We start from the raw sequence: 139,831 nt of genomic DNA, 5'->3' as shown, positions 1-139,831 counted from the left end.
CTGTGGCCAATCAGTGCGTGCGTTTTCTCACTCCCATTTCTTACACACACTCATTCACTGCTCTTTCCCTCCTTTCCGTCAGCCTCTCTGCTGTGGTCTGCTGGTGGTTTGGCACCAGGGCGGCCTCAGGGTTCTGAGGGGAGATCTGGGCCTTGTAAATACTAGCATTATTAATCTTAATAGGAACGATTCAGGATGGCTCTGAAGGTGTCTCTGCCTCGAAGGCAGCAGACCTGCCATAAATCTCAGGCACTCTGTTCTCCACTACATCACTCAATAAATCTCTCACTACCTACATACATCTTCCCTCCCTCTTTCCCATAGTTGCTTCCCTCTTCTGCCCGCAGTCTGCATGGGGATTTTGTAGGCAGTGACAACAGATGTGTGGGCAATAATTAAAGCGATGGTATATGTATCATTTCACAGATGAAGAGAAGGCCATTCTCATGATGTGTGCTGTTTATGACAGATGGCAGTGCGTCTGTTGGTTTAAAAGTTGCCCTTTGTGTGATTTAGTCATACTAGACAGATTTTTCACTCAGGTCGTGGTTTCATCCATGTTTCATAATTTCTGGTTACATGTAAACAAGACTAAAATCTACAGCCGTGCTAGCAGTTCTGTGAGGCTTAGTTCATAGTGCTAGCATTCTAGCATTTGCTCATTAGCCCCAAACACATTCCCATCATAAGATTTGTAAGTATTTAGTTATAAACCAAAAAAGTGGAACAATTAAAGTTTTGACCTTTAACCTCATTCATCTATTCTTTAAACTCAATATCTGTTCACATAAAAGCTGTGCCATAGCACAATTAGATCACATATTCTACTAAGTTTACCTAATCAGTACAGTTAATTTCCAATGATCCATCGCTACCTCTCTGACACGTTGACAGTATTGACTGTTCCTCACTATTTTAGGTGCAAAGAGCCAAGACAGACAAATCAGTCACCTCTATGTCCCTGCAACACACATCTGTGCACACACACCTCAATATCGCCACACAACAGTCTTGCGAACAAACTTGTATCCATGCACTCTTAAATTTGACACGGGAACACATGCACTGATTCGCATCTTCATGCAAATAAGAGGAAATTAAAAGTGTTACATTTCAACATGGGCACAGTCCACTACTGATGAAACAAGAGCTCTCAACTGTATTAGCTAGATCCTACACACACACACACACACACACACACACAATAATCTCAGATGGTGGTCTGGCAACAATAGCCAACAATTGAAAACACTATCCTTTCCCTGGGAAATTGTGATTGGGATACTGATTAAGCTGTCTGAATTCCCTATTAAAGTCAGCACACACCAATTCGCTGGACTTAGATGTCTCTCTTAACTCTGGACATGTTTAACTGCAGAGTGGCACTATGCAATTTTTTGTAGTTCTAAATTGTAAGGCACAGTGTTACATATTATGGTCCAATAATTAATGTCAGATGAGATTGAGTGCAATTTTGTAATCTAATCAGGTCCACAAAGTATGGCTGCTTTTACAGCTGGTGCCAATCCAACTGTAACTCCCCCCGTCAAGGACTGATACTATTATCATGGCCTGTAACAATGGCTGGCTTTAACAGTGACTGTGTGCATGAGACAGAGAGGGCAAGCGAGCAACCAGTGAGCTGCTTACATTGCATACAAAAGCCAGCTTGTCTGGGGATCATGGAGAGGAGAACGTTATATTTTTACACTCGTATCGATGGCTGAAGGACCTGAATATAAAACCCTGAGAGGAAAGGTAAAGTATGAGATTTCATCAACAAGTCTTTCACTGCTCACTCTCACTCACGTGTACACTGTACAAAGTGTGTGGTAGTTTTGGAGAATCAACCTGTTTTATTTATCCTAAATCATTCATATCTATCCTAATTGTTAAGCCATTCTTCAGTATATTCCGTACATAATGTCAGTGCACAGGGTCAAGGGCAAGGGCGGGAGTATAAACCTAACATGCCTTTTTGCAGCAGAAATGTGATAAACATATACAAACTCCACACAGAAAGGACCAGGGTGGAGATTTGAAGCTAGAACTATCCTGTTGTGGGGAGCCAGTGCTGGCCACTGAGCCACCCTACCGCCCAGTTAAAGTATCTAAATAGACTGTTTCTGATTCTGAAATCCAAAACATGACCTTAAACTTATAATATTTATAATTATAATAATTTATTATATCAATTTTCATTTGCAGTATTCTTTTCTGCACGTCTGCGGTGGGTACAGCCAAGCTACAAATCACCTGCTCTGCTTCATCCTCCTCATCAGGCCCAAAGTGGCTCACCGACTGCGTCAGAAGGGCCAGGCTTTATTTAGAAATGTCCAATGTGTCAGACTGTTTGGCCATGTAACTGTTGCTAACGGCTACCTACTGTAATAATAACAGTCCGGTAACAATTTGTGGCTAGAGCCTCCCATCATTTTCTCATTCCTTACCCAGGCCAACACCAGCCCACCCATCAACCCACTCCCCTCCAACAACCCCTTCTGAAAAACAAAAACAACAGATGGGCTGTGCCAAGGAGACTGTGACTGCTCCCGGTCATTACCACAATCAGGAGCTGAAGGGGTGGTGGGAAGGTTGAGCTGCTTGGGTTGCAGATATGTAAAGTAACCGGGTGGCAAGGAGAGTTTGGGCTGTTCTCCCTTGCTTGTCTTGTTCTTGCTGCTCTCAGCACCTCATAATGCCTTTATAATTGCATTCCAACCCAGTTGAATCAGGATTAGCTGATCACAGATTTTCTTTTTCCTGGCGAACCAGATACTATAAACGTACGTACGTAACGTACAGCAAACATGCTGGAGAAAGTAATACTCAGATAATTTTGTCAAGTAAAAGTCCAGTTGTTTTACAACTGACTTGTAAAAACATTCCTCCAGAAATGAGTCTGCTATATTACATATTGTGTTTTTGTTTCAACCACTTGCATCAAGCAGCATGTGGATTCAAGAAAATAGTTAAAACGTGTTGTTGTCTGGCATTGGTTTGTTGCTATGAGCTGGTGTGTGATTTTGGTTTGCATTCAGTTGTGCTTCACATTGACAGAACACTTGGTAGGAGCTGGCATCACAACCTCATTTTTTTCCAGCAAACATTGGCTTTAGCTGAAAGCCAGGGGACTGGCATGAAATAACCCAAATAGTAATGGCTCTGTTGGGGATGATGCCATTTCCACTACATAGGAGGTCTATCTATTTATCTTTCCAGTCTTTTGGGGTTAATAGCAAGGCGTTCTTATCAGAAAAAGGTCTTAAGATACTGGAGGAGAACATGAAACAAAGCCTGTTCAAAACAGAGGGATCTTAGACTCAGCTGTCAAAGTAAATATGAAGGTAGCTGGTGACTTACACATCTCGCCTCCCTCCCATAGAGACCAAAGGTTGGGCTCCTTTGAATGAAACATCTCTTTTGTTTATATCAGAGAACTGAGCGGGCCTGAGCTGCTCTTGAGTTGCAGAAAGCTTGGTGGTGCCAAGTATGCAGCTTTAACTGCTACCAGATGTACATACTGTATATAACCACTAACAATCACCAAGGCCCTTTTGGTGGGCAAAGAAAAGGGATAAACTACTTGGCAAAGTAATGAACATTCTGCAGAAATATTGTTTCTAAGACGCAGATTGTGTGTTTTGAGCCACATAAACCACTACAGAAGTTTGTACATTTTATAAGCTAATTATAGCCCAAACACACACACTGAGTGAGAGAGGGTGTATTGATTTTCATCAAGCTCATTATTGAGGCCAATTAAATGAGCCAGATTCTTTCCTCTGCTTCAAAAGTGGGAGAAAATAAAATGTAAATAGATTACTAACCCGCTTGAAATGTCTCTTTTTGAGGATATAATGTTAATTTAACTTGACATATCGTTTCCTGAGTCGTGCCAGGTGGTATACAACCTCAAATATCTTGTCAAAAATGATGTCTTTTGAATGATTTCTTGAGGAGTTCATGGAAAAAGATGGGGGAAAGGACATAGACAGAATGAGAAGCATCTGTTTCACATGTTTGTGAAGTCCCCCTTTTCCTTTATATTCTTCATTTTTCGAATGTTTTCCATTAACCCAAAGAGCCTCTGATCATTTAGAGATGGAATGTTGGAGGTGCTGATATGTTGACAGTTAGCTAAACCCTGGCCCACCTTAGTTACTGTTGCTTTGCCTGTCAAGCTTTCAGATCTAGCACAGCACATTCAAAGTTAACAGTGGCAGATAAACCACTTGAAATTCTTGGTACATTATAACAATGGGTCTTTTATTTTAGATAGAGGTAGACAAAAGCAGCTTCTTATTTTTAGCAGATTTACAGAAGTTCTAACTGTCACTGGCAGATTTCTCAGCTGTAGCTAGCTATTTAATTAAGCTAATGTTAGCTGCGTAAGTTGGTCAGATATGTCATCTTTGGCTGACTTTTTGATGTTTAAAATGAGGATCTTGTATAAGGGTTTTTAAATATTCACTTGATGGCTACATAAATAACATTAGGCTAAAAGACTGAAGCTAAAGTTTCATGTGCCGGACACATAAGCATCCTCATAGTTTAACATCCAAGCAGAAGATGTGTAAAAAAAACCCCGCATTGTCCTTGTATTGCAGCGCAGACCTAATTAGTCCTTTAATTATGAGCATAAGGAAGAATGTCAGACTGTTTCTTTTTAACTTAACTCCATTTGGCTGCTAGCTTACATACTTGTTTGACATTACAAGAGAAAAGACTTTTAGGATAAGGAGTAACTGATGATTTTAGCAAATGTAATGCTACCTCGGGTAACGTTTGCTGGGGCTGCGAGTGTACGTTATCCCAAATCTGATACAGAGCAGGACAGAGCTGCTAACGTTAGCCAAAACTCTGATAGCATCCAGGACCTTCTAAGTGGATGTGGTCATCGAGATCCGGGCAAACCTATTTAGTCAGCTAGTTAATGATGTGCTCCTTGGTAGTAACACTCTGATACAACTTACTAGTTAGTAAGTTAGTTAGTCGGACATGCTAAGTGTTTGCAGCTTATATTAAAAAAGATAAACACACTGTTTCATCAATTCCTTACACTGCTCTTGTGGAAAGGCTAGAAAAAAAGACAACGTCCTCCAAACTCTTTAAATGCTTGGTATGTTGAGAAATCCAAAGCTGCACAGACCTACCATGCCTATTTACCGTCACTCTCCTGCCCTGAATGAGATAAAGCAAGGTAATAGTGCCTCTGTACATTTCCCTAGCACCTTATATGTTATTACAGACAACCTGTGAGGTCCACACTGTATCATCCACAGTTTTTTTCTTTTCTACCTGTGGCATCAATGGTTAAGGTGAGTCAGAGCAAAACAAAATACACACATACAGTAAGTTCTCCAAAGGGATTTATCTTCTGTAATACCAAAGAATCTTTCTCAGCACTCCATGCAACATTTTATGGAAGTGTTGTGGAGACTCTCCTCTTTATTTAGATTATTTGGCACTCCAGCTGGAGTTTTGAAAATTGACGTTGAAAGTTGACGATTCAGCATGTCTATATTTCTTATGGTAATTACAGCATTTTGCAGCATTTAGACTTTAGTCCAAAGTCTGAATGCATAACGATACACTTTCTGTAAAAGGAAAATAATGCTAAGCTATCACCACTGCAATGCTGCAATACATTTTCTATGGAATGAGCGTGCTGTCTGTTGGCCACACAGTAAAATACATGCAGGCAAGCAAGCACCCAGCTACAAAAAGTAAGGCTATGCAAGCAAATAAAAAGCTGACTCAGCGAGACTGTGGCTCACAGGTGTTGAGACAGTGTATATAAAAGGTGGACAGCATGTTATTACAGGTGTGTAACCACATGTTGATGTACCCTCCCTCATTTGCTGACAGGGTGTTATATGGTTCAGAATCCTCTGACCCTGAAGGCTGGGTGAGCACACTGCAACCAGTCACTGTAACCTAAGCACCGCAGAGTATGACATTATGATTTAGCCTCAGTTTTGTGGTTAGGAATGACTGAAAAGGGGCTCAGGGAATTGGTGCATGATCCTAAATCACTACACCAAGGGGTGCCATAAATATGAATGAAGGCTCAGTCACTTAAGGCCCCCGGACAGGAAAAAGACCATTCTAAAAGTTGAATATTTTACAACTTCTTATTGATTTTTTGTCTCAGAAGAAAAGAAAGAAAATGCAAAGCTCCCTCCCATCTTCTTTGTCTCGCACTGCTGATTTAAAGCGGTAATTGAGGTTAGGGGTTCCAGTCATCTGATGGATCATAAAGCCCAGCCAAAGTGATGAGCAAGTGATTTTCTTGAGATTGCTGATCATGAATGGAAAACGTACCAAATATATTGCCAAGAAAAGTACAAGTGGTATCTCGACTTTGTAGTTTACACAAGCAAATTGTAACAAAACTAACTAAAAGGAGCTCTTAAAATGTTCTCAGTATAAATTCTAATGAGTTGCTCTTAAATTGAAGACAGACTATATATAAAGAGACCAGGTGAGAACATTGTTCATTGTTAGGAGGTTGTGCAAGTATACTTTAAAACATATATATATATTGTATTACCCCTTAAATTATACAGGATAGGAGTTAACAGGGTTAATGAGAGGACCTGAGTTCACCCGTCTTTAATCTGGTCTGTGAAGGCATCTATGGCATTTTCTGTGCAGACTGTTATCTGCATGAGCCTACAAAACTCTCTTTTTCTCTGAGTCCAATCTGGATGGAAAGTAAGATATCAGTTATTATACAATTAGATTATTATTATGATATAATATTTTCTGTATATTTGTTTTAAGGACCCCCTTGAGAATAAGATGATTCATCTCAAAGGGGTTTATCCTTCTAATAAATATTGATTAATCCCACCAACTGACACTTCTGTCTCACCAAGCAGGTCTAAGAACAAGTATGTGCCACTGAATATTCAAACATGGAAATGTGGAGTGTTTCTTGTGCCATGTTGTAAAGCATAACAAGTGTGTACTTCCAAAACGATTTATATTATTTATTTTCATATCTCTTTGATAACCCCTTACTAAAATGAATACATTATGTATAATCTCAGTGATTCTCTGAGCTATAATCACTGAGATCTGAATCTTTACTCAGAGCCAACACAGACTGACACAAAAACAGCTTTTTTGTGGTATTTGTAACCAAACAGTTACAGTTATCAGGTTTGAATGATTTATTTATAGGTTTATACTGCTAACTGACCGTTTAATATAGGGTTAACTAACCCTAACCCTAACGATTTGATATACCCATCTCCTCAACAGTGATTGTCAAATCATTGCATAGCAACCCTAACTAGGCACAGCAGGACTGTCAAGCTCTGGTTTATCAGTTCTAAGCATGTCCAACTAACTAGCGTACTATCTACAGTTGTAACGGAGTGTTACTTTTCAAGGCCATGTGAGCACATTGTTAACTAACTACATTATTTCACGGTGATTACAGGTTACTTTAAAAAAAAAAAAAATAGCCATGCTCACGACTAGCACATCCACTATGTAGTATTTCCTCATTTTGTGAAAGCTGGTCCTGGTTGCTATCAGAGTTTAAGCAGCTCTGTCCTGCAAGTGCATAATAAATGTGTTGTTTTTTGTAGTTTTTAGTTGTTGTTTTTTTTTTACATTGGTTTAGGGCCAAAATATATTTCTGATCTGCTACTGCACTACGAACCACCCAGACCTCTCAGGTCGTCTGGGACAGGTCCGCTTGTTGTCCCCAGAGTCAGAACTAAACAGGGGGAAGCAGCGTTCAGTTTTTACGCTCCACATATCTGGAACAGCCTTCCAGAAAACTGCAGGTCCGCCGCAACTCTCAGTTCTTTTAAATCAAGGCTGAAGACCTTTCTTTTTGATGTTGCCTTTCTTTAATTTCTGTGAATTTTATTCTCGTATTTCATTTGTTTTAAAAAATGTTATTCGTTTTTTGCTTTGTAATGTTTAATGTTTTATGTAAAGCACTTTGAATTGTGTAGTATATACCACAATTGCCCTGTTTGCTGAAATGTGCTATATCAATAAAATTGCCTTGCCTTGCCTTGCCTTTAAAACGAGCCAGCTGGAATTATTAAAAAGTCAGCTGGAGACGTGAGCTGACGTTAGATCAGTTAGCTAGCTAGTTAGCGACAGCTGTCATTTCAGCCAGCAAAATTCTCGTTGGCTTAAATTGCTTAAGTTTGACAGTCTTAGCAACAGTTACTAAGGGGACAGATGGGACTTAATGATCTCCAACAAATATAAAAAATTGACCAGGCCCAGAAAACTCTGAATGTCTTGTCAAAGAGCCGTTCTTCATTTAGATAACCAAGTGCTTAGGTGAGACAAAGTGTGACAGAATCAAATTGAATAGAGCAGTTCAGCTAAATATTGTGGCAAATGTGAAGGCTGTCACAATAAAAATTATATCCTATGCACCATGAACCCTTCAACCAACCCCTGCTGTCAATATCCTGTCACAGTTTTGCAGTTTGAAATGATAAATGACAACAAAAAAACATTTCGATTATTTTTTATCTTGAAACTGCATCACTAAATTTATCTAAAAATATTGCTGCTTTATTTTGATACGGTGCCATATGTTTGCTCAAAGTGAGAAACGTGTTTATGCTGTAGCTGACAAAAAGACAGCAACCCGTGAATTCAAGTGCGTCGAAATTTTCATTTGTTTGCATTTGAATAGGAAAAGAAAATGCAAGAATGAAAAGCTGTTCTTTCATTCATTATTACTACACATCCATTGTTGATGTATATCTGATGAATATCTGTGAAATACATACATGTACTGTGTTCTGTTACAAGAGTAGCAGAGCAGTAAAGGCACATCAACACCTTTTCTGCTGAAAACCCCCTTCATCCACATTTCCTTCTCCCTAAAAAATAAAGCTTATCTGATTTCTCTCTGCTCACAGTACTGTAACTTTCCAGGAGAAATCCAATTTCCATTGATTTTGAAACATCCTGTGACATGCTGGGTGTAATGTGAATTTCAGGAAATCTATGTGGTGAGAAACAATGACGTGAGCAACTTTCTCATTTGGAATTCATAGTAAACGTTAACTCACATCATCAGCACCCTATTAATCCCTCAAGGGTTTTTTGGCATGTCAACATCGCCTATACATGTTGTTCAAAAAAGACGATGTGCACATCCATGTAGTTGTGGGTGCAGGACAAAAAGGTGAATGTTCAAAGAAGGTAAAGTCTGAACAACAGCTTAATGCTCCAGAAAAATACTTTAATAGTGCAAATAATGCAGACAATGTTTCGGCCCACAATTTGGCCTTCCTGAGGAATTTTCCTGAGGAAGGTATTTTTACGGAGCATTAAGCTGTTGTACAGACTTTACTTTCTTTGAATATATAAATGTTGGATTTAACTTTGGGTAGATTGCTGTGGAGAAATTACATAACATGCACTAATATTTGGTATGAGTGCTGACCAGTAGTGCAATGTAACCAAGTACATTTACTCTAGTACTGTACTTAAGGTCAAATTTGAAGTACTTGTATTCTACTTGAGTATTTTCTTATACTTCTACTCCACTACAATTAAGAGAAAACTATTCTTTATTAACTCCACTACAATTATTTGAAAGTTTTAGTTGCTAGTTACTTTACAAATTACGGTAGAATGACGTTTTGTTATAAATCAACAGAGCTGAAGCATTAGTTAATTAGTCAATTAATTCACAGGCAATAAATTGGCAACTAATTTGATGATCGTTTTCATTAATTTTTAATGTACTTTGTAAAAAAAAGATATTTTGTGGTTCCAGCTTCTCAAATGTGAAGATTTGCTGCTTTTCATTTGAATTGTTTTCATAATTTGAATTTATTTCTTAATATTTATAAGGTTTGGACAATTGTGAAGGTGTCACTTTGGGCTCTGGGCAATTGTGACAGGCAGTAGTTTACAAACCAAATTATTATTATTAAATGAGTAATAATAATCTAATGATATGTAATAAATAGTATTACACTCTAAAGGGCATTTTTCTGCATTTACTAGTACTTTAAATTTTAATACTTATAATGATACATATTACTTATACTTACATACAGTACTTTAAGTAACATTTGCAATGCAGGACTTGTAATAAGTATTTTTACAGTGTGGTTTACTTAAGTAAATGCTCTGAATACTTCCTCCACCACTGCTGATGACTGTGCCTTTGTGACCAATAAACTATGTTGACATTCAAGATTCAACCATATAAATAAAAAGACGTTTAATGAAGATAAAATAGACACAGAATTAATGTCTGTGTAGCATTTGGAATTCTGCACAGAGTCTGTCTTCATCAGTTTTATACATAGAAAGTCTCCTTCTGCTTTAAAGCCAAGAAAGGATGTTATTTCAGTGACACATTTCTTTAAAATCCCGCGGTCTTGCAGTGTTTTCTGCGGTACGTCATGTTAGCCTCTTTCAGCGTGTGTGGCTTTTCCTGTTAAGAAAGAGCACATTCACACGTTGCCCTACAGGTGCGCCGTCAAGAGTATAAACTTTGTCAGTTTACGAGAACATGTTTTATAGAACTGGAAAGGGGACAATAAAAACCATTGCAGGGCTCTACTGGAAAAAGACAGCGCCACATACCACTGTGATAAACACACTTACTGTACCTAAATCATAGAATATTTAGACTGGTCTGCTTTGTCTCTCACTGTCAGTTTTTCTCTCAGCTGTGTAGACAGTAAGTGGGATGTTTTTCTTCCAGGCTTAGGGTTACCTTGGCAACACAGAAGAAAGAAACCTGCTTGGAGGCTGTGAAAACCTAAGGCGTAGGCTAAGTCATGTCTTTTATTAAGTTACATGGGCCATCCCTGAGCCAGCCGGCCTGTCAGCCACATGGCAGGAGACATGGGCACCAGCCAATACTTTTTTCCAGTAAGGGCGTTCAAACAGAGACCTGCCGCTGCTCAGGTCCTCAGACAAACTGTCAGTGGGTGGGTGCAGCTAGAGACAAAGTTAACGTGAAGCATTGAATCTCAAGAGGACCCAGCTAACTGCATACACTATAACAAATCTTACGCCCTTGTGCCTCTCCAGTTTAACAACACTGATGTTATTTCATAGCCATAGAGAATAACTGCAAACAGATCAAGATGGCAATATCAGGTGTAACATTCCCATTCCCATCAGAGGCAGCTTTTAAAGAAAGTTTTGTCTACCATACAAGTTGGAATACACAAGCCTTTCTAGCATGACAGCTATGTTATTACTTTGCTGTGTCAAGAAGACACGACTATAGCAGTAGTTTTATTACTCTTTTTGCATTTAGAGCTTTTGAAACTTCTGAGGTGTTAAATTATAAGACTGGTATTATTCTCTATTTTTCCTTTTTGTCAACACATCACATGAAATTACCAAAACCAACAATTTGTTAGTTCTTCTCTACCTTGTTTGTGGCACTCAGCCCTAAGCCCATTCATGCTTATTCAATTCTTAAAAATAGGTTGCAAGTATGTCCGTAATTTGTTTTTGTGACAGTTTGAGCTCCTCATCATGACATTCAGTAACAGTGATAACTCTGATTGACGGTTCCCACAGTGCACTTTTGCAGTAAAGACAGTCTCTTACTGCAAACAAAGGACAAAACATCAGGCATTTACTTCTTCTGTGACAGGAAAAAAATACAGAAACTTGTGTAAGTTAAACTGGACTTCAAACACTTACAGAACTGACTAACTCTAAAAGACACATACAGTAAAAAGACTTGTAGGAACTCACTAAACCGAGCAACATTAAAGGGAATTTATGGTATACTTTTCTTTAACCTGGTGTATTTCCAATAAAAGTGACCATTGTGTGTGGGTCATGCTAACTTTGCACTTACCATGTCTGTTGTAGAGATTCGGGGAAACGAGGACTCGCGCAAAACAACCTATATCCAAGCCTCCCTATGTTTTCCAAATAAATATGTAGAATGTCACAAGCCTCATCTTCTAAGTATAATATTTACCACCACTGAGCCTTATCTTGCATTTAAACTATTTGATCTAGTTGCTGTGTAATGGGAAGACAGGCAGTTTAGATCACTTTTGTTTTGGCATTCAGTACGTTCACAGAGTTTAGTCGTTTAGTGTATTGAGCTCAATGCCTCAGCACAGAGGGGTGAAATGACACCATGTTTTTAATGTCGCACAACAACCGAGTTGACCAAAGGGCTGCAAAGTCAGTGGCATCTTTAATCACATCACTAAACATTAAACACAGATTTCCTTTTGGGGTTCATTTTTGTACGAATAACAGCCAATCAGCAGCTCGGCATGAAATCTTCACCAGCTTTAATTTTTAATTCCATGATCCTTTTCTGTCCCAGAATTCAACTTTCCATCCAGATTGGCTGCCTTTCTTTAGCACTCCCTAACGACTCATATTCACGACGGCGATGGCTGATGAGGGGCATTCTCAACCTGTCGCACTCGTTAATGATAATTGCATCTCTTTTTCCTTTCTCATCTTTTAAATAAGCCGCTAAGGCTTTCTTTCCTCCATGATCCTAATTTAATTTCACCCCCCCTCCCTCAGAGCTATTTAATGCCAGCACACATGCATTTTTAACAAGAGCAGAGGGATATGCTTGTTGGAAGTACTTCTGTGCGTGTGTGTGTGTGTGTGTGTGTGTGTGTCTGTGCGTGCGTAAGTGTGTGTGTGTTGCTCATACTTGTTTGTAAAGGAGAAACACTGATAAAGAAGAGCCAAAGAGCAGTATCGACTGAGCTGAATGTGCTATTTTGGATTCACTCAAAAGTTCTCCTTGGATGGTAATGTGTGCCACGCATGCATGACATTCACACAACATATTGTATGTCAGATCATCCTGGCCTCATCACTGTCTGTACAAAAAAAAACGTGTTTACTGTGTCCTTTTCAGGTCATCTTGCCTTATTTTATCATCTCTTCTGTATTGTAATGGAGAAAATCGCTGTGTGCTGGAAAAGGAGAGAAAAGGATGAGCTTTTAGTGAAGAAAACCTTTCCCAAATCAGAACAGAAGCGCAGATGTTCTAAAAAGAAATTGATGCCTTTATTCTGCTTTCAGTGTCATCTTCACCCACAAAAGCTCACAAGAGACGAGCTTCTTCCCGTCAGCAGCAGACAGGGGTTATGGGAAATTTCAGGATGGCAGTTGAGATTTCAAAAGCTGAATGTGGGGAATTTGAAGTTTGTTGTCAGTAAAGTCTGGACCCAGACTACACTACAACATACCTTTTTAGATTAAATCTAAAAAGGAAACAATATGCCATCACTGTGGTTTTGTACTTTCAAAACAAACCACTTTCTTGTCGGATCGTCTAACGGTGTCTGAACTTCCTTTTTGATGGCAAAATACTCTTTGAGATTTGCGTCCGACATTTTTTTGTAACATTCTGAAAGAGACAATCCCACAATCACACCCACCATTCTACATAGAATTTTGGCTTTTAGCTCACCTTTGACTGAGGCCGTCCAGAACAGGTATGAATGCTTTTGCCTTTAAACATGGTCGGGTGACATGCTGTACAAGAGTGCTCTTCCAAATAAGTAAAACAAATATATTTGAAAGAAAATAAACTGAATGTATGGTTTAGAAGTCCATGCACATTATTTTCAATCTGTACAATCAGTTATGCAATCCATTGCATGCCCCTGGTGTGGGGTGGGGGGGCTTCATAAAATATAGACGGAAGTAATCAACAGCTTGAGTCAACTTTAACCCCTGCATACTAAATAGATTTATGTTATAAGCATGCAAATAAACTGTGTTCCTGTTGAACATCTACAAATGATTTATCTAATAGAGAAGAGTAAACTTGAACTTTTTGCTGCTATTAAAACTGGTGGTCCAGTGGCTTCACTAGGGCACGTCTATTAGATCAAGCCATTTATCCTGACAGAAAATTCATTAGATAGCAGAAAGCAATCAGACTGTGTATCTGTAATTAACAGTAATCTCTCTGATTGCCTCCACACCATTAAATACCACACCAATATCTGGGCCTTGTATCCCCTTTATGCACTGCTTAATTAAAAATGCAAATTAAGCTGCCTCTAATTACACATTAACTGACATGGAACTGGACAAAGCATTGTGTGAGTGCATGCATGGGTATGTGTGTTTGAGTAGGTGTGTGGGTGTGCATGGGCTGTGTTATAGGAAGGTGAGTAATCAAACTAATGGTTTGAGTGGTGAGTTGTGCGGTTTTATGAAAATGTAATTGCAAAGGACAATAAATGACACTTTGTTAATGTCAGCCAAACTTTAAAGGGAGAAATGAATCCCTACGCTGAGTCTGTCAGTGGCTGGCATTGACAATTCAAGTGCTTACAATTCTGTGGAAGCAGTCCATCCACTGTAATATGTAGTAAAGGAAATTGCCCTGAACGGATCTAATAAGTCAGTCAAAATGCCCTGAAGTGCACCCTTCAGCAGAAAGATACATATTGGAGGTGATTTTTTACAAAACCATAACCCTTGTGTGCTGCTAGAGTGTCTTATAAATGTCTGCTAACGTATTAGAATTAGAAGATCAGTGTTGGGCAGTAAAGCATTATTGAGACTACGTTTACACTATACGCAGTCTTTTATAATGGCAATTTTGTGTTAAAGCTATAGTGCATAATTTCTGTCGTCCCCATGAGAAATTCTAAGTAATGACAACAAAACTTTCGGCACGTCCACATGATAGGAGCCGTGATCGTGCACCCACCCCCTCCCTCCCCCACACAGTTGCTAGTAGCCAAGGAGGACACGGAGGATTAAAAAAAATATGATGGACTCTTCAGAAGAAGTCATTATCTTCACTCGAGCTTCTGTGCGGGAAAGTCACCGGACGACACAATCTTCTGAACGTAGCCAGACTGAGAAATACAGAGAGAGTTGTGTGGAGCTGATAGTCTTAATTAGCTTTGTAGAAACTCATTTGGCAATGGCTTGAATGTAACGGACGTTTATTAATATCAAAAAGTTACGCACTAAAGCTTTAAAGGGACTCATCCACACTAGCGTTTCCAGGTTGTATTAGTAGAGACCTCTGCCCATAGTGAAACAACATACAAATGGGTACATATTGCCCTCTCGTCCTCTTTTCAGTTGCCAAACAAAACTGTACATCACAACCAACATCTGGTGAGCCTGGCTGACAAAATCATTATTTCATGGTCACGACATCGTCTGACCAAATCAGCATAAATCCAGGTCAATGACAGCAACTGTGCTGTGTATTCTCTGATGACGCATTTTAAACATGTGATCAGAGAGAACGTTTGAGGCGACAGAAAGTCTTTACTGCCAGTGTAGAAATATATTGTACTGCTTTATTGTCAAGCCAAGGCTTTTGGATGCTTTTCAAATGTAGTGAGAGATGTCAGTGCATCATCATCATCATCATCATCATCATTGAGTACTCTAGCTAAATGTTACTTTTAGAAAATAAATAGGAGGATAAAAGAAAGAGTTGTCTGAGGAATAAACAGAGATATGTATCACACATCATGATTACCTGAGGAGAGGAGAATTAGGACAAAGGTTTTCTGCATGAAACAGGAGAATGTTAAAGGTGCACATGGGAGTTCATCTTCAGGTTAAAATTGATTTGGAGATGGACAAGTGGAAATTTCAACTGACCCTGCAGCCAAACGTCACCACCTTTCCTTTAAATCAGACATGACAGGTTAAACAGCCGTTACTGGAAAAATAGGTGATGCAAGGATGGAGACAGGATGGTAAATGGTGAAAAAGAGCCTTCTGTGTGTCTCCGTATGCCTTTTTCAGACTGACACTTTTCTCTGACATAACTGAAACAAAAGAGGAAAGAGAACAAGGGAAGCATTCCCTTTGCTCCATGGGTAGTCACATGTGTGCTGATCTTTCGGCAGATCTCTCATTGTCAGAACTCGTCTCAGTTGGAAGACCTCCAGCTCACACAGGCCCGTGGGCTGCAGCGCTCGGCTGTATCTGCGTAGGCCCGGTTTCCTCTTTCTCATGGAAACAACAGGGTTCTAGTCTACCATGGGAATTTCCTTGGACTGCAAACATCTCCTATTTAACCTACGCTCAGAGCAAGATGGATTTGGTTTTCTGAGAAAATCAAACCCTTTTTATAGGTATTCATGGAATTTCATTCTCTCGCTTAGCCTCTCTGTCTTGTTGTTCAGGGGATTTTGCCATTGTGTATACAGTCTATTATCATTGCGATTCTTTGTTGTTTCATTATAGGCTTTCAGATCCACTCTCTGTCACTGTTTCCAATGTGTCTGATATATGCACTTTTCATTCCGCTGCTATCTAAAAGCCAAGTGGGAGAAAACGTTCAACTTCAAATATTAATTTATTAAACCTTGATTTGTCTCTCATCTCGAAATGGAAATTATTCATCCAAATGTTAATGCAAGAAGGGGGCCCTGTCACTTCAGCATGCATCACATTTCATAATGAAGCTGAAAGCTTTAATGTTCTGTATAAGAAGCAGACAACAAGAAGGTTTACTTTTAAGGACTGTAACAAACTCAGAAATGTGACTCAACAATCTTCTGACAAGGAAAATAGTATAAGGTATAATAATAAGGTTGCAACTGAGAACAAAAAGCAGCAGATTTGCCCGAAGCACAGCTTTACTCAATTCAGCAATACATATTGAAAAACTACATATCCCCCTGCTGATCTTAAACTTTGGAGTGATGTCAGTCTGTTGAACTGGTTTGAACTCAAGTAATTGTTGTGTAGCGAACCACGCTGAGTGGATTTTTAAACTACTACACTGTGCAGCATGGCATTTTATTCAAGTAAAGTCAGTTAAAGTCAACTTAAATGTCCATCTGCTGTCTTTTGAAATGATCTGAATTGTATTGAACCAACTCAACAAATTACAATACTGCATTGCAGCCCTGTATTATACCACCTGCATACTGCACATAATGAAAGTGTGTAAAGAAGCATCATTGTGTGTTCTGCTAGTCTAGGTATTCAACAGCACTGGTCAGTGTATAATGGGAAAAGGCTGGAAAAGGCTTGACCACTCTTTTGGAATATAAATTAGCACTGCAGTTTTTGAAAATGGAGGGTAAACTATTCCTCATTTACCTTGAAGAAACCCACCTTCTCTGCTACCCACCAAACCTGTCAACCAAAATGCTTTGATCTATGCCAGTCAGCAACTTAGGATAGCAGAAGTTAGCCAGATTATGTATCTGATGGTGAGGAAACCTCTGTCCTCTCTCATGTAGCCCAGTCTGTCTGTTTTGAAACCCACTGACACAAGATGGACCGAGGCACAAGAGGAGCACAGTGCTCTGCACAGGCATCCTATCAAAAGCTATGGGAACGCCGTTCTCCAAGCTAAGTCAACTTGGCTGCGCCTGAGCTCAAATATTTGAGCAGCACTCGACGGCCCGGGTGCCACTGGCAGAGCATCACAGGATCTCACGTCCAAAACAAAAATTTAGGGGGCAGAGTAGAGGGGTGAAGAAGTGGGTTGGGATGGGGTCTAAATGTTGGGAATGTGCACAACGCATGTTTATACACGAGTCTGTTCAGTCACCCTCCTCCCTATTCCAAAGTTATCAGGCGGACTTGTGGAAGGGTATCTACTTCTACTCTCTTTACTGAAATTATATTAACTAACTATTAGTTTTTACTAGGGCTGTCAATCGATTAAAAAATGTAATCTAATTAATGACATACTCTGTGATTAATTAATCGAAATTAATCGCACACATAATTAACGGTGCTTGAACCGATACTTTTTAAGAAAGTAAAAAAAGAAAAGAAAAAAAAAGGGTACTAAACAACAGTCGGTGACATTAAAGAACGGCTTGTTTATTGCTAAGGCCATATGGTTAAAATGAAATGATTTAATAATTATGTATAACAATAACAATAACTTATTTCACTAGTAAATTGCTGTTGAACGACAAAAACAACCACCAGATGGGAAATGGACATTTACAGTAACTTCAAATGCACCACGAAGCTGTAGTTTACCAGTTTCATTGAACGCACCATCTGTGTTGTTTTTCCGACGGCAGCTACAGGTTGTTACATACTGGTGTTGAATCCTCTACATTAAAACACAGTCAAACTTTACACCGTTCAGCGTTAGCTGTCAGCATTTTAACCGTGTTTAATCCAGCTACTAGCTAGCGGTAGGCTAACGTTAGCTGCTGTCGAGTATAGTGTTAACTAGCGTCACGTGCAGCGGTGTTTGCGTTGCCTGTAGGCTATCGTCTGTTTCAGAGCATCCGAGAGAAGTGCAGACATATCAGTGGCACCAGATTTCGGTAGCCAGGGTTGGCAGAAAGAAGATTTTTACAAGTAAATGTTCCAATTAATGATCCAGGCAGAACATTCTCATCTCCGGGTCAAACATCAATATGGAATGGATTAATCTGCGTTATTTTTTTTTTTAATGTTTTTTAACGTTATTTTGACAGCCCTAGTTTTTACCCACGATGTTCCACTTCCGGGATTGCTCCCTTGCCTCTGGAAATTCCGCCAGATGTTGATGATTACCTTCCGCTTTCTCTGGTTGAAATTCTAAACTGCTCCTCAGATCTCTGCAGAGTAAATCCAGACAGCTAGCTAGACTATCTGTCCAATCTGAGTTGTCTCTTGCACGACTAAAACAACCTTTGAACGTACACGTTCCACCAAAACAAGTTCCTTCCAGAGGCTATTTTGCAGCGGCACCGTGGCTCCGCTCTGCGCTTAGCACCGCCCAACACGATTGTAATTGGTTTAAAGAAATGCCAATAAACCAGAGCACGTTTGTCTCCCATCCCGGCATGCTATGTGGACTAGCCAGACTCTCCTCTGCATCGCTGTGGAGGGAAGGTCTGGCAAAGTAAGACTAACTAACTATAAACAGAGCTAGGACAGGCTCTGTTGCACTAACTGTTCTTTCTGCCAAAAAGGAACAGCCTACCAGACAGCTAAAGTTAAAGCTAACTGGTGAGAATCAAACAGGTAACTGTTAAATAGCCTAATTGAAAAGAAGCTAAATGTACTGTTATTTAAATTAAAAAAAAAACTAAATGAGAAAGTAGTTAAATCCACCTATGATGTACAACCTAGCTAAACTAATGCTAAAGCTAACTAACGTAGTACAGTAGCAGTTACTGGCATCTCAGGTTTTGACTCTCTCATGCAGGAAAAAAAAGGTGTTCAAATCCAAAGGGGTGAGGTCAGAAAGTTATTGATTTCTGATGGAATGCCCCTCCTATAAGTTATGAACTGTAAATATGGCCTAATCAAAGTAAAGTTTATAATTCTAAACTTTTTTTTAAATGAACAATACATAGGCTAGCTATGAGATTACATTTTTGTTTGTAAATATACTTCTAGCATTCTCAAATATCCAGTGTCCAACAGCCTTCCTAGGCCGTATGTAAGTACTGTACTACTAAGCTACTCAAATTCTGTAATGGAAAGTCCTAGTAGACTGAATTCTTACTTCCTCTCTGTCTATTCATGTCTTGTAGGCAAATAAAATACACACACATACATATTTGTATCTATATAAAATGGTGCTGTTTTAATAGTTGCTCTGCCATTTCTCCAAGCTCCAGCAACAATACAGAAAACATATATCAAATCCACTACTGTCACCTTACTGAGCCTGCTGTGAATGCTTTATGTCTCACACTGAAATATTAGGCCCAAAGGGTGTGTGTATCGTGTGTATATGGTGAAGCAAGTTCACATTAACTTTCACTCACCTATTCAGATATCACGTTTCAGGTTTGGCATTTATAAAACCCATAACAGAGGAGGCCAAGGCCTGTATACAGCAGAGTTACAAGGGTGTAACATTAGACTATTGTGTTCCTTCTCCTGCAAAATAGTAAAGTAGCCTGTTTTATTCACAGTCAGATTGCTGGAGGGTGGGTATAGATTTATTATTCTCTCACCCACTGTGCCACAGACAAGTTACATAAAATGCAACTCTCCTCCAAAACAGCACCACAATGTTTTCACCCACTCACCTAGCGCCCTTGGACACATAAAAAACACACAAAAAAGCTTTTTATATGCAGATGTGTTTTGCTATCATTGGTCATTTTAGTAATGTGATGTGATACATATTTGTCCTCCTCCTAAACTGAATGCAAATTCAAAACCATCTGATAGAGACTACGATTTAACAGCAGACTTCCCATATATTGCTAACATCTTGAGCTTACCTCTTTATATGTACTTTAAATGTGCATGTTAAGTCATGTATAGCAGTGTGTATGGCTGAGTCATGTTTTATGTTAAATACTCTATTGCCATCTAGTGGTTGACTGGTATAATGGACTAAATCACCTCTTTAAACACACAAACGTGTACTGACTGAAGAAAACCTCGGTCCACACATATACCTGTTTGTTCCCACTTATACAGTCTGGTTTGTGTCCATCAACCCACAAAGGGATATTGTGGGACCTTTTGGGACCTTAGCCACCCTCTTATGGAAGGTTAGACAGGACACAAGCAGCCTAAACATCACCACCACCTCACTGTGGTGCAGCCTCACATGACTACGGGACATAAACAATGCAGAGACCGACCTCTCCCTGGGGGGTAAAGTGAAAGTTCGATTCTGCTGGGAGAAGAAGGGGAAATAGGTACTGTGTGTGTGTGTGTGTGTGTGTGTGTGTGTGTGTGTGTGTGTGTGTGTGTGTGTGTGTGTGTGTGCGTGCGTGCGTGCGTGCGTGCGTGCGTGCGTGCGTGCGTTGTACTACTATAACCTAGAAAATAAATAATTTCTGTATTTAACAGTGACAACCCAAACCTCTGTCTCCACTCTGACCTCAGTCCAGCACACTAACAAGATTTCATAACAGAGTGATCTGAAAACCATAAAAAAAAATAAAACAAAAACCGCTTATTTGTTGAAAAAAAGTACTTAAAGTGTAACTCTCGCCAAAATGCAACCTAGGGTCTTTTTGTGAATGTACCTGAGTCAAACTTTCGATTAAAAGCATATTTAGGACGGAATCGCCACTTTTAAGATTTACTGTATTTTCATTTTTTTGGTCAAATGGCCTTTTGAATGGGAGTGCTAGGGGCACTTTTATGCTAGCCTCAAAATAGTTATTTTTAAAACACTAAGAAGGCTCGACACAACATGAAACTTTGCTCGAAGTATCACCAGGGGCTCTACTTTCTCTAAAAAGAAAGGTTTTGAACAACTCACCGTAGGTCTTGTTGTTTCCGGTCGCTACCACCTCGGCAGTCAAAACGAGTCAATATCCGAATGTGAATGAACAGACTCCATATGAGGCTCCTTTTTCAACTACGAGGTCAATATTGTTTTTCAATAACGACAAAACAAGAAATAAGCCGTGCATTTATGGAACTAAGCTTTAGGAGCTTTCCATCTTTACTCTCCTCCCTGTTATGTTGCATTTGGAAATCGATTTTGACTGATAAAATGGCTGCGGCTGGAAACAATAAGACCTATGGTGAGTTGTTCAAAACCTTTCTTTTTAGTAAACTCTGGGTACACAAACAATGTTGTCAATGCTTACATTAAGGTGTAGAGCCCCTGGTGATACAAAGTTTCATGTTGTGTCGAGCCTTCTTAGTGTTTTAAAAATAGCTATTTTGAGGCTAGCATAAAAGTGCCCCTAGCACTCCCATTCAAAAGGCCATTTGACCGAAAAACGAAAATACGGTAAATCTTAAAAGTGGCGATTCCGTCCTAAATATGCTTTTAAACGAAAGTTTGACTCGGGTACATTCACAAAAAGACCCTAGGTTGCATTTTGGCGAGAGTTACGCTTTAATACAGTGTGCATATTGTGTGTAAGCCTTTTGTTTGTACTGGTTGGATTTACAGTTCCTAATTATTATACAATGATATGTTTTTCATTGTTTTGGCTATCTACTCCAACACACTGGATTTGAAATAAAGACTTTGCTATTAAAGTGCAGACTTTAAAGCGGCTATAATCATGCATAGTTGCAACATGCAGCTGGTTTCAGCAAAGAGAAGCTCTAAAAACTGACTATACTATCTGACACCAAACGGCAGAAGGACAAACGACAAACCTAGTGACTGACGAAGAGTTGGTGGAGACCTAAAACCAAACTATAAAAGGAAAGTAAATTACCAGGTGGCCGGAAACACTACTCCAAATGAATACTAATGCTACCCTCTATCTACTGGATGTGTAAATAGGCAACTGTTTTATCAACTTAAAAGTGTGATGATGTGTCAGTGTTGTGTCTTTACAGCTTGTTTCCACTGACCCCAAGTGACCACAAAAATCAGTTATTGCAGGCTTAAAATAAAGCTATAGTGTGTAGTTTCTGTCTTCCCCATGAGGAATTCTAAGTAATGACAACAACACTGTCGGCACATCCACATGACGCAAGACTCCAGTGATCGTGCACTCACCCCCACCCCCTCCTCCACGCAGTTGTTAGTAGCGTTTATCCCATAAAATCAAGGAGGACACGGAGGATTAAAAAACAACATGATGGACTCTTCAGAACAGGTAATTATCTTGTAATTTGTATGTCCTCTTCGTCTCCAAAGCTGAACGCTGCTGTCCTTTCTCAGCGGTGATGTAAAACGCATCACTTGAGCTGCTGTGCGCGAATGTCGCCGGACACCATTTTGTAAACATAGCCATACTGAGAAATACAGAGAGAGTTTTGTGGAGTTGATAGGCTTAATTAGCTTTATATCAACTCATTTGTCAATGGCTTGAATGTAACATCCATTAATATAAAATAGTCGTGCACTATAGCTTTAAAGGACATTTAAAGGGGTTGACAACCATATTGGGGAGAACCCTGTTGAACTCATTGCAATTTTTTTCCCTTGGAGATGTATAACGATGGCTACAGTTTCTACAAAGTTCCTCAGATGTGGATGTAAACACCCTAAAATTGCAGCAGAGAGCCAGCACTTACGTAAACCTCAAAGTCATTCTTCCACTTCAAATCCAATGTGCTGAAGTACAGAGACAAACCAAACCACCCTACAGGCTGCAGTGTAAGTAGATAGGATATTTGTGAAGCAACGGTAAATCCCTCAATAATGCAGCCGCTTCCTCTAATAAACAAGATAAGGAGGTGATCTGTTGAGCAGAGAAACAGCAGAGATGCTTACAATGACCATACACTGTGTATATATAAAAACGAGTTCACACACAGGTATATTTCGAGTATGATGTGAGGCGTGTGGCTAGAAATAGAAATAGAAAGGATATGCAGCGACTTCCCATAACGCCCAACACATAGAGACAGAAGACCTTTTTTTACTCTACATATACACACACACACTTCCTATGAACATGCACACACACATACACACTTGCACAAACAGTTAATGCCCGTAATAGCCCCACATTTACAGCACACCCCAGCAGCATAGCCCCCCTAGGCTGCTGAGTGATGAGCCCTCCTCTAGACAGCGTGTCTGGGACTTAACTCCCTAAGCTGTGACATAGTTCACAACTGTGTGTATGTGTATGTGTGTGTGTGTGTGTGTGTGTGTGTGTGTGTGTCCACTGTTCATAAACCTACTTTTTCACTTAAACACACAGAGCCCTTTCAATTATTTTGTGATTTTAACAGATTTTACTGAACTTGGCAAGATGAAATATTGATTATGTTGTCAGTTTGCTTATGTTAGTTTGACAAGATTCATGGAGAAAAGTGGGGTGTGTTTGTTGAAAAAGCAAACCAAGCTCTAGAGGGATGAGTAGAGGACTATTTTACAGTTATTTCAGCTTTGTTACGTGTTACTTTTTCTATCCAACAGGTGGCAGTCATGTTTTATTGTGCCCTACATTCTCTATATAACTCTTAAAGAAACACTTGGCCTACATTTACAGCAGTTTTTCATGATGTGAATAATATTATTAGAAACAAATACATACATTTCTACACATATTCTATCATTTTAAACATAGAAATGTTATTTTAGTTTTGTGTGATATTTCTAACTGGTATTTCATCATATGGGAAGTTTGTTATCCTTCTTGGCATATAATCACAAATTCATTTATGGTTTCACATTCACTCTAACAACGTCTATGAACTCTGTAAAAGACAAAATGATGCTCATTACTGGAATGAACAATATCCCCCACAAAAGACTTGCAGTGACTGATTTTAAATATTCCCATGAGTCATATCCTTCTTGTAGTCTTTTCCGCAGCTAAGATAAACCAGTAAATCAGAGCCTGTCTCTGAATGTTGCATTTAAACTGACACTATTCCCAGTGCAACAATTTACAATTCACTTCTATGATCTCTTTTTTTATGATAGATGCAGAATCCCCAAACAGACAATAGAGAGAGAGAGAGGGGGAAAAAAAAGATAAGCCATGCAGATGGATGATTTATCGACTTGACTACTTTTACGGGTCATGTAGCATTGGTGGGCCAGCTGCAGAATGACGATGGTAACCCAATTCCTGTAATAACTCAAAGAAATCAAACATTCCTTCAAAATCCCAGCTTTACCTTTTGCTGACTTTCACTGAGATCCCTCCGAGGATTTTCCCCTGCTATCAGCAGCACTTTCTTTGTCTCTTTGAGCATGATAAAGGCCTAATAAATACTTTCCAACCTCCTCACTCTTGTCCCAGTTCCATCCCGGGGGCAGTGGCTATCAGGGGCCTTCATGACCCATTTTCCCAGAGAGTTTGTTGGTCCATGGCTGAAATACACACACTCCTTTGATCCTTGCTACAGAGCACTCAGACATTGTTAACTTCAGATTAGATTCCCCTGCCATTAGCATAATGTTTCCTTCAAGTCACAGAACAGGGGGAAAGCAGCAGTCAGCCTGCACAACTGCTTAAAAGACAATTCTGGCGTCATTTATTTATCATAGCTCACGCTGCTTGATGCTTGATGATGAGATGGAAATTAGCTTTACACCAAGGAAAATGTAAAGCAAAGGAATAGTTTGAAATTCTGAGAAACATACATTTTTGCTTAGTTGCCAAGAGTTAGATGAGAAGAGGAGTCAGTTAGCTTAGAATAGCATGAAGACTGAAAGCACAGCGACACAACTATCCTGGTTCTCTCCATAATTAAAAAATATGGCTACCTGCACCTCTGAACATCACTAAGAAACAGACAGCAGTATTTATGTTAAGCTAACTGACTCCTGGCTTTAGCTTCATTAGGCTAGAGACATGAGAGTGGAATATTTTCACCTAACTCTTGACAAGAGAGTGCATAAGCGCAGATCCCAAATGTCATACCAGTCCCAACCTGAAATTGATCTAAAGGATAAGGGATTTTCACCAGCAAAGTAAAGCTACGTCTTCCCCTGCCTCAGTCCAGGCCTGTGCTCAAATATATCCCATACTGTATTAACCGGAGCTCAGACTTAAAGCAGTTTATGTCTGCTCTGTGGCCATGTGTGCTGCTATCATTTGTCTGGTCCGTTTCCTAAAACCATCCCATCTGACACAGACACATGCGGAGACACCCCTCTGACCTCCTCTCTGTCGCGTGCCTGGAACCTGATGAATAAGATGTCCTGGACACGGCAGGCTTGAGTTACCTCTGACATATACTCTGGTTCTGATGCCTTCGTCTACTAATGCACACCCACCAACACACACACACACACACACACACACACACACACACACACACACACACACACACACACACACACACAATGCAGTGGAGATGTGTGATAGTTTGGCCATGCAACCTAATCTAATTCTCTAATCAGTCATCTCTGGAGGGAGGGATCAGTGTTTCTCATCAGAGTAAGGTCTATGGTTGTACGACCTATAGATCTCATCTGACCCACTATAACTGACCTACTACAGCAGTTGCGGCCTTTTTCAAATCACACAGCTGCTTTCACAAAAAATCTGTTTCTCATTGAGAAGCGCTGCTTTTTGTAAAGAGAAAGGTGTGAACAAATTGGGCCTGCTCACTGCATGTAAACCTAGTTGACCACAGACAGGTGAACTGGTAAATCAAGCTTTTGTAATCACTACCAATAGTGTGAATTAGATAAATTATGCCAAGGTGGTTAAAAAGGGCATATGATGAATTATGAATGTTGATTGCTTTCTTGCAGAGAGTTGATGAAGTTGATGAAGAGATGAGAAGATCAATGCCACTATCAAACATAAAAATGGTATCAATCTTCTCATCTAACTCTGCAACAAAGCAAATAAGCGTCTTTCCAAAAATGTCAAAGTATTCCTGTACGTAAACAATCAATGATGTAATGCTAATTTAACATATCATTATTTTATAATACTATCAATAAAGCAAGTAAAAAGTGGGTGAAAAGTCTGCAATTTCAGTATCTTTACCCTTAAAAATAATGTTTCTTCAATTTCTTTATAATGGATTTATCAGCTATGTATGTTTAACATGAACACCCGATCTCCAGAGTTGAGGTTGCTGTGGTTCAGTGGTATTTTTGGATGCCGTGTTTTATAGATGCTATGTTTCCATCGGCGATGACAGAAATGGAGTCAATGACTGAATGAGCTTGAAACTCCCAGTTTCACCACTCTGTCTCTCAAACACACATAGACAGACAACAAATATTGTCAATGTTAATTCAACACAAGTGTTAACATCAGCTATATGCTAGTGTTTGTCAGTTCACACCCATCAGAGTTGATTTAACACAGTTTTGAACTGCTGCATCAGATCCTCATCAGCTCTGTAAGTGGACAAAGAACCTTCCAATTAGCACTTAAAATAATTGTTGCTATGAATCAAGACTTGCACAGACATCGCACATCGCAAATCATCATCTGATTGTGAGCTGTTGAAATTATTCAATATTGTAGATGAGAGCAGCGCATCCGGGTACTTTGGCCTTAGGTCACAACCCTTTTTGAGTGAAAGCAGCCCCTCTAATTTGACTGGCAGTAAATACAAATTCCTATCTTTGCCAATTTAATAGCATACAATAAGAATACTGTTTTGCTTTTTGCTATTAGGGGCCCAAATCCCATGGACAGTCAGGCAAACATTTATGTTATCTCATTGCTTTGTTTATCTTGCAGCATAGCTGTACATGCATAGTGGGGGCAGAAGACAGATACATACATAAAAGTACAGTACATGTGGAACAGTTTCACCAAACAGAAGGTGATTGTCACAAGCTGCTGGTGCTGACCAGCATATGACTGATATATTCTCTTAAAGGGGAGAGCTTAACACAAAACATGTAATAATATGGAACTCTTTGTCCACATTCAAGGTGTTAGTTCATCTTCTACCAAGACAACATGTAATGAATTGTTAGGGAAGAATAAAGGAAGGATGTGTTATAGGTTTATCAATTGCCATACAAAGACAGCCTCCGCGTCACTTACAGTGCATTCAGAAAGTATTCAGACCCTTTTTTCCTTTTACACATTTTATGTTGCAGCCTTATGCTAAAAAAAAATCCCCTCATCGATCTACATTCATTACCCCATAAAGACATAGCAAAAACAAAAAGGCATACACCTGTCTATATAAAGGCCTCACAGCTGAGCACATCGAAAACAATAACCAAGCCATAAGGTCCAAGGAACTGCCTGCAGACCTCAGAGACAGGATTGTGCTGAGGCACAGATCTGGGGGAAGGCTCCAGAGATCATATGTGGAGATGGGAGACACTTCCAGAAGGACAAAGCATCACTGCAACACCATGAGAAATAAGATTATCAGGTCTGATGAAACCAAGATTGATGCGTTTGGCCTCAATTCTAAGTGTCATGTCTGGAAGAAACCAGGCACCACTCATCACCATTGCAGTGGTGAAGAATACTTTCAGTGTTTTTAATACATTTGCTAATGGGTCATTATGGGTTATTGATTGTAGACTAGAGTTGAGCCGGATACTCGGCTGAAACGAGTATCCGGTACGGATAAAGCACTTTTGCCGAGTACGAGTATTATACGAGTAATACAAGTCAATATATGTGCTCGGATTGAATAAAAATCCTCATTGGGTAGTTGACTGTGTCTGCATTCTGTGAAAGGCTAGTTGTCACAGCGCCCCTCCCCTACACACATACAGATTTATTGTGTTGCTGTGTCTCGCTCTGCTCACTCACACAGAACAACTCTCTCTCTCTCTGTCTCTCCCTCAGTCACTCAGGTTCGTGGGTCTTTTCCGTTAACGTTTAGGGTTTCTTCAGCTTCAGGTTTGTTTTTTACTTCGGTTTGTAGTACTTACTTATTAACCAGTAGAGTTCTGGTAAACGTGGGGTTTGTTCAGATGTGGTGCTTGGTAGAATGCGACTCGCGTTGCGTCTCTGCCTGTCAGAGATTTTTTTTCTTTTTTAAACCGTCAGCTGGCTCTAAACAGATCTGAAAAACAGCGTCAGACTATTTGATCCGTAGAACACAGTCCCCCCCGCCCCCCTCTCTCTCTCTTTCTCTCTCTCTCTGTCTCTCTCTTACTCACTCACACCTGAGGCCTGTACTACGAAGCGAGATTTGGCGTTAACGAGGTAACTTCAGGTTCAACCCAGGGTTTTCTGTACTACGAAGGTGGATCACTTGTGATCGGGTTCAGTCGCCGTGGTAACTTCTGCTGAATGCCTAACCTGATCGGGAGCAGGTTATGTTGGAGATCAGAGATTAACTGGTGTAAAAGCACCGCCTACTGACCAATCAATACTCGACTGATAACGGCGTCACCGTTCTTAGAAGATCAGCTGGAGCTCGGTGGAGAGAGAGAGAGAGAGAGAGAGAGGTGCGCTCATAAAAGTTAAAACATTTAGAGACCGACAACCTCGTTAACATTCCCTGATGGGTATCTTTATGAAAGATAGATTTTCAGCAGAGGGAATTACATACAGGCTATTTGTTGCCTTCTTTAGCCGTGTGTTGCCAATGCGCACATCGGTTTAAATTATGTTTTTATGTTTTTTTTTTAATTTTCTCTCACGATCGTGTACCACTGCTGGGGTTGCAACTGAAATAACAGCCTAAAGCAACGACAGTTTATAGAAAGCAAAAGTGTAATTATGGTCAGATCTTGTGCCTGACTGATGGGGAAGTGACCAGTTTAGTCTAATGTATTATAGTGGGTGTACTGTACTGTATATTGGCCAGAATCTGCCTTTGGGGGAGGAGGGGGGCATATCATAGTGGGGGGTCTGGGTGTCCTCCCCCAGGGAAGTTTTAAGCATCAACGACTTCATTTCCTGCATTCCGATACACTTTTATGCACCAATTTATGGTGAAATACCTCCATTGAGCCTATGTGAAGAATAAAGCACAGATGACAATTCAAAATATATCAAACATATAATGGAAAGTATGTTGTTACGTGTCATTGTGCATTTTTAAGTGAGTATATGGAAATCCTGGAGCTTACTATCACGTAGACTACACCACTGGATATTGATAAGCTAAGCGTTGTGATTTACGCATAACAGCGTCAGCTTTTTTGACAGCTTTCCTTCCTGTGTTTTGCCTGTTAAACCGTATCTGTGTTCTTCATATTTATGTAGAATTATAGTTTGCTCTTCTTATGTAAAATATGCAGCTCTGGTAGATGTTTGTGATTGGTCGTGGTGCGCAAACACCGCCTCTTTTATGTGAACGTGCACGCCGCTGGATTGGGAAACCCTGGATTGATTGAACTAGTTGATAACCAGCGTCGTGATACAGGTTATGCGGGACCGCGGTTGTTAGGTTAGGTGAAGTCAGGTAACTGAAAGAAATCCAGGACATGTTGATCTTGATTCGTAGTCCAGGCCTCTGGTGTGGAAATAATAAAAAAAAAAAAAAATCACACTGATCATAAAAAAATTAAAAGTTAAAAAAAGAAAGTTATGTTGAGTATGAAAACTCTTGTTCATTACATTTTATTTCATAATTGCAACCGCATGTGTTGTATTCATTGTTCTTGTTCTGTATATAGTTTGTTTGTTATTGTGATCAAAAAGCCCCGCCCATTTCAGGACAAACCGACCCACTTCCTGGTTAAATCCCGCCCACTTCCGGGTTAGGCCCCGCCCAGTCCGAGTACAGATACAGATACAGATAATTCATATGGTTAACAGATACAGATATAGATACAGATAATGCTGTACTCGCTCATCCCTATTATAGACTAATAGGGGTAAATGAATTTAAATGATTTTAGCATAAGGCAGCAACATAACAAAATGTGAAAATGCTGAAGGAGTCTGAATACTTTCTAAATGCACTGTATGTCAACAGAGGTGGCTGATCTCATTGTGTTATCTCCAGAAGGAGTGATAGTTCAATTTTAAAATAATTTATACAAATTTTGTGTACAGTAAATTATTCTGTTAACAGCGAAGCCTTTTGATGATCTGACTTCACTTCTGTGCCAACATTTACCTGCACTCTCTATTACAGTTGTTCATTGAGCTCCAAGGCCTTTTCAAGTTCCAACTATGTGTTTATTGAATGCAAGTTCAGAAGTACAAATAAGGGTGAAATTGCTGTTACTTCAGTTTGGCTGCCAATGCTGACAGAAAGGATTAGAGAGTTTCATGTCTTGATGAAAGCTGCATTTTTAAGTCTAAAACAAAGCTGAATTCCCAAGGCAAAATAGGACAGTGAATTATAATGTTGAATATTATGTGTACTCAAAAGGGCCTTAAAGTGACACACTGCACCAGCTTTGAATTACTGAAAACATTACTTACAGTTCTATCATTGCAAGCCATATCTGATTTTAAACCAAACCAACCCTAATGAAAGTGTAATTTGCTACTTTCTTCCGTGCTAACAGTGTGAGTCACAATGACAATATTTTAAAACATGATGCCAGAATTTAAAAGTGGCCTTCAAAAGGATGACAAATCACCTACAAGATCTAAGATAGCACACTTTTCCCTCTTTTCCCTCCTGCACAGGTCTGGAACTCATTTCTGTCCGTTTTCAGATAAGGACCTGAGTAGCACTTTTCGTGACACTCTGCAGGTTGGAGTCGGTCACACAAAGAGCCCATTCAACTACCAAGGCAGAAATATCCTTTCAACGCAGATGCCATCTCTCCAGCCATGTACGGGACACTCGAGAGAGACGTGGCAATAATAAGCTTGGAAACTTCTTGGCAGCTCACAGCCAGACATTGCTCAGGTATGTGTGGTCAAGAGAAGAGGGAATAAAACACAACACTGAAATGAAATGAAGCAGCTCTCTGGACTAAACCGCTAAACTGAGGTCAGATTTATTAAGGGCCACTCAAGGGAGCGCGTTGGTTTTGCGATTAATCACATTTACTCATGGTTAAATGCGCAGACACACACCATGTTTGCAGAGTCAAGAGACTGCTCTGCAATTAGAGTGAAAATCTTCCGCTAAACCTCTTTTCATCGATCACACTGACACTGAATGAGCTTATTGGCTTGTGTTCAGCTTTTCCTGTCACATTAGAGATGTCAAGTAGACAGTTGTGTGCATCCCGATGCCAAATCAAATACATCATTGCATAGGTGGAGTGTGGCACAGTGCGTTGGGCTTATATCAAGGCTTGTGCAAGAAATTGACCATAATTCCAAGCAGCTGTGAAAGCGATTGTATAATTACAGATAAACTCAGACATCTCACATTCTGGATCTCCCAAAGCAACACACACAGAAGGGTGGTCTATTAACACAATTTGACTTCCTAGATAAATTAGGATAAATTGAAGACATTGAAGTCTATTATTTGGGAAATAAAATAGGAAGCCCATCTTAATGAAACATAATGGCTGACAGTGTCTTTTTTATTTACTTTATTTTTATTGTAACCATTGAGGAATGAGTTCCTAAATCCCCCAGGTGCAATTCAAATTGATGAGGATGTTGCGGAGGAGGTCCCTGGTCTCACTTTTACATGAGGCATAAAACCGGGACTAAATCAATATTTGAGTATCAATTACTCTGCAGTGTTGGGATCAGAGTGGATAGGGGCCTGGCATCCGGTTGTTCACGACCTGTCGGAATAGGTTCCATGTGCTGTCCAGATCTGCTGCACCGTACAGCTGTCAGTGGTTGGTATAAATAGAGGGTGTAAGAGAATGAAAAGACAGTCATGCTGCTCTGTTCTGACACCTTTCAGCAGATATGAATTGCATTTAATTGAGCGGTTCTTCCATACGCTTTGCAGTGTGTGGGTATAATCTTCTGTCACCTCGGTGTCAGCAGGTCTTGAGGACGGGGGCTTTACTGTTCAGGCAAATAGGCCAAACCCCTTCCATTCATGTTGTCATTTACTTTTGCTGAAGTAAATGATCTCAATACTTGATACCTTGATAGAATAGAATAGAGCAGAACAGCAATTTAAATGTGAACTGTCCCTTATCTGAGATGTTTGTTTTGCTTTTGAGATAAAGTTGGTTCACTCTATGATCACACAGTTTGCCCACAGCGCCGTTGAGGCTGCACACTATCACCACCACAGTAAAGACCAAACAGCTTGGCGGTGGTGCCAGCGTTGGATCACAGTTCTCAGTTTCCAGGCAGTAATTGGATCGCATCTGGCTGTTTATCCAGCTCCAAGGTAACAGCAAGGCTGTGGTGATATCACAAGAGGGTGCTAGTCACCATACGCTACATTCAGAAAAACACTGCCTCCACTTTCAGGGAACTTAGTTACTACACACTCAAACACAATCATGGTAATGGAAATCAGCCTGGATCATTGTAGAATTTAATGTTTTTTTCCTAGAAAATTCAGTAGCAATATGAAAATATTTAACCAATTTCACCAGCTACCTTTGTGAATGACACTGTATAGAAAACGATCTGCAATGGTTCTTTTATCCCAAATGCAATTAATGTGGTCAACAAACAGTAAAACTTAAATATGACTGTGTAGGCTGTACACCGTCAGTATGAATGCAATGATTGTCTGTTAATGTGACAATTTGATCTTGTGAACTTGTTTTGCATTCATCTGGGTGAGACAAAAGACAATTTTCCTGCCTTGGTTAGACAATCAAGTTTATTCTATTGACACCTAGGTTAAACTGTCCTTGACATGATGAACAGCTGATTGCTTCCTGTTATTAATCAGTGGTTCTCTGACTTCTTTCTGCTGGAACCCAAGCCTATTAGCCGGCATCAGACTTTGTCTTTGCCAACAACCTTGAAGGGTTAACATCTGTATTGTCTTGAGGCCAGTTACTTATGTTTGTGTTGTTCTACTGGATTTACTGAGAATTTGTCACACTTCCCTACTTAAGGCAATGCGTTGGTCAAAATATAATGTTACTAATCAGACATTGCATAATATTCAGATGAGCCATCTGAATTTATACATGTTTTCCTATTTGCTCTCTCTAAAATAGAGGGGCCAAATCTTGAATTCCAGCCTTAGAGCTCATCCTCATGTTGCCAGCTTCCTGCTATAGTGCCAAATGTGCATGTGTGTTCGTGTGTGTTAGAAGGACAATAGCACACACATTAATATAATCCACTTCCTACTCCATCCTGCAATTCTGTGCTCTAGGGCAGAGCTACTGAGACAACTGGTGCCCAACATTTTCCTCATCTTAGTCTTTATATCTTTGTAATCTTGAGGCTTAGAGACACAATCACAACTTAATAGAAAGTATTTTTCGCATTTTCTTGGGTAGTTATAAAGCAACAGGCTTTCCAAATATAGCTTGTGCCTTTTATTAGTATGCTTGTTTTGAGGCTTGTCAACCTGTTGGTCATCATTATGAAACAAACTTCAGGCTTGTCAAGCACACAAACCAAGGCTACAGCTTGTTCGTTCTTGGTGGCTAACGTGACAATAATAAGATAATTTAATAAACTGCAAAATGCAGATATTAAAACACCTTGCCCAATGCAGATGTTCTTCTGAGACCCTTGGCTACCGCTTCTTACCGATTGGATGCTGGCTGCTTTTCACAGTGCTGTCCTCCCTGAATGCTTTTTATCTGTTTGCCCTTCACCTTCTTCACAAAGCGTATTCATGTTACACTACTGGCGCTTGAAGGTAAAGAACAAATAGAATCCTTGACTTTAAAACAAATGTCACTTTGGCTTCACATGTTTGGCTATTTTCAGTTTCAGATTTTTTTTGGTGCATACTGTGTTTTTTGTATGTGTTTTTATTTTTATGATCTAGAAAGTGTGGACATCTCCAGTCTCCTCTCCATCAGGTCTGCAAAATGTATGCTAAACTGTCAATGTTACAAACATTAGTTGTGCTTTAAGTGGTTGGCGTTGGATGGTTCAACTCACCAGCCTCCTGGCGACTCTGCTAGGCTGGGCTAGCTAACCAGCTGGCCGATGAAGTTTTCAAATGGAAACATCAGAGTAGACACCGAGAAGATGACCTCAAGCTAGCAAGACCATCTCCGCAGCCATCTCATGACTATGAGTCGCTGATCAGGATAGGGATATCAACTCACCAGTCTCCCGCTGACTCTGCTAGCCAGTTTTGGACAAATGTTAGATTTTATTTGACTGGATCACCAAAGTGATTGCAATTTATCCTGAGGGGAACAGGGATGTGTGTACTAAATTAAATGTCAATTTATCCAACAGTTGCTGAGACATTTCACTCAAAACCAAAACTTTCAACCACAAATGTCAGCCACATGGTGGCGCTAAAAAAGTCTGTGGATCAGCAAAGAGTTTAGGATTAATTCTCTTGGGAATGTTTGGAATGTTTGTATCAAATTTCAATGCAATCCATCCAATAATTGTTGAGATATTTCAGAGATGATCAAATTGGTTGACCGACTGCTATTGCCATCCCTAGACCCACACCACCAGCCACTTGAGACAAGTGCACAAAGTGGATGGTAGGACTGAATCGAACGTAGCTTTATTATGAATTATGTAAAATAATGGGAAATGCAGATGCTTATTCTATCCAAACAGTTTAAGCCGTGGCTGCAGCTATATGTTAATGGCTCCAACATGCGTTGGACGCATGTAAACGAGACCAGCTTCATATATGACAGCGGTAGTACACTCTTATTACCTCTACCACAGTATAACATTCAATGAAGTACCATTTAGAGGACTAAGAGGTAAACATTTATACTTCTCAACATTTTTTTGCGTAGTATGTATTCATGTGACAAACAGATGATTTTCCATTAAAGGAAAACCATTTATAATGAGTATAATGCTATAAAATCTGATATGTATGGCCATATGTAAAGCCACAAAAATATGACTGATTTATATTCTCACAAGAAATGACACTGAACAGAAACAGTAAAATAGGATTGAAGACGATTTAAGGTTGGACCCAAGTAGGAATCACAGGGAAAGCTGAGCAGTTATTGTTGGTTATGGCTAAAATTAAGAGAAGCAGCACTACATTTGCACATAAAAAATCTCAGATTCCAAGTGTGATCTAACAAAGCTTTACACAATGTCCTTAGCTTTTCACCTCTTTCTGTGAAATTAATGTTTAGCCTTTAGTCATATAAGATGTTTTTGTAACTTGCACAATGCTGACTGAAGCTTGCCAATTTCCCACAAAATGACTTACATATTGACTGAAAAGCTGCATTCTGAACTTGAGGAGCCAAAAATGGTGAACGCTGGGTTCTGTCAGGATTTTGTCTTTTTATATTACTGCTATTTTATGGTTTTGCTCTTTTTAAATCACAGGGATGACCACATAAGTCCTCAAAGGTCAAGCGCTCCAGTGTAACTAAATATCTGCCCGTTCTTTCCTATGGGCTGGTTAAAATCCCACAAAGGTACAAACTAACAAGACAGTGAGTCATTTATTAAAGTCACTTTTTGACATACTGTTGACAGTTTGCTCTGCAATGAACTTAATTTCATTTCATCCTGTAATCCCCAGAAGAACATAATAATACTGAAATCAAAAGCATATTTTGTATCAAAGGTAGAAAAGAGCAGATTTATGAGATGTTCCTGGTGTGGTTTTGCCAAGGAGCTCGGTCATCACTTTCTAAGTTGGCCCACCCTGCTGCAGCATCTGTAGAGTACCATCACTATCACTAGTAACTTTGGGATTTACACCGATCAGCCTCTTCTGTCTGGAAACTCAACAGAGGAAGGTATACTCCACTGACCTGACAAGTGGCATTGACAGACCAGTTCAGACATTTTAATAAAACCTAGAGAGGTCATCATGCTGGGCCAATCTCCATACGTGGAAAGCTTTTCTGGCAACCAGAGCAAAGCATATGAAGGTATTTAGTACAAAACATCTCCCTCACCGTGGCAGGGGAAGCAGTAAGGGGGAAGAAAGAAAAAATGGGGCCAACATGTTAAAAGTAGCAGGGGGTGGATGTGGTGTTGAAAGGCTGGCTGGTGTCCGTTGTCATGAATGGCATCGTGTGATAGACAAGCTACGGATGATATAAAAGGTCCTGCCCCACACATTCGTTATTAATTATCTGTCTGGAGGGTCCCCATGGATGCATGTGTATTCTATGTTCTCAGATAGACCACATAAATTGTGGAATCTGGCATCATTAAGAAGACTTATGACTAATGTTGTATTGCCAAATAACGTGATTCTTTTAAGAATATTTCTGTTTTACAATGTTTTATCAAAAAATGGTGCTGGACTCCAATTCTCTTACGATAGAAATGTATGAAAATGTGCCATTATTTAGAATTTGTTAAAGACAAGACAAAAGGTTTTTAAAAGGAACCATTCGTAGCCTGGACTCTGATGGATGCATCTTTGACATGCCAGCACTGAGGAACTGAACTTTACCTTTGCATCAAATAAAACCTTGTGCTGCCAAATACAAAAGAAAAGGAAAAACAAACAAACCTTTTCAGCATTTTATCATATTTTTGTTTAAGAAGAAAAACTTGCAAAACCTTAACCTTGCAGGCAGCAATTCAGGTGGATACCAGCTTCCAACTTGATGCATCAGTGTCAGTCAAGTCATTTAAATATAAAAACAAAACAAAAAAACAATGCTCGCTCAATACTGACTCCTGCCATAAAGGTAAAACTCTGCACTATAAAAGAGACCACTCTGGAATTTAGCAGCTGCCTGTTGCACCAGCTGTGTGTAAGTTCTCTCTTAAAGTGCCCATATTATGAAAAAATCACTTTTTCTGGGATTTGGGGTGTTATGTTGTGTCTCTGGTGCTTCCACACACATACAAACTTTGAAAAAAATCCACCCATGCTGTTTAGAGTGAGATACAGTTTCTGAATGTGTCCTGCCTTCAGTCTCTGGGTGAGCTGTTCAAAATCAGCACGGCTTGTGATGTCACAAGCCGAAACGAGCAGGCTAACCGCAACCATTAGCATGCTAGCGTTAGCCATAGCGTTAGCATGCTAACGCTATGGCTAATGCTAGCATGCTAACGCTAGCATGCTACCTCGTTCTCAATAGCAAAGCACTGCTACAACACACATAAGTTCACCATAATCTACAAAAGAAGTACTTACATGTGCGCCCTCATTTAGAAGTCTCCCAGCTAATCCTGCCTTGTAACTGAGCAAAGTTGTAGAAACAGCATTTCTTTTACTGTCTATGGAGCTAGCTAGCTGACATGATTAAATTAGGGTGTAAAGTCCACACTAAACGATACATAGAAACTAGTTAATTTGATACCAAAGTTGTGTCCATGTTTGGTTGCACCACCATTGTGCATAAAGTCCACACTAACATATATTGTTGCAGAAAATGACATTTTCACTTTCGGTGGCCAATAAATGAAAAACACTATTCTTGATGCAGTGTTTATTACTGTGTTGGCTCTCAAGCCCAAATATATTTGAACACTTTGCAACGCAATAGTGAAGATGCCAACGGCTAAAACTACCTAACATTAATCACCACACAACAACAAAAAGGTACATAAACTATGACAAGGCATTGTGTTTATGTGATAACTATACAACCTTAAACTGCAGCCAGTGGAAAATAAAAACAGTGACATTGAGTGGTGAAACTGTCAACTACAACATGGGGTAATATAACAGTACCCTATTATTGCTGAGCAGATGAAATTGTAGCGTTGTAACAAACACATAATAAACTGTTATAAATTAGTAGGCTAGTTGTTGATCAGAAAGTTATCTAACCCAAGTCTGCTGCCAGCAGGTCGGTAATCCTCTGTATCTCAATTCGTGGAAAGTAGTATTAGTCAAAATCATCATAAATATCCAAGTGTAATCTATCCCAGAGATTGCGTTGCCAACACAATACAGCCGGTCGCTCCTCCTCCTCAAGTTATCCCACCTGTCAAAACGGTTCGCTATGACAACCTTACACATTACCTCACACATACTAAGGGCTAGGCTACCTTGGAACTATTTCAGCTGGCACAACCCTAAAATCGTTAGTACCGCATCAACTCTGACCTAAGCTAGAAATTACGTTCAAACTAGACTACATTTGAACTTACACATAGCTATTGCAACCAAATGCAGAACACTTTCCCATCCACACCCAGGAACCTCAGGTGTGGTAAGTCAAAGTCTTCAAATGAAACATCTTCAACACCACATTTGACTGCTGCATATTAAATCTTCTATGAGCTCAACCTTTATCTTTCTAGAGAAACATGCTTTCCATCAATCTGTTGGCCTCCAACCATTAGCCATCGCCCAGCAGAGTTCTGAAAATGTAGCCTATCACACTGTCTTAGGTCAGAACTGTGACAATAGGATATTACCAATGCAATTTATCAAAGCCATAGGATTTCACATTTACTTACATAAAATCCTTTTTTTCTGTTGAAAATGAAGACTAAAATTTATCGCCATACATTTATAAATAATGTTAAAACATGTTCCATTTGAATCCAACTCTCTTGTTCTACCGGGGTTCTACAATTCCCAATTCTAAAGTCTCAAATGTCTATTTATTCTCAAAAGCATTTTGTTGACGCTTGCTTGCACTTCATCTTTAACAGTGTGTGCTTGTGTTTGTTGTACAAAGTAAATACTTGCTTTTATTGTCTTTTTTGAAATTGTGAAGTACTTTGTAACCCTGGTTCATTCTAAATGAATGTGCCAGTACTAAAGTACAGGTAAGGACAGCAACAAGTGGGGCTTCAGCTAGAGAGCATAGAGCTGAGATTATTTATGTAACCATTCAAATAAAACAGATAAACAGATTGTCAGTGAGAACCACTCAAATTTGAAATATTATGTGGCCGGTTAGCTCAGTTGGTAAAACAGGTGCACGCATATAGAGATTTATTCCTTGATGCAGAGGGTCCAGGATTTGAGTCCGACCTGTGACGGTTTCCTGCATGTCTTCCCTTTCTCTCTCCCTTTTCATATTTGACCTATCCTGTCTTTTAAAGGTGGAAATGCCCCAAAAAATAATATTTATAAAAAAAATTGAATTGATATTTGCGTGAATCTGGACGTCTAAATCAACTAGCTGAAGCAGGAAAGAGAAGACATAAAAAATAATATTAGCCAAGGTATAAAGCTGGTAGCCTGCAGTCCTGAGAGAGCTAAGGAGAGATAGAAACTTTATTTTTATAGCACCTTTCAAAAAAAAGTTACAAAGTGCTATAAATAATAATAATAGAAGATAAGAGATTTAAAAGAGGACACTGAGTTCCACAGCTGTTGGGCTCTGACAGCAAAGCCCTGGTCACCTTAGCTTAGTCTATATCCACGACGTTCCACTTATGGGATTGCTCTGTTGCCGTCAGAAATTCCGCTGGATTTCATTCTTTTTAGCTGGATGTCCGCTCCGTTTTGTTTGTGTTGGAATTTTAAACTCTGGTGGATTTATGAGGACTATGGTTAACTGCTCCTCAGATCTCTGCAGGGTAAATCCAGACAGCTAGCTAGACTATCTGTCCAATCTGAGGTTTCTGTTGCACGACTAAAACAACTTTTGAACGTACACATGTTCCACCAAAACAAGTTCCTTCCAGAGGCTATTTTGCAGCGGCTCCGCAGCTTTTCCCGGTGCTTAGCACTGCCCAAGAAGATTGTGATTGGTTTAAAGAAATGCCAATAAACCAGAGAACGTTTTTCTCCCATCCTGGAATGCTGTGTGGACTAGCCAGACCCTCCTTTGCAGTGGTGTGGAGGAGGGTCTGGCAAAGCGAGACTACCTTAGCTGAATTTAAGCTTTAAAAGACTTTTCAAAAGTGCAAAACTAGTGACTTAAAACTAGTATTTCACTCAGTGCAGAGCACACAGAGGCTCTCACTGGGGCGTTGCAGGGATAGGAGGGAATGTGCCGTAGCTGTCTGCCCATCTGAGAAAAGTGGGAAGCGCTGTGCGCCTCCAGGCCCCAGTTCTGTCAACTGTTAGACCACTAGGAGCAACAAACAGAACCAGAGAGATCAGCAAGTTGGTCAAACCTGATGTCACAGGGGTCATGTACCATGTGGTGGTGCTTTTGCTCCCCATTTGTTAAATTAGTTTCAATTTATTTTTACATGGTAATAGCGGCTTTAGTGCGTGACAAGTTCATAGACACAAACTCAAATAAGCACTAAGGACCCTCACTGGTGTGTCCTGGAGGGCCAGTCATTGATTGTGTTTAGTGTTGACCTGTTGACCCATCCAACAAAGTGACGTGATGTAAACCATTGGTGCGCTTCTGGCTTTATTTGACATGACAGACCTCTGCTAAACATATACATAGTATGGCCAAGTTTATATCACTTCTGCACCTTCTGACTAATTTCCTGACATGAAATTGATAAGGTCAAATTATCACTCGTGTGGGCACACATTACTCTGATTTAAAGGAATCAATTCATCAATCGTGACAGTTTAATGAGCCATTTGTTTCTGATCAGCAGCTGAGGAATTCACCTCTGAGAAGCAACTCAAGTGTTTCACCGCGCAAAGTGTGTAGGGGGATGTGAAGATCTGGTTTGTAGCACGGTCAATGTTTCTGACAGATCAGTGAAACATACCCGCCCAAATCACCAGGTGAATAACTGCCAGTTTGCAAGGAGACATGTAAGACACGCTCTTTTGGTATTTGAGCTTTAATAGGCAGCTAATAGCCCTGCTTTCTGTGAGGTGTTTAAGGTCCATGCTATACTCTGTCACTCACTCCCTTGACCTCATTGTGTTTCTAATGGTGGAGGCAAGCGTCGCCAGACACTGACGCAATGATGCCTCAGATGCCGTTTCCATATTCATAGAAACTGCAGAAAAGCTTCTCTGTGTGGAAATTCACATTTTACTTTCTCTTTTTTTCTCTCTTCTTGTCATTATAATTTACATCTTTAAATGTCTCCAGTTATCAGAGAGTCTTGAGGTGCTATCAACATTAGCGATATGTGTTATTTATTTATTGATATCACTTTGACATTACACACAATCCCACGCACTTGCTAAATCAGATAGAAGTACTGCACAAGATCAACTGTGTAGCAAGAGACATAAATGAATTGCTTTGGCTCAGTGATATTTAACTTTATGAGTTTGCATAAGGATGTGGTCATATCTGTTGGGTGCTCTTTTCCATATGGTTGCTATAAAAATATGATCTTATAAGCTCAAAACATATCCTCTCAAAGTCTTATAAATCAATTTTTTTGGCACAGTGGCAGGTTTGGCACCAGTCAAGAGAAAATCACAGCAGAGCTATTGCAGCTTGAATGCATGGTTGCAAAGAAGATAACCACCCTAAATGGTAAAAGCATGTTATATCCCTTTATCGTTTTAGTTTAATGTTTTGGTGTTGAATCTCAATCAAGAGCTACAGAAAATGTCCTTTTTGAGGCAGATCAGCTTGTGCATATCAACGTGTGACTCACATATCTTAAACTGCAATATGTTTGATAACAGACCTCATGACATTTTGAATCCAGTCTTCATGATGACAGTCCCAAGTTCAATTGAGATATGCCAGAAGATATGGATTGCTATCTGTTTTTTTTCCTTTAGTTTAGCCGCAGTGAACTTGTGTCATAGTCACAATACAGTGGAGACAAAAAGCAAAACAACCCAATTCCTTCAAATTACTGCAGGAATGCACAACTCAATGTGAAAATGAGGAAAAGGTCAAAGCCAGCAATTATTCCACTGACAATAGACCAAAAAAAAAGTTTTTTTTGTGAAAGTTATTATGTGTTTTGTGTTTTATTTATTTTACTTATTTCTGTTTTATCTTTTTGTGCAGCACTTTGGAAACCTTGTGTTTGTTAAAATCGTGCTATATAAATAAAGTGGATTGGATTGGATTGGATTGGATGTGAACCAATAAAAGAACTTGATGAGACATCCACACATGAAAATATGGAAACATATATTTCATATGAAAATATTTTCATATTGCATTGCTATCATCAAACATAATGTAATCTAAGTCAATAAGCCTCAGGTGACGACAGCATATTGTGCAGCAGTCCACCTGGCCAAGTGATGATCACAAATAGACTTCACTTTTGATGAAATACTTTTCAACGACTTTCTTTTTGTCATCTTAAAGACACAACATTGATAGTAGATTTCTAATATGAACTAATATTGTGAAATAATAGAAATAGACAGAAGTGTCACCCATATTATTGTAGCATTTTACAACAGTAGGTTATAATGTAACAAAACCTCTTAATATATTTGTTGGCAGCAAAATGAATTTGTAGGTAGAAACTTGACTACATCTACTGCATATTCGATCAAGTAAATTGAGGAATCAACTAGATGATGGAGACTAAACTGGCAATCCCACACTGAGTGGTATCACCATCTATCATTCAACAAGGAACAAGATGAATGCCAGGGTTGCAGGAATGAAAATATGAGAGTCACTTTGTGTTGTCATCAGGTGATTCAGATACAGTTGACATAGAGGAGGTCAAATTGAAGACAGACCATTTTTGTGGGTCTGGGAAAGAGAAAGAGAGAGGGTGGGAGTGGGAGAGACAGAAAAAAGTTCAATTTAAAGGGATGCTTATTTCAGTACAACAATTCAAACTGCCTCTTAAAATGCTGACTAAATCCTACACACACATAAACTCTAAACTTCTCTCGTGAATAGGCTATTTGTATAGTGCTTTACTGTACATAACTAAAATACCACTAAAATCAACAAAGTATAATATCATATCAGTAAAACAGGCATAAAATAAAAGGAGAAAAAAGTTTCAGGAGGAGATTTTGCCAATCCTGAGCTTCACATACAGGTCATTCCAGAGCCAAGATGCCATGACAAAAAAAGTAGGCCTATGGTTCCCTCTACTCTTAAATGTAGTTGCAGCAACAAGCCAGCAGGTTTCCTTGTGAGGACCTCAGGTTGCACATACATGGGGGAGAACTCTACTGATCTGGGTACCTTATGGCGATGAAAAAGTTATGAATAAAATATTTAAAACATTTCTTGAACAATTGGGCAACCAACGCAGTAGTGCTAAAAACACTGTTTTAGTTTGAAGTCTAGATGCTGCATTCAGTACTATTTGGAGCTTATGAAGTGCTAGTTCTGTTTTTTAGAACTATAGAACTGCAGATTGAATTTATTAGAAATGCAATGTTTCAGTCATCAACCTTCGTCAGTGTTCACCATTTGCAGGAATTAAACTTTTTCTCTTGCATGGTTTCATGTTCCTACACTCCTGCCTACCAAGTAGGACAACACTTAGTTTTGGTTTATACATGTTAAAAGACCATTGTAGTAGTACAGCTGCATGGAAATTAAGGCATGCACAACAATCTTTGAATATTAAAGATTCCTTATTGTAAAAAGGGAGATTTCAATATCCTTTTCTGATTATAAAGCAGATCAAGGTGCTATATAAATATTGTAAAAGTATCAAAATGCTCAATCCACAGAGAAATGCACACATCAGTATTAAAACAACTGTGCCTTTAAACGAGCCATCAGGACCTATGTAAGGTTGTGATGTCACATATTCTGTATAGAAAATGCTGCTAAAGTGCCGTTACAGTCATTACACGGCTGCATTGATGGTGCAGAGACTCCAAGAGCGCAGAAGACGCACGCAGAAGACCCGGAAACAGTGACCAATCAGGGCAGACTGGGCTTTTTCAGGAGGGCAGCTTGATGGGACAGGTGCTAAAACGGGTATATTCAGACAGACAGTATGAGAAAAAAGAATGTTTTTGGAACATTAAAGAATGTAGAAACTCAGAACCTGAAAATGAGCATAATATGGGACCTTTAAAGCCGATCTTTAATCTTGGAAATATAAAAAAAAGGACTTGACAAGCTTGCTAATATGGTTTTCCAAATTTAATAGGCACAATCCCCAATATATGGCTCCATATTTGCATGCAAATCTGACCAATGATACAATTTTATTTTGTTGGAAATGTGTGGACATCCAACCTTTCATCTTCTAGACATTTAACCACATTGGACAGATCGGAATGGCTGTTGGGGGTATATCAGGAATGTATATCAAAGTGTCATCAGCGTCACAGCAATATGAAATGCCATGCCTACGTATGACGTAACCAAAGGGAAGCATATGTAAAGAAAATATGATTTATCCCTAAAATATGATTGGTCCCAGAGCTCTGGGGCACTCCACACTATAAGGGGATAACATATCTGAGTATTGCTTGACCAAAAACAGATGAGGGGAGATAGTAAACAGATGCAGATGCTTCTGTTTGTGTCCGAGACCATAAAAGCGAGATTGGTCCCATGGGGCAAGCTATGTGCAGTTGATTGCTTCATTTTTTCAAAACAAATATTATATATATTATATATAACTGCCAACATTTTAGAGTTTATGTATGACTTTTTTTTTACAATAGTAAATATATTTATTTTTCATTACCCTGCCATGCATAACAGTTTATTAAAACAAATCGAAAAACAAAATTGCAAAAATGAAACAAACATTTCTAATGCCGTATGTGTCTTAATTACTAATGAATTAAAAAAATGTAAAATAAAATTGTCGAAGTCGAATATATGCTTGCACCTTTGTGACTTACTATAGCATGTTGGCTAAAATAAATTTCCCACTGTGCATCTTTCATGAACATTCTTTAAACATTGGTGATTGATTTCACATACTTTTAGCAGCATTTAATCACACAGTTTTAGGGAACTTTAACCCTTTTTTCTGGAATTTAATAAATCAAACCGGTATTCTCCACTGTGTTTGCTACAAGTAAGCTGCATTAAGTTTTTATCGCTTTATCACTCCTAGATAACACAGGTTTAAAGATGAATGTTGCATCAAGAACAGTATCGTAACAATCCATCTTCAAGTCTCTATATTAGGCACTACCTGACACTGCTAAGACTTTGTGAACATTCTTTGGCTCTCAGCAAACTAACCCACCGTCCATTAAAGGATTACCATTGTGACAGAATCTGATGTTGGCTGTGTCATACTTCATAATATTCACAAACAGAGCTGTGAGAAGGTGTAGGTGGGGCGGACAGTGAAGCACAAAGACCAACCCTTGTTCACCAGTCCTCTTATCTGATTCCTTACCCTCCATCCTTCATACAGTACGTTAGGAGTCAGCTGAGGGGAGTGGGCACTGAGTTGAAGCAGCTCCTTCCCCATTCATCTCGGCTTGAAAGACTGCCATGCATCATTCCAAAAGAAATAAATAAAAGACACAGACACACAGGACAATGAAACACAGGAAGTGTACATGTGGCAAATTGTGTGTGACATCCATTTTCAACACTGCTGTGTGTGTGAGTCATTGAATGTGATAGGCAACATGCAATTTAATAGACCAAAAGTAGGGAGTTTTAGATGGGCGTATTTATTGCTCTCACATGTATGATCTCATACAACACACACCTACACCCTGACCAGTGGTGTAGTGGTCCCTGGAGAAGTGGGTATACTCTCAGTGTTCACCTTTTTTTTTTTTTTTTTTTTTAAAGTAGTCTCCAGAAAAAAGCCCTGTTTAAGAAACAGTGACATGTAAGACTATGATTTAGTTTACCCAAAAATATGTCATTTCTACTTGCTCACTATTATAAAATGATCATGACTTGATTAGGAGCAGTTTGTAGTTACTACTGGTCACACAAGCAGCCTGGATGAATGTAAAATGTATTTATCATGAGGCAAACATGGTGTTATCTCTTCTCCTCTAAATGTGCAGTCATATTGCCACTGGCAATTTGCCAGTAGTTTAAAATAATGATTCATTTGGAAACCACCTTAAAACTTACCTCAGAATTATGTCTTCCATCAACTGGGGTGGCACACCGCCGCTTGTGTTATTTCTTCAGCTGTTGTTTGGTCTGCTGCCGTTATCGTAGTCAAGTGGCACCGGCACCTGAGGTTTTTTTTTGTTTTTTTTCACTGGCACCTGAGGTATTAGCGATATTTTCCTCGGCATGACCCACCCTACTCTGCCTCTGATTGGCTCCTCAGTCCTCATGCCTAAAGTTAACCAATCTAATCAGTGAAAGCAGCGAGTACCAGCCAATTAGAGGTAGAGGAGGGTGGGTCATGGCTTCACTATCCTTGAGGAAAAAATGGGCAATCTGGCTCACAGATATTACTGAATGGTGCGCATCAGGGGGGATTTAGAAGTGGGTATACGCAATGCTGACTGAAAAATAAGTAGGTATACGCCGTATACCGGCGTATACCCTGGACTACACCACTGACCCTGACTCAATATGTGTTGTTGATTCCACAGGCAGGTTAAGTCAAGAAAAAACCCAGTGCTGATGACATGCTCTTTTCCCATGTCAGGAGGACCAACTGGCCCCATTACCACAGACAGAAATACAACATGACAAATGGCAGCAAGCTGGCTGTGCATTAAGATGAAGAGAGCAAACAACGCTTGCCAGCGGTGAAATTAGCAGAGTAAGTAAGAAGATATAGCTCGGCTCACTGTGTCTCCTCTGATGTATGACACTGGACAATGTAGCCTATCTGAAGCCAGCAAAAAGCGTCTCCATCAGCGTCATCATGATTGATGTCAAACAGTGGTCCAAGTAGCCAGGCTTTAGTTTAGGAGGATTAGTTAGCGCTAATTAAAGCTGCATTGCCGTCTCATACCCGCAGCAGATCAGGTTCCATTGTTTGATAATGGTGTGGAGCACTGACAAACACCAAGGCAGTCTAACTCTGTTGCTGTGACTGACAGAAAAGCATGTTTCTGTATGACTAATATCTGATTGTGTAAGCCTACACATATTGTGATGGAAACATGGTGATATCAGTAGTCATCAGCTCGTATCAGGTGTCAGTTTGCTGTTGTCTACAATGTTAAACTTCACTTTATCTGATGTGGCAGAAGAGGATGGAGAATGTACATAGAGAATATTCGCTAAAGGCTGAGGAATGTGATGGGTGAAGGTCCTTTGTTACTCACTAAAGCTGGGAACAAACCTTGAGATAATTCAAACGTACAAAGACTGGACACACCATACTCCTCATACTCTGGAAAGCAGCACATACGTATTAAACAACTGAGTAAATAGATAAGACACCATACAGGATGTGACCTTGCTCCTTGATTATAAAAGGAAAAACATTGTACTCGCCACCTCCATTGTAGCGATTCAGGGAAATGAGTACTACAAATTCACCTGGATGAAGATCCCTATGCAGTTAGTCATAATGACCGTTGTAGGTTACTTTCTGTGTTTACTTTTGGTTCGATTTAGATAGAAGCGTTTACAATTAGTCAAATGTAGGCTAAATGTCATTTGGAAAGCTTGCCTGATATACATTGTTTGGGTTGAGTCCTTGTTTCTCTGAATCTCTACAACAAAGGTGGTGAAGGCAAAGTTAGCATGACTCAAAAAAATGTGGGTACCATAACAGAAATCAGTGTGTTTGTGTTCTGCAGACCTGCATTGTTCAGTGTTTACTCAGCTATCTAGATTAGTGGCAGAACAGAGAGAAGCATACCCAGAGTACCATTGCAGATACCTTGAGTCTAGCCAAACCGCCTACTGACCTTTGCAACAACCGAGCATTGCAGCAGTCATATTTTGTTAGTGGATTCGTTTTCACATGGGGCTTGCTTTTGATTGTGAATTTAAAACAGAGTTCAAGTAATATTATAAAAATTTGATTGTGACAAATTTGATCTCAGTGACTGATTTGCAGAAAATATTACACAACAGAGACAAAGTAAACCAAAGGGTGAGGGTGAGAAGTTGGAAAAGGGCACATCAGATGGGACCTTTACCATGCAGTACACAATAATATACAGAATGTCTTGAGATACATAAACACCAACTTGAACTTTGAAATTGATTTTGCTATAATGATGAATTGGCGAAGCACAGAGGCTAAACAAATTGCAAAAGTTGTTGGAGGTCTAAACTTGAAAATGGACCCAAAGCACTAATCCTTCTTTTTTATTTCTTTTTCTCTTTGTCTGTTTCTATTGTTTGCTTATTTATTTTGTAGTGCTACCATGGTGCCATACCCCCCACTGTTAGACCAACAAAAGAGTGGTTACCTTGACCACAGATGCCTCCTTTATCCAAACTTCTTGTTCCCTTTCTGTTGCTCACATTGTTGGACAAGTAGTGTGAGTGTAAAAAGCCCCTTGCAGTAAGAAGTGGAAGAAAAAATGTAACATCTTACTGACAGACAAAAACCTCCTTACTTTTCCATTCACCTTGGCCTGAACCTTGTTTCATGAGTCGAGGATGGGATAAATTGAGGCGGGACAAGGATTGTGCATTACTGCTTTGACAGGAGATAGAGGCCATGCCTGTCATGAGTGCAGACTTGGAAGCCCAGGGGGGATAACGAAGAATGACAGCCACCTTGTACTAATGGCTTCGTGGTGTCACTCTTCCTATGGTCTCACCCTGATGACATCATTGCTCCAGGCAGGCAAGTGTCAAAATAGGTTGTTTAGGAAATCCATCAGATCATCTGCTGTTGCAGCAGAATTTAGTCTGAGCCTCTAATGGCAATAAAACATCTACTTTGCATCTCTAAGTTTATGTTTGTATTGTTAGTAACCCTTTGAGCTTAGTCAAAAAGGTGCTTTGAGCTAAATGTTAAGCAGGTGTAAGGTTTATCATGTTTACCATCTTACATTAGCATATTATCATGGCACTAGTCTGGCATTGCCAGATCTTCCTCCACAGTGCTACGGAGGAGGGTTTGGCTAGTCCACACAGCATTCCGAGATGGGAGAAAAATGTGCTCTGGTTTATTCTTTAAACCAATTACAATTGTCTTGGGCTGCGCTAAGCGCTGGACAGAGCAACGGTACTGCTGCAAAATAGCCTCAGGAAGGAACTTGTTTTGGTGGAATGTGTATGTCAAAAGTTGTTTTAGTCGTGCAACAGAAAACTCAGATTGGACAGATAGTCAAGCTAGCTGTCTGGATTTACCCTGCAGAGATCTGAGGAGCAGTTAACCATAGTCCTCATAAATCCACCAGAATTTAGAATGCCAATACAAAAAAAGCGGAAGGTGACGGACATCCGGCCGAAATGAGGGACATACGGCGGAATTTCTGGTAGCACCTGAACAATCCCGTCGATTTAGACTTTTATGGCAGTAACTTAGCACTAAAAACAATATACAATGTTGAATTAGTTCTGCAAGTATCTTGTCATAATGCAAAATATTGGACACATACGATTTTGACCTGATAGTCACCCTAGATTAAAAAAAGTGAAGGGATCACCAAAGTGATTATAATTTATCCTGAGGGAAACATGGATGTCTGTATCAAATTTTTTGACAATCCATCCAATAGTTGGTGAGATATTTCAGTCTGGATCAAAGTGGTGAATCGACCAACATTGCCATAAACCAAATAATGCTATTTCAGCAAAATGTTATGTTTACTTCATTGGAGATGGGTCTGTGAGGAAGGATTTAACTTTTAATTCCATTCTCCAGAAGGCGTAGCAAAGAAAAACTGTTCATACTCGGCCTCTGTTTAACTCTACACTCAGCTGGATATCTACTTTTCCTCTTAATCCTTTCATGTTTTGTCTCTTCGAGGAAAACCGCTGGAGGTTGAGACTCAGTATTATTTTCCAAAAGGATTTCTGTAAGCAGGCTTAAAAACTTGATCTCATTACTCTATAGGCTTATTGCAAAGTTGTTGAAGTGGCTTCAGAGAGTAAGCCAACAGTGTAACTCTTTACTCCCTACACATCCACTCAGACGGTGTTCTTCACAAAATCTCAATCCACTCAAAGCACACACACATGTATAATTCCTAAAATCTCACCTTTGAGCCACTGAGTATGAAAAGTGAAGTCATCACTCGGCGAATTGCGAACAAGGCTATTGTGCGTAAGATTAGTGTTCCCTCAAGGCCCCGGCAGACTGGACTGTGAATCTTTCAGAAGGAACTCAGAATAGGACAGGTCCGCCCTGAACTCAAAACATGAGAATAGTACACAAGATTGACACGCATTAGCACTTGCAAATAGGTCCCTTCTCTGATGACTCAATGAGATAGATGCTGGCACTGGAGATAGATTACCATGACACTGTGTTTGAATGTGTGTGTGTGTGTGTGTGTGTGTGTGTGTGTACACTTTAATCACCATCACTATGACAAACGGTGATGCTTAGAGGCGAAAGAAAAGGTGCCATCAGTGATTTGGCTGGGTTATGCAACCATTTAATCAAATTCAAATTTCCAGAGATAAAAGAAACGGGAACACTAAGAGTGCTAAAGCTATTCAAGCATGTCTGAATGTGTTGCTGAGGTTTGTCTTTAGAGTCAAACGGAACGCTTTTTGCCTTTTTTCCCCTCATGACAACTGCATTTATAACCCACAGTGTTTTTCTTTGTGTTCCGGCCAGGGATAGAAGATTAAAGAGCAAAATGGATTAATGGTGAGGGTCACACATTTTTGAGATGTCAAATAGGGAATACAATTATTTGATATGGATTTCAGGTATTTTTTATAGTGTAAAAAGTAGTTTCCATAGGCATCATATTAAGGGGTAAGTGGGGGGGAGACAATGAAGATGCAGATGCTTCTGTTTGTGTCCATATTATAGGCATATTGTGTCCGAGGAGTTTTCTTGTAAACAAACAAAAGTTATGTTTACATTCAGCGTTTTACACTAAAAGGCATTGTGTATCCTTAGGTCTAACAAATGTGTCGAATGCATTTGCTTTCTCATAAAACCTCCTTGATGTCGCCTCGCAGGCATTTGAGGGCGTCACGCATCCCAGACAGATGTGTCAGTGACAGAAGCTCAGTTAGCCTGAGATGAAAAAAAAAACTTCTAATGTAATATGTTCAACCAAGAGGTGGAACTAAGTGGAGCTGACGTTAGAGTGGCTGTTGAAAGAGAAGTTAACGTTATTATTTTTTACAGTCTACAGTTTTTACTGTGGTCAGGACGAACACCGTCAAGCGTTTCTTTCCAATTAACGTTAACGGTCGATTATCCTGGTGAGTTAGCTAGCTAGCTAACTACCCAACGTTAGCTGATTAGCAATAAGATCCCGTTGTTGTGGAGTTGACTTGTGTGTTATTTTACTTTTGAGGAATATGGTCAAGCAAAACCAGTCATGGTATAACGTTTACGTGATGTGAAGTAAATGGTTGTTGATGTAGCTAATGAGCTGTTCAGCATCCCAGCTCTGTCGACTAGCTACATGATTGCGGACTCGAAGCTAAGCTAAGTACAACATTTAGCTAAAGCTGCTGATCTAGCTAGCTCAAGTAAAGCACTTAAGGAAATTAGTGTGTGTGTTTGAATGTAAAGCTGTAAAAGTGTGAAAAGGCCAGATATGTATTATTTTGGAATTGAGATTGCAAAAGGAAAAAATACAATTACCTAGCTAGTTTGTTTGTTATAGTTATTGGTTATGGGTTGTTTATGTAAAAAAAACGTTATATTTTTTTTAGGGCTGTCAATCGATTAAAAAAATTAATCTAATTAATTACAGACTCTGTGATTAATTAATCGAAATTAATCGCATACATAATTAACGGTGCCTGAACCGATACTTTTTAAGAAAGTAAAAAAAGAAAACAAAGGGTACTAAACAACAGTTGGTGACATTAAAGAACGGCTTGTTTATTGCTAAGGCCATATGGTCAAAATTAAATGATTTAATAATAATGTATAACAATAACAATAACTTATTTCACTAGTAAATTGCTGTTGAACGACAAAAACAACCACCGAGGACATTTACAATAACCTCAAATGCACCACGAAGCTGTAGTTTACCAGTTTCATTGAACGCACCGTCTGTGTTGTTTTTCAGACGGCAGCTGCAGATTGTTACATCGCTGTTGAGTCACAGTTCTCTACAGTAAAACACAGTCAAACTTTACACCGTTCAGCGTTAGCTGTCAGCATTGTAACTGTGTTTAATCCAGCTAATAGCTAGCGGTAGGCTAACGTTAGCTGCTGTCGAGTGTAGTGTTAACTAGCTAGCGGTAGGCTAACGTTAGCTGCTGTTGAGTGTAGTGTTAACTAGCGTCACATGCAACGGTGTTTGTGTTGCCTGTATCGTCTTCAGAGCACCAGAGAGAAGTGCAGACATATCAGTGGCACCAGATTTCGGTTGGCAGGAAGAAGATTTTTACAAGTAAATGTTCCAGTTAATGATCCAGGCAGCACATTCTCGTCTCCCTCCTTCATTTTACAGTCCAATGGTGGCTAGAACGGCTCCGGGTCAAACGTCAATATGGAACGGATTAATCAGCGGTAATTTTTTTTTTTTAACGCGTTATTTTTTCACAGATTAATTAGTCGAAATTAACGCGTTATTTTGACAGCCCTAATTTTTTTTGTTATGTTTTTAAAGGAGGATTCTTTCTGTTGACAACAGAGGTGTTCCTGGGTCTGCTGTCCGGATGGTCATTGCTTCTTGTGGATTCCTTCATCTTCAACATATGGATATTGTGCCGGGTAGGAACCGTATCAAAGAAAAGTTAACTAAGGAGGATTACATTTTATTTGCACTTATTTTTCTGAGGTCTCGGATCATTTTTGATTGACTAAAAAAACTGACATTTTGAAGGGGCCCAAGGTTTACTTACAACTTTAAAGGAACATTCAAAGCAAAGAAAACCGAGACACCCCACTTTTGTTTTATACTCATCAAATGACCACGGAAAGCAGTTTAATGTCCCTTTTTAAATATATTTGTTTCTATCTTTTTTCTAATCCAGTGGTAGTGTGTGTTTGTGTGAGCTGGAGGTCTTATTGCTCTTACGTATAGTCTGCTACCGCAAATTTTCTTACCGAACAAGTAGTGAATTTAGTACCAAACCAGACTGCAAGATCTTGGGTCTAAGATATTTTGGAGAACCCCAGATATTGTTACGAGATTCTTAACACATCAATTCCCCACCAAAGGAAAGGTTACATGTCAGACATGTTACACCTGAATTGTTTTAACATGTTTGCTAGCATGCAGTCTTCTTTTTACTGCCTTTGCTGGCGGATTGCTGTGTTTCTTGGCATTTTACTGCGTACAATCAATGGCAGTAATTCTAATTGCGAGGCCCGGATGCTCATGTGAGTGCATGTGCATCCTTGTGCGCGTGCAGAGTACATACAAAACAGGGACCCAGTCGTATAACAATTGCTCCACAGCACTGCTAGTGGTCAAAAACTCCACAGGGTATCTTTTAATAATTGTTCAAAATAGTTGCTCTATTATTCATCCACATACCCTACCTAATACATCTAGTTTTATAGAAGTAGAACTAATAAAACTACTTTAGTCAGTAAATCAAGCTGAAACTGTAAAAGTCAGGCGAACAGAAATAGTTTTGTCCCCAATCCCCAGTGGAAATTGCTTGCTTGACTTTAACCTATAAGACGCTGCCACCAGACAAAGAGCGACTGGAAAAAGATCTAAAAACTCTGATATTCTTTGTTCCCACATTATACATTCAGTTTTAGATCACATGCGAAAGGCAGTGTCATTCGGATTGATGTTGAGTTATACAAAATGTCCTCCCAAACTTTTCACAAGTAAAACATAAGCCAGGTTCCCATGAAGGCAGGCTGCCTCGAGGCCTGACATGACCCACACTGTGCTTAACTGTCACAAGCAAAATAATTATTGCATTTTATTTACTGTAACTGGGTTTGCATTGGATATATGTATGGGACAGGAAGTACAGGATAGACAGCACGGGACCTCAAGGGTTAGTAAATGATTGTACTCTTGTAGGTTTGAACACCGGGTTTGGTTTCTCAATAAGTTTAAATTCCAGTAAGAATTCAGATCTGAGATAACACCACTCAGTTATCGACTCATAAATATAAACAGTGTTTCCTCATAAGCTTGTTCAAGTAAAACACAAATACCTTCCATCTTTTTTCTCTGTTTTGTGATGGATCAATGTTGCCATGCTCCTGATCAAGCTATTTTAAAGCCCATGTTGCAGGTTAACCACCACTGTTGATTAATGGGTACATAAAGCACTCAACATATGTATATCATTGTTAAAAATGTCTCCAAATAGTGTTAAAGGCCAGTTTTTGTCGTTTTTGGTATTATTGGGTTTTTTAACGCAATTCGATGATGACGTCACTTTGGGGAGACGTACCTCAGCCTAGTACAAGAACTATGGTGACTGACTGGGATGAGGAAGAGGTGTTTTTACTGTCAGTGAATAGCACCGAATGAAAGTCAAGGTTTTCTTTATATCTAGTGATGGTGATCATGTCGTTAGTTCAAATAAGTACTGGTAATCTAGCTAGCTCTAGAAATAGAAGGCATCATGCTAGCTATGGGCTAACTTGCCAGTCAGCCCCACCTGTGAAATCCCCCAATGTTGTAAACACATTTTCGATTAGATATCTCACCTTTTGATGGTAGCCTACTAGCTACAGTAACAACATATTTGCCTAGTGTTTATTTATTACTTGGATGGGGATGCTGTTCGGCTTTTCACAAGTTTAGACAGCTAGCTAACGCTACGCCGACGTTTTGCTAACGTTAGTGCAACAGCGTTAGCCTAGACTGCTAGGTAAATATTACGACTGCCTTCGGAGTTTCCAATATCTGCGTCCACGTTGTCAACATAAGACATGTGGCGTTAGTGCTCCTTTTGTACCATAATTGTATTGAATGAAATGTTAAGCTTCGCTCCTACGAGATGGGTGGATTTTTGTTACGTTACACACAAAGTTAACTGGCTATAGTTAGCCTCTGCGTATGCTAGTGGAATTAGCTAACGTTGCGTAGCCAGCCAGCAGCTTCGGCAGTAGTTTCGGCTAACACATCCACAAGCGTCTCTATTTCAAACATCACTGCAGGTTGACTGCTTTTAGCAGCAGAGGTTGATTGTGGGCGACAATACTGTCGTGGTTAGCTCACCGAAACTACTGCCGATTGCTGAAGTTGCTGGCTGGTTACGCAACGTTAGCTAATTCCGTACATACAGGCAAACTATAGCCAGTTAGCTTCGTATGTAACAAAAACCCATCCATCTCGTAGGAGCGAAGCTTAACATTTCATTCAATAAAATTATGGTACGAAAGGAGCACTAACGCAACATGTCTTATGTTGACAACGTGGATGCAGATATAGGAAACTCTGAAGGCAGTCGTAATATTTACCTAGCTAGCAGTCTAGGCTAACGCTGTTGCACTAACGTTAGCAAACGTCAGCGTAGCTAGCTGTCTAAACTTGTGAAAAGCCGAACAGCATCCCCGTCCAAGCTGTGTTTCACTTTCCCTCCAATATTATTATACACATAATAAAGACACATGGACTCGGTCGAGACCAAAAGCCATATTTTGCAACACCAGTGGCACAGACCGAGACCATAAACGGTGAACAGACGGGGCTTTCGTCTGTCGTCTCCCCAACGTGACGTAATGCAATGCATTGTGGGGGAAAAGAGAATCATTGCAAACCGCTGTAAAATAGTACTACTTTTTCGTATTTTATTCCGTTTTGTGATATCAATTGTATTTGATGTTGTTGGGTAACAGTTTAAATGTTTATTACCAACAAGCAAATTGCGCAAATTCATTAGAAAATAAACCCTGCAACATGGGCATTAAAGCTAAGGCTTGATAAATCTAACTATCCACTTGCCTTTTACATGAACAACATGGTATGTATTGAGTAGGGCTGGGTATCGTTTAAAAATGTTCGATTGAATTCGGTACCCAGCCCTAGCATTGAGTTGCATGTAACTGTAAATGTTTTTGGGCATGGTACAAGAAGACGAGGAATATTTTAATAAAATGCTGAAAATAATACAATTTTCAAACTGATTTTCAGGCTTTTTTTCTTTTTATCCAATTTCGATATTCGATAATTTTATTAAGTTTGCTAATCTTAAACTTGTGTATATAAGTGCCTACATAGAGAGAGAGTTATTGTATTTAAAAAAAGGGTCCATCTAGGGACGTGCATTGCAAATAAGCTTAGACTATAAATGCTGTGTTGTGTGGCATAGGTCTATGCTATATACTTGTCCCTATACAAATAAACATCAAAGAAATAGTTGTTAGTTGCAGCCCTAGTTGAAAACATTTGAATGTTTCCTGCTGATTCATTTTAAAACAAGAATCTTGTGCATTTGATGGGTACATACATGCTGACTGCGACTGAAGCTGCTGTTCAGAAGAGGGGGTTTAGCAAACAGGTCAATATATCGTTCACAGACGACTAGACATAACACCTCCCCTCCCAATTTCTGTTATACATCAGTGAGTTTTTTTGTGTAGCTGTTCATAGACATGATGTGTAGTTTTTATTTTGCACACTTGCTCAGAGGTGCCGATTATCTCCCACTTAGTTTCCCTTGGACACAGTAACTGGCGCCCAGATTTTAAGACACCAGCAAAGTACGTCAACCAAAGACAAGCGCTCCAAGAGATATTTGCACATGCTTTGTGTCTTGGCCAGTCTGGGTTATTCAGGGGGTTTGTTATCTTGGGTCTCCTTCGTGCATTTGTTCACACTGCCCCTCTGCTCCCACACAGAGGGCCCAACGTTTTGTAGCGCCCTGCTATCACTGAATACACACACTTTATCAAACACACACACACACACACACACACACACACACACACACACACTTGCAGGATCATGCAGACGTATTAGTATAACATGTAAGCATTAACAGAGAAATAACATTGCCAAAAGAAATAACGTGGATGGTTCCGTACAACGCTCTTCACAAGTAAATTAAATGATCAGCTCACTATTTTCATTGAATTTTAGTCAATTTTATAGCATTTGAAAAAAAATTGATAAAATAACTTCAGAAAAAGCACAGAAAAAACATCAGAAAAAGCGCCGAAAAACTTGGAAAAAAGTGACTAAAACGTCAACATTTCCACTTGGAAAAAAGTGACTAAAACGTCAACATTTCCAAAACATCGGGAAAAGCGACAAGTGTCAAAAAAGACGACCAAAACATTGAAAAAAGCAAAGTTGCACGGTCGACGGGAAAACAACACAAGCATAAGCATGTGCACTGTCACACAGATTTAGATGTTATTCAGGCAGCTGTGTCTCCCCGAATCAGAGATTTTAATGTACTTTCCATAACAAGTACTTGACCTTTGACCCAGAGCCTTTCAGCGCTCTGTTTCCTCGTTCTGTTCCTTCTTCTGGCCTAATGATGAAGACACATTCCTTCTTCCCATGCTCATTCTTGGATTTCACATTTGTTTTCTTGAAAACATAACAGAAGAGTGTGTGTGATAGAGACATAACTGTACATGAGATTTAGTGGGTGAATGAAAGACAGAGCGGAACTTTTTGCAGTCTGGTATTAAAAAACAAAGAATATCTCAATTCATTTGAATACATTGTTTTTGAAACTGTCCATTTAGAGGCCAACAATTTTAATATCAGTACACCGTTCAATCGGTGAAGTACTCTTATAGGGTTTCAGCTCTGGTTGATTTGGCGACACCTCTGGTTGCTGGTGGCAATGCTAAGAACTCTGAATAATACAAGCATTCAAAATTATTCTTTTATCGATAACTGGGAGCTGCTCAAGACGATGAGCAACTTGTGTATTTCCTTAGTAGTATGGACATAATAAACATTTGCTGTCTTATTTAAAAATTGCTGCTGCTATACGTGTACCTACTCAAACATACAAGGTGTGCATTCGCAGCCTCTTGTCCTTTCGAAATTCGTTCAGTATGTGCATGCAGACTTTGCCACTGACGATGCTAACCACTTAATTGAGAGGTAACTAATGAATGTAAATACATTTAATGGCTATAACAGAAATATTGGGTATGATTTGATGAAAATATTAAGGTGCTTGGAAGACCTCCACCTCTATTAAGAAGAGGATGAAAACAACTATGAAGATTTCTCTTGCCATGCTGATGGTTTTCTATTGTCGGTGGAGAGACAAAAGAAAGTTGAGAAATGGACTATAAAAATTCCTAGAAATATACCCCCCTCGTGGCTACTTGTGATGTAGCACCTGTCATTGCACAGTATAGAAGGGAGTAGAGTTGCATCTCAAGAGCAGATAAATTGAACACACGTTCAGTTTTTTGTGTCAACACACAAGCAAAAAAGGCAGGTCAGCCACATAAGCCTGCAGTCAGCAGTGCCTGTAAACTGATCCTCATAGTCTAAGCACATCCTCTGAGCTGGGGTCCTTTTTCTGCCACACAAACACACACGCACACACACTCATTCGTGCACACATACATTCCTCTGCAGGCTCTGCGAGGGGCAGGCGCAGAGTGTGCTGGAAGCTTAGAGCTGTTCTTCAGAGTGAGAGTCTCTCTCACTCTCCCCAGTCGTTAAGTCAGAGAGCAGAGGAGGAAGGGAAGGCAGAGAGACCAGGGGAGGTCTGACGACACCATCCCAGCTTGCCCAGCACCTATTTTAAATGCACATATTGATACATGCATGCACAGTCTGGCTTTGATTCACTGGAGGAACATCAAGATTTATAACCAAGCTGTCACTCTGCAAGACATGTCTGCAACTTTTCCTGCCAGGACAAAAACTTAAGGGAGCTTTGGAAATATAGCATGTGTAAGTGTCTGTGGTGAGAGAAGCAGTAGCTTTCAATGCTGGAGGTCCAATGTGAGGATGGATGACACAGGCTAACAATGTTCCTAACCACTTTCTGATCCAGCTTTAAAAGGGAACATCCAGCCTAACAAAGAAGAAGCAGCTAAAGATACTAGAACCTAATTCACCTGCCACCTTGACCCCAGGCTTATATGATGCTGTGGTACAACTTTGGCCACCATATGCTCTCTCTGGCAGCACTTCTGGTGATTGTGAGCTGTGGAGGAGGGGAGCAACGGAGAGGAACGGAAACCAGCAGCACAGGTGGCAGCAGCAGCAGCAGCAGCAGTGGTAGCAGTAGCAGCAGCAGTAGTAGTGGAGGAAGTGGTAACAGTAACAGCAACAGACGCTTTCATAAGATCCAGCATGGCCAGTGCACCTACACGTTCATCCTACCTGAGGGAGAGGGAGCCAGAGGAGGCTCCTGCAGGGAAGCGAAAGCTGGTGGCCCGCAGCACAACGCCAACTCTCTCCAGAGAGACGCTCCGCCACCTGAGCCTGAGTTTCCCAGCCAGAAGATCCAGCAGCTTGAGCACATTATGGAGAATTATACCCAGTGGCTACAGAAGGTAAGAAGGGTGGTTCACAGTTTTAATGCAGTGCTAAACAAGGTTGACCAACAGAGTCGACCTACAGTCAGCTGTTTGATATCACATCATGTTTTCCTAATGGCAGATCAAAATAGGAATGCAGTTGAATTTCCCTCTTATAATGAGATCCCTGTTGAAAAGGTTGGGTATTGAATCGCATCTACAACAACCCTGCATGAGACCAGATCCGTTTCTGTTATTGTGGTCGCGCTGCAGTATATTTGTTTCCGTGGGTGTGTGTGGTCTTCGCAGTGTCTGATGTGGCTTCTCAAGATAACTTGTTTTAGTTACTGGATGAGGCTCTCCAACTAAACCTGGGCCGTGTTTGCTGTTTTCTCGTAGTCAACACATTGTTTGTCAAAGTGTTTGTAAGAAGGAGAATTTATGAGCTTTAGAGGTTGCGATTTTTTTGTCTGGGTGATGCTGTGTGAGTGGTTTCAAACTGAAATGTCACAGAGATGTACAAATGTCAGTAAAAACATGCACAAGGAGCGTTAACTGGAAGGATTACGTAATGTGCACCTCTATTAGTCCTTGGTCTCATGGCAACCTCTAAAATCATTGGACAAACTCAAAATTACATTGTGGTCAATTTGCAGGACGGCTGTATTTCTTTGTTTATTATAATTTGACAATTTGTTGAAACAAAGCTTCCGTCAGACAACACAATGTGTATTTAATAATCTAGATATAAAAAGACAGAGTTAGCAACACAATTTATATAAACCCTGCTGGGCTGTTATGTAACTGTAACTTTTTCTGAATTTAACTTTTTGTTCTGGATGTCTCACAGCTGTCTGCTTTTCTAGCCTCCACAGACTTGAACCGCTGTGTCTCTTGTCTGCCGCTCCGTATCTGTCCAGCAAACACATCTATGTTGTTCCTACATTTTATCTCTGTTTTTTCCTGAGTAAACTACCCTTTGACTAAATTCCACAGATGTCCGACTGAGTTGCGCCGAGTGTCGGTCATAGAGCAGAGGTAGTTATATGTCAGTCACCCCCTGTTCTCCAGTGGGCTGTCTCTTTAATGGCAGGAAGTCAGGGAAACTCCCCAGAGACACTCAGAGGAGGAAAAGACAGAGAAAGAGAATGCTCCCTTTTATTTATTCAAGTCAAGGACGTGTGAGTATAGCTTGAACATCCAGACTTGCAAGAAATATATAAATAAACATATTTGATTTTTGTAAAGAATATAATCATTTTATAGAGCTGATATGGTATGAAATGAGTCATGTTAATTACTCTTGAACAACCAAATTACAATTTATTAATAGAGCCACCATGGTGTTTACTATGCTTACTATGTTCAAATATGGTTCTACTGTAATTTGAATGAGTTGCGAATCATGAGGCTATCACTGATATGGCTTGGCAAGCACTCTGCTTTTCTAAGCTTTGAGACTTTGTGTCTCCAAAGAAAGTGAGACTCTCTCAATATCTCTCTGAATACATGAATCAAATAAACAGACTTACAAATTTGGCAGAACAGGATCCTCAACTTTCCACAATATTGTTCAATAAGATTTGCAGGTTCAGTCTGTGATGTATTGCGTAACACTAATAGTTTATTTTTTGTCTACAAAGCAAATGCATGCACAGATAACACCTGATGGATTACAGTGTAACTGGGGAATTGATCACCCTGAACTTCATCAATACCCCAAGTCTGTTCACTAGCGATCAGCGTGTCCTCCCAAATGTGTGTGTGTGCTTCTCTGCTGTGTGCCTGCTTTTCATTTGCTCTCAGAAAGTAAACTTTTCACTCCTCAGGTTGGAGGAAATGGTCATTCCTCATCAATTACCCAGGCGTTGGTTATAGCATGTTACAGCGAGATGTTGATTGAGTTTGTAATCAGGGAGGTGTAGTGTTGGAGGCTGCTCCACCCTCCTGCACATTCAGATGATCTTACTAAACCACAGAGCAGATAGAAATCCAAGGAGGATCTTTTTGTTACGCTAAAGGCCGTTACAGACCAACCAGACGGCCGACCGTTGGCAGAAAAGGCAGTTGGACTGATCAGTCTCCCCGAGTTGGTCAAAAAACTGCCTCAGAACACACTAAAGCGACGAGACGTAATACGTCTCCATAACAGCAGGCGGCGCTAATCTGTATTGTCGCCCAAAAAATGAAAACCGGCAGCTGATTGGACCAACGTGTCACGTGGGTCTGGCTGCTGCTTCCGGATTTTTCAACCGGCCATTAATGGCAACTCATTCAGAATATGATCTCATATTGTACTAAAATAGTTCACCGAAATGTGTTTCTGAAAACATTTTAAGTGAGAAATAGGCCATGCAGTTGCTGAATCTGTCTTTATTTCAGATCGACAAAGGTCAGTTTAAAAGATTTTCGTCAGATTTTGAGAGGCTTAGTACGGTCATCCCAATCGCCATTTCCGGGTGAGTCCCGACTGCCCTGTCTCCGACAGTCATGTCAGGTTGGTGAAAATGAAGGCCGACAGCTCCTCCAACGGACGACGGCACGGAACACACCAAACAGACTCGAGTCACTGACCTCGCCAGACTGTCCAACGGCCGATTATCGGCCCAGTGTGTAGCTGCCTTTACAGGACAGAATCTGTGAAATATCGTGTGTGTGTGTGATGTTTCACCAATATGTGTTTATCTAATTAAAAAACATAAACCCTTGCACCTTTTTTTATTGATGAGTTTCTACACCAATGCGCTATAAGTCTTAAAACCTGTGCGCGTTTCTGCATGGTTCCCAAAAGCCATCTATGTGTCAAGAAAGGCCAGGGGTGAAATAACACCGGCTTTATCTTTGCTCAGTGGACCTCATCCGTCCGTGATAGTACAAGTGATACTATGAAAACACAGCGGCAGCGTTGGTAGACTGAAGGTTTGACTAATGAGACCTCTCGAGTAACTTTCTCCTCAGATGTGAAAAAGGGGAGTGTGTGGAAACGTCTGCCATCACCACCAACACTATCATGCCTCTTTCCTGGCACTCTTTAGTTTTGCAGGGATGCAGACATTTCATTAAATTAATTTCAAATAGAAAATTATATTTCATTTAAAAAAAAAGGTAGCGGATTATATTTAACAATGTGAGTCCCTGGATGCATGTAAATAAAGATAAAAGATTTGCACAAGAAAAGAATTGGCGTAGACATTTCAGAGGGGACACTTAAACACACAGTGGTAATTCAGCCTAATTGCACTGCATGGGGGGGAACATCAGGATGCAGTTAACATTTTTCATTGGACTGAAGATTAAGTGTCCTGGCCAGTCTATCTATCTTAATCACGCCCTCGTTTTTACTGCTTGTCTAACAGAAAGCTTGCCCTGATGTGGCTCCAGCCAGCCCTGATGAAAGAGATGGACGGAGGAGACCGTTCCAGATAGCTCCCGTGCCTGGGTGCTCAGTCCAGTGTGGGGGGTAGACGCAGAGAGTGATGTAGCAAACAGCTGTTGGGGAAGCATTTTTAAGACTGAGATCTTTCCTTTCTCAACCCAGGGTAGAGTATATGGACCCTGATAACATTCCTGACCAGTCAAAGGTGGCTTGTGTTTGTCCAAGAATTACTTCCCTGGCCTGCCTGCAAGGCGATTAGCCTTGGACAAGCTTGGATCTGACCTGCAGCAGGAAACGAGCTACTTTAAACACAATAATAACGATCAATAAAAAATTATTATCACTATGCAATTTTAGGCCGTTCCAGACAAAAGTTGTCAATCGTCTGAGAAATCATTCTAAAATGGTGGTCTTATATTGTACTGTGTGAGAGCTTCGTCGACCAAAGACTGGCTGCGTTACAACTCTAATGGTGTGTGCACACAAAGGCGAACTAAAATATTTGTGTCGCACCATTCGTGTTTGATCACGGGGTTCATATTTGGATAGTTTTTGTTTAATCGCATTACTCGCGCTGCTCGTGTACCCACCGGTGTAGAGCTGTAGGCACCAACAATGTTTATTTCCATCATCAATATGGCCAAAATAACCACTATTGCTGCTTTGTACCTGCTGTGAAAGTCCCAGATACGTGGGGAAATCAAACGTCATGTCTGGATTAACAATATCATCTGGCGGAGAAAAAAGCATGTTAATGTTTATTGCCTTCTCCAGGAAGTAAATGTTATGTTTGGATGTCTGCTACTTTCAGCGCTACTTGAAGTACAGTTTTGAATCATGATTCCTATTTGTAAAAAGTCTGAATTCATACTTTAGCCGGTCTGTCTGCAAGACAAGAAGCAAAGCACTTTTAAAATGCTTATTATCTGGATGGAGTTGGGATCGTTCAGGGCTGTGCTAACATTGGAGCTGCTCCATAAACGCAACAACAGGCATATCATTTCAGAATTTAACAGGTAGTCCAACTTTCCTGCTTACATTTCCCAAAGAAGGCTCTTTTTTCTGGTCTGATGGTCTGTGGGCACTCAGAGCTCTGAGTGCCCACAGACAGCTACAGTAATGTGTTCCTCCATTTCTGCTTAAACGTCAGGACATCAGATCCTAAACACTGATTGGCTTTCGCGACACAGCATCACGCAAATTTCTCACTCAAGTTAAAATGTTTTAACTCACGCAAATTTTCAGCGCGGCGCCAATGATGCGAATTTTGTGTCCTTGTCTCATTTGCGCCGCGTCATTCGCACCGTGTCGTTCGTGCTGGGAATTTGCGTCTATGCGCATCTTTGCATTGACTTTGTTTTTAATTGCGCAGCGGAATTTGTGTGAAACGCGTTCAGTGTGTATGCGCCACAGCAATAGCACTGAAAGAGCAACAAAGTCACAGATGTAACCAGGGGCCAGATTCAAATGTGCTTTAGAAAAGTTTGACATTTAGGGAAATGCACTTATTCACTTTCCTGTCAAGTTTATTGAGAAGATCGATACAACTCTGATATCTGAGAGTGGTATCAATCTTCTCTACTAGCTCTCAACAAAATGGCATATAAGCATGATTAAAACATTATAGAACTATTCCATTAAATATTCAAATGGATTCTGCAACATGTAGGGCTGGTTATTGTTCCAAATGTTAGGGTACTAGTACCGATTCCATACCTGAGTTTTGGTTGATACCAGTTTCCACAGCAATGCCTTTTTCAGAACTTTACTTCAAAGAAAATGTTTTCTACAAAACCCTTTACTCTACTCACGTGTAGCAAGTGACCTGATGAACAGATTGGTGTAATATGGCATTGTTTTTAGTGCTCGTTACTCTAGCTGTTGGGCTTCTGCTGAGCTGAAGGGCAATGAGGAGCAGTCAAACCATTGTTTCTTGTTGGAAACATGAGTATGGATGGCTTATTTAAGATAAAGAAAAGGTTGCATTGTTCAAAACGATGAAGCATGCATCTCACAGCACATTCTGAGAATATCCTTTCTACTTCTCTAACATTTAAAGGACGATGAAATTTTGGCACAGATGGAAGTTCAGCAAGATAAATTTAGTTTCTATTCTTGGGACTGAAAGTAATAGATCTCATTTTCCTCTTGGTGGAGACAGTAGAAAGTGGTTGAGTGCAGTGTTTCTTGAGAAGGACAGCCTGTGCCAAACTAAGCTGTAGAACAAAGGGAGTGGGGGGGGGAAACTATCGGCGGTGTCTTATCCATGTGAAATTCCCATCATTCTGCCTCTTTACGAACATGAATGTGCTGCATAAACAGTGGTTTAAAAGGATATACCGACATGTGGGCAGCAGCTTGTTTCCCTTCCATACTGGGAGTTCATACGAGAAAGGGTGAATATGTTTCTCTACTTAGTGCTATCAGAGGGCCACACAGCATGCCTGGGGATCCAAGGAGAAAGCTATCTATTTTAGGGGTGACTGCCTCTATGAGAGTTTATTTTCACTGATAATGTGGGCCAAAACTAACAATCGGATGATGCAGAAAGGCTAGGAAATGCTCAGAGGAATAAAAAGCTCTTCCTTCCTGACCCCAAAAACTTGTAAAAAGGAAACCATGGAAATTGCTGAAGGACACTACAATAACAGCTTCCAGAAAAGTTGTCTCGGCCGCACTTGCACTATGACTGAATCCGGAAAGGAAACAGAGCTCTGTGCTTAGCATGTCATGGGAATAGGGAAAAACATTACGGCCTCTATTTCCACATGGACGTGAAAACGGAGCCCAACATTGTTAATGTTCCTGATTTTCAGGAAAAGGGGCATTTAGTAGTTTTGTCACGCTCAATATGGCAAGCCACTTTGTTTTGAGACCCCCTTTTTTCCAGAACTCATATTTCAATGCAGCCAGTGGCCCCAAACACGCTGGAGGTTTTGATATTGGACAGACAGGTATTGTACACCTATGTCTCTTTAAAGCTCAATAAATGAAGCAGTAAATTTCTCGGTAATTTCACTGTGTCTTGAATCTGTCTAGTTTACCTTATTGCCGCTATAATGCAAGCATGTGGTTCCTTTTCCATCACTCATCCGATTGAATCGCTCTCTGGTGGGCACTTTATAGGGGATTTATTTTTGTTTTAATTATAAGGTTATACATTTGGCAAAATGTGTGCAGGATTTATGATATCCCTTCTGAAAACATTGTTGCTTGAAACCTTGTAGCTTGGCACCCACTGATGCATCTGTGGAATAAATTGTGAGCTTCCTCTGATAGGTTTGTGTTTCCAAGTGCCCTCGAGTACATTCACTCCTGTAATGGAGCTAATTTTTCTTCATTTGGTTGCCGGAGGTTTAATGAATGTCAGTGCTCTGCACCGTGTCACTCGGGTATGGAAGTGACCGGTTTTTAATTGATTTTTTTTAGGTCACTTTGAGGAAGCAAAACACGTTTATAAACACAAAATTGACAAATCTTATAACCGCACGGGCTACTTTAGCCTTAATAGTCTTGTCCCTGGGTCCTCGTTGAATGTGAGTCCAATAGTCACTCTCTTTTAGCTCTGATCTGGTCTCCACCGACTCCAGAGGTAAATATCAGACTTCAAGCTAAATATGCAAACATGTTCACTAGCGAGTTGCTTACTTGCAGAGAAGCGAGAAGTGAGAAATGATCAGCCTTACCTGATAATTTGATCCATCGTTACTATAAAAATATTAAATATAGCTTTAGCGTATTATAAATGTGAGTGCTCTGCAATGATATTTAGATTTTATTCTACAGTGGCATTTCAATATTTTCTTTTATAAAATGGCTGAAACATAGCAAAAGGTTTTTACAAGAGAATGAGTATAAATAATATTATTTTGGGCAGGCAAGTGGAAGTCATTAGTACTGAGAGTGTAAGTTATGGTCAGAAGAGTTGCCAAAAGCACAAGGTTCATGGCTGTATCTCTGCTGCTGCTAAGATTGAGTGATTATGAGCCAAATATGAGATAGTAATAGCTTCGATAGAGCAAAACATTAGACATTACAGTCAATCTGAGTGTGCAGTCAGTAGGAAAGTAATGTGGTGTTATCACAGCCTGCAGCAAATCACAACTGCGTTTGGACCTATTTCAGTCTTAGAACCGACTGTTATCTTTGTTGTATTTTTGTTTTAAAATGACTTGATAAACAGAGCAGATGATAATATTACTCACCCGTATCTGCTGCTATTTATTTTTCTCCAGCCTTCAGGTTCATTTAGGTTGTGCACTGTAAATCAAGGTTTGATAAAGGTCAGGGGAACTGAAATGACATTAAAAATAAAATAAAAACAGTTGCGATGGTTACCGCAGAACGTCTACACATTGTGGATTTACAATAACGTGTCAGTCACTGTTTTTTTTTCTTTTTTCTTTTTTTTTCAGCTGCTTTACTTCCAGGAAAAGATAACGGCAAGAAAACATGCATGTCAAGTGTTGCTGGCTCTGGCAGGGAGCAGGAGAATGAAAAATCTGAAGTTTTAATGCTCTCGCAACATGCCTCAATAAATGTTCATCAAATTTAGAAGTTTACTGTAAGTCGTGTTGTTTGTTGCTTCTATCTGTATATATGGTAAAGTCTGTAAAGTGGGGAGAAAAATTCCTGAAGCCTCCCCCCCATGCTGTCTCTGAGGCCGGCTCTCCCCGCAGCGTCTCTTTGACATCCCCGACAGATGTTGCTTTTTGAGTGGATGTCTTTGTCTGTCAACACTGGGGAGCCTTCCAGAGGTTCCGGAGGACAAAACCGTTTCACCTTTTCTTGGAGTTTAGCCCTGCGGATTTAGTGTCGCAATGATATCAAAACAAAAAAATCACAATCGGATGGTTGAAAGAGATGCTCGAATCTGAAAAAGGCCTGTAGAATCAGAGTTGTGGAAAACTGATGACAGGAAGCAAGTAAAGGGTGAAAGGAGATAGGGACAGAGTGCAAAACACTGGGTGGAAAATAAACTGTTTCACTCCCTCACAATGTGGGCTAGATAGATCTTCAAATGACTAATATTTGGCTCCATTATTTTTGTTTTGTTCTTGTTGTGTGGGATAGGAGCCTTCGTGTCAAATCCAGAAGTTACCTCACTTATATGTTTAATTTTTTTTGTCCCTTTGTGTGGGTGAGAGAGGAGAGTTGGTGTGTGAATATTGTGTGATATATTAATTTACAATGTGAGACCCACACATCGTAATAGTAGACAGTCTGGAACTATGCAGAATGGCAGTCTGATTATAGACCCGTCTCGGTTTTCTGAGGGTGGTTTGGACACTTAAGTGTGTTAGGTCTTGTTTTATTGGTTAAGTGCTGCAATTGGTGTGACACCTCATTCAGCCTGCGCAGAGAGACACATGCACATATTCACCCATACAAAGATATAGACGCACATACACACCATACCCCCACAAATCTGCATACATGTTTTGAAAACGCACTCCATACGTGCCTCGTCTGGGCCCCGAGCCAGGCTTCTCACATTCAGTACCAGGGTTGGAGTTGGCACAGAGACTACAGACGTGACACAGTCAAGTGTGTTATGTATCCCCCACTGTTCAAAAATAACACCCTCAAAACATAGTACATAACAGGTCAAACAATTTTTGTTTTATATCAGAAAATATGGGACGTAGAAATAAGCGCTGAAAATGTGTAGAAGAAAAATGTAACAATTTAAAATCTTGGAAAAAGCAAAAACAAACTGTGAAAAAAAGGCATCAAAAACGTTGAAAAAAAAGTGTTTTTTTCAAGGTTGACGGGACGACAACACAAGGGTTAAATGTGATATAGCGGTATAATGTCAATAGTTCGATGTCTGTTGCTAGCTAACCAATTAGCATTAGCAGGTATCCTATGCATTGTTAAAGTTAAGAATTCAGATTTGTTTATCAGTACCATAGCAACGCTAACTTCCACTGGAATTGTCGGATAGGAACCGTCCGTAGCCTGTCGCAAGAGTTCAGTTTTTTTGAATGCATCCGGATGACCAACTGACGCGATTTGTTTCGCACCGCACTCGTTCGGACCCATTCGCATATCGGTCTGCGAATCTCCATAGGAAATGAATGACTTCCCGTCGTTTCACAGCCGTATCGGAGCTGATTTCAAGTGCCAGTGGGAAGGCGGCGTTAGTGTTGTGTTTGGGTCATGCTCCGTAAACTTGTGTTGCGTTCAATGTTGTTGTAAAATACCCCTCTGCCATCTAGTGTTTCTTCTTTTTGTTGTTTAACAGCAAATGACAATTTTTTTTTAAATGAAAGTTTTTATAAATTATTACATTTTAAATAGGGAACAAGCAGCCAAAATGGGTTTCCTCAGGAGGGTGGCTGGCGTCTCCCTTAGAGATAGGGTGAGAAGCTCAGTCATCCGTGAGGAACTCGGAGTAGAGCTGCTGCTCCTTTGTGACAAAAGGAGCCAGTTGAGGTGGTTCGGTCATCTGGTAAGGATGCCCCCTGGGCGCCTCCCTAGGGAGGTGTTCCAGGCACGTCCAGCTGGGAGGAGGCCTCGGGGAAGACCCAGGACTAGGTGGAGGGATTATATCTCCAACCTGGCCTGGGAACGCCTCGGGATCCCCCAGTCGGAGCTGGTTATTGTGGCTCGGGAAAGGGAAGTTTGGGGTCCCCTGCTGGAGCTGCTGCCCTCGCGACCCGACCCCGGATAAGCAGACAAAGATGGATGGATGGACGGACGTTTTAAATAAATCATTTAAATTTAACCATATGGTCTTAGCAATAAACAAGCCTTTAATATTTCATTTTATTTTATATTTTTTCATTTTTTATTTTAAGAAACTTTCAGTTGCACTTTTAATAAAATGACACATCTGCTGTTTTGCACAGTTTATATAAATAAAGGAATATTTTTCAGTCATTTCATTCTGTTAAAAGAAATCAGGAGAAAATCATATTGTGAACTTAAAATCGCGAATCATTGAGTGTATCGTTACATCCCTATCTGATACTAATTAGCTGATACCTAAACTTAAGGTAGTACACGTGTATCACAGTAGCCGACAGTCTAGTCCTATAATGTGCTGCTATACGGTAACCTAACAGGAAGTCGCTCATAAATATGACATTGATCCAACAGATGGATGTGCTTTTTGGGTCTGCGTTTACAACCAAAATACAAATGCTCACAAATGGTTCTTGGAAGTTTATTTAAATTGACATGTTTGCAGTGGTTCTAAGATGTAGAGGCGAACCCTCCAGAGGACTGTGTGTTTGTGTATTTCTGCACGTGTGTACAGACAAATCTGTGTCACACTAATGTCCATTTCTGCATGTGTTTGTGCATGACATTGTTTGACTTACAAATGAGTCTGTGTTTGGATGAAATGACCTTCAGCTTAACTGATGGCCTTAAAAGGATCAAAGAGACCTTCCTTCTCTGGACTCATACAGTCATAAGGTGAAGCCCTGACAGAAAAGTCACACTGTCACATTTTCTCAGCGACTGTCAAACAGCACTTCTGTTATGAATGTAGATGTATACATCTTAGTGATGCATTATGTTTAAAATAGCACGAGACATATGCCAAACCAGAGAAAGCCTTTCTGAACTATGTCGAAAACGTATGTCCTCATTTTACAGCAAGTGTATCTAAACATTTTGGCTTGAAAGAAATTTCACTTATGCATAATAGTATACAGCTAAGGTCATTGGAATATGAAGAACTGTTGAATAGTTGACAATCTCAACTAAAGGTCCATTTAATGGCTGTTCTGGAGCTTTAGATCATATCATCTTAACCAGCATGTGTAGTTTGTCATGGAAGCCTCCTCATTTGTGTTGGCTTAAAAGTTGAGTTTTCAAAGTTTATTCTTGACCTGTTCACAAAAACTAAATTAATCCGAAGGTCCATTTAGTACCTGAAACTTTTAAGCCAACTTCCTGAAATCCTGAAATTGCAAAAAAGAAAAGAAAATCTAAACATCTATAATTCCATGACAACTGGGCAAACATCTGCTGATAGAGAACATGTAATATGATCAAAAGCTCCACTAAAGTGACCTTGAGGTGAGATTGGAAAGTTAAGGAAAATGTCTTTATTCTATCGGTAGTTCGGCCATATTCTACACATAGACACAGACACAGACAGTTAAAGTAATGGACCAACAGATGCCGTTGCTCTGGACAGAGACCAGTGAAGGATATTAGAAGCACTTTTCCGGTGATAGCTGAGCGTTAATGCGCAGCCTCTAACTGAGCTTGCCGACGTAGATGTGACGTGAGCAAGTCTTCTGGTAGCTGTGCCAAGAGAAATCTCAATCATTCCCAATCTTGCAGAGACAGAGAGCGTAGGTATATGTAAAGAGATAGCATGGGCACAGGCTAATTATTGCTAACTAAAATGCTAGTTAACATTAGTAATTAAACTTTAACAGCTAATGTAAGTCGAAACTGTACTGTACAGTAATTCCTCTACTATGTGACAGTAAGTCGCGTGGTTATGACACAATCGTTAGCCTATTTTTACAAAAACGTCTGCTACGGAGCCATAACGTGAGATACAAGGTAATGGAGCCTTTTATACATTGTTGTGTTTCTTTAGAAATAAACAATGGACAAATAGTCTTTAAACGCTTCAGATGTAAAGTTATTCACTGTCAAAGTGACGTCAATATGAATGTCTGTCAATGGGATGCTAACGGCGGGTGATGGCTTGTTAGCATCAAAATTGCTCCATAGGAGTTACGGGTTGTGGAGAGAGACTTACCCCCTTGGTCCTACACCCCTGAGGTACATGGGACTACAGAATGAGATTGTAAAGCTGTTTGTGTTTGGCGGAGATATGACTTTGTTCATAGCTGTACTTCGGAGGTCTGTGGAAATTCCTGTGTGATGTGCTAGGATGTTTTGCTTTGTTGTCTGAACATAATGATCCTAGTTTAGTTACACTTTGTTTTCATCATTTGAGCCACTCTCTGCTTTTGAGTCTGTTTATACACACATTTTGTGCACTTCAGCCTAAAAAATGCAACAACAAAAAAAAAACAGAAACCTGGGCACATGAAAGGCCAGGGATTATACATACAGTGCACTATGTGTCCTCTGCTTTATTTAGCTCTCCCAACAAATCATTTTTTGGATGATTTACAGCATGTCTGACAAATTGCAGTCAGATTGCCATGCTTGTTTCAACTAACTAACTCAGATGCATGACTCACAAATATGTTTATCCTGCGGCATTTCTAGAAAGAGCTGTATCACAGCGAGCAACACACAATAAAGACAAACATGCACATTCATCCATCATCAGCTGAAGGTCGGGCAGCGGCAAATGTTTCTAATGTTGCAGCATGGCAGTGATACAATAGTGGCTGTGAGCTGTACTTTATCATCAACAGCAGCATCTATTTCCCACCTCTCCGACAGCAGTGGTAAACCACAGGTCAGACTGAAGCAGCTCCATCTGGAGAGGTTAGTCGGACCAACGCACCTCGTCTTCCTGCTCATCAGTAAGCAACAGTGGGAGAGTGGAAAATGACTCGTCGTGAGTAACATAATCTGGGCCCGATGCGATAGCGTCAATCCGTCTTTCTTTGGTGATAGAAGCAACGCAAAGCAGAGATCGTAAGAAAGAAGGGGGAGGGCAAAGCACAGGCAGAAAGAAGAAAGAGAGAGTGAGAACAACTGTAAGGCTGTGGTTGGCATTCACTGTGGTGATTGTAACCCTGGACGACTGCAGCGATGGTTTATAAACTCTGAAGTACTCGCTTAATGGGATGTTAGCATGAAAGATAAACACAAATGTGACGTTAAAGGAAACAGCCCCTGTCATTAAACGCCCATTCATTTTTGATTAGAAGAGACAACCAGCTTGATAGATAGTGGTGCTGGCACAGAAACTGGAACACTGCAAGCATTTTTTCCCTGAAGTTTCGCCTGTCTAGGAGGTTTAACATACAACATTAATGTTTCTGTCATGGCTGAGCTTAAAACAAAACATGTCCTTTTGCATCTACTTCTACATTGTTTTGGCAGAGGAATCCCCTGCTGTGATGTTTTGAGGGTACACTGGAATGCTATCTCAAATATTTGGATGTAATTGCCTTCTCCGTGGGATGGTGGGTTTGTGGTATCCCTTTGTGCTTTAGTAAAAGGGACAGACTGACGTGGCCTGTAGCATTGACACAAAAAAGCCATCAGCAGAGATATTCCTGCCCAGATGTGTCCCTGAGGAAAGATTCCCATGTTGGCCAACTTGCGTCACAATAACCTCAGACTGCCCCTCTGCTGGTACTCGCTGTTTAAGACCTCTGGGTGAATGAGCAGGTCCGAGTTTGTTTGGTTGTTTGAGTTTCGTTACGCATTCCCATGTCTTGGGTGAATGCAAGTACTTCCTCTCCCATATGGCCAGATACGCATAATTAATTGGATTAATTTTTGGTCCCATTTTGACATCAGAGAGCAGAATTGTAACTGAACCGCTCCAATTTTGCTCTAGTACCACTCATTTCGATCCTTAAAAACGTCTTTGGCAGAGTGTACATTGTTCCATTTTGTAGTTTGGCAAACCCAAAAATATGTGTTGATACAGGTTATAAAATATAAAAAATGAAAAGCTTGCTAACAAATTCTACCCATGGTTTTATTAGGGAAAATTGGGTACAGGGATGTTTGCTTTACAGGGGTTATTGTCAGAATGACTGGCTCAAATCCTGTACAGTATATTTAAATGCTTTACAAAAAAAAAAAAAAAAAAAAAAAATCTTTTCCCACTTTCATGCGATTTCAAAGAAACCTCTGACCAGTGACTTGAGTTATATGTGTTGCTACTGGAATCTGGTCATGAGATAGCTTATCCCTGTCTGGACCAACAGTAAGTTAATTTCCGGAATGAATTTTGATCGTAAAAACAAGCGTGAACAAGTGTCCACACTACGGTATCAATGTCAATAACAGAAAAGCAAACATTTCTGTTGGATGTGCTCACACCAGCTCCAGAGTGCTAAAGAACTCAAGTTCAAGCAACACATGTTGTCCATCTCTTTTTTGATGCTAAGAGAAAGTTCATTCTTTCCAAAACACATATCAAACTTAATTTGTATACCTCATTTGACTTTTGAGATGAATTGGCTTTTATCTTGCATATTACAGACATACAGAATACTTTCTCTAATTCATTTTTCTCTGAGGTTCGTAGTTAATCACTGAAGGTTTGTCTCGTAGACATAACACTGTCAAAGTCCTTGATTTAAAAAGACCTCTTCAGCTAGAACAGTGGTTCTCAACCTTTTTTGTGCCAGCGCCCCCCTATCCATTATCCAGGTCCCTAACCGCCCCCCATCAAATAAGATATAGGCTAGTTGCCCCAAATATTAATGATTACGCCCTAATATTAGGCCTATTATTGTTGTTACTATTGTTATCAAATAATCAAAAAATCATATCATTGAATGACAACATATTTATTAGTTTCCCAGGTATCAAAAAAGCCATGTGAATATAGAAATTATATTTACAGGTGTTTAAAAACAAAATGCAACCATTTGACATTCAATTTAAATTAGGTAACAGCAGCCAATCAGAACGACTAGATATGTAATGTTCAAACTTTAGGTATTACAAACACTAACAGTAGCCAATCAGAAACAGTTAGCAATTTAACATTCAAATCTATTTTTCATTCAAATCTAAATCTATAATCGAATTGTTCCAACGGAAAACAAGCTGCACTTATCAAGGGGTAAAAGCAGAAGGATTTACCTCCGAATGGAAATAAGTTTACAACCTTTGGAAGTTAGTGAGAGCCCTTTGTTGATGCTTAGAGTATAGGTTTGCTATCGCCTGTCTTGCGAGTAAATAACAGAAAAAAAACGTTTGGAGAAACACAACCCCACATCGCTCTGCGTTTTGAGGAGGTGTGAGAATCCCGTACAGTAAACAGTATCATCACTGCCTTTATCGCTTCCGCAAGAAAGTTTTAAAACGTCAAACACAAGCCCTGAACTGCCCGGGAGTTTACGAAACAGCTAAATGTTGGCCAAACAACAAAGCACAGTCGACGTCTCTTTTCTTTCTCTCTTTCTCCATGAAATGAAGCTGCCTTCAGGTGCAGTAGGAAACGTTGTTCTATAAAAGATCTGACGAAAAACTGTTAATGTGAAATATAAAGTCTACTTGTGCTACATTGGGGAGTTAAAGAACACAACAGGATATCGCACCACCCTGCGGCGATTGCATTTAAAAAAAAATCTGAACGCAGCTTCACGCTGAAGTACGGAGCTCATTTAAAATGATGCTCTTTAAGATGATGCTCTTTAAGATGATGCTCTGACATCCCGTTTCCATGAAGGCAGCACGGAGCTGCGCCAAACAAAGCTGACATGCACAGAAGAGTTATGAAACACCGTCGTGTCCAGTTGCAGTGCTGTGAACTGGCAGGTTTTAATGTTGTAGACCACTGTTTTTGGCAAGTAGTTTAAAGTGTAAACATGTATTGTTATTGTGAATCTTTGGTTTAAACTAGCTTTCAAACAAACACCCCCCCCCCGTCATCTTCTGAATCCCCCCTGGGGGCATTCACTGAGCTAGAAGCTACATTCATGTAGTGTGATTTCTGCTAGTGATGGTATGTTAGTCTTCATATAGAAGAAAGCTAAGCGTAAAATATCAAATGAGAAATTTGCCATATTCAGGTTTTGAAATGTGTCATTAAGAAAAGTAAAGGAAACTAAAAACAGAAACAGTACTTCTAGTCTCTTTTCATTTCTCAGAGCTTTTATATTTTTGGATATTTGACCTCATCCTAATAAACACTGAAATCGCTATGTGAGCCACATTTCTGCCAATTTATGTTTTGAAATTATGATTTTGCACTACATTCTTCACATTTTACTCAGACAGAAATCAAGCTTTGTTATTTTATTGTGGTTTTCTATTGTAACTTGAAGTAAATTGGCCGTTTACGAAGCTCATTAGTCATCATTTTCCACTCTTTTACAATTTGTGGTTTATTTAAATAAACTCTTAACACTGATTAATGATTTACAAGGCCATGCAGGTCACACACATTTAACCAATTGAATATGGAAAATCAGTTTGGCCTAAAACAGGTTAGAAGTTCTGATGTGTTTTTCCATAGAAACATTGGCTGAATATTCTCACTTTCTTTCATTGTATGCCCTGTTGACAAACCATTGTGACAGAAAACCTTTGAAGTGCTGTGCCTCTGAACCTGCCAATCGATTTTGGGCACTTCCACATAAGCACAGTGATTTACCCAGTAATCTATACAGAGAAACGGTTGTTTAGTTTTCAGGTTGTGGACACAAGGCTCATTATGTTCTTGGAAATGCACAACCGAAAATGTAAAGGACATCAACAAAATAGCATCTTGACAGAAAGACGAAGGGGAAGAAAAGAAGAAAGAAAGATGTAAAAGGAGAGGAGAAAAGAGTCTTAGAGTGCCGGGTGCTGGCAGTAGCTGGGTTGTTTTTCAGATGGCAGTCAGTCTATCTGGCCGAGGGAAGCCCTGATCAACAGTATTCAGACAGAGAACCCGAGATGAAGCAGGGACTGGACCACCCACCTCACAGCAGACCTCTGTTTCTACCCTATACAGTATGATGATATTTGACCATTCGCTAAGCTACACCTCCCTTACTTACTGTTACTAGGCCTGTCTGCTTTCCACTCTTGCACAGCACATACCTATATGAAGTCTACAATGATGGCAATGGCAGATGTATCTTTTAAATTCTTTTATAATTTTTAAACAATGGGTCATGATTTCAGACGGAGGTAGCCAAAAGCTGTCTTGTCATTTCTTGCAACATATGCTTTTGCCAAATTAAAAGAAAATGGACACTGGCAGATTTTTAACAGCTGTAGCTACCTCGCTTATTAAACTAGTGTTAGCTCAATGAGTTGGTTTGAAAAACACTCACTGACTTTTTACAGTTTTCAGCTGACAAGAATTTTGGCCTTAAATGCACTTGAACACTTTTGATGGCTACATACATGATGTTGCGCAAAAAGACTCAGCTAATTCTAATCAGCTACACGCTAACGATTGCAACTTATGTTTGACTAGATAAACACACGCTCTTGAATACTGGTTTTGGAACGGCTAAAATAAAGACATGCTGAACCATGCATACCACTTCATTATGTTTAGAAATCTGTTTCTCAGCATGTCAGGCCTGGAGTACCGATAGCCAAGCTATGATTGGAAAATTGCTTTTTGTTATGCGAATGGTTCAAACCCCCATTTCAGAGTCAAGTATAAGCTGCTATTTTGTCCGCTAAGGCATGTGGCACGTGTGTTTGTTTATTATATTTCCGTCTGTCTGTCTGCCACTCTCCCTTTCGCTTTCTACTGACATTCTATGAGACGAAAAAAAAAATGTGGCAGCAATTGAGTAAAGGCCTGAATGTTGGCCATGGGGGCGAAGGTCACAGAGGCCAACTGTGAGTTCAGCCTGAGTTGTTACTCACCTAATCTTGACAGAGTTTAAGACAGAAAGTCTTAAAACGGCTTCAAGGTGGATTTAAAAACAAACAGGCCAGTGACGTAAGACAGCTTTCAAAAATACGTACTGAGGTATATTATAAAAGACAGGGCAGTGAATCAGGATAACACCTCCTAAAGCCCTACCAGAGTAAATTCTAGACCCAGGTTTCAAAGAGGGGTGTCAAATGTACCCTTCATTGTCTGAGGATAAGAAGGCGTGAGTGCGTTCTGCTGGTGTACGTTCCAAGGTGGTTGTTATACACCAGGAGGTGCTGATTTTGGGGGGTGGGGGACAGTCGGTAACAGCCACCTATGCTGTACTCCATTAAAGTGGTCTGAAATGAATCCAGGTCTGAGCGTAAGGGATGCATCCCAGAAGCCAGACTGCCCCAGTAACACCATCACCTACACACACACACACACACACACACACACACCGACTCAGAGATAAGCAGAGATGTGACAGAGCTCTAGCAGTAAGTGTTTTATATAGTCCAGACTCACTGATTTCTAATTCTCACAGTGTCTCTCAGCACCACCATCCCTGCTGCTGTTTAGAAAAAGATCAAGACCCCCTTTTAGAATGACTAAATTGCAGTAATCTGTAACAATGATAGCAGGGAGTATCATCTTGAGGGATTACCCTGTTCTTGGCTCTCAAGCAATGGGAAATTAGCAGCTGCACCATGACAATGTACAGAATATGTATGGTGGGGATCTCAGACGATGTATTTTGTGCCTTTTTGCCTGTGTACACATGTCTCTCTGTATGATGAACAGTCTCTTTGCTCATAAAATCTGTATCCTGCTACATGCTTTATGTTATACAGCCTGTCATTTATGTATGTTCCAGACAACCCAAAGCACCTTGCTCAGTGATTAACACTCAATTGTAACTAATAAAACCAGTCTGTACATGCAGTACGCTGCATTGGGAGGGTGCAGTTAGGTTACTAACGGATCTCCGTCGTTGTGATGTCGGGCAGCATCAATAGTAAAGTCACAGGCAGTTCACATGAAGCCAGACTGTGCCAAACACACCAATTTAAAACCTTTATGCCTCGGTGTAAAGTAGCACTTAGGGAAACATAAACTTGTGTTTATGTGACTCTCACTTAGCAAACAGTGATTTTGTGAAACCAGATGCTAGATTTAGTTGTTTCTAAAACCAGAGCCTGGTATTATTGCACCTTCAAGAATGTCCCCTATAAATCACAAAAAAAGATTTATTTTATGTGATGAAAGAGGAGTTTATTTTAATTTCCTTCGATTTTCAAAGCGTGAAATGTGCACACACAGAGGGGAATTGACAAAAGTAACAAGTTTTTAAATTTACATTTCAAAGTCAGACTTTTGAAAGAAGAAAAAAATATTTTACAAATGAAAATCTGAATTTAGAAGCAATACAACTTAACTTAAGGTACATATTGTTGCATAACTTTATGACTCTCCTTCACTTGTGGTGCGGTTACATTACAGTATTTAGCATTGTATCATGCTTTTCACTTCATCCTCACTGGCTGATTTGTAGCAGAAGTTACATAATCTTTAAAGATGCAGTTTAAAAATAATGTGACCCCTTTATATCTGAAAGCCTGTTTTGAGTTTACTTCATTGTTTGAATCTTGCTGACGATATTCCACTTAGATTGTTACACCTGACTGTACGGTTCAGGGTGACCCCCATTTTTTTAGTTTAACCCTGAGTTGGTGGGCTCCACCTAGAGGCTTACCAAACCGTAAAGCTTTTAAACCATGTTTACTGGTCTGAAACCTGTTTCTCGTCAATTCCCATTTGTGAGAAGAATTCTCGGGTAACTGACAAAATGACCAGTTGGTTTTGTCATCTCATTGGCTTTTTGACTCTATCTCTTAATGAAAATGCATAGACAGACCTACCAGCACCATTAATTGAAATGAATTGGTTCCAGTTTAACGTCAATGAAACATTGTTTAGTTACAATAGATTCTGGTGAAAATCAGTAATTGGCCTTAGAACCCTGTGTCTTAGTAAACAATAAAGCACCACAACCTTTGCATTGTCATTATGCACTCATATTTATTTCACCATTCCAATCCCATTCCCAACTGACCCAAATTTGCATTTCAGTTCTGGCAACAAAATAGCCTATTTGCTTTCATTGCTGACAATTGTTACTATTGGTATTCACTGACTGGAAAAGCGCAGCATTTAACTGGAGCCGAGGTTAGAAACCATCTAAATAACCCGACACCCACATAGACCCACTTTACGGCTTCCTGAGTGGTGATTTTACATGATTGGGCGTGTTTGCGTAATCTTGTTTCTCCTTGGTACTTTCCATTTATGACCCCCGCCAGATCCCAGCCATAAGTCAGCCACATTCCCTAGGCCACAAACCATGAAGTGATCGCTGCGCTTAAGTTTCCGTCAGCCATATGTCTCTTACCTTTTCTCTCAAGGTGACGTGCACAGTAAACTGCAGTGCAATGCTGTTGTAAGATGTACAAAGCAGTGAGGTTTAAATTGAAGTTTTGAACCTTGGCCTAAAAGGACATAAAAACAACCTACACCATCTACAGAGTCAGAGATTTTACATTTCTAGATGGATTAAAAAAACATTTCCAAAGTCATATTTTCTGGTTCATTATCAGAGTAATGCGTCATTACTTCAGTTTTGTGGATTCCAGACTCACTGTTTTCTTTCCAATTCCTCAGGCCAGACTATTGGAGGTTATGTGGAAAGTGACACTTATATCAGCCTTATGTAGTTCACAGTTAGGGGAAGCGTTATTATGTCTGAAATCTGGCCCGAAGAAATGTTACATTTAACTTTTAATATTGTTGCCAAGAGAGAATATCACATTGAAAAGCTAATTCGACTTGGCAGACATATGCAAATGACTGAGAGCTAGCCGTTTCTGTAGAAGAGAGCTAAGAGCAAAGAGATCCATCTCTGTTCCGACTGTTTCATTATCTGTCAGCCTGGGATTGATTGTATTGTTGCAATCCATCTATTCTTTATAAAAGCAGGAAAATGGCTGTTCTTTTTCTGCAAGTGGATGTTTTACTATAAATATCTACAGTATAAAAATTCATCAAGATTTTATTGCGCTAGCAGATATATCGAGTTTTCTGTTAGTTTTAGAAACTTTATGTTTGCTAACACAGCCCAAAACCAATATATACAGTATGTACTAGACACAGTCAACCTTGTCGACTTTCACTGATCTAATCATTAGATCAAATGTAAATTGGAGGCACTCCCAACATACAGTTGTCAAGATTGGGCCATAATGGGAAGCCCTGAAAAACGAGATCGTACTAACCTTTAACTGACTTGTGTAAATTCACCTATATGCATGGCAAGCATAAAAGGCCAGCTAGACTTATAGCTAGTGGGAATTATTTTGTCTATTTGTTTGTTTGTTTGTTTGTTTGGTTGCTTTCATAGGAATACATATGTACAGGTCCCTTTGAGTTTGTGTTTCCCAACCAGGGGTGCTTGTACCTCAGGGGGTACTTCTACAGTTGCCAAGGGGTACATGGAAAGATTGTAGAGTAACTCAACTAATCTGAAAAAAATATAGAAATTATGATGTGATTAAAATGATTACAAGTCTGTCTTAACACTACATGTTGCAGTTATAAAAGAGTGTGTGAAAACTAGTTAGCAAGCGAGCACAGAAGTTTAAACAGGTAGCTAAAAGTAATAACTAAGTTCAAATGATTAGCTAAAAGTAACGTTAATGAATGAATGGTTGAAACATTTAGCTTCACTCCAAGTAGCAGTAGCCTATTAGGCTAGTAGTAGTACGAATGCTGACCAAACCAACTTTAATATTGACAGTTCAATTGTATGAAAAAATTAACTATATCCACTTTTATATAGTGTTACATTTACATATACATTTGGAACATCCATTGGGAATCGAAGAAGGGGTACGCGAGTTCATCTGACAGGGCTGTGGGGGTACCTCAGAACAAAAAGGTCGGGAACCACTGGACTAGACTGTCAGTGGGGGTAAATCACCGGACCTCAGGACTAACACGATAATGGTTATGTACCTACAGAGGGATGAAAAGATGAAATGAGACTATGTGCTGTGACCAGCTGATTTCTGTGGAAGGGTCTCGTAACTTACAATAAAGCATTTTCCTCCACAGACTCTTTTACCAGTGTGTGAGCAGTTTATTCGGCCCATAGCTTCAGTACAGGATGAACTATTGTTAAGGACACCAACACATGTGATATTATGCTTTTTGACTCTGATTTGTCTTGGCTGATGTGTTCTTGAAAAATGCCTGTAACAGCCCATTGATGAGCCAAAGCAAAACTGAGAATCTCCCCACTGGCCGATTTATTGAATCATCTCAGTGTGTGTTCAGGCTGCGAGCACCCAGATGAACAAGTGGACAATTTAAATCCAATCAAGTCAGATTTATTTATAAAACAAAAGTAACCATATGCAGACTAGCCCTTCGATATCTAATAAGTCAACAATTAAGGGAACAAAATGATGTAAAACACTGTACAAATAAGACACAAGGATACAGAGTCCAAGAAAGTAAGATTTTGTAGGATTACCTAAACCTACCTACCTGAGCCTCAATAAAGGAAACGAAAACACTCCTTTAGTGAAACAATTCACCGGGAGGAAAATAAAGAAAAATCCAAGCACAGTACACAGATGGTCCATGTAGTTAATCTTTATGAAGAATAGTATCCAACACCAACCTCCATCTTGTAATTGGTTGCGTTTGGAGATAAGCATGAAAGAGTCCTTTCTAGACAAGCTTCAGTGAATATCTGTTCATCTCTGCCTCTTCCATCACAGGCTAACCACCTACATCTGGCTGTGCATATAGACTAAACTAATTCTTCACATGAGCAGCACTCAAATGAAGGAAAAAATATGTTTGTGCATTACTTCAGATGTACATAAGAATCTTTCCAGTATGCGACCAAAGGAATGCTGATTTTGATTGTATCTTGATTAAGGTATATTATATGGCATCCTGTGAATGTGGATATGTGATAGATAAGAGTCGAACAAGTGGAGACAAAATCAATGCTTCCAAGATGATATTACATCAGTGTACCAAGCTCGTATATTTCTTAGAGTTGAAAGCTGCCTGATGTCAGTTGTAAAACATCTTTTTACCATTGTACTGTACTGTGATCACAGGCAAATAGTTGAAAATCTGTTTAATCTTGTGCCAGATTTACTAGGCCAGTGGGACCAGTTATATCAGTGTCTTATGTGCATCCGATTTTAATGTGGCAGCTGAGTTACAATGTCTTGATTCTGGACATTAATCTAAAGGCAAATTGAGAAATTGTGTTTCAATGGATCTGAGATTCTTTCTACATTTATACATTAATGGTGCAAACCTGCAAGTATACTGTGGAACATGTGCTGTGTTCTGTATGTCTGTGAGCTCTAATCCTATTTTTTTTTTTTTATTGTGCAGATTGAGAACTACATCAAAGAGAGCATGAAGACAGAGATGGCTCAACTGCAGCAGAACGCCGTCCACAACCACACAGCAGCCATGTTGGAAATGGGCACCAACCTTCTTTCTCAGACGGCTGAACAGACGCGCAAGCTAACAGACGTTGAGACACAGGTAACGACTCGAAAAACCCACTTAGCTAATGCTCTCAAACATGTAGATGTCTCCCATTCATTTTTCTCATGACGTCTTTCTATTGCACACACACTCTAACAATGAGAGGATCCACCTTATGCTCCATTAACTCAACTATTCCATGTTCAACTGCCCCAAAAAGGTTACAGAGCACTGGCCTAAGACAATACTGCTGCTATATAAATGCCTATCCATACTTTGACTTATTTGGCGCAGGTTCCTTTTAGTGTTTATATGGAGCAGTTTGAGGAGGCGATGGAAAGTTGTTAAGTTAGCGGTGGGTCATTGTTGCTACAGCACTAACAAGATAACTGTTTGCAAAGTTAAAAAAGTATATCCTAAGTATTACCATGTGTTGGGTGAACACTTGACGAAATGAAAACAAAGTTGATGGTTTTTATGTGCCTTAAATGTGGCTTGAATGTGCAGTGTGTTTTTTACTCCACTGTCTAGAAAGCCTTAAACACAGCCCTGAGTTTTTGGTTCTCTTCAGGGTTTGGTGCACATGTGCATTATACAGAATTAGCTAACAGTATGTATACAGTAGGCCTGAACGATTAATTGTTTCCAAATCGAAATCGCGATTTAAAAGAATGTGATTAGCTAATTGTTAAGATAAAGCAAATGTCAATTATTAAGATGAATGTTTGTTGTAACATTCAGTTAAACATTTTTTATTCCTCTTTTCATTATTATATTTACTGTTTTTTCATAAGATACATGCTGGAATAATGTTACATAACACAGCTTGTTTAAAGAAATGTCCTATTTTCAGTGAATTTTCATTTATTTTTATTACTTTATTTAACATGATCAAAGAAGGTGCAGTATGTAGCTAAACAATAGATAGATAGATAGATAGATGGATAGATAGATAGATAGATAGCCTTTATTATTAGACTCATGGTCCATTTACATATTAATTCACAATAATAATCGCAAATCGAATCCTAATTGCAATATCTGGCAGAATAATCGCAATGAGATTTTTTTCCCAAATCGTTCAGCCCTAGTATACAGGCATAATATCATCTTCATTATTTTTGTATTCTGTATCTGTTATTCTAATCATGGCAGGTTCTGAATCAGACATCCAGGCTTGAGATCCAGCTGCTGGAAAATTCACTTTCCACTAACAAGTTGGAGAAAGACTTAATGGTCCAGACCAATGAGATCAGCAAGCTGCATGAAAAGAACAGGTAAACAGACACTTCAAGCAAACAAAACCACACACACCATGATACTATCCATACTGCAGAAAAGAGAGAAACAAAGGTTTTACTTGGACAAACAAATAGCCAGTCTATGCTGCTTTTCTCTGCGGGATTGCGTAAACAATTCAAAAGTCAATGAGAATTGACTACCACGTAGTTTGTCCATTTTCCAAAACAATATCTAGTTGTATATACAACAGCATAATAGGAAGCTTGTATTTTCTGTGATATTCTGTAAATGCATGAGGCTATGCTTTCAACGTTGAAACACTGCATATGTTGCAAAATCAGGCAATTAAAATGTGGCTTTTGGATTTCATGTCTCCAAATCTTGTTCTTTACAGTGATTGGTGCTGTGGGATTGTCTTAGATGATGTAGTGTTTAAAAGGGTTTGGTCCACATCTCTCATTGCAGTGTCCATAGAGACTCCATGCAATCACTTTGGAAAAAAGGACACTATTTGAAAGCGTAGTCTCTGGTGATTCTGACTTTGAGGCTTATGGAAATTGATTTCTGAGGACAATTTCCCTAAGCTTCAGCAATCATGACATTATTCCATCTTGTACGTGTCGTCTGTACTTTTTCTTTTACCAACTCTATAATAGAGGAAAACATATGATCAGTTAATGAATTTGATGTCAGCTTATATCATCTTTCAGGCATTAGATTGTACAGTGGTAATTCTACCATACTGAAATGGCTTATTCATTTACCTCAGATGAGTCTGCAAAGTGCATGATGACGCGTATGTTTATACTGTATTGTGTGGGAAACACATAGCAACCAAACCTACAGACATCATTATTTGTAGTTCTGTCTTATGCACACTTCTTGTATTTGTATTCCCATATCACTCTCTGGGAAATCATTTTCAAGTAAAGGGAGCCATGAGCCACCATGTTTGGATTGTAATTACTCACAGGGTCCATCACAAAGTAACAGCAGGAAGTAAAAATGTCAAAAGTGGAGGAATGTTATTAAGTTAGCTTTATTCGGCTGACCCTTATTCATGATGCTGTAGGAAAAACAAAACAGATACACATCAATCACATAATCACTGGAAATATTCCAAAAATTGCTAAACAATATTCCATTTAAACCCGTGAAAACAAATCTCATTCCAGCGGATTTGGATGCCCTAAAGGACCATTATAATTAGCAACTTCTCTATCTTCCATTAAAAAAAAAGTCTTCCTTTATTTTATTCCTCAGCCTCATGGAGCAGAAGATGTTAGAAATGGAGATGCGACACCGTGAAGAGCTGGAGACACTGAAGCAGGAGAAGGGCAGTCTCCAGGTCCTGGTGGGGAGGCAGAGCAGTGTTATCGGGGAGCTAGAAGCCCAGCTGAGCCGGGCCACAGGAAACAGCACAGCCCTGCAGAGACAGCAGCAGGAGATGATGGATACCGTCCACAACCTGCTCAACCTCTGCTCCAAAGATGGAGGTAAGCTAACTGGAATCAAAGCCTCACATGCTGAGAGGTTTTATAACTTTTTCAGCAATTCAAAGTGTAAATATGGTCTTAAACAATACTGCCCTACTTAGGCAAAAGACCTTAACTCGCCAGAAAAATGACTTTAAAGTTATCTTAATGTCCTGACAATTGAGTTATAGGTATAATATTGTAATTTTCACATTTTGTAGTGTATACCTGTATTAATCTATGTACAAAAAAATGTTGAACTCAAATTTGACCTTTGACCCTTTTTCGGAAGTTACTGTATTCTGCCTTAGCATTGCCCACAAAATGACAATCAGTCATACCAAGGCAAAGACCTTAACTTCTATTTTATAGCACAATGTTATGGTAACAATGATAACTTTTACTTAAAATGTAAGCAATATTAACCCTATTGAACTAACTAACTCACTATGATAAAAATGGCTTCACATTTATCAACATCATATGAAAATGATATATCAATACGTTTTTTTCTGTATTTCATACTCATACTAGTACCACACAGGCAGTCGCATGATTGATTCACACACTCTGACAGACGTCAAAATTAAGCATGAGAGTGTTTTGATGTTTTAATGCATATAAAGCATGTTCTTCTGTTTGGATATGATGCACTAATTTAGACTCATTGCAAGAATGAAGACGTGAACATAAAGATACCGTCATTCACGTGCATATTAAGTAGCCACTTGGTTTGTTTTGGTCTTATAATACATCCATAGATGCTCTGCAGAGAGGATGGTTAGTTTAGCCAGCAGTTAAGTTCATAAGAATTTGTCCAAATTTCAAGATTTGTGGCAAACTAAGACAAACAGTTAGACTACAAACCGACAGCTTTTGTTTTAGCTTGTTTGTCAAAATTTGCTATTTAGAGTAGAGTAGAGCTGTGTTTGTGTAAACAGCGCGGTGGACGAGAGTGGACTGTGCCCAGACAGAGATTGCGTGCGTGCGAGCGCATCACATTTACAGAGTACCTTAACTCAATTTGAGCATTCTGAAGCGCCATGAAACAAAGAACCGTAACTGATGTTACGATATTCTGCCTTGGCTTCTCTACGGCTTTTGAAGTTACGGCAAAGACAACACACAATTTTCTCCCCAAAACAATAAAATTGACTCAAGATATTTGTCCACATGATAAAGCAGATCTTTAATGTGCCAAAAATGACAATAACTCATGTTCGACCAAAATTGAGTTATGGTCTTTTCGTTTTACACAGCAGAATAGCCCTGACGTACTGAGGAGCACTTTCTGGCACTTGTATGTTGCTGAGGATGGAGATGAAGTCACAACCTATTAGAAGTGTAAGGAAATGTTTAACCAAGTTCAGAAGTCTGATAAAAAGCCACTGAGAATTGATTGAGCCCAGCAGCTCAAAGCTGGACCAATCAGTGAAGTACCAGCAATGGTTAAGATGATGGTAACAATATCAATGCTATGTTTTTTTTTTAAACTGAGTGAAAAGAAGAAATCAACACAACATTGACATAAAGCATGACTTACCAACTGCATGACCTTTTTCTCCCCTAAAACTTATTCTGTGTGCGATCGCAGTGGATAGTTTTAACTGTAATTTGATATTTCCAAAATAATGGCTATGTTTTTAGAGCTAGGAATGGTCTGCCTGTCTGTTGGTCTACCCAACAACTATTGGATGGATTGCCATGAAATTCTGTAGAAACATTCATGGTTTCCAGAGGTTGAAGCCTCCTGACTTTGGTGAACTTCTCAACAACTATTGGATAAGTTTCTATGACATTTTATACAAATATTCATGTTCCCCTCAGGATGAGTTATAATCTTGAACTTTCTTGATCCCCTGACTTTTCACTTAGTGCCATTAGAATGTATGTAGACTCTTGTTTCACTTTGAAACTCTGAAGCAAAATCAACTACATATACCATGCACTGGCTTGGACCGACCAGGCGAAAAAAGGTTTATGTTTATGTTTCAGTGCTTGCCATCTGTTAATTGGTTTTATACTGAGCCACATTTTGTCTACCCCCACTAGCGATGACCCTAACCCAAGAAAATGCCTATTGACCCTTTGCCAGACCACAATATGCAAAGCAAAATTTGTGGATTGGCTGTTCGAGGCTTGAACTATGAGGCAGCACTCAACTTGTTTTGGATGCTTACTTCCTTGGGTCAGATGTTATAGCTACAACATCTTTGATTTTACAATCCTCATGAAATTATGATGACACCAGTTCTATAAACCTTACCCCATACTGAGAGACACAGGGATGCACTGGCTATTAAATCCTGCATCACTGAGAGCAGCATGAATGAAGAAACATAGTTCTTATTTTAACCCGGTGTGCTCCTGTTAAAGAGGTTTGGAGCCTCTCATAAACCGGCATGGTGCTCTTTTTTTTTTGATGTGGCAACAATCACTTTTCACGCTTTAACTTCATAAATGCTGTGCACACTGAAAGCATGACTGGTTAGAAAGTAATAGGCTTATTTTATTCCTCTGAGTCTCTCCCTTCTGTTAATATGAGACAAGGGATTTCCCTTTTGGCCCTACGTTTGACCTGACAGCAATGCAACCTCTCTTGTTCGGTCAAACGTGATGAACTCATTTACCCCTTTCTCAGCCATTTAAATGCCGAACCCACTTGATCCTAACATTGGCCTAAAATCCCATTGGTCACAGGAGATTTGACATGAATGTCTTTGTCGGGGGATTAGTTGCAACTTCATTTCCATTTGTGGATTTCCTGCAGAGACGCCTCGAGACCCCACAGTGCTTCTTGAGGTTTCCCATCAGACAGGAAGCATCAAGGGCATGAAGGGATGTAGGAGTCATGAGTGGATAACTACTGCACATGATTAACACATGCTTTTTATTTATCATGCTTCTCCCTTTTGTAATTTTAATGTTCCATGCAATAAAGGTCACAGGAGGCCTCTGCTCACCCACCATCTGTTTACTCTGGATTTGTGTCTGTTACATTTAATTACCAGAGGTCTTATAAGGCCATTTTGACCTGACTGGTCACTATGTATCATTTTTGTATTAAGATTCAAATGTTTTTCTTATTATTTTTTCAGTAGAGCAGGGTACCACAGCCAGTCTTGCTGTCTGTGATTGGTGGCTGCCTTAATGAGAGGCGATAGAAATGGAACGTGTCCGCTTTTGCTCCATGGTTGGTCCTTTCCTCTTCCATGGTGGTGTTGAAGGTTGAAGCGGGCGTGCGGGTCAGAGGTCTCCCCTTTCTTCACCCCAGCCTGAATAAGTCAAACTGTTATAGCTCCTGGGGGACGCCCCGTCCAAAGGAGGTGAAGGAGTAGGTAGATCTCACTGATCATCTGACTCATGGCCCCTGTTTTTCAACAGCATTTTAAACAGAGAAGCAGCAGAGCTCTCTTTTTTTTTTCCAAGTTCAGGGGACAGCTTTTGTTTGTTTGAGAAACGCATTAGTGTTTTAACTTGAGGAAAGGGTTAGCATTTCATGCCATGGAGTGGCGTCTGCTTGTGTTAGTCGCTGTTTTGAAAACTGAGCCTGAGCATTTCCTTTAAAGCATGGACTCAAATCATCTTTGACTTTTCTTTGGGGAAGATGACAGATACTTAGAAAAGGGAGTCTTTTCTAAGTATCTATAAAGTCTTTTTTTTTTACCAGCTGTCCATGTATGGCTTTTCCTAAAATTAAGGTTTCCAGTGTTTTTTTTTTTACCGTTGCAGTGCAAACTGATGGCCGGGAAGATATTTTTGATGTGGCCAGATGTGGCAATGGAGCTCTTGTTTAGGTTGTAATCATTACCTAAACCTCATTAGGGCGCAATGAGCCACACACTGTTATTAACGATAATTGACCTCAGCTTTGGAACACTTTGCAAAAATGTCTGGCTGCAAAATATGATTTTGTTTTACAGTGTTCTATTATCCAGCTAAATGAATGACATTCATCATTTTTACAGGTGCTTACTCGGAGTCAAAGAAAATGGAATTATTTTAGATGTGTGCGGGTTGTAATGCCTAAACCACTTCATTAAACTACATCACTTTACGATCCAGACCAAATTTTTGACTGCTGCACATGATTATTTTTATGCTTCACTGACTAGCAGAATGAGTTGACACTTATTGTTGCTAAGACCCTGTAAAGTGTGCAGTTATTGCGAGTCACCTCAGTGACCTTCCTCAAACCTTTATTTTCTCAGAGGGAACTAGACTGTTTTATTATATGTTGCGTTTGCACACGTCTGTTAAAACTGTTAAACTTGACATTCAGAACATCAATATAGCAGCAAACTAATATTTGATATATAAAGATATGGTGGAGTAATGGCGTCCTGAGCAGAGAATGAAGTCACACTCCCTCTGTGTGTGTTCCGAGCGTCTCTGTTCTGCTTGCCGGCCACGGGTGCATGTCAGTGCATGTGGCCATGAAAAAACGTAGATATTTCACGTATTGGTAAAAGCTCTGTGAGAGCCGTGTAGACGCAATCCCAGTCTTTTTTTTTCAGTATTTCATGTGAAGCCCCTTAAACAAGGCAGTACATACTAATTTTAGTCATTAGAGGTGGTAGGTTAATAATTAATGAATTAATTGCGTTCACCTGGAAATTCAGGTCAAAAGCAATCCATTACGACCGTAGGGCTACAGTACTGTGTATAGACCTTATACAGTAGGATAGTTAGAATGACAATCTGCTACAAAATGTTTCCTTTCCCAATTCTGTTTTCAAAAAAGCATTACTGCCTTCAAACTCAGTGTTGACTTTTCAATATTTACCCAAGATCTTTACTTCATTTGATTACTACAAAATGTATTGCATCAGCAGTTCATTGGAAGTATAAGAAAGTAGATTTCTATTATTTAACAAATGTAACTTGAATCTCACGAATGAAATGAAACACATCACCTAAAAATCTGATTGTTGTAAAGTGTACTGTGGGAATGAACCGGTATTATTTTATAGAGATTTGCATCCTTCATATATGACTACACCAGAGAAATTAATTGAATCTTGTATGGAATCACTTAAACTCTCAGCGGCATTTAGAGACTGATTATAGTCACATGGGAGCAGTGATGTCTGTGGCAGTCCATTTAGCTCCATTACTCACTCTCTTTAGCCCGAGTATTTGGGCTCATTTGGCAAGGGTACTGATTTATGCAAACACCCAAGCCCTGCTGGTCTTTTCACATGAACCCCCTACTGAATACGAGTCCCCACTGAACCACAAAATATTTTTCTGTAAATAAATATTGGGACATAAATAATATTTGTAGAGCTGGGCAGCAAGCTGTTCAAGGGAGCCGCTCCTACACTTGAGCATCAAGTCCCTCGGCAGAAAGTCTTCTTCCACCAAAGGGACATCTCAAAGACGATTGTGAAATGATTGTCCACACTTTTTTAGATCGAATACCAAAACGATCTCCCTGGCCTCTAAAATGTGCCCCGCTGTCTGCCGGCTTGGGGTAAATTACCGCCTGACAGGGCCGCTCTTTGTTGTATTAGAGTCTGGAGCGCGAGGGCCAACTCTGTCAACCTGTCACAGCAGGAGATTATTGTCGCTGACACTCAATACTTTGTCAAAATGCTCAGATAGTACACCCAAATAAGCGTCCTGCTTCCACCAGGATGTTCTGCACTCAGGAGGGGGAGATCAAAGCGAAGGCTAAAGATCGCTGACACATTTCGCTTTTCCTTGACATCTTCTTCAACTCAACAATTCCAACAATAAAAACAATGGTGTGTAAATTGAGATGAACCCCTCATAAGGAAGGAGAAAGAAAGAGAAGAGGGGAAAAAAAGGAAAATCGGAAGGAATTTCCATCAATATAACGAGGGCATGGAAGGTAAATATAAACCACTTGTTATAACAGGAACTTGAAATTTATAGCTTGTAGTATTTTGTCCTTAGCCTCTTGCTTGGTTTCAAAATAGTGCCGCCATAATTATCTACAGATGGAAATGGATGCAGCTGGTCCGTCAAAGTCTGAGGCTTTTCTCTCGGAGCAGGAGATCTTCCAGTCGATGGACTGCTTTTCTCTTGCTAATAAATTAGTCGCCCTCAGATTTTATCTGGCCGTTACAAGATACTCACAGTGAGACCACCGATCAGCTTCTGCCTCAAACTCCTTTTATATTTTCTCCTCTGAGATGTACAGATCTGAAATATGATAAATTGACCTGTGAAAGGTCTGCTTGCAATTTGTGATTTCATAAAACATAGAACTATGATTTCCATACTTGTCTGACACACAAGGTTGCATGAAGGGTAACCGTTTTTAATAGCATGTATCTGGTGTAAGTGTTTACTTGGTCCCTTCTTTTATCGCACAATATTGTAGCACTAACACCTGAGCTTTGGCATGCTGTCAGTCAAAGTCTAAAATTGGTCCTCTCGTATTTCCGACAGCTAGAATATGTAGCAACAAAATGTAGTGTAAGTTTCTACACATAGTGGCCTAAAAGAATAGTTTGACATTTTGGTAAAAGAGTTAGATGAGAAGATTGATAGCACCACCAGAGTGGTATTAATCTTCTCATCTTACTCACCGCAAGAAAGGGAATGAGCATACTTTCCAAAATGTCAAACTATTCCATTCACATAGCCATAGATTCACAACTGTAACAGTGTTTCCCACAGATTAGAAAGCAATTTGTGGCGGCGGCGGAAGGGTTGTCGGCTGGTCGCCCCGTACCAGATCGGGGGCGGATACTTATTTTCATACAATCAAGTATCAAAAACTGAGGAGGACACACTGTTGGATGCTGTCCTCCTCTCCTACTCTTTCTTCAATGCCTAACAAATCTATCTCTTTCTCTCCCTGACCCTGTCTTTCTGCTTCAGCAGCACTGGTTGAAGCCTGAAAATATTGTAAACAAATTAATAACATGACTAATTACACTGGTCGGACTGTTCAGCTCTGTTTCAGACTGATACCTCCGGTTCAGGCTGGTCCTCATCCTCAACACGTGCCTTTTTCGGTCGCGGAAAATACTTTTCAATTCTCATCTGGATTGAAGCAGCAAACATTCAGTGTAAGAGTAAAAAAATGAGATGACATTATTTATAATAAGTTTATTTGATTCACAGCTGCTACATATAGCGTTTTGACCTCGACAACCCAACTGCATCTTACCGCAAACTTGCGACTAGTTAACTTTCTAAAGCAGGTGCAATCGCTTGTTTGCTAAGAGTCGGGTCGGGACTCAAACATTAACACACTGACAACATTGTATTCAGAATCTAAAATATTTGTATAGCACTTTTTAATGTGTGATTGTGTAAAGGTGTTCACGAGATACCAACCTTTCGTGAACTTGTGAATTTCGCCAGCCGTCTTCTCTCGTTTTCATGGAGACAGGCTCTGTGTGCACGGAGGGAGGGGCTGTGTGTGTGTGTGTGTGTGTGTGTGTGTGTGTGAGTGAGACGCAAGTGACAGAGAGACGGAGGAGAGCAGGGTAAGGAAATGCAGCTGAACGAATACGCTGCGTGTTTTAAAGTGCGGCGGCAGGTGTTGATTGAGCGGCGCACCACCACAAATTAGTCTATGTGTGGGAAACACTGTGTAAAGATCAAAAACAATTTGCACTACCCAGTTGCTCAAGGGCTGCAAGTAAGTTTACTTATGCTCGCTTGGTATTTGTAGAACGTCAAATTGTGCAACACTGTTTCCATAATTTCTTTTGTACCCACAGTAGTGCCTAATAACACAAAGGTCGCAGATGAAGAGAAGAAATTCCGTGACTGTGCCGACCTCTACCAGGCTGGCTTTCATAAAAACGGAGTCTACACCATCCAGATCAACCCGCAGGAGACCAAAAAGGTGGGAAGCCACAATATCTCACAGCCAATAAGTACACTGTAATGTGAAATATCTGCCTTTTCATCACTTCTAGGTCACTTTCTTATAGTGGGTTTACAGGGAGTATGAATGCCGAAAGCTGAAAATACACTTGGCATGGTGAGGTGTGAAACAGGACACTGAGCTTATCAGGATGGTGACAATTGTGCAAGTGTTTGTGTGTGGATGTGTGTGTTCTTAACCTCTACACTATGCTTACGTACTCTTGATTGATGGGAGTGATGATTTAATAAGTTAGGAGGTCGGCGGACGGTTTGTGTGTCTCAAACTCAAGCTTGATGCTGCAGGGTTAATCACAGAAATATGAATTCTACTCTATTTTTTGTTTATGGAAATACTATTACTATCTATGTTTGTTAAGCTATTGTGCATACTTTTCCATTCTTTAAAGCTTTAGTGCTTAACTTTTAGATATTCATGAACATCCGTTACATTTAAGCCAAATGAGTTGCTGGAAAGCTAATTAAGACTATCAGCTCCACACAACACTCTCTGGCCGTTTCCCAATACCAAGAATGCAAAGAACAGACTTGTGTTCTTGGGGAGGACGTTCTTGCTAGTTGTACCTGGAAGAATGAACTTGCAAGTTCACAAGCACAGAAAACACTGTTAAGAGTTTGAGACGATGCATACTTCCTGTTATTGCTCAACCCCCCCAGCACAGAGGCTACCAGCAGGGCTCCAAAATAACAGCTAGAAATAAAAACCACAACAATATAACCACTTTATATTAAAACAATCTCCGGACAAGAAAACCTCACAATGTTACAACTATTGCAATAATATTGAAAAATAAATCTTATTGAGCTTTAATTTTATTGTTTATGGTTTAGCTCAAACACTCCTTACTTATTCAAAAGAGTGGAACGTGATCCCTACTATTATTAGTGTATAAGTTTAAGTCAGTTTAAATTAAAAAATAAGTAGGCATGCACTGGTGTGTCCTATGTGTTCATGATCGTGATCATTTCTATATTATTGTAGTGCCCTGTATATGCCCAGGGAGATGGACATTAGCAATTCAAATTATAAAGGTTGGTGTCTCCCCTTTAGTCTACATAACATGTCAGCATGTTACCACTTTATGTACAACTCTTAATTTATCATACAGAATCAGAAAACAAATACACCAAAAAAAAACTAAATCTATATATACGTAAATGTATAGCCTATGGCATAATTTAAACAAGTCTCCCGAAAAGAAACGTGTATATATCTCTCCCCCTTGTGTGTGTGTGTGTGTGTGTGTGTGTGTGTGTGCGTGCGTGCGTGCGTGTGTGTGCTTGTGGAGTTTAACTCTGAAAAGACAGTTAACCACAGGTTCCCATTAATCTTATGATGGACATGTGTTGTGATATTTAAACAAACGATCCGTCAACGGCGAAATAAAAGCCTCTTATTTACGGGACCGGTCTAAAAGACCTCCGGCTTCCAGCGGGGTCTCTGAGCGTGACTATCCGAGCGACGAGCTAGCGGCCGGGGCAGGCGCAAGCTGGCGGCCGCCTCACTTCACGGAGCTCCGAAAACTCCGAAAACCTTGGAGCAAATTGTCAATTCGGCAAAGATTTTCGCAAGACTGCCTATATTCGAAATCTAAACCGTTCATTTCTCGCCTAAAATGTGGTCAGAAGTTAATTTGGTGATGAATAAGATGGCGAAAATTGTTAAAATTGTCCCATTTTTGGACTGTCTATGTACCGGAAACCCGACCATCATTGAATGCCGAAATGAATGTTGGGATACGGTTGCAGCGAAGTTCATACAAGTTACCAACCAATGCATCCTCGGTAAAATGGGCGTGTCAAGAACATTTCCGGGAATCTTAACTGTTCTTGGTGAAATGCGAACTTGTGTATTGGGACAGTACTTGGGCAACACGAGATGACGTTTCACAGGGACACAAGAACACAAGTCAATAAAAGAACACAGATTGAGAAACGGCCTCTGTATTTCTCAGTCTGGCTATATTGTGTCATCAGGTGACTTTCGCTCGCAGAAACTCAAGTGAAGATAATTACCTCCGATCACGGAAGGCTTGTATCATGTGGAAGCGCCGACAGTTTGGTTGTCATTACTTAGAATTCCTCATGGGGGCGACAGATACTACGCACTATAGCTTTAAAAGATGATGGAGCAGCTTTTGAATGTATTTGTGAAAATAAGTATCTGAGCTTCAAGCCTCTGGGTGGACGTTTCATTGCGGCAGCTCAATAGCTTTCACTAGTCGAGTGGAGGCTAGTGAACCCTAGTCTAGCTTGCTATCGTTAGCAGTGATTCACAGTGTGACGTCATTTTTTGTTCATGTTATTCCAACACCTGCTGAGTCATTGGCTGCTCCCACATACGCATTGTGTTGGTCCCACATTATATTTGTAAGTACATAAGTAAGTTTGTGCATGTTTACCATGAATTATGAGCTGGTCTTGGAGAAAACGATTCTATCAAGGGTACTTCCTTAATCATACCCAGGCTGTGTTCATGTGTGTTCAGCTGTGTGGGCTGACTGAGGTGAGAGACCTTCTCCACTCCACCCTGGGGTCTCCTCAAAACAAAGAGCAACACTGCAGATAGAGCACCAGCCCTGCGTTATCAGCTTACACACACTGAGGTCCAAGGTTAAGGGCCACATTACACCCAGGACCTCCACTTTGATCCTGCAGAAACGAGGCCGCCTGATGAGGAACATCTCTGGGGAGTTGGTGAGGCATAAGGAGGCGCTGATTAAGTTTGAGAAGGACACAGATACGTTGCATTCCCAAAGATGATTTATTATGAAAGCTGGGAAAAGGAGTGTCTGTAAACCAAATAATTGTCCAAATGACCCTTCATTGTTTCAGTGCCGTTGAGAGTCATGTTGGATGTTGAATTAATCAGCTTGTTAGTTAAATTTCTTCTGAATACTAGAAAAATTTTCAAAGACCTATGGGTGCTCTCATTGTTCCATTTCCTTCACACGTGTTTTCCCACCCTCATTTGCTCTCTCTTTTCAATTGTGTAGGTGTATTGCAACATGGAAACAGCTGGTGGTGGATGGACGGTCATCCAGCGCAGAGAAGACGGGAGTGTGGACTTCCAGAGAACGTGGAAGGAGTACAAGATGGTGAGATGAGACAAATGCGTGCACACAGACACATGTCCGGCATGCATACATTCATCCATATCCATTAAAAGCAAGATGATAATGGTGGCCCTGGACACACAGAAATGGCGAGAATACTCTCATCCACATCCAACAAGCATAAATTACGAAACTGTGCGATGAGCAAAACATCCTGTTTATAAAAAAAATAAAAAAAACTTCCGCAGGGGGATTATGACAAATAGTTTGCGCTTTTTGGCCTTGACTGAACATGCTGAAAACTAAGAGGCAGATCCACTGATCCAGATGTCATTCCTCTTCAGCAATAGCTCCCCCCGTCGTCTTTGCATGAGCTATATTGTCAAGGGTGTCTTGAGACTTGCGCCGCTCCTCAGCCGAGGCTTCAGTGACATGCTGTAATTCTTCCTCTTTTCCAACAGGAAATTATTACATACATCTACAAACAACACACTTGTTTAGTCTCTCTAGCACTGTGCCAGGTGTTTCATCTGTTTGTCATCAAGGAGAAATGTATGCATATTTGCATTAAGGGTGTTAACATTTCAGAACCTAAGCTGTGTTTAGACGGTAAATTGGATTGTATTATTGCTGGCAGTTGCATTGCTTGTGTTTGCTGTGTAAGTCACCTGTGTATACCTTCCACAAGCTGTCAGTTTATTGTCAAATGGACTATGTTCATTCTATCCCCTGTAATCTGCTTTGTGTTTTCAGTTTAATTATTTCCCCTCTTTCTACTGCTCTTGATGTATAATTTACAAGGCAATGGGAAAGGATTTCAAAGAGTTTGTGGGACATTATAAACCAGATAATAAATAATAAAAGAAATATAGAGCACAAGGGAGAAGAAGAAAATAAATATATGTGAGGCCTAAAAAGTAAGTACCTATGAAACAGACGTGGAAACCCTCCAGCTTTGAACAGGTGTCATAGAGAGCATGGCGTGCATTACAGTACATGAGGGCACACACATGGACCTTGGCCGACATTTACAGTACAGTGCTGATCCAACAGCGTAGTGTAACTGTCCCTCTCCTTGAAAAGCCTGGAGGAGATCGATGGAGTTTTAAGTGTTATTAATTTTCTCATTCTTGGTCTCCAGAGGCTTGTGCTCACAGATTTAATGTACATGGAGGATTTGTAAATCTTTCAGTAACAACTGACGTGTTTCTTTGTGGGACCATGGAGAGAATTTTGGCAACAGGGATGTCCAGTAGTGTATATGTTAAAATGAGATCTTAAGACCATCTAATGTTTGTTATTACATTACCAGGAGACCACATATCACTGGAAACCTCGCAAATAATAGTCACAACCTACTCTTTCTTCTTATCAGCATGTGAACATGGTGCTTGTAGAGTAATGGTTCCCAACTATTGCTCTACAAGCACTTCAGGGGGTACTTGGGAAGTTGCCATGGTGTAACTGGAAAGATCAAGTAAAGAACTAGTAAGTTTTACAATAACCAGTAATCTGTCCATAAAAACAAGTCAGGCACACTAGTAGTCTGGATCTAATTAAACCATGGTTTGGTTTGTTTCTAGTGTAAAAACATTTTTTTGGATGGGTTGGACTTTCAGACCAATAACAGGGAGTTTTGGAAGGCTATCCTCATGTTATAAACGTAGCTAGCTGCTTTAAGGTAAAGCCCTGTGCTTAGTCAGGGTTTCGCAGGTTCTTAAAACGTCTAAAAAAGTCTAATATTTCAAAATCTAAATGTTAGGCTTAAATTCGCTGAAGTATTGTGTTCTAGGTCTTAAATCATTTTAAACAGGTCTTAATTTTCCTACGTCCATGTAACGCTACCTCTAATGCTCATTGAAATGTTCCTGCAGCGCTTTTAGAATATTTTCTTTTTTTTTTATTCTGTGGTGTTGTAGTTCTTTCTGTCGCTAGTCCAAATATAATTTGCTGTATTACGATTACAAATGAGACCAACATGCAACTTATATTGCAGCCAATCTAGACACCCGTCCTGTAATGCCAATATGCAAATGAGGTCTTAAAAAGTCTTAAATTTGACTTGGTGAAACCTGTAGAAAGCCTGTTAGTGTGTGCGTAGCAGTCAAGCGAGAGAGAGAGGGAGACAGTAACGTGGATGCGCTCAGAGCAGGCAGGTGTTGGTGATCAGAGCAGAGAAGAAATTAGCAGTAAAGTTGTAGTGAATGTACAGGATACGTTTCAATTTACCCCTGTATAGACACTGCAGCATCTCAAGACCCAGGTAAAGTTTCTTTGTCTTTGTTCCCAACTGCTATGTAAAGTGAAGGGGTTTAGCCCCGAAGTAAGAATGAACTTCGGCCCTGGAGGCAAAACACAGTCTCTGTCTGGTTTCTGGCCACAATCTGGAAGCTTAAGCAGGAATGGTTAACAGTTAAAAGATTCACAAAATGTCAGACAATTTTTTGAATGAGAGAGAGGTTACAATAGGACAGGAGAGCCTGTCTAGAAACTAATCAATTGCATGTATGACCAAAGCAACCTAAACATTGACACTTCAATTGTATGATGAAAATAAAGTATTGTTAATAATTAATATAGTTAAATATTAAATATAACATTCAGTTATAATCCAGTTATAAGAACATAAATGCTGGTGCTGATGATTTTAGGTCAGACAAAAAAAGGTTAAGAACCACTGTTGTAGAGTATTGGACTCTCTGTAATTCTAGTTTATCTTTGTAACAACAGTTTGAGTTTTACAGAGCTCAATGTTTCTCCCAGACATAGTGATTTTAGCAAGTGTAACTCAAATGCAAACCAAGCGCTAAGTCCAACAATATGACTTACCATCTTCTCATTTTTTCTGAGCTGAGTGATGTAGGTTTAATCAGGTTTGCGTGTGAAGGATCGTGAAGAACCGGAACTATATAACGGAAAACTGTCAACAGAGCTTGACTCCAAGCCTTTTCTCCAGCCAGGGTTCTTGAGATAAACCACAGTCACAGTATGAGGCGTTGGACCGAGCTGAAAAACAGTCAGAGGGGAACATCTCATCAGGAGTGAGATCAATTCTAGAGAAAGTGAGAGATAAAAGGAGAGAAAGCGGTAATGGGCCCCAGTCACTTTCTCTTCCACCCACTCGGCAGGACATGCCTAAGGCTCGAGGAATGCCCCATATTTACTTTCCCTCCTTCCCATTCCTCATCACCACACACGCTTAGCACAAACACAGACTTCTCCCTGACTTTGCCTCCCTAGCCCACTCCACCCCCCTCTTTCCCAATCTTTAATGGAGTGGTCCAGACTGTCCTGTCAGAGCTGTAATGTCATCCTGCTTTGTGATATTCCCCTCTGCAATTCACTGCTCTTGCTGCTGTCAGAAGCACTTTGCCTGTGACCGGGAGCAACTCTGATCAAATACAAACTTTTGCTGTTGTTTGAAGGAATGTCCCATGCATACAGTATATATTTTTGGAAAGAAATCTTTAGGTAATAATAACTTTAGCATGTGTGACTTGAGAGGAAGACAGAAATGGAAAAAGGTGTGTGTCTATTTCAGCTGGTACCAATTTAGGCACTTTTATAGGTAGGTAAGTCTATCCATGTGGAGGATCAAGCCAAAAGCAAGCCTAAAATACATTAATACACAATATGAGTAATGTGTGTGACTTTTTCACTGAGTTCTGGAGGAATGGAAAAGAATGCTATGAGTAATAAAATATATATATATATATATATATATATATATATATATATATATATATATATATATATATTTATGCAGTACAGAAACATTTCTTCTGGTGGATAAACAGCCACATTATTTATTATCAGGAACCGTTTGTTCTGGTCTAATTTCTGATTGACAAAAAATAAATGAGTAAATAAATGAGAAAATTCCTTTCCATCCATTCCACAATCCTCTAGTGTTGAGATGTTATCATTCTAGGAAAATAGGGGAGATAACACTGCATAATCTCTAGTCCATGATTTACAAAAAGGATTTGAAGCGCTATCTCCACACTGATTATTGTGTTTCCTTTCCTTTGTTGCAGGGTTTTGGCAGCTTGTCTGCAGAGCACTGGTTGGGGAATGAGTATGTTTACCATTTGACCAGCCAGAGGCAGAATGCCCTCCGTGTAGAGCTGACAGATTGGGACGCACACCAGGCCTTCTCACTATATGACCGCTTCCAAATCGGCAGTGAGAAACAAAACTACAGGTAAGACTAATCGTATTGCTTCTGGTAGACAAAGATGGGGATGCTTGTTTTTTCAGGCCAAGGAACACACAGACAGCGAGATTTGTCTGTCTTCATTACAGCTCATCACAGTGGCTGGTAAATATCCTCTGGACTGGATTTTTGCAGGATTTAATAGGGGTTTGAACCCATATTTGCACCACATGGTAACGTGATACAGTCTTCAGGCTGAAATTTGAATAAATCAATGAATCTACAATTAATTAAACAAATAATTTTTAGCCACGCTAGTTGCATGGCTCTTTCGATGGCAGTGTTGGTCTGTCTGTCCACTACTTCCAGTCCAGACTGAATATTGGATAAATTTGCCATGACATATGGTACAAACATTGATGCCCCTCTCAGAATGAATTATAATAGCCTTGGTGATCTATTGAGCTTTAATCTAGTGCCATCGTTAGCCTTGATCACTGCATATCAAAAGATTGTGAAGCTTTAGCATACAGTATGTTACTTTTGAAAGGTAGCAAGTAAGGAATTATATAAGGAAATAATACTTCAATGGAAAGACAAAATGTTCAAAAGTGTTAACATTATAAACATGGCTAGTAATTGTGAGCTTTCTAGACACTTCAATAACGTCGATCCTGTTATATAAGTCTGTGGTGAAGTTTTTCCTCATCGCAAATTCCTTCCAAACCAAATCTATCACTTGTCATCGTCTCCTCATTACAAATGCTCCTTTGATTGACACTTTGTCCTTGTGTGTTGCGGGGCGAAGGTTTCTGTTTTCTTTTGAAGGGGTTAATGATAACAGGCCTCAAACTGTGGCAGATGCTTGGCTCTCTCAGATGTGGAACTACTGCAAATTCCACAGGGTTTCAAGCAATTGCTGGCTTCAGAGGAGAAGGTCTGACATCTCCAATTCTGCAGTTTTTACTGGATGGCTGGTTCTCTCTGATAAGAGGTCCCTTTAGTTGCAAAATAACTTGCGTCCAGCTTTGAATGACGAAATACGGAACGAGATTTTGTGGCTTAAAAGGCTTTACCTAAACCATTCCATTCCTTGCAGTGTTTCCCTGCAGCGGTGGGGAGTTAGGCTTGTTGCCAAATGTAATTTTCAGAATTGTCTTGCGATGACAGGGGTTTCACTTCACGAGGTTTCCGTCTTGAGGAGCCCGTACGTGGAGTGGGCTTTGTGGTTTTGACTGGAGAATTGGATTTCAATCAAGCGGAAGAGATCGTTGTTTTTTGTTTTTGTTTGAATTTATACGCAGAGTTGAGATTTGAGACAACTCCATCTCTTGTTACTGTACCTTTAGTCTTTATTTCTGGCTCTTTGGCAGGACACACACACAGACTTTAGGCTTGTGTACATGGCACACAGAAATGTGAATTGCAGGCCCATATATTTTTAGGGCTGGGTATCAAGCCTCAGTACAGTATGTACTTTACTGTATCTATCCGTTTGTAACTCTCTTTCACACGCACACATTTACATTTGCTTTTATATCCTTTCCTGTGTTTAACACATTTTTAACCTTTTGTTCTTATGAATTAGGGAAACAATAATTTTTTTTGTCTCATTGCGGCAGACAAAGGGCATCCCTGGCCATTCCAGCCTGTTTTTAATGCAGGCTCATACTGTTAGGAGTCCAATCGACACACTGATCTTTATAAATAGATTTGTTCTTGAAAAATAGTTGTGGTATGATAATCACACATTGCTCCTCTGAAACATGGGCCAAAACAAACCAGATGGCGGGGCCCAAAACAAACGCTGCCATGTTTTTTGCTTTGGCAGCTTCTTGCTTTTAAATGTCAAACAATTTCTTGCTCTAAAACATAAGAGAGATAGTTGTAAGTGATATGGCCGGCCTTTTAGTTGGTTTTGGATTATTTTATGTCATCTGTGGTGGTTTACTGGAACACAGTCTGCGTCAGCGCGTCAGACAAACATTTGTAAAGACCTCACTTGGTATCGTAAATATGCCTCTGGCTCTCTCTCTCGCACGCACGCAGGCACGCGCACACACACACACACACACACACACACACACACACACACACACACACAGCCTGTAAGAACAAACGCATATACACGAACAGACCACTTGAGACCAGGTATAATAATTAAATAGTCCAAGTCCAACAATCCATATGACTCACCATTTATGATAAACAATATTGAGCATTACCAGGAAATGTTTGTCTTGCTGCCAGCTTCTTGGTTTCATCTATGTATACAGTACTGTAAAAACAGAAATGACTTAACCTGCAGAGAGGGAGGGAAGTGTGCAATTATTCCTTTCTGAAATATAAGGTCCTAATCCTTTATAAATGAAGTCATGTACACGGAATAAATGTCATATTTATTACCAGTGCACTAAAAGTTTAGACCCGCCATTTATCTTTATTCAGTCCTCGACTTCTTGTTGGCTTTGTCCGGCATAATACAACTGTTATATCAGTACATTATTAACAATGTGATGATTTAAATAATTGAATAATAGTGGTAGTTAAGGACAGAGAATGCAATAAGGGGCACATCTCAAAAATAGAGAGATTTAGATGGTTATGATAGGTGTGTGTGCTTAATGTCCAAGGAAACCAGTTTGAGCATCAATAAACAAGTTTCCACCCAATTTAATGATACATTGGGAAAGAGCATTACTTATTTCAATACCATTAGAGAAAATAAATTAAATTAATGGAAAATTAATATATGTGTAACATTTCTGGCTTGACTATAACCATTGCCAACTTTAGGCACCTCTGGCTTCAAGACTTTGACTTTTATTCTTCAATGCAGTTTGGAGAACAGAAAAAAATATATCATCCACGTGCATCTATCATGCACAACATGCATTGGATTTGTAGAACTCAAAGAAAAATGCTCTTAGAAGTAGAGCATTAGAGCAGGAGCACATCAAGAGGCCTACATCAATGCATCAAAGTAGTGCCGATAGCAGCCAAATAAAGGAAGAAATATATACTGGCTACAACTGCACAGGGTAAGCTGACATCAGCAATGTTGTTTTAAATCTGAACGAACACATCTTGTGGACAACACTTTGAGGGGTAAATTTGGGTTGACCAGAGCTTCAAAGTTCCCACTGAACCACAACCCCATAATATTGTGAAATGAGCTCTTGAGTTTTTTCCTTCATTGTGACTGGGCTTACCATAATTGCAGAGGTTACTGTCTTTATAAACAACAGAACCCCCCCCCCCCCCATCATCAAACCTAATTTGGTGGCTGTGATACAGCATGGGTTGCAGAAAAGAAAATAACAAAAATCAAATATAATTTAATGACCTGCAAACATTGTTGTAATGATAGCCATCAGATCAACACATTCAGTTAATCACTGTCATTTATCAAAGTTTCTTTGCTGCAAAAATGGACTTTGTGCTACATATCAATATGAATAGAAGAGGGAAAATGGCAGAAAAGATACACAAAAAAGTGGCTAATTAGAGTAAATGGAATGAAAAAAAAATTAAATAGTGCTCAGTCAGAGGGAAATAATCACACAGAATAAAGAAAATTGAACACAACTAAATTATGTTAAAAGAAAAAGACAGAGCCACAAACTGAACTAACTGATGAATGGTGGTTAAGATAAATAGTTTCAGGCAGATAAACAGTGATTATTGAGAATGGTCCTGAAGTTACAGAGGAGTTTAAGTGTTTCGGTTTATACGTGGCTTTGTCATTGTTTTGTCATTGTTTTCATGATGCAATTGTTCTTATTGAACACAATCAGTAAGTATAAAACAGTATTGTCTACATAAAGATGTTTTTGTCAATCATGGATTCAAAAGACAATAATCAGGGTTTCCACTATATACATTTAGCACGGCACACCGCCGCTCCTTCAGCTGTTTATGAAAAGTCATGAAGTCGTAATTACACAACTCTGCAGAGCCGTCAGCTCTACTGAACTTAAGCGAACAGTAATCCTCTCTCTCTCTCTCTCTCTCTCTCTCTCTCTCCCCTTTGAGGGAGAGCAACTGGAAGAGTGACAGGACAGCATTACTCGCGAAGTCATGGCAACCAAATAAACAACAGCGCGAGTATAGCAGTTTCTCAGGCAGAGTGACAAACGTGAAATATGACAGCTACAGCATATTGGAAAATAGCGTTATGGGCACTGAATTTGATGAATTTACTGTTTATCAGACCCCAGATGAGACAGGAAGCTAACGTTAGCGAATGCTGCGGCTCGTCTGCCTTTGACTTCCTGCTGCAGGAGATGTTGTATTTCCCCCCGACACGCTGTAATTACTTACTGTTTAAAACATTTTCCAGGTTATAACATAGTGGGGTTGCATACTGCTCAAAACCAACATGAAAAAAACGTAGTAATGTTCACTCAGCATTTAGTTTTGTTGCTAAACTGAGTGTAAAATGAGCAGTGACGTTAAATCTGTTTCAGGTAATGGTATCCTAGGGGTACCGTCTATTTGCTGGATTTTTTGGCGGTAACGGTAGCTAACATTAGCAAATAAGCCCACTGACAGCGACGATATTGTTCATATTTTGGCATAATGTTTAGTATAGACAATAATTGTGGTCATAGCAAGTTGAAATGTGATGTGCGATATCTGTAAAGCTGAACGGACTTACAGTAGTAACATGAGGCTGAAACAGATTTTATTCTGATCCAAAAACACTTTTTGTGAGAAAGTACAGAGAAGGGACACTAACATTATATCCTGGAATGTAAGACATAAGATGCTTTTGATTTGATTTGACAATTGCAAATAAAGCAAAAAAAAAAGTACCTGCTGTTTTCATTTTAGTAACGTTAATATGGATGTTTATTCACCCCACCCCCCCCTCGTTACTGAAAGAAATTCTACCGGAAACGCTGAATAATTGTTAGAAAAAAATTAGTCTCAAGAGAGACAAAAACAAGAAAGAGACACAGTAGGTAACACATTTGAGTCATCATGTAAGATTATATGAAGGCAGATATACTGGATAGTATCTAATTAAGGCCATTAGTGAATATATAGAATTTATTTGTCAAAATATTCGTAATGTGGGATGCCATGTCAGACCCATTCTGCACCCAAGTGAACTTAAACCCTAAACAAATCTTATATATTATATATTTTCCAACATGTAACATTGTTTCTGTTTTCATGTAACAAGATGTTTCTAAAAACCCTTTGCTTAACAATGATTAAAGGTGCAGTAGGTAAGACTTATAAAACTAACTTTCTGTCATATTTGCTGAAACTGACCCTATGTTCCAGTAGAACTACATGAAGCAGGTCATTTAAAAAGAAATCTGGCTCCTCTGGTAGTGCGATTTGCAAAAATCCACTGCTCCCTGTTCAGATGCACCAATCAGGGCCGGGGGGTGTCTAACTGCGTGTCAATCACTGCTCATGCACACACATTCATTCTCCCTTGTGGGGGGAGGGACTTAGGAAACCGTTTTGGGCTTTAGCAGAAAGGGGGGAGGGACTGAGAGGTTGTCGATGATCAAATTTTTTGGCTAAGTCCTGGATCTTCACAATCCTACCTACAGCACCTTTAATGCCCAAAGCCTGACCATGTCTGTATAGCTAACTTTTTTTCTAGGATTAAAAATTTAAAGTTTCATGCAACTACTTCACAGAAGTGGAATGTGTGAGTATGTGTAATGCATCTTAAAACACTAATGCGCATGGTAAGATGTAGTAAAGTACCCTGGGCACCAGAGAAAACCATAATTTCTAAAATTGTCTGAGTTATCCATTCACAGCAGTGGAATATATGCACAGACACAAGTTGGTTAACATGGAAAAATGTTTCATATGTACCTTCAAAACCCCCCCAGCTGAAATAAAAGACTTGCATGTTTATTTTTGAACGAGCCATTACATCTTTATTCAATATCCTTCCCTGTTCGGAAGATAGCCAACTTCTTAAATCCCAGTGATTTCTCCACATGGTAATAACCCGATTTCCACTGTGGAATCAGATAGATGTCGTTTAGATGTTTTTCATGTGAGGATTTAGAAAAGAAATTGGCAGATTTGTGTTCCAAAACACGGTGACTCCTCTATTTTCCAATGCTCACACTGAGCTAATCTTAGATATCTCAAGTTATGTTTTGAACTCCATCCCTGGAAGCTTCAGGTTCCACTGTTTCCAATGATATGGACATGAAGCATTAAAGCTACAGGCTGCAACACTTGTGTAAGACAATAAATAGGGGTCAGCAGCTGAACTTGTTAAACATGACGTGAAGTTGATTGTGCACAGTAAACAGAAAATCCAAGAAATTAAGATAGGATAAAATTAAGAAAATACTGATCACACACAAAACAATCCCAACTCAAGGTCCACCTACGAGCTTTTAACCACACCACACAGTCTTCATCTGTGTAACTAAAGGTGATATGGCTGCAATCAGCTGCTGAACTCGCATACCAACAGATCCATCTTTATATAACTATTAGGGCTGTCAAACGATTACATTTTCTTAATCGCGATTGATCGTTGAATATCTATAGTTAATCACGATTAAAATTGTATATAGTATATAATATTATATTTTGCATTTCAGAACTGTTTTTAAGTACATATTAACAACGGAAAGCAATTATTACCAGTGTATCTTGATTGGGAATCAAATGAATGCAAAGAAAGTTACTTTATGAACTTGATTTTAAGATTTGTATTTGTTTCTTATATATTTAATCTAGTCACACATTTGAATCTAGAGTCAATATTAGGGTTGGGAATTGTTTGGTTTGGATACCGGTGCTAAAGCGGTACTTTTAAAACGGTACCGGTGCCTTAACGGTGCCTGAACCGATACTTTTTAAGAAAGTTAAAAAAAAGAAAGGTACTAAACAGTTGGCGACATTAAAGAACGGCTTGTTTATTGCTAAGGCCATACCGTCAAAATTAAATGTTTAATAATAATGTAATCACTATAACAATAACTTATTTCACTAGTAAATAGCTGTTGAATGACAAAAACAACCACCAGATGGGAAAAGGGCATTTAATAACAACTTTGAATGCACCACGAGGCTGTAAATTACCAGTTTAATTGAACGCAACGTCTGTGTTTTTCCGACAACAGCAGCTGCAGATTGTTACATCCCGGTGTCGGAATCCTCTACAGTGAAATACAGACAAACTTTACACCGTTTAGCGTTAGCTGTCAGCATTGTAACCGTGTTTAATCCAGCTACTAGCTAGCGGTAGGCTAACGTTAGCTGCTGTCGAGTATAGTGTTAACTAGCATTACGTGCAGCAATGTTTCTGTTGCCTGCAACGTCTGTTTCAGAGCACTAGAGAGAAGTGCAGACATATCAGTGGCACCAGAATGAGGCACCGAAATCCGCGTTGCTATTCCTGCAGCAGCAGGATGTGTTATGAGGAAGTACGGCAAAATAGTAGCCTGTTAGGCACGACGCAAAGCCGAGTGAAGTAAAAATAAATTAATAAATGGCGGCATGCGATTAATACGATTAAAACAAATTAACGCATTATGCTCGGCCCTTAATCGCATCGCGATTAACGCGTTAATGCTGACCGCCCTAATAATTATAGTAATAATAATATAATTTATACTTTATTAATCCCACAAGGGAAATTACAATGTTTTGTTTTTAGAACACACATTACACACTGGCCTGAAATACGCACACATGCTCTGTGGCAACTAAACAAACTACAACTGCGGTTGAAAGCTGTGGAAAAAGCTAGTAAGTGTGCCTTGAGTTGAAATTGTCCTCTATTTAATGGACATGAGACATAAAGAAGATGACTGTGCTATTCACTGAATGTTGACACTTTCTTCCCATACCTTAGCCACTAACTTTAATGCAGAAAACACTGCACTACAGCTAACCTATATGCATCTGTACATAATGTTTTCATCAGTGTATCTGTGTCTCAATGAAACTATTTGACACCTAATCGCAAGAGAGCAGTCATCAGGTCTCAGCCAGCCAGACACCTCTGCGGCCTTGCAGTAGGAAGCGAACCATTGGTCAGGGTGATTAACCTCTGCAATGGGCCAATCAGACTGCAGTTCAGGAGGCTAACGACTGCCAGGTGTGTAACAGCACGCGCTGGGGTGTCTCCTTCATGTATGAAGATGAAAGAAAACAAAGCAGGATAAGCTTGGCTGTGTCAGTCATAAGATGAAAAGTGGCATATGTTTAAAAAACACTTCCATTTGAGTCTCAAGAAAGATTTTGTGCACATTACAGTGATCATTCAAACCATTTCTGTATTTTATTTCTGTCGTATTCTTTAGAAAATCGCTTGAACTTTGTACAGGGTAAGATATATTCCATTAGACACATTGTTTTACGGCTTTTCCCTTAACCTCTACGAAGACATTCTTTCATAAAGTCACTGTATGACAGCAATATCCTCTGCTCAGAGTAACAGTGTGTTGTGAAATGGGAAGTGTCAGATAAAAGTGAGACTGCGAACAAGCGACATGTTAGCAGATCTGATGCCCCACGCTAATCCCAGCCTGCTCAGCTGTAACACATCTTTCCTCTGTGTGGGGAGAAGGGGACACATTTTCGGAAAGGGCCAGGTCTAAGATAGTCCTCTATGAACACTTCTCTGCTTTAAATTAAATGCATTTTTGGAAATATGAAGGCTGATTTATATATATTTGCTCAGGTTTCTAAGGTGCTTTCTAGGGTGAACAGCTCTGAGATTCTGAGCCTGATGTGGCAGGTCTAACAAAATGTATTGTGTTAAAAATATTTCAACTCAGTTTTAATTTTTATTTCATTTAAGATTTTATGTGCAATCTCAGATATTTAAAAAAAAAGGTTTTTAACAAAGGGTGAAGCTTCCATTGCTTGTAAGAACACTGTAAATGTTTTAATGATGTTTGATAACAATGATGTTTTTAACATACAGTATAATTAAATGTCATTCACCTCGTTTTACTTGGAAGTGCTCTCAGATAAACACATCATGTCACGTCATATTATTCCTCACCTGACCCTGCTACAATTTATTTCCCACGTACACAGTTTGCAGCTGTACTACTCCAGAGCACAACCCATTATGAAAACTGAAACTAAATCTGCATCAAATCTTGAAGGCAGCAGTTCACCCAAATCACAAAAAACATTTTCTCACTTACCCCTAGTGGTAATTTAGTCATGCAAATAGTTTGTTATTTATCCAAGTTTTGATGTCCCTCCATTGGAGACATTTGCAGCCACCCCTAATACAATAAGGGTGTGTGAAATTTAATTTGTGGTGCTAAACACATTTGGATAATTGCCTTCAAAAAACTTTGCAAAAAACAGCATGGTGTCTTTCCAGAAACAATGTCCCAGTTAACTTTGTCATTATGCAAGCACAACGAAATTGCAATTGTGTCAGCCACAAATGGTGCATTATATTAAGGACTAGACACATATTTACAAAGATTGAAATAAGGAACTAATGAGATAAGAGATGATGAATATCAGCGATTAAAAAGTGCAGAATATAAGCAATATGAGGTACAGTATAATACAATAAGTGTCGGATCTCGCTGGGAGCAGTAGGTGTGACGTAGGTTCTGTGTATTATCCTTGTTTACCTTGACACTGTTTCTTTAAAAACATGCTTTCGCTCTGTCAAACTCGTACTGCAATTCGTTTTTGTTTCAGGAAATATAAACTAAAATGATACTGCAACTACTGTACATATTTATTCAGTTTTTCAAGAGTATAAAATAATCTTTGGACATATTTGTGGAAACCATGCTTCAGGTGGGCATTTCCCATGGCAGCAGTTGGCTGACGTTTGATTGCCGACATTGCTAGCAGATGCTCTGATCATTACTGTGGTGCACTACTTACTGTACTGGAACACATCATGAATAGCCTATGAATGTTGCACATAGCATCGACCGTTCAACATTAAACAACTGGGATGATGACCCCTCGTGTTGTTTTCAGTAGGAAAATGGGAGCTAGCTAGCTAGGCTAGCGTCCTTCCGGAAAATGGAAGCTTATTGCATTATTCTAAGTGATTGTCCTACTAGACGTTACTTTTCGCTCATGTCATTTCAACACCTGCTGAGTGCCACTTTCAAGCTTCTGTACACAGAGGGTTGTGTTTGGGGGGACTGGCCACTGTTAGCTATCTTTCTTTTATGACACCAGTAAACTTAGTTTAAAGTTGAGTGGGGTGGTATTTGTGATTAGCAGAAGTCTCAGATTAGATGCTGTAAATGCTTTAGGAAAAAAAAAATATGCATGACAAGATACCACCAGGGGTAAATGGGAACATGTGTTTTTTGTAATTTGTGTGAACTGACCCTAATGATGACATGCACTGTTGATACTTTAATTTTCTAAATATGTCAAAAGATCACAAACAAGCTGGCGTCCACGGTGGATATTAGAAGAATTAGATGGCGTGACACCATTCTCCCTCCCCAGAGGTGTCATTGAGTAAAACCAAATGATTCCTCTCACAGCTCAATATTTAGGTTACTAATGAGCCTTGACCAATCGCATTACTAAGTTACTTCAACAAGAACAATCAGATTAGCATGCATTGCCTGTTAAGTTCCCAATATGGCTGAGCAGATGTCTGTCATTTTATTGACGTGAACTATTAGACACCATCTCTCTGTCAATCTCTATGTCTCAGTCTTTTTCTCTCTCATTCTTAGAAACAAGCCTTAGGAAAAGCATCTCTTCCTCTTGAGTTCTTGGCCTATCTTTACATTACCCCACTTATCATTTGAATGCATAATGGATCCTGACAGGAAGAACTACAGATGTCAGTTGAGTTGGGGTTTGTTGGTCTGGTAAATATGCAGCACAGCCGGTAAACACAGTCGCAGACTATTTAAAGCAGCCTGTCAAAGTGTCATGCTGAAAATCCCTCTTGATGATGTGCCTTGGCAATTCTTTAGCGCAACAGAGATCGTGAGAGCTTTGGAAAATGGAGTGTAAATGTGCAGCAAAGTCTGTTCTTTATCAGAGCGGTAGCAGACCTCATCCTTGACATTGCATGTTTTATTCCTCAGAATCAGGAATTAGCTGATAGACGTCATGCTACCCGTAAGTGAGGCAGTGTGACTTCACTCTGAACTGGAAAACATCTCCGGAGACATCTGTTTGCCTTGTAGACACCAGTTAATACTTCAGTATTTACATGCACACCCAAGTGCTTATAATATACTCACAGGCCCTTATCCAAAGTGCCATATCCAGTGGTCATTCGGTGCCACTGATTAGACACATGACTCACCCTTACATTGTAGGATTACACGTATTGGTTTAGTGGCTTAGTGAATTCCCCACTGTGACCCACAGTCACACTTTTTACTCTGCTGTACAAGTCAACCATTTACACAGCTGTCCAAATACAGAAGTCATTCACGTTAAATGACTTTCCATCCCAGGGAGTCTACCAGTCTCTTTCATTTAGGTATTCATGCTGATACCTCAGAGGTACAAGCTTCACAAAGGCTCGAGGTGCGTGGTGTTCAATATCTCCCGAAAACAAAATATTTTTATATTTGTTACTTTCTCATCGGAAAACTCAAACTGAGTGCAAGGTTCACTACACGCCCATGGTCCCCTGTTGTCAAGAAATGAACTCAGGAAATTGCTTTCACTGAGAGTGAACCATACTTAATAATAGAGACCTCATTGGCTTGGTGCTGCAGTCCTGCTCTTTGGATGTGCAATCAGCTTCTATTGGGAGAAAGTGAAACCGAGAGGGCGTGAGAGAAACAAAGACATGAAAAGAAAAGGAAAAAAGGCAAGTGTGTAATGCAGCAGTTTAAGGGAAGGCATGTGCTGGTAATGGAAGAGCTGCCAAAGGGATGAAGGAATTGTCAGATCCACATGTAGCAGTTCCCATTCACACCTCGAGTGAGTTCACAGTATGCCACGCCCTAAAGAAATCTGCTTCCAAGCTGCATATTAGTTTTCAATTTGTGTGTTGAGCGTGTGTAGAGGAATTCAGCTTGGGAGTGACGGCTTATCAGTCCCATAGATGTGCTGTTTGTTGGAATAATCCTCAGCGTGAAAAGATGGCAAGAAAGCTTAATATTATCTTGTTGATAGCTTGCTGTAGCACATGGTTAATTTATGACATACATTTTCAGAGTATAGTTTGTGACTTTTTATTGTTAGGTATATGCAGAGATTATCTTTGTGTGATGATGCACAGCAGTGACTTTTCTGGAGTAGAAGAGGAACTGGGTAGCATAAACTGAACAGACAAAGGCAATATCCCCACAAAGCAGTATCATTGTAGTGTTTTAGTCTCTTTTCTCAGAACTAAAACTTCAATAATATGGTACTAGAACAATATACAATTTTTTAGGGTATTTAATTTGCTAATTTATAGAAAGATTCTCATGAAGAAAATTAATTCCTAGCAGCGCAGTATGTGAACCAGCCTATAGATAAACCACTGTATTTGAGGGAACACATTTGGGACTAACGTAGTCTAGGTTCTGAACATGTACTTTAAATTGGGTTTGGCATAAAATATATATATATATATATATATATACTAGCAGCAAAAATAGTGTGTATGATTTCAAGAAAGAAAACTACGGTGGCCGACAGGGGCAAATGCCCTGCAACTTAAGAAAACACACGCAAATAGACAAAACACAAGCAAATTAAGAAAACAACTTCATTAATTTGACAACACATGCGCAGCATTCAGCAAACGCGCTGCAAATACCACAACACAACCAAATACATAAACGCACTGCAAAAAAAAACGATGCAAAAAGAAAAGCACGCAAACCCCGAAAAAAGAAGCGATGCAAAAAGAAAAACAACTTCATTAATTTGACAACACATGCGCAGCATTCAGCAAACGCGCTGCAAATATCACAACACAACCAAATACATAAATGCGCTGCAAATACACACAACACAACCAAATACATAAACGCGCTGCAAATACACACAACACAACCAAATACATAAACGCACTGCAAATACACACAACACAACCAAATAGATGAACGCGCTGAAAATATGAAACGATGCAAAAAGAAAAGCACACCAACCCAGAAAACAAATGCAACAAAAAAACGCAGCATCCAGATTACACAACGGAAGTTCTCCAGGCCTCTAGAGGGAGCAGCTAGTGGAACATTTTGGATTTTTTTGTTTGCTGAATGCTGCGCATGTGTTGTCAAATTAATGAAGTTGTTTTTCTTTTTACATCGCTTCTTTTTTCGGGGTTTGCGTGCTTTTCTTTTTGCATCGTTTTTTATTTGCAGTGCGTTTATGTATTTGGTTGTGTTGTGGTATTTGCAGCGCGTTTGCTGAATGCTGCACATGTGTTGTCAAATTAATTAAGTTGTTTTCTTAATTTGCTTGTGTTTTGTCTATTTGCATGTGTTTTCTTAAGTTGCAGGGCGTTTGCCCCTGTCGGCCACTGTAGAAAACCTCATGAAAAGAGGAAGAGCAGTAGGAGCTGTTTGATTAAACACAAGAAAACAAGACAGGGAGAAATATTGCATATCAGATACCAAAGACTTGAGAGTATGCCCTACCTGCCCAGCTTTGGATGGATGATAAAAACAACCTGTTAAACAGGTTGCTTATTGCTCTTTTACTGTGTATAGCTGTTAAAGGTCAGTATTTGTGGTGTAAATTAATGTACTGGCCCTGCGGATGGAAATGTGATTCCCAGACATTCCTTACACTACACTCTCTCTCTCTCTCTCTCTCTCTCTCTCTCTCTCTCTCTCTCTCTCTCTCTCTCTCTCTCTCTCTCTCTCTCTCTCTCTCTCTCTCTCGTTTTCCGTCTTATTCTTTCATATGCTCTGTCTTTCATTCTTTATTTTATCTTCTCTCCACCCTGTTAATGTTGTTCCAGGTGTTCTATATACACTCAATCACAACAAAAAAAGAAATCTCTCTCAGGAGACATTTCTTGCAGCATGTTATGTCTTCTTGCTGTCTTTATTGCTTACACTGCTCACTCCACCATACTCCTCTCCCCCGCTTCCTCCCCCTGATGTGTTTTCATGTCCTGACTCCCTCCTCTACCTCGTCCTCATGTCTTTCAGGCTGTTCCTGAAAAGCCACAGTGGGACTGCAGGCAGACAGAGCAGTCTCGTAATCCACGGAGCAGACTTCAGCACCAAGGACATGGACAATGACAACTGCATGTGCAAGTGTGCCCTCATGCTTACTGGTGGTAAGTGCAGCCAAACACTGCATTGCAATGAGGATAATCATACATTCATATACATTTAAATAATATATATATCTGGCTCTTTAGCTGCTAAATAGTCCAATAAGCTGTAAAAACCAAAGCAATGACTGAAAAAGTTCCACAAAGCTGAGGGATCTTCGAAGTAAGTTGTTACTCTCCATGGGTTGGTCACAACAAATGAGAGCTTTAACATTATATATCGTCATCTAATCCACTCTTAATATGAAGAAATATTGCTTAGAGCAATCTTAAGTAATAATTTAACCATTTGCCTTTGTTTTTCTCTTCCATATAAGTTTAGCTATCTCTGTCTAATGATCTAAGTTTCTCGTGTTTCTTTCCCCATCAGACTTCTTTCCAGCAATGTCTTCTTACTCTCAGGTCTCAGCAATTAACTTGGAGTACATTGTCATTATAACCAATAGGAATCATGGGGAAAACTATAAACAATGCCCAAGATGTAATAAACCACAGTGATCTTTCAAGCATTTATCTATGGCAACAGCGGGACAATACAGAATTGCTTTTACGAGAAAACAACAGGCATGATTTTACCATTTCACAAAGTAATAACCTCTGATTGGCTTTATGACCAACCTCACAATGTTCATTGCCCGGTCATTCGTTCAGGTCATTATGATCACAACCTGCTCTTGCAAGACATGCAATGGGCTAACATGGCCACTTATACATCTATCTGCACCTATTAGGCTATATTCTGCATCCCCTCCCAGTTGCACTGTGGATGGAAACGAGCACATTATAAAAATCCCTGGGCGCGGCACCAAGTGTCAGAGAGATTTAAAATGACTCTGCTTCTCCTGCTGTGTAAGTGGAGCCCAGTGACCCTCGCTGTCACCGCATTGGCAGCTCTATTGCTGTGGAGTCCTGACCTGTTACTAATCAAGCATTTCTAAGTGCAGATTTAAGTTCAGCATTACCTCTTAGGTCATTGTGAATGCATTGGGTTAAAGGGAACTGGCATCTGATCACTAATCAACACCCCTACTCTGCTTGATTCATAGCCTGCCTATAGCAAGCCACAAAGGAGAGGCATGACAAAATGTAGCCTGAGTCAAGGCTGGTCCGAACCCAGCACTGTGCTACAGTATGTACAGTATATCAAGAGCAGGGCTGACATCAGATGATGTAAATGTCTGGAATATACAAGAGGAAAATACTTCTCTGCTACATTTATGAGGACAACTGCAGCATGGAGGATGTAGTGTGGACACACACATACTGTAATGTATATATGTTCACAGCACTAGAACATACAGTAGGGATACAGCACTGACAGTATGAGGCAGAGGTGATCCCACTATCATGAGAACTACACTAGCGGGGTCTTTCTTTTCAAAATAAGACACCCCCACTGTTTTAACAAGTCTGTAAAAAGCGCTTGCCTGGAAACAGAGAGGATACTGATCATAAATCCCAAAGGATTGCTGCTGTGCACACTAAATGTTTATGTATGTGACGGCGGTTGTGTGGTCTGCAGTTTATCAACAAGTGAGGGATGGCAAGTAGGTGATTTTCGCTGTATTCTGCTTCATTGTTTAAAAGGAAAAACAATGTCTCCAATAAAAGGAAACAGCAGGTTGCACAGCACATGCTATAACCAAACCCCATCCCATCATTGTATCAACTACAGGACATTACCACCAGCTTTTCTACTGGTACTGTCTACTACTCAACTGTCTTTTTATTCCAGCTGTTGCACAACCCTAGCCTATTCTTTGTGATCTTGTTTTTCATCTTTAATGGGGTTTTTTTGGCCACTTGAGGGCAGCGGAAACAAGCTGTAAACACAGCATTTACATATCACTTTTTAAGTTGACATGTATTATTATTATTATTATTATTATTATTATTATTGCTTATTTACACATCCAGCTTATAGCAACCTGGCAAATTTTAAGTCCAATATTCACTCTCCTTTTAGCTCTGTTTTGGTCTCCACCAACTCTCGTTAACTACTAAATGCACTACTTTGTTCACCAGCTAATTGTTAACTTTGTCTCTCTGTCATTTGATGCTGGGCAGGTAGTGTACATTGTTGTTGTTGTTGTTGTTGTTTATTCGCTTACTCACTGAGAACAGCTGTATGCTGTGGCTGGAAACTGATGACACCTGTGAACCCAAACAGTAAAGCTGTGGGCTCTAAAACTAAAACAATGAGCTAAAAGATGCTAAAATGCCCGTAGAGTTGAGAGAAACTGCAGAGTTGGTGATCATTTTTCTGTGGGTTCGTCACTACAAGCAACACCTCTTACATTACACATAATCATTCAATCCGTTTGTTCAATTATAAATACTGACCATAGCAGCTTTAAGCTTTCACAACGTTGGTCCATCTCCAAAAATGTCAGGTGCAATGTGTCCTTTGAAAGAGCTCCCCAGCTTAAAGACTATTCTTAAAAAATCCTAAAAAAAAAATTTCATATTTGATTCCCACTGGTGCCAGGATCCTAAAATTATAAGCAGCTGTGGAAATGTAAGGAGGGGTCCACCAGTTTCCATGCTATGTTGTGTACGTGTCTTATGATGAAGCAGCAATCAATGTGAAATTTATATCTGTGTGATCCATGCCAGCAACAAGGGCAGAACATTGCTCCTGATTACTGACAGCAGGTCTTGTGAAATGTCATTCTGTACGCCGCTGTGGTATTCAGGTCTGACAGGAGAGAGAAGAGCTGCCATTTGTCACTGTGTGACTGACACATGCCATGCCTCGCATATGTTCTATATCTGACTGTATCAGTGAGGGCGTATTCACTAGTTCAGATATGAGACTTGGATGACAGATTACTAGGATGGAATAGATGTTATGTTCAGTATATCGCTATCATCTGAAATATACAATACCAACAGGAATAATACCGTAACAACACCTTATTTGTAAAGCACCTTTCATACATACATTTACATGAAGTTGTGTATTTAAAAAAGCTTTTAGACACAATTTCAAAAGTGGCAAGCAAAACATTTAAATATGATAAAACAGGAGAAACTAATAGGGATAACATTTAAATAAGATTGAATAGAAATACACTTTCAGTAAAATTCAATAAAGTAAGGACACAGACTGATTAAAAGCCAGATTAAAAAGGAAGTTGCATGGTGGATATTTATGGGCAGGTTGTTTGACAGATTGATGTTGTCCATAATAAGACACAGAAGTATGAAGAGGCAGCCTTCATTGACCTAAAACTGAATTTCCCCAAGAGGGATTGATAAAGTACTTCTTCTTCTAGGCAGCGGGTAGTGGCAGAAACAGTTGACTAAGTATGGAGATGCTAAACCATTCAGACCCTTGTAAACTTCTAATTCTAAAAAAGACACAGGAAGCCACTGTGTGTCTTGAATTATAAAATAGCTGTCCTCTATGTCCGAGCACATCTAACCTTTATCTTGGTACCAGATACACTTCAGTGAAAGTATGAAATGTGTCACCTTGGGAGTAGAATAAAAGTTTCCCATGCCATGCACAACTCTTCTTGTGCACATGCACTCTTTGCTTTAAATAGAAAGAGGTACTGAAAGTGTTCAGCAACAGGTACTGGTATGCCAGTGAACTCAGTGACAGTAACACATTGAGCAGATAGCAGTGAAATGGTGTCTGAACCATTGCCATGGCCCTGTGGCAGAGGCCATGGGAAACTTTCAACCTTTACAGTAACATGCACAAAAGTTATATATCAACACCTTGACAAAACACTACTTACTCAAAGCCTTGTTTGTTCTGCTAAAAGGCATTGATGATTTGCAACTAATATTAAATTGTGTCTCTATTCAGGTTGGTGGTTTGATGCCTGTGGCCCGTCCAACCTTAACGGCATGTACTTTACCCAAGGACAACATGTAGGGAAGTTAAACGGTATCAAGTGGCACTACTTTAAGGGCCCGAGCTACTCGCTACGAGCCACGGTCATGATGATCCGCCCTCTGGACTTCTCCTAGTCTTTTGAACGTGAAACTTCAAAATGGCTATGTAGCACATTAGAGGGACCCTCCCTATTTTATCTTCTTGTCTCATCTCATTTCGCTGACCCTGGGAGTCATCCAATGAATCTTTTTTTTTTTTTTTTGTTAATTCAGCCTGGTCCTTCCATTGGGGCTTCCCCAGAGCAACAGCTATTGCTGTTCTGCTGTTGCCTCGTAACCTTTCCCCTCAATGAACTGAAGAGAAGCCATGAAGAGGAAGAAAGACACAGATTCACCTGAACTGATTTCGGTTCACAAGCAGATTCACAAACTTGACATTATTTAGGGACAAATGCTTTCAGGTGGATTATCTCACGCCTGGAATTTGTGCACATTTTGCGCATGCTATAAGGTCTGCTTGTATGGAAATTCAAGCATGATGTCAAACCACAATTTTTTTCAATTTTCCCAGGGACCTGCATTGTAATAATATGGAAGACTGGAACTCTTCTGAATGAAAAGCATCTATCACAGAGCAGCACTGACTCCTTCAACTGCAGAACCGAACTTATCTGGAACGCTCTAAGGAGACGAATGAGAGATTTTGCTTTTTTATTAAAATGTTGCTAACAGAACACAGCCCATAAATATTATGAATGTATTACATATTGTGTTTTTTTGTATTTTTGTTATCCCAACTCTATACGATATTGAACGTGAGATGAAATTGTTTTTTGTACTGTATAGTGTAGGCTGAATTTCTATCTGCATTATGTATAAACGCACTCCGTTTTAAAGTAACCTTGAAAATGAGTTGGTAATAGTTACAAGGGTCACTTGCTGGCAATTACACACTAGCTGTCTTGAGAGAGTGTGATTATTTTTAGAGTTCATGTGTGAGGTTATTATTGGATTAGATTCTGGGCTGAGATCCTTTTGCCTTTTTGTTATTGGCTGAGAAACGACCAATACCTGCCAAGGTTTAGATTGTGAGTGATCACGTTACTTTCTGCTGAATATGAAAAACAAGGACATTAATACAGATGCATATAATTAATGATATATATCAATTACAGCTGTCTGCACATTGGGGATTAGAATGTACGTTTGCATATACAACAAGTAATGTGTATTTTTTATATACATATATACAGTATATTCCTGAGTGTCATGATGGAAGTACCACGTCATGATGCTTCCATATTCACAAAGATGTTAAGGCTTATATTAAGCTGGTGTCCCACATGTACAAAGCTCACAAAGAATGAGGTCAAAGTTCATATTACTGAATCGTATTTCTATCTATAAAGGACATTGTAAAACCCCTTTAAGACTGTTCCTAATCTCTTACCTTAAGACAAATAGCAGATCATTAAGACAAGTTGCATCCAAAATGTTTTTCACAGACATCAACATGACAGCCTCAGAATCCAACCAGTTTCTGTTTTTCATCAACGCAGCTTTGAAAAAAAAAAAAGGAGCTGGAGTTGGATATGAAGCATGAAATTAATGATTCCACCAAGTGTTCCGTGTGAACACATATTTCATAACTTCCAGATTTATAACAGAATCTACTGTGGAGTATTTACTAAAGGTACATGTGGTGAGAAGACAAAGTGTATCTGGATCTTGTAAAACTACAATAGACATGTTTATTAGCATACTAAAATTGTATAATTTAATGTGTGTGTGTGTGTACGTATAGAGCAGCTTTCCTGAGGAAAGCTATTCTTTTGTTTCTGTTTTTCCTCCGCCAGATCTACAATGGTGTTTTGAAGTTGAGCATAAAACATAGAGGTTAAGATAATAACCCTGGAGAAATGTGCCTTTGATAACTCTGCTTTTACCTCATTCAATTCCAGATTTGCAGATTTATTTAAACATCTTTTGTAACATGTGGTCAGTGTTGTGTTGCTAGATTAAATAAAAGAGAAAATGTTTTCAATCTGCCTTTAGTCTGCACTTTTTGTGCCAAATTGATGTGATGATAGACATGGGTTTAAAGTCAGGGTTCCAAAATGTCCTTCATTACGTCTTTCTTTAAGGAGACATACTTTAACTTTAAAAAAAAGCTTGGTTTCATGATAATATCTTCAACATCACTTTAAATCTCCTGATACAAATGCGATACTGTATGTCATGCAAAGCAAGCTTTTTGCACAGATAGACATGAGATAAATCCCACAGATAGACATGCTTTCTTCCGGCCTTTTCGGGACCAAACCATATGGTTCAAACATTAAACTCTCTGCCCAGGCAGTGGAGTGGCTTTTGTCTCGAATGGTGACTCGCTTTGCTTGCTTGTGGCAATGACAGATTGCCAAAGTGTCAAACGATGCTGTCGGGACCTGTAGTGTCTCCTCAATAGTTGACATTCCTGGGCCTAATCAGAGGTTAAACAAATTAGTGCAGCCTGCAAACCAACACGTGTCCTTCAGCGCCTGCACTGACCCAACACCCTCACTGGAATGTGTTCTATAGAGTCTGGAGCAGTGGAGTGTGAAGAGAGTCCGCACCCGCTGGCAAACACCTATATGGGTCTAAAGCTTTGTCCTTTGTTGGTGTGAGGACAAGCTACCAAGAACCACTTCTAAACTGGGGGAAGTTTTGTCTCCAGTGGACATTCAGGATGTCAAAGCAAAGTGGCGTTTCACTTGTCATCTCTACATCTGCACGTACGTGCACATACACACGACCAGCCCCTCACGTCCACAGCCAGGCTGCTCTGCTGAAAGTGGATCCTTTCCTGTTAACTGAGGAAGAGCAGAGAGCTGGCGAGACGATGGGACTCCCTGTGGGTCTGAGCTGCAGTCAGGCAAACAGCGTTGGACCTCAACCAAATCAGATATGACAGAAGACAGTACCTGCAGTATGAACACTCAGGGCCATTGAATCCCCCTAGAGAGACCACCTGCTCACATGGAAATGAATAAAAACATTGAGGATACATAGAGAGAGAGGAAGTGATAGTAAAAATAGAACATTTGTCTTTAGCCCTACACTTCATATCAGATATAATCATAAAATGCCCTATACGAATGTGCTCTTCATTTCAGTATTATTAATCCAGTACAAATAGATTTGCACTAGCACAAATTCTTATATTACAACTAAGATTGCTGGACTTAAGCAAAGAAGTCACAGAAAGTTTAACAGCTAATGATATAATCCTCTTTCATTGTGTAGGCCTCATGTAGAAATACGGGGTTTAAACATTAAAAGTAGGGCTGTCAAACGATACATTTTTTTAATCGCAATTAATCGCTGAATTTCTATAGTTAATCGCGATTAATCGCATATTTTATCACATGATTAAAATTCTATTATTTTGCATTTCAGAACAGTTTTTAAGTACATATTAACAATCAAAAGCACTTACCAGTGTATCTTCATTGGGAATCAATTGAATGCAAAGAAAGTTACTTTATGAACTTGATTTTAAGATTTGTTATTATTTATTTACTGTAAACAAAAGAAAAATGTGTGAATCTGTCATTATTTGCACAATTCCTCCAAGAACCTAACTAAAAAACTAAAAATCCCTATCCTTACCAGAGTCAATATAGTGTTTAGTAACTCCTAAATAATATTGATTACTCACTGACGTCCAATGATCACCGGTTAATGAGACAGCGTTTGCAGCACCTTGCAGCAGTTCCACTGTGGCTGCTTTCTCCGTGTCATACAGGCTGTGCGTGGGGCTGCTGTCCCCCTCGACAGCAACGAGACAGGTCAGAACATGCCAACCATAGTACGTCTTTAAGACCCGAGTCCTCTACGATGCTGACAGGTCTGCAGTTAGTTGCCACCTGTTTCGCAAGAGCTGTAGTAATTTTTTGGGATTTGGTTTCATCCACAGGTCGGCAAGTAGCACTCTCTCCAAATAAGTACTTTGCCTGAGTGGGTAGCATGCTAGCGGCTAGCATCACGTTAACTGTACTATTATGCTTAGCTCGTAGGTGGTAGCTCAAGCTTGACGTGCTTCAGTGATATTTTAATTCGGCTTTACACAATGTGCATATGGCTTTCGACTTGTCTACGAGCCGTTGGGAGTTTTGGAAAAGCTTGATGATAAGTAAAGGTGCTGCAAAGGGTCAAAATAGTAGCCTGTTAGGCACGACGCAAAGCCGAGTGAAGTGTAAAATAAATTAATAATAGCCGGCATGCGATTAATGCGATTAAAAAAAAATAACGCGTTATGCTCGGCCCTTAATCGCATCGCGATTAACGCGTTAATGCTGACAGCCCTAATTAAAAGTAAAAGTGATTTAGTTTTAAAACAAGTGAGATGTAAATAGTGAAGCAATGAACTCAAATATAAATAATATCAGAGGCAAATATTTAAGATGAGTGAAAGAAAACTGAGAATACACCTTTAGTGTCAACTTGCTTTCGTTTTTATTGGTCATCTTTAGTGGTGGGAGTAGAGAGTTTTCTGGCATGCTTGCCAGTTAAACCTGACATCTACAGTAAATTACTATGTCTGCATAGAGACCTGTTCAGTCACACACAGAGGCAGTTGCAATGTTATAGCTGAATCCATTTGTGTACATTCACTGAATTAGTGTTATTAACTTAACCAAAATGCCCATTGATGTCTAAGTGAAAATAGATTATCATCAACACTACAGACTAAAAAGGTCTGTCAGGCTATGTCAAAACCAGAATTTTACCGTCAGGCTTTAAAAGCAAGAAATCTGAACGTAACTAAGGCCACAATTCTCAATCCTGTATGGTGCATATGGAATTTTTACAATGATGTTACAGTTTCACAAATGCCTCCAGTAAAGACTTAAAATGCCAACTGCTTCAAACTTTATTGGAAGTGCGTTTAGCTCGCTGCATAGCGTTGTGAGGTAAGAAGAAAGCCCCATATTTTGGCACTCTGTGACCGTGACATCATTTTGCATGTCTTTAAATCAACGACTGGGTCTTAAATGTTTTCATGTTGCGGGGCAATCACCAACACAAGCAACTAAAGAAATCATCTGTGCAACCACATAACTGGCACAGAATCGACCACCGATAAAGCAAACATTTAAAAAAGCTAAAAGGGCACTGGGGAATGAACTCATAAATTCATCAGATGCAAGTCACCTTGAAATCATTATATTGGGTGCAACTCCAAGTCATCCCACTTTCACTGCAGCAGACTCTATAATTCCAAACCAACTCTGTGGTCTCTGCAGAACCGTTAAGATTTGGCATTAAGTTATACACTGAAAGAATCACGTTTTTTTTTTTGTTTTTTTTTTTTTTTTTATATGTGCAGAGCGTTGTATCAATATCCATATCAACTTAATGTATTTTAGAGATTTCCAAATTTTCAACAAGTTTTCTGATCTCGGATTTCTTGAGACTACCAAAGGTCAACTTTTATCAGCAAGTTTCTTGACTTTTATAACAAGTGTAGTTGCCATTTGCACATATTGCTTGTATAAGTAATAGATATTCTGTCCAACTGTAGGGGAAAAAGGCAGTTTGGATTGTACAATGCTGGTGTGAGTACAAACCCATGTGGTTTAGCAAAATAAATAGAGTAGAATAAGAATGTAAACGTGAGTTAAGGTAAGGGACTCCCTCATCTAGAAAAACTCTAAAGGAGCTGGATATGATTGATGGTCTGTGGGAGTGAGAATGACACCTGGTGTACACAAAGGGTGTGAAGCAGAGAAAGGCTGCAGGTCCCGGCAGGAGCCATTCAGACTGATAATAGCATGAAGGCTTCTTAGTTGGATGAAAAGAGCTTAAAAGTATCTTTATTTTTCAGATGTGAGTAAAGGCCGAATCAGCTAATATGGATCCCAGAGAGACTTTAAATCACGTTAAGACATCCTGGGACGTTCAAGTTAAAGAGCATTTACTTGTTTGTGTAATTCATAAAGTGAAGTGTTATTTTATGTGTCCTTTCCTGTGTCATGTTGGAAAAAAACACAAAAATACATGGGAAACCAGTATGGACGTCAAAAAGTATGATACTTTGAATAAAAGAACAGTGGAAGAATAAATGTGCAGGTCCTATTTTGGGCTTTTGATTTCAGAGCTCAGTGTTGGTAACATTATAGAAGTTGATGTAACGAGTGAGAAGTGTGTGGCCAATTATTGCTCCAGAGGCTGCTGCGGTCTAAAGTAATGAAGTGTGATGGCTGACTGATGCGATGCAAGCCAATAGCAACATATTTTTATAAGATCTCTGGTAACAAGACTATGTCTCCAAACAAATAGGCCACATTTTGTACTAACACATTCAATGTCTCTAAAATACAGTAGATGAAGCATGCAAATCATCAGAAATCAGGCTAATTTTCTAATAACCATTTTACCAGGTTCATATCCATATTCATTGGCTCACACTAGAGGCACACTTACCTTTACAGAAGACCCATTTCATTTCAGAAAAGAAAAACTGACTTAAGTAGGCTTTCACCAATTCACACTAAAATATTTGGTAGCTTATAGTTCGTTCCATTTACCTCGGAACTCGGAAGCCAGTTGTGCAACAGAAAAGTCAGATTGGACAGATAGTCTAGCTAGCTGTCTGGATTTACCCTGCAGAGATCTGAGGAGCAGTTAACCATAGTCCTAAAAAAAGATAAATCTCATAAAAAAGTTTAAAATTCCAACAGAAAGAAAGCGGAAGGTACCGGACATCTCGCCGAAAAGAGGGACATCTGGCGGAATTTCCTGCAGCACCAGAGCAATCCCAGAAGTGGAACGTTGTGGATAGGCTACTAATTAGCAAATATTAGCATGCTAACACACTGAACTAAAATGGTGAGAATGGTAAACATTATAACTTCTAAATACGTTAGTATTTAGCTCAAAGCACCACTGTGCCCATACAGCCTCAAAGAGCCGCTCTTAATTTATTTAAAGCCAATAGCAGTTATCAGTGACAGAAAAACATCTTTAACATAAAACAGTGCCATTTTAAAGCCTATACAACTGTAAACACTTGCCACTCCAAATAACTCCTGTTTTATCTCTTATCATACTTCATCCTCTTCTGCTTCCATCCTCTTCATCATGTAAAACATTGTCATGAAACCTTTCACATAAATCCAAACCAGGGACCTTTAGTTCTCCCTCAGCCTCTAATGACTTCGTCTGGCTCCAGCTGTGCTCTCTGTCATCCTGTCGGGCGCTCTGCAGGGGACGAGGTTTCTTAGCCTCCTGGCTGGCCCTCGCTGTATTGAGCTTGCTTTAATTTACCGCCTTTCCCATCTTTATTTATCAGGGCTTAAGTGGCACGGCCCAACAATAACACACAGCCTCTTCGGAAGGAAGTATTAGTGGATTACATAGTGGTTTACTGCTGGGCCAGGACAGATTTGTGCGGCTGGCCTCTTTGTTAAGGTCAGCATTGTGGAAAGGCAACAACCCTCGGCAGTTGGATCAAAACTGTACTTCAGTGTAGTATTTCATATGATTTGTCAAGATCCATGTGTTTGACTGTTTCAGATGTTATTGTTGATTAGCCTGGAAATGAAGAGACATTAAACCATCAAACTCTGCAGACGAGAAGAGAAAAAAACATCCTCTGAATCCTGGTTACAGCTGTTTCATTTACTCATTTTACAAATAAACACTGCTGCAATCAAGATGATATTTATGAATATCTCCTATACACTAGGATGTTGATCGGATCGTTGCAACAACAACAGGATTCCAATTATGTGCAAGATCACCCCAAGCATAACACAAATCAGCATCACATACAGAGGTCAGAGAAACAGCTGAGACCCTCACAGATGCATTCCTGCACAATTAATGTACAATAAGACCCACGGCCAAATAAAACAGCCTCAGAACGAGCAGTGAAAGGTAAACAAAGCAGCAGCAACAGTGCAGATGTTGATAAGCACCAGGAAACACAGGTGCATTCGCTCCACATTTGGACGTCCTGCCTTCAGTGGGGTCGACCACCCGGCCTACTTGGCCCAAATCACCCGAGTAGGGAAATGCACTGGCTTCCCACCTGCAGCATACACCACTTTATAGAAACTGAGACAGAATTAATCATTCTTTAGGGATTAAATATGTTTATACTTCTTCCCACTCCTTTTCGGATGTTAACAGATCGTCAAGTGTTCACAAGTTGTTATTATTATTAATTTATTGTCTTGTCATTTGTTGTTATTGATTTGTTTTGGTTTAATTTATTGTCTGCTGTTCTGTTCTTTACATTATTCAAAATAAAATCAATCAATCAATCAGTTCCACTGCTGCCATGACTGCTTTGCAAAGTCTAAATTAAAAAATCAGCAGATGCTTAACGACATTGTAATGGACATGAACTTTACTTTTAGAACCCTTGGATCCAATGTTGTTTGTTTATTTTTGAGTGTTTGGTATTTTATGCTGATTTTGTATTCAGTGTGTCAGAAAATGCATCTCAGAGCCCATGATTGTTTACTCTAAAATAAAATAGAATAAATCAAACAGGGAGATAGTGGGGTACAATTTATTTATTTAATATAATATGATGAACTGTGGTGGTAAAGTGCACATCACTGTGCTCTTAATTCAATATACAGTGTGACTGGTTGTTGATTCATTAGTAGAAACAGTTAACAGGAAATAGTGAGCTGAGGAAACCTATGTGTCCTTGTGGAGTATTACTGTGCTTCAACAATAAAATAATAGCAACCTCTACTGGTAGACTGCAACCCTCACATTGTTTAGGATCCCTCCAAAATGAAAACTGACTTTTTGTCTTTTATTTAACAATGTAAATGACTGAAAATGAAATAATAATAATAATAATAATAATAATATTATTATTACTTCCTGATTAACAACACCTCTTTAGCTGTGACATAATTGTGCGGGAGGAAAGATGAATAATCCTCCTTTTGCCACAGTCTGAAGAAGTGATGCTACCAGTGCCATCAAAAAGTGTTCCAGGTCCCTGCACTCTGCCATCACATAAAAATACAAGCAGCCTCCGAGGTAATATCCAGCCCTGCTTGGAAATGGTAAATTTAGGAAAAGCTCCAGGTGGTGCTTTGCAAATAGAAACAGGGTTTGAGGGCTGTCATGGATGTGACAGATGGACTGTGTGTTTCTAATGTGGCCATTGTTATTATTATAGTATCTAAAACTCTAACAGAGGAGGTACTGAAGATAAAACATCGTCTTTGTCTTCCTTCACTGACACCAAGTCACAATATGTTAGCAAGACTCGTACAGGGGTGGCAGTAGCTCAGTCTGTAGGGAGTTGGTGTTGGGAACTGGAGGGTCGCTGGACCAAAGTATGGTGGTGGACTGGTAGCTGGAGAGGTGTTAGTTCACCTCCTGGGCACTGCCAAGGTGCTCTTGAGCAAGGCACCAAACCCCCAACTGCTTGGGACGCCTGTCCATCGACAGCTGCAGCCCCCTCACTCTGACATCTCTCCATTAGTGCATGTGTGTGTAATTCAGGCCTGTGTGTAATGTGTAATAACAGAGTGAAAAACATTATGTATACAGTATATCATTGTAACTAAAAATAACAAAAGGAAGCTTATGAGTTCTTGTGATTCCTATAACTGATTGCTGTATGTGTATTATATAAGAGTGTCTTTTGAATAAAATGCTTCGATTTCACTTAAAGACATTAGACCACATCAGGTGCAAAAAGAAGTTTTATCCATGTGTATTTTGCGCCCCAACGTGAGAGCGTAATGAGCCTGTTTGTCCTTGTGGTGGAGCATTAACCCTCCTCTCAGAGCAGAATGTGAACTCACTCTGACTTCGTCTGAAGAGACTTCTTGTGCTGATTCTCCAAGAGTCACTTCCATTCTCCATGACAGACTGCCAACAGCTGCAACTTCATGTCCGTGTGCATGTGTGCCGAGTTCTAATTATAAATTAGCCTCCTCTGCACACACATAAAATAAATAATTTTTAATGAATTGAATGAATTAATTTAAATTTAAATTTTAATAACACAGCTCTTAAAACAGCACTCAACACCTCTATCAAGGCTCAATGTAGCAAAGCATAAATATTGATGTTGATCGTGCTAATGTCAGGATGCATGCTGCTTGAATTGTGATCTCACTCCCAGCTGCATTGCAAGTTTAAACCCCTTAATGCGTAAGCAGGAGATCCGCGTCTCCTTAAGGTGTCACATTCTTTCCTGGTCAGAAGCTCCTTTTTTTCTTTTCTCCCCTCAGATTAAGTGTCTCCTTGTATCTGTGATACTCTCTGTTTAACTCCTGGCCGCATCTAGTAGATTCTGATAGTGTTATATAAACTCTTAAATAGCTGCAGAGTTCTTTTTTTCTCATTTAAGCATACATTGTGAATTATTTCAGTATTTAAAATTTCTGAAAATAATAATCAGAGATTGGCATGGGGTACTTTCCATAAAATCATCTCTCAATGCAAATCAAACCAGCTATTAGGTTAACTGAAATAAAACCATGCCAATCTCTAGGTATGGTGAAGGGTATGTGATGATGTGGGGCTATTTTAATTCCAAAGGCCAAGGGAACTTTATCAGGATGCAGAGTATCCTGGATCCATGAAATAACTAGCCTTTAAAAATAAAAATCTCCCTGCACTTATGAGTGCCACTGTATATGACTTTCTAACAGATATATTTGCATTATGCTTGAAGATGTATCAGGTGAAGCTTAAAAGTTATTAAGAGATTATCCTGGATAATACATATCACGTGGTGTGTCTTTTATGGTCTTTGTATCTGTGCACTTGCTAATTAAGCTGAGCATGTTGTGGTCTACTGCCCTGTTTACCTCTAGTTAAAAGCTCTGCAATCTGTGATGAAACATGAGTCCGCAGGGGTGACCTGTGTCAGGGAAAGATGATCAGGAGAGTAGCATGGGATGACTGGAATACCTTCCATCGTCATGTCAGGGTTTGCTCTCCCCATTTTAGAGCTGTAGCTGCGAGTGTGAGGGTAGGAAGCAGCAGAGGGAGAAAAAATCACAGAAAACAAAGATTTGAGCAGAGAGGATATGGACATGTTCAGGCCAACCTGGCAACTGTTAAGGAAGATCACTTAGCAGGATTAAATGTGCCTAAATTGACACATTAATACTCATAAGTATGTCTGATATACAGGCCAACCAAAGGAAACCATCCACCAACAAGAACATCAGGAAGCTGCGCACTATTAGCAAGGTGTGCAGCCTGACGGGCAGCTGGCAGCAATGGGTGACAGAGAATGAGAAGAAGCAGGCCAGTGAACCCAGCGGCTGGGCTCCATCTTCGCTGGGAGGACCAGTGGGAGAACCCAAAAAGACATGGGAACCTAAGAAGCCTCCTCCCATTCAGATCCAACCAACAGAAGCTTCTCAATATCACATAATCAGATCTGGAGAGGCTCAAAAGACATTAACTCCTCACAAGGAGACCAAAGATACCACCAAGACTGAGGAGGTCAAGACCCCAGCTGAGCCACCATCTCACAACAAGGTAAAGCAAGGGGTGAAGCCAGTGACCAGCGGGGTTCAGGAGAAAAGTGCTGGCATCGGGCTCATGACTGAGAGGATCAAGAAGGAGTCTCTGCCATCGGGTGAGGAGATTGACCGGCTTCTGAAAAAGAAAAGCTCGCCTACACGCCGCAGAAAATGCTCCAACATGGTATCATCTCTGACCAAAAGCTGGAAGCAGGTGGAGAAAGAGCAAAAGCTTGAAAAAGAGGCAGGAGGACGAGGAGAGAGACGCACCTGTGGTGGTGAGGAAGATGACAGTGGACGCCATGAGGCAGAGAAGGAGAGGCTGGACATAGAGGATGCTCAAACACACAGGACAAGCTTTTTGAAAGAAGCCGAGCAAAACGACTCTGAAGGAGAGTCTGAGTCAGCATTGAGGATTAAAAGACCCCCGGTGCCAACGTGAGTATGATCAGTTTGCTTCATTTTGTTGCCAGATGCCAGGCCCATTCCGCTCTCTGTGTGTTGCCGTTCTCAATATCCCTTTGCTACACTTCGGAACACAACATCAACCTTTGAGCTAGCAAGCTACACGCTGAAAATGGCAAGTTTTAAAGAAAATTTGGATTGTGCAATAAGGCAGGCCTGCTTGGTTCTGTATGTAAATGAATTGCAAAGATTTAAAGAGAATAGATGTTTATGGCATTTACTAACTGGGAAGTTTTGGGACTGAGTGGCGGGATTGCTATGAACAGAAGTACACACGGCAATACACTGGTAAGGTCAAATTCTGTTTAACCATGTATTCGTCTTATTTAAATAGCTCACTTTACTGTATTGTGTGAACAGTTGACTTCATTTATTGTTTTATGTGGCGTTTTCTTTTGCAGGGTCTAAATGTTCCACCAAAACAAGTTCCTTCCCGAGATTATTTTGCAGAGCCACCATCGCTGGTCCGGAATTTAGCACCGCCCAAGACGATTGTGATTGGTTTAAAGAAATGCAGACAACCCAGAGCGTTTTTTTCTCCTATCCTAGAAAGTATGTGTGGTGTAGACAGACCTTACTCCACAGAGCTGTGGAGATCTGGCAATTTAAGACTAGTTGTGGAGAGAAGGGCAGCTTGATTTGACAGGATGGGCAGAAAGCCAGGACTGTTGAAATATTTGAGATGACTTTATTTGTTGAACGTAATTACACTCCCTTAGTGCACCATGAAGTCACAGATTAAAATGGGAAGTCTTCCAGGAAGTTGCATTTTCGCACAAAGATTGAGTTCCTCTTCCATGACAACCTGAAAAAAGCACAGTCAAATAAAGTCATCAAAGGTTATCTTACAGTATTTTGGTTTCCATCCTTAGCATATTTGGAAAGGCGGGCGACATGGTCGCATGAGCGAACAGGGAGGTTTCCTTCTATAATATATAATATATATATAATGAATACTGGTATTACTTTTGTAATTCATGCAGTTTAAAGCACAAAGACAACTTTGATGCATGATCCATGTGAGGTTTTTTACCTCATTCGGAAACCTGTCAATTAGGTCTGCATTGACCCTCAAGACCAAAAATAAAAGGTTTCAACTTCTCACTGTTGATGATTTGGTTCAAAACAGATAGTGTGTTGTATATTTTTATTTATTTGTAATATAATCTGACTTCCCTCCCAGGTACAAAAAGGAAGCTGGGGATGCCAACAAGATCAACGCCCTCTCCAAGAAATACAGCACTGTGGGAAACCTCAAGAGCCGCTGGCAGAACTGGGCCTCAGAGCACAACGTTAACCAGAAACTGAACCCCTTCAGTGAATATTTTGACTATGATTACTCCATGTCCCTCCGCCTCCAAAAGGGCGAAGAGGGTTACGGTCGCCCCAAGGAGGGAACCAAAACAGCAGAGAGAGCCAAACGTGCCGAGCAACACATCCACCGTGAGATAGCTGACATGTGTTACGTGATCAGGACAATGGCTGATCCGGATCCAGACGGAGAGATCCGCGTCACGTTTGGACAGCTGTTTGACAGATATGTTCGGATCTCTGATAAGGTGGTGGGGATTCTGATGAGAGCCAGGAAACACGGGAAGGTGGCGTTTGAAGGGGAGATGCTGTGGCAAGGCCAGGATGATGAAGTGATCATTACTCTGCTGGTGTGATGGTAACACCTAGGTCAAAGTTGTAATAGAAATCCTCTTACAACTACTTGTGAATTAACCTCAGTCATTATCAAGCAGGGCTAAGAGCAGGATTTAAAATACAATTTGACCTGTGTCTATTTAGTGGACACTTGTAGAACAATATCAAAGTAATATGGAAATGGTGTGGAGTGGGATTATCCAAAGAATATTTTGCTGCTATTATTGTACTCTTTCTTTCTGTGTGGTGGATATTTGAGTTGTAGCTGTCATGCACATGTTTTGAGAAATCTGCTATCTTTAAAGTTCTAGATTTTGGTTGCTTAAGTTTGCATTCAGTGTTGGTCTCCTTTGCACTTTTTTATGGTTTACAGTATGTTAATGAGATACTTCATTTGCCTATGTGTTAATGTACCAAATAACCAGCAGCTTTGCAGTACAGTGCAGCACAGTAATTCAAACACAGATTGGGTTTCATTGCCTGAATACCTGCAGCTCAGCAGTCATTATACTGCACCGGGCACAATGCAGAGAAACAGAGCAGACCACAGCACTTTTAAATTACATGGCCTGTTAGACTAAGTCTGTAATGATTAATGTAAAGGGGGACTATGACTGTCTGGGGGAAAAGAAAAACGTTTCTTTTCACATCCAGTTTTTTTGTCTTAGTATGAGTTTGTTGAATCATACAGAAACAATGTTAGCAGATCATTTTAGTGTTTGACAAATAAGGCAAACTGAAGATGCTATTTGTTTTCTTTTTTGAAACAATTTCTGCAGAAATCATGCCGTATTGAGCCATTCTCTGCATTTTTCATGTAGGCATTTGCTTGCACTCTCATTAAAGTGCAGTAAAGCTCTCATAAATCTATAGTATATAGTATAAACTAGATCAACATCAAAGTTAGTAAACTGCAATAACGGATTTTGTTGCCACTTGGGGGCAGCAGAAACAAGTTGTGAGTACAACATTGACATATCATCACTTTTTAAGTTGACATGGTGTTTGTAAACAGTTCCTTATTTACACATTCAGCAGATATGGTGCAACATTATAATTCTTTGGGTGTTGTGTTTGTGTCCACCTGATTGTGTCTCTTTTAGCTCTGTTTTTGGTTTCTACCAAATCTTGAACAAAATAGGTGTATGTTTAGCTGCTAAATGCTCAATGTCATTCCCCCTCTCTCTCCCCTTTCATTTCTTCAGCTGTCCTGTCAATAAAGGCCAAAAAATGCCCAAAAAATAATCTTTAAAAATATATATATATTTGATGAATTTCCACCTGATGAATTGGTTTCCAGGAGTCCTTACAAACACATCCACAAGAGAAGTAAATGCAGACGAGGTATGCACAGCCCATTTAAAAAATCACATGAACTGGTATTGCCAGTCACACATCTCATGTCAAGATAAAAGCAAAAAGGCAAAACACATGTCCAGTAGCAATTAGACTGAGCTTTGTCATTTCTCTTTAAGAATACTGAGTACATGAATCAGTCACACAAGAATTAATGATGCATTTGCTTTCTTTAGTGGACAGATCAGGTCTCATTTGCTGCAGTTGAATCTGAGGAATGGGACACCTGTGGGGACGCAGTATGACCTTCCAATTGACCGAACACCCAGACCAAACTGAATAGACAGAGACTGCATATTTGGAATTTCTTGAAGAGGAAAGTTAGCACTACTAATTTTCCATCAAGACTCAATAGTTAACTGCATCCAGGAGACAAAAGTAAGCTTAGTGTAGCAAAACTCATGAAACAACTTTTTATTTTTCACGTGTTGTCTACACTGGTTTATTGTAACTAGAGTCACACAATTTGATCAACAATGACATAAGCAATCCTTTCTAAGATTATGTTTTGGGCTTTTATGGCCTTTAATTTATAGGATAGCTTGATGTCAGGAAAGGGGAGAGAGAGAGGGGCCGCGGATCAGGTTCGGACACGGGCCGCTGCCAAGGACTCAGCCTACATAGGGTGCACACTCTACTGGGTGAGCTAGAGGTCGCCCTAAGCAATCCTTTTTAATTTAGCTATAATTGTGCAGCTGTAAATATGATGGTTATTAAGCATCAGAAAATGGTTGCAAAATTGCAAGATTTTTTAAAAACAATTACAGTAATTTTGATGGAGAAGAACAGACAAGACCACAGGTAAATGCAGTTTTCAAAACATTTTAAAAGGGTTTTCAAATGGTTTATGTTAGGCAATGCATTTCCATTCTTGTTATGCTTCAAGGATACAAACTATTGTCACATCCTGTCTGTGGATTGTTTCTACTTATCAATCATTACTTCCTGTTTTATTTTGTATTCTGACCTATCTCATTTCAGATGCTTCACTTCCTGCCTTGTGTGTTTTCCCGCTTTTTGTAAATGTCTGTCCTGCCCAAAAGGGTAAGCGAGCGTCCACAAAGCGTAGCTCCTATGGAGCCATTTTGTTGCTATCAAGCCATCACCCGCCGTTAGCATCCCATTGACTGCCATTCATTTTGACGTCACTTTGACAGCGAATAACTTTACATCTGAAGCGTTTAAAGACTCTATTTGTCCATTGTTTATTTCAAAAGAAACACGACAATGTATAAAAGGCTCCATTACCTTGTATCTCACGTTATGGCTCCGTAGCAGACGTTTTTGTAAAAATAGGCTAATGATTGTGTCATAACCACGCGACTTGCTCTCGCATAGTAGAGGAATTACTGTACAGTACAGGAGAACTCGCAGGCAGTTTCGACTTACATTAGCTGTTTAAGTTTAATTACTAATGTTAACTAGCATTTTAGTTAGCAATAATTAGCCTGTGCCTATGTTATACATATACCTCTGCTCTCCGTCTCTGCAAGATTCAGAATGATTGAGATTTCTCTTGGCACAGCTACCAGAAGACTTCCAACTTTCAGACACGTTGCTCACGTCACATCTATGTCGTCAGGCTCAGTTAGAGGCTGCGCAGTAATGCTCAGCCATCACTGGAAAAGTGCTTCTAATAGACTTCACTGGTCTCCGTAGAAAACAACGGCGTCACTTTGTCCACTTCTTTAACTGTCTATGGTCCTGCCCTGGATGTGTTTCATCTGTGGATCAGCCCTCATGTGACCTGTTCCCCGTTACCATCCTTGTTGCCTTACGTATTTAGTCTGTGTGCTCCCTTTGTCTGTTGTCAGTTTGTCAACTCTCCTGTGTGTAACAGGAATATGAACACACACACACACACACACACACACACACACACACATACACACGCACGCACGCACACACACACACACACACACACACACACACACACACACACACACACACACACACACACACACGCATACACACACACACACACACACACAAGCACACAAGCAAGCACACATACTTACGTACTGTATGTGATGTTTATCAATCAAAGTCAGAGAAACTCCTCAGACAGGCTGAGCAGACCTTAAAACAAAAGAAGACACCAGGAAGAACACAGACGTGCGTACCGACAGACACGCCTGTTATGCACAACACAGAAGAATTATGCTGAAAACAACAGACTTCCTCATAGTGTCACTTACAGAACATTATCTGTTTATCACTCCATGTTATCAGTTATGAAAATGTCACACTCAAATACCATGACACAGGCAGGGAGGTAAGTAGGCTTGGCCCTGTGGGACAATTGGTTTTGTGTATCTGTTCACTACCTGCAATACCTGTGCTGCATGTCTCCCATTGGAGATATTTTATCCTTGACTAACTTGCAGATGTTGCACATACTTCCTCCTTATGCTTTCTTCCACTTTAACTTTAATGTAATGACCTTATGACCAGGGTACATTGATTTTGTTCTTTGATACACCTCATATGCACGCTCACGTGTCCTTATCAGCAATATCACACATAAACATATAACAATAATATCACACAATAAAGAAGGTTTACAGACAGGAAGAAACGTTGCATGTTCAATTGACACACAGAGTAGGTGTGTCATATTGAAAGTGCTCAGTTCAATTATCATACCAACGATGATTTACATGTCTTTTCGGTGGCTGTCAAGACCTGATAATTATTGTAAGCACATCATTGACACAGTTATTGTAAAAAAAAAGCTGTTTTATTGCTTGCACCATGGAGTGCAAAAAGCTTGGAACATCCACAAAGCTGAATCTGTGGATGAGGGGAACCTCCAATTGATGGCAGACAGGTTTTATAGCTTGACGTTCTGCCCTGTGGACACACAAACAGAGCAGTAGCCAATGCATTATTTATTTTTAGATAACTTTTTGGGGCTTTTCCGGCTTTAATTTGACAGGAGCTAGGTGAGAAAGGGGAGAGAAAGGGGGAAGACATGCAGGAAATGGTCACAGGTTGGATTCGAACCCTGGACCTCTGCGTAGAGGCATAAACCTCTCAGTATATGTGCAAATGCTCTACCCACTGAGCCAACCCGGCCACAAGCCAATGCATTTTTTCTCTTTGATTTCAACCTTCATCTTAATTTCAATCCGAACCAAGTGAGGAGTGATTTGAAAGGAGTTAAACGTGTTTAATGAGTGAACTTAAGAGGTGCTGGTATGTGTGTGTGCGTGTGGTTTTCTTGCATTTTCTTCTCTGTACATGTTAGGCCTACTTGTTGTTGCATGTATTTTATCTTTATTTTGAATGTAAGTGTAATGAAATGAAATGTGCTGTATAAATAAAATGATCATTCCTTAGAATCCTAGGAATATTTGTGTGCTTTATAACGGGGATTTTCCATTAGGGCACGCACACACACACACACACACACACACACACACACACACACACACACACACACACACACACACACACACACACACACAGAGAGAGAGAAAGAGAGAGAGGGAGAGATGCTGTCAAACTGCCTTCTCTGCAAAACTGATTAAACTTGCTTTTCACTCATATCCCAGAAAGCGCTGCGCCTACAATTCCCAGAATCCATTGAGGTGCAGCAGCTGTGCGCTCCGGCTTGCCCGCAGCAAAGTGATGATAACACGCCAAACAAGGTACAATGAGAGAGCGCTGAGTTTTACATTTCGCCTGCTCCCTTGCGAGTGATGCCCAGATCTGTGGAGTAGCACTATGGCTGTCGAAGGTAAGGCGCTTCACCCTCCTGTGCTGTCCACGATGGCACTTCCGTTTTTGTGTTCGTTTTAAAGATAACCGACAATTGTTGTAGTTCAGTTGCCGTGTTAATGGGAGCTGTATGGTGTGCATGGCTCAACCCAGACACAGTCGAGTCACCTGTGAAAGCCTGTGATTGGGTGATGTTGCAGCCTCTGCTCTCTCCGCATTACACTGTCATCTTGTCTTATTATTACACTGTACAATTTAAACGATATAGGCTACCGTTGTGATTCACTGTGATGGTACATGATCTTACACCATAAAGACTCGTGTTAACGCGCAGCCTCTTTCTGCATTTAAATATTGCTACTGTGTGTGCGCGCGCCTGGTCGTAAACTCTGCGATTGGAGACCATCACTGGTTAACAGGTCTGTGACCCAGGAGCGTCCAGTTCTTTTGCATAATCATCTCCGTTGTGCACTCTGTCTTCTCTGGAGGACACTGGAGCCATACAGTGCTGAGATTAACACCAGGGACTATTTATTGATAATTTGTCTTGTAGATAATATTTACCGGGCTTTTCTGTGTTGTGCGCTAAGCTTGTTCCACAAGACCAGCCCGGGTTCAGACTGCTCATCTGGCAGCAGGTGGTGCGACATTGTGGACCGGGGAAGTCACCCGCATCTCTCCGTGATTGTCAACAATTATATATGGTATAAGGTGCTCGCTCCGGACATTGGTGGTAAAAGTGACTGTCAGGGATGCTCGGCCAATCTCCTCACCTTATCGGGGGTATCTTGTGGATCCAGAATCCAATGAGAGGTATGTTGGAGGAGGGGGTGTCACATGCTTGCAGTGGGACTAGCTCTCCCCTCAAAGGCTTTTTCAGTCCAGTGTGTTTGTCCATGCAGGTATGATTGGAATGAGGCTGTGGCACTCCTGCATACCAGTTCTAGATCAGGTTATTCATCTCTGACAGCCATTACAGGACATTTTTTACACATTACCCAAACATTTTGCTGTTTGACCTGAACCCGTCTCTCCTGTTCCTCTTCTAAGATCTATAAAAGTGGGCTGTAGACTGTCATGTTGTGTTTGCCAGTCAATGTACTAGTGCTGGCATAGATAGCACAGATAAAAGCTGTATGCAGAGCATTATTGTTGTTCTGCTCTATGACTTCTCATGTTTTCCCATGTTAAGGACCCACAAGTATGCATGTAAAACAGCTCAAACTCTTGTTTTGCAAATTTTTATTCAGGGTCTCTGACTCCTCAGATTTTAGTGCAACATTTCTACTGTGGAAAGGGGCAAATCAGCTGAGGTGTGCACCCTTAGATCAATGTTATACTTGAGGACCACCTGAAAGCCTCACAAGCTCCCCTGGCGGATCCTTAACAGCCTCTCTGTTTGTGCTATGTAAGAATGTAATGTACAAGTTGTGCCCTTTATGCTCTAATGTTGTAGCTTCTTGATGGTGCTGACTTACAGATGTAAAAGTTATCTGTCACCTGTTTCAAAACTCAAAATATGTCTTTAATGATATACAGTGAGTGCAGCAGCTATAATAATACCATCCTTTCAGAAGCATATCCATATAGTTTCATTCATGCATCTCTTGAGATTCGTTCTTTAAAGCAGTGAAGAAGAAGGGGGGTTGCTGCAAATGAAAACTTTGTAGCAGAGCTGAATGGTTTATCCGTTATTCAGTTTCATCCATTTCTTCATCCCTTTCTCATCTTTTTGTTCAGGCTAAAACGGATGAATAAAATCGGTCGGTTTGTATTTTAACAGTATCTCTTTGTTAGATACAATAGTTATGGAGAAACATACTTCATCCTCTCCACAACCATGAAATTGAAAAAATATTATACGACTTTATCATTTTCATTACAACTTAACTATTTCACATACAGAATAATCTCAAAACTATTACTGTAAGATACCAGCGATAGTGTAATGCACAAATGCCATTTTAGCAGTAAAATACAATTATTGAAAGCTTTTTTTTTTTCTTTTGTCATTGTTGCAGAAATGCAAACACTAAGCGTGAAATAAAGCATCAATACAATTTGTGACTTGAGCAGTTCAAGGAGCTACAATATAGGACAGCTCAGTGCATTCAATCATGATTCACTGACTTGTGTCATTGAGAGAGATGAGTGATGTCCCAATCCCCTGAAGCCGCTATAACTAATTTGCCTGCCAGAATTAGGGAGAAAAACTGCACTTCTGCAAGGTGATCATATTTAGCTAGAGCAGCCAAAACATCCTATACAGCCCACTACTGTGGCTGAAATACAATACTTTAAAATGCTTTCTCTTTGAAGACAGTGATGACAGTGCTCATTCCTCTCAGAGAAAAGTAAGTCAGATAGGATTCAGTGGTGGAATTTACATTAATGTAATGCCAATCTAATAATGAAGTACTGTACGTAGAGGTACTTGTACTTTTCATTTTCTGCTAGTATAAACTTCTAGTCCACTACATTTCACATGATTTAGATTTTACATAAAAAAACAAACACTACAATAGCATGTTGGCTTGTGACTTTTTCCACCTTGTCATGTATCAGATGT

General features: G+C 39.8%; 3 protein-coding genes across 6 annotated transcripts in view; all 3 read left to right on the top strand.

Annotated features, from left to right (window-relative positions):
• The first annotated feature begins 50,949 nt into the window (after window positions 1-50,949).
• On the top strand, window positions 50,950-120,612 carry angpt1 (angiopoietin 1). Of its 2 annotated transcripts, XM_035991488.1 has the most exons (10): window positions 50,950-51,172; window positions 52,543-52,646; window positions 82,610-82,765; window positions 83,864-83,985; window positions 85,214-85,446; window positions 93,132-93,259; window positions 96,297-96,398; window positions 100,394-100,560; window positions 114,588-114,718; window positions 118,536-120,612. In XM_035991488.1, exons 1-10 carry the CDS (start codon window positions 51,013-51,015, stop codon window positions 118,697-118,699), a joined length of 1,467 nt encoding a protein of 488 aa, XP_035847381.1. In that variant the 5' UTR covers window positions 50,950-51,012; the 3' UTR covers window positions 118,700-120,612. The 2 variants fall into 2 exon arrangements, with proteins under 2 accessions (XP_035847381.1, XP_031151762.1); XM_031295902.2 differs by lacking the exons at window positions 50,950-51,172; window positions 52,543-52,646 and adding an exon at window positions 58,435-59,339.
• An 8,947-nt stretch (window positions 120,613-129,559) lies between these two features.
• Window positions 129,560-133,343, top strand: abrab (actin binding Rho activating protein b). The gene is made up of 2 exons (XM_031295903.2): window positions 129,560-130,509; window positions 131,720-133,343. The coding sequence occupies exons 1-2, from the start codon at window positions 129,719-129,721 to the stop codon at window positions 132,201-132,203; spliced, it is 1,275 nt and encodes a 424-aa protein (XP_031151763.1). The 5' UTR covers window positions 129,560-129,718; the 3' UTR covers window positions 132,204-133,343.
• Window positions 133,344-137,072: 3,729 nt separating this feature from the next.
• Window positions 137,073-139,831, top strand: part of samd12 (sterile alpha motif domain containing 12) — a 109,941-nt gene continuing 107,182 nt past the window's right edge. The window contains exon 1 of one of the 3 annotated variants that reach the window (XM_031295906.2): window positions 137,073-137,281. In XM_031295906.2, the coding sequence (XP_031151766.1) occupies window positions 137,269-137,281 (13 nt within the window). In that variant the 5' untranslated portion in view covers window positions 137,073-137,268. Of the gene's footprint in view, window positions 137,282-137,646; window positions 138,076-139,831 lie in introns of those variants that run through there. The other 2 variants (XM_031295907.2, XM_031295905.2) reach the window with 2 other exon arrangements.

This window comes from Sander lucioperca, chromosome 14 (genome assembly GCF_008315115.2).
Source record: "Sander lucioperca isolate FBNREF2018 chromosome 14, SLUC_FBN_1.2, whole genome shotgun sequence".
Lineage (NCBI taxonomy): Eukaryota > Metazoa > Chordata > Actinopteri > Perciformes > Percidae > Sander > Sander lucioperca.
The sequence above is the reverse complement of the archived record's forward strand: the minus strand, read 5'-3'. Positions and strand labels throughout refer to the sequence as shown.

What these genes read in the sequence shown, in the direction of transcription:
- angpt1 (XM_031295902.2), top strand. Translation starts at nt 58,923, where the DNA reads ATGATGCTGTGGTACAACTTTGGCCACCATATGCTCTCTCTGGCAGCA. An exon ending in AAGCTGCATGAAAAGAACAG is followed by an intron (nt 83,986 to 85,213) that starts GTAAACAGACAC and finishes TTTATTCCTCAG; the next exon opens with CCTCATGGAGCAGAAGATGT. An exon ending in AGTGAGAAACAAAACTACAG is followed by an intron (nt 100,561 to 114,587) that starts GTAAGACTAATC and finishes CATGTCTTTCAG; the next exon opens with GCTGTTCCTGAAAAGCCACA.
- abrab (XM_031295903.2), top strand. Translation starts at nt 129,719, where the DNA reads ATGTCTGATATACAGGCCAACCAAAGGAAACCATCCACCAACAAGAAC. An exon ending in AAAAGACCCCCGGTGCCAAC is followed by an intron (nt 130,510 to 131,719) that starts GTGAGTATGATC and finishes CTTCCCTCCCAG; the next exon opens with GTACAAAAAGGAAGCTGGGG.